General features: G+C 35.0%; 5 protein-coding genes and 1 pseudogene across 12 annotated transcripts in view; 4 read left to right on the top strand and 2 right to left on the bottom strand.

Moving 5' to 3' along the window:
- Window positions 1–29,495, top strand: part of LOC125658599 (BTB/POZ domain-containing protein 16-like) — a 65,083-nt gene extending 35,588 nt beyond the window's left edge. For 4 of the 8 annotated variants that reach the window (XM_048889889.2, XM_048889892.2, XM_048889890.2 and 1 more), the window contains 12 exons: window positions 6,291–6,405; window positions 9,335–9,404; window positions 9,641–9,703; window positions 12,167–12,234; window positions 12,643–12,762; window positions 14,572–14,663; window positions 20,311–20,393; window positions 22,263–22,349; window positions 22,798–22,875; window positions 24,728–24,826; window positions 26,054–26,242; window positions 27,455–29,495. In XM_048889889.2, coding sequence (XP_048745846.2) covers window positions 6,291–6,405; window positions 9,335–9,404; window positions 9,641–9,703; window positions 12,167–12,234; window positions 12,643–12,762; window positions 14,572–14,663; window positions 20,311–20,393; window positions 22,263–22,349; window positions 22,798–22,875; window positions 24,728–24,826; window positions 26,054–26,242; window positions 27,455–27,523 — 1,133 coding nt within the window. In that variant the 3' untranslated portion in view covers window positions 27,524–29,495. The remainder of the gene's footprint in view (window positions 1–6,290; window positions 6,406–9,334; window positions 9,405–9,640; window positions 9,704–12,166; window positions 12,235–12,642; window positions 12,763–14,571; window positions 14,664–20,310; window positions 20,394–22,262; window positions 22,350–22,797; window positions 22,876–24,727; window positions 24,827–26,053; window positions 26,243–27,454) is intronic. The other 4 variants (XM_056148840.1, XM_056148838.1, XM_048889894.2 and 1 more) reach the window with 2 other exon arrangements.
- Window positions 29,496–45,359: 15,864 nt separating this feature from the next.
- On the top strand, window positions 45,360–46,388 carry LOC125659070 (short-chain collagen C4-like; annotated as a pseudogene).
- Window positions 46,389–52,566: 6,178 nt separating this feature from the next.
- On the bottom strand, window positions 52,567–68,758 carry LOC125660279 (M-phase inducer phosphatase-like). Its single transcript, XM_056150663.1, has 10 exons — window positions 68,698–68,758; window positions 68,310–68,319; window positions 65,425–65,476; window positions 65,064–65,231; window positions 61,947–62,144; window positions 56,583–56,744; window positions 54,962–55,060; window positions 54,585–54,718; window positions 53,609–53,726; window positions 52,567–52,875 (listed from the first exon to the last, which is right to left on the bottom strand). The coding sequence occupies exons 1-10, from the start codon at window positions 68,756–68,758 to the stop codon at window positions 52,741–52,743; spliced, it is 1,137 nt and encodes a 378-aa protein (XP_056006638.1). The 3' UTR covers window positions 52,567–52,740.
- Window positions 68,759–79,856: 11,098 nt separating this feature from the next.
- LOC125660278 (M-phase inducer phosphatase 2-like) lies at window positions 79,857–92,760 on the top strand. The gene is made up of 7 exons (XM_048892102.2): window positions 79,857–79,991; window positions 85,342–85,503; window positions 85,640–85,789; window positions 87,175–87,273; window positions 87,479–87,615; window positions 92,198–92,315; window positions 92,626–92,760. The coding sequence occupies exons 1-7, from the start codon at window positions 79,857–79,859 to the stop codon at window positions 92,758–92,760; spliced, it is 936 nt and encodes a 311-aa protein (XP_048748059.2).
- A 36,253-nt stretch (window positions 92,761–129,013) lies between these two features.
- On the top strand, window positions 129,014–133,171 carry LOC125680237 (uncharacterized). Its single transcript, XM_056150662.1, has 4 exons — window positions 129,014–129,253; window positions 130,255–130,376; window positions 130,681–130,880; window positions 132,327–133,171. The coding sequence occupies exons 1-4, from the start codon at window positions 129,029–129,031 to the stop codon at window positions 133,169–133,171; spliced, it is 1,392 nt and encodes a 463-aa protein (XP_056006637.1). The 5' UTR covers window positions 129,014–129,028.
- On the bottom strand, window positions 133,068–135,498 carry LOC130050092 (uncharacterized). The gene is made up of 2 exons (XM_056148837.1): window positions 135,036–135,498; window positions 133,068–134,604 (listed from the first exon to the last, which is right to left on the bottom strand). Exons 1-2 carry the CDS (start codon window positions 135,467–135,469, stop codon window positions 133,440–133,442), a joined length of 1,599 nt encoding a protein of 532 aa, XP_056004812.1. The 5' UTR covers window positions 135,470–135,498; the 3' UTR covers window positions 133,068–133,439.
- Between the last annotated feature and the right edge of the window lie 8,681 nt (window positions 135,499–144,179).

Raw genomic sequence — 144,179 nt, 5'->3', positions numbered from 1 at the left:
GTTCAAAGCAGGGCATTGTACCATAAATGCAGGACTTTTCTATGTAAACACTATAAAAGCCTATCAATGCAATCGAAAGTTGTCTCAGATGACGTCATAAGCTACGAGCGGTAACTCGCGTTACAACACATTTATCGATCGCTCAGGTAAAAGTTTGATAGCGCCGTGTAATTCACGCCAAGTGATTTTTATCAAAATTGCCATGGAAATTTTTTCATAAGTGTACGACAGATATTTTTCTGTATAAAACTCAAGTTTTAGGAAAATCACCGTACTTGACCTTTAAAACTCCCTCATAATGAGTTCTATATTAAAACTTGCTTATAATGAGTTCTACATTAAAACTTGCTAATAATGAGTTCTACATTAAAACTTGCTAATATTAAGTTCTAGAGTAAAACTTAGAACACATCTGCTATACTCCCCAGTAAAATCTGCAATGCAGCTTTTTCTTTCTTTTGTTTGGAAATTCTTGACGATAATGTAAATGTAATGTACTGTAGGCTCGAGCATTATTCACTAAGATTTCATGTAAGATTTCATGTACGATTTCATGTTTGTCTTAATTATTAAGCAAATTATTGCTGTTTATTGTTTATTAGGTCACCTGAGTCACTTAGGTGATGTTTTACTGTCTTTTTTTTTTTTTTTATTGTTGTTGTCATGTGACATGCATCAGTCCAAAACTTTTCAACATTTTCAGCTACATTCTGCTGAACCAATTCTAGCGAAATTTGGTAAATAACATCTATGAGTAAAGGAGAACAAAAATTGTAAATTTCTTGGATCCTTCCTCCCTGAATCTGAGGGATGGGACCAAAACTATCAAAATGAATGCAGTCTTAAAAATCATTTCCTTTGTTCCAGGACTTGGCCTAATTATAATAAGGAAATTTCATTGCTCATTAATTACTCATTATGAGTCCTCAACCAAAATTGTGAAATTCATAACCCCTAAAATTAGGGTTCAGGCTCCAGGACGTAATAGTCATACATTGAAAATTCATCATATCTTGGAAAAATTTCTAATGAGTACTGCAAGCTTGTGAAATTCATGAGCCGCCAGTACAAACATTGTCAAGGGAGAAGAGAAACAAGAGACACACAGGCCTTATTAGTCACCTGAGTATTACTTGAATTAGTATCACTAACCCCAAAGGCTAGGAAATCTATAATAATTTTGGTAGAGGCTTGAGTAATCATTATAATCATGTAAACATTTTGCCTCTTTGATGTCCAGAAGTCAAGAAGTTTTTCTAAGATATAATGTATTTTCAATATATGACCATGCACCTTCGCCCCACCCTCTGGCATGAACCCTAAACCCCGGCAAACAAAGCCCAGGTCTGATTTTTAGAAGATGTCCAGTCATTGCACATTATGTTAACGCTTAGAGGTCTAAAATCTCCAATAAACACCATAATGCTACCCTAGTTTTTTGACGTCAAAGTTTTCTTTTTTGAAAATTCAACATTGATGGCGAATGGTAGAATACAAAAATATAAATCACTCTTCTCGCAATGCCAGGTAAATTGACAAGTCCATTGTCTATCAAATAAAGCCTCGGTAAATCAATACGATAGGTACTGTAACACTCCCAAAGCTGATAATGATTAATTTTAAATTGTCGTTATTTTAATCACTTAGAGCTTCATTTCAAGAGGATTTAATGCATGTATATTGCACTTGCAATAAGTCTTAAATTGCCTTCCAATTTTCCTGTAAACGTGTTAGCGTAAATCTTCAATTAAGCCTTGAAGGCCATCAAGATTATCAGATATTTGATTTTTGCTCCTAGCTATCGAGGATAAGTTAATTATTAAAGATATGTCAAATATTAATTTATTAATCACTGTATTGATATTTTTTCTTTTATTACATCGTGAGTATTGATTACTTTGAAGACATTAGTTTTAATGATGCAATGATGACTTCATAACAGTTATCGGCTGGAAGTCTAAAAGATATAGAACACACCTGGACAATTAGGTGTGGGTGACTTATAATTAATTAGTTGCTGTAATCAATATTACACAGTACAGGTAAAGATCATGAAACTGATTCATGGACCACAAACAATCCCAGTATCACGAAAACATGGGATGCAGCTCAGAATGATACGCTCACTATGATTATGATTATTCTTTAAGCCTAGACCAAACAGTTTGAATCTTTAGTCATGAATTCATAAAAATAAAAAAAATTAAAATAAACATGCATGTAAGATAGTAGATTACTAGAATTACCACTTCAAATGTAACAAAGAAACATTTCTGAAAACTGGTCGGAGAACAAATTAAAAGAACCAATTTAGATTACTGACACTTAATCTAATAATTAGAAAACGATTTAGATATTTCATTATTTGGCACAATATTGGGGAAAGTGGCGGATTTTATTTTTGGTGTCTGCAACAGTATAGCCGATCCTGGTAGGGTTGAAATTGGAGTGGTACGTGTGATGAAGGGGATTAATTGTTACTGCAGGATGGAGCAGCTTTCTCAAGTAATTAATAAAGAACCTGCATGTAATTAATGTTGTGGTGGGAGTCTGTGGGATTGGGGGACTATTTTTGATCCTCCTTGGAGGATTTGTCACAATATTCAGCTATTCTTGTATGAATGAGTTCTTCAATGAATGAAAACCTACATGTAGGTCAAAAAAAAAAAAAAAAACTATTTTAGGAAGTGCCTACATTTATTTTGGGACGCGTGTTTTACAATGATGGAATTCCCTATAATTGCTAATACCTGATAATGAGTTTGATCTGATTGTGGAGTAATGAAAGGAAAAGAAAGTACTGTGATTTTTATTTTTTGGATAAGTGAAATCTGGAGAGAGAGAGAGAGAGAGAGAGAGAAAAAAAAATCATTAAATGATTGGTGTTTTCAGTCTAACAGATTTTGGATTCTTTCAATTAAGTTCTACATTTCTTTCATTCAATATGGGATTAAACAGAATTCATTAACAAAACACCTTTTAGTGTGTGTGTAGACATGTATATATACATATGTGTGTGCAATCCATTTCACTGGTTATTCTGACCTCACATTTTCACTCTCAATTTCATTGGTTTTTTTACACTGTAGTGTTTATTCTGACACACTGTATTTCGACAAAAAGTTTGTCTCCCAGCTAGTGCATGTGGGAGTAGATAGGTGTCATTTGCTAACTCCTGAAGAAGTAAAGAAACTATAATAAAATATATACTCAATCAGCTTTGTGATATTTTTGTCATACTACTACTTGTGTAGAATATATATATAGCATCTTGTTGACCTACTATGACTTATCCATGGTTAAATGCAGTATGGGGCAATTAAGATACATCATCCAATAGACTGTCTCAGTAATTAGAAATAAATACTTCAAAATTAAGAACAGACACATGAAAAACGGAAATAAAGCTTAAGACCTTTAACATTTTATCTTCAGAAGCTGCATAAAATTTGAAAAGCTTCAGTCTGAAGATAGAACGAAAATCCTTAAACTCTACTTGTGTTTTGTGTGTGTGTGTTTATATATATATATATATATATATATAGATAGATAGATAGATAGATTTTATTTAATATTTTACCTATATATATATATATATATATATTTATTATATATACCCATCAATGTATCGTTTGTTGATACTGTGGATTTCACAGCATATGTGATCCGGTTTTCCGAATCACCACACTGGTTTTCTGATTCCGTATCAGTATCCTCTGAAACTGATGACGTCACAATTGCATCAACGCAATGTTATTTGTGGAAAATATTGACCGCGTCACAAACGAAACCGCATACACAAAACATAATTTTATGGTATGTCTGTATTCTTGATAATTTGGATTACATTTATTATCTTATAAATGTGGATTTAATAAAATGCACAAGGGGGTATATAATAAATTTATCATTACTATAGTAACTTGATCCGATGAGTCGGATCACGTCTCGTTGACAGGCGCGGATCATCAGATCAAACTCGACACTTCGCGTCTCGTGTGATCTGATGATCCGCGCCTGTCAATTCGACGTGATCCGACTCATCGGATCAAGTTACTATAGTAATAATATATATATATATATATATAGAAAGAGAGAGAGAGAGTCATTGATAACTGGGTATAAAAATTTTGTGAAGAATACCATGCTAAGAAATGAGGTGTAATATTTAGGTCCCCAGTATAGTGTTATAAATGACTGGGGAAGCTAGCTGCAGCCATTCTCCCACTCTGGCCTATATTATTGCACAACAGATAAGAAAACAATTCACAAACTGTAACACACAGTCTATTGTATGAACTGCTGGAAAGCTGTACAAGATCAGATTGTAGTAATCAATGGAGGTATCGTTTGATTCATGCATACACTTCCCTGTCTTCATGCAGGAGATATATCCTGCAGTTTTTATTTTGAGGATTAAAAGTTTATTTGAAACTTTCATAATATCATTAACCTACATGTATGTTTTTTTTCTTCTTCAATATTTTACATAGTATTTGAAAAGTTGGTTTCCAATACACTATTTAGTGTAATAAATTATTGTGTAATAAATTTAGAATTATATTAGAGTGATATGAACTTTTGTAATCGAGGCATATTAGCTGCTGAAGTCATAAGATAAGATAAGATAAGTTTATTCCAATTTTGGGCCCAGAGGGCATAACAGTAAGACAGTTTATAAAGAAGGAAATTCAAAAAAGAAAGAAAGTTTACAACATTAACTACAGGTTACATAGACTGCAAACTGCATGTGGATGCAGCATGTTGGGGAAACAAGTACAGTAAAACTCGAATATAGTGAACACGGATATAGCGAAATTACGGATATAGCGAAGTGAAATAGATTTCCCCGGCAAATTCTTTATATATTCTATATAAAAATCTGCGTCTATAACGAACACGGATATAGCGAATTTACGGATATAACGAAGTAAATTCGTATTCCCCTTGAATTAAAAATGAACGTAAAAATCACCTTTTATAGCGAATTTATTTATTTTCATTTTAAACTCTTTGTGATTTTTACAATCGTTTTCCATTGACATAAATGATTCACACTTATTATAAAATTTCTGTTTGTAATTTTTCAAAAAAGGTTGTTAATGCAAAACAATACTTACACATACGTTTAGGAAATATATTGTCGGTATTGTTTACTATTCTTGTTAATTAAATATGAAGTTTGATTGCATTTATTTTATGGTACACTCCTTTATTTGTGTACAACAACAAGTAAATGACAATTACAATAGACTGTACATGTATATGTATTGCCAAAATTGTGTTGACATTTCTCTCTCGACATGTTTTTGCATGACTTAATAATCCATCAAGATAAATTATCATATATAAATCGATGTGTATATTTCTTGTATAAAATTATTTCTTCTCGAAAATATATAGGCTTAAGTTCTCTTAGAGACAATACAAACGCAAGTATATCGATTGCTGCTTTCTTATAGAACTGATATACATATAGAACAAATCAGTTTTATAACGAATTCGTTATATTTGAATTATGAATTCGCTATAAACGTATAGCGAATTACGCTTATAGCGAATTTTTATAGAGGGTCCCGAGAAATTCGCTATATCAGAGTTTTACTGTACATACATATATGAATTGCTAATCATGTATATATACAAGTAAATGGACAGTATCAGTATTATACCAATATATGAATAATAAACTATAATGATTTTTGCAGTTTTAAAGCATCAGACACTTCTTTTTCTGAAAGTTTGCACTAAATATTCACTCAATTTGACAATTACTGGTTTGTCTTCATTAATCATCAACCAAGTAAATTTGTCCTTATTTGTTAGATAGATAAAATTTTTGTTGAGCTTGTATATACCATTAAAAATCATATTGACCGATTGTTACCAAAATGACGAAAGCAATTTTACATTACATAAAAATCACCACTGACATATTGAAATTGATACATTTTGCAGTCTTTTTTGTAATTTCGATGTTAGAATTTCTTTTGTGTATAGATAAACATGCAATGATAATAGAAGTAAATTATTGATTGCAGAGACATTTTACAAAGTTTTCCTAGAATTTGATTGTAGTCACTGTTTTCCTCTCCCATTTATATTTATTAATTTTTAAACACATTTTAGCATAAAGATTTTAATAATGCAAATATTTTGTGTTTATAAGCCATTTTAAAGTTATTAGTAGTTTAGGTTTTTAGAGGCAATTTTATACAATATGATTTAACTTAAGGACTTTGATTTTTAAATGCTTCTTACCTTAACAAAAAAAAATCTTTCCTTTTCAGCGATGGCTGTTGCCTTAGGTAACCTTTACCATGATGATCTTGAAGTTGAACTTGAAGAAGTTGCTAATGTATTGGCCTCGGCCTCTGTCCTCGGGTTTAAAGCTCTACAGGATGCGTAAGTGTTTTTTTTAACCATATCGCCCTCAGGTCCAGTGAATAGGGAGTTCAAGAAAGGTTATGTTATTTCGATATTGTATACATTGGCTGTCAAATTCTTTTTGGAAAATGAAAACTGAATTATGAATTTGTACCACCTGCATTGCAGGGCTCGAAATTTACATATGCCCGTCAGTCTGTGACTGGTTAAAAGTCTGGCGGACTTACTGACATTTGTTTTAGTCAGTCCGATGGGACTGGTCAATTTTCTAAAACGACATTTTGGAAAACATACTTATGGAATCTTAAACACACATTTGACATTCCTCTGTAGATATCAGATGAACCAGATTAGTAAATATAAATCTCACATAAGTGTTACAATATTGTTTGAGGCATATCAAGTTAAATTCCATTATTTTATTTTAATAACATGAACAAAATATGTTTATTTATTTCTGAAAAACTCTGGTGGACTGATAAATTTTTCTGTGGACTAGTTGAAATTATAACCTATCAGTCCAGCTGGACTGGTGACATAAAAAGTTGGTTTCAAGCCCTGCATTGAAGGGCTATTCCCCTCATTAAAACAACTCTGATTTCTTGGATATTGGACTAAAACAGTTTTAAATGTCATGATACATTCAATTTGTATATTATAGTTTTTAGCTCACCTGAACCGAAGGTTCAAGTGAGCTATTCTGATCACATTTTGTCCGGCGTCCGTCTGTCTGTCTGTCTGTCTTGTCTGTCCGTCTGTCTGTAAACTTTTCACATTTTCGACTTCTTCTCCAGAACCACTGGGCCAATTTCAACCTAACTTGGCCAAAAGCATCCTTGGGTGAAGGGCTTTCAAGTTTGTTCAAATGAAGGACCATGTCCCTTTCAAAGGGGAGATAATCACAAAAATGCAAAAATAGGGTGGGGTCATTTAAAAATCTTCTTCTCAAGAACCACTGGGCCAGAAGAGCTGAAATTTACCTGAAAGCTTCCTGACATATTGCAGATTCAAGTTTGTTCAAATCATGGCCCCCGGTGGTAGGATGGGGCCACAAGGGGGGATCAAAATTTTACATACAAATATATAGGGAAAAACTTTAAAAATCTTCTCAAGAACCACTAAGCCAGAAAAGCTGAGATTTACATGAAAGCTTCCTGACATAATGCAGATTCAAGTTTGTTCAAATCATGGGCCCCTGGGGTTGGATGGGGCCACAATAGGGGATCAAAGTTTTACATACAAATATATAGGAAAAATCTTTAAAAATCTTCTTCTCAAGAACCACTGAGTCAGAAAAGCTGATTTTTACATGAAAACTTCCTGACATAGTGCAGATTCAAGTTTGTTCAAATCATGGCCCCCGGGGATAGGATGGGGCCACAAGGGGGGATCAAAGTTTTGCACACAAATATATAGGGAAAAACTTTAAAAATCTTCTTCTCAAGAACCACTAAGCCAGAAAAGCTGAGATTTACATGAAAGCTTCCTGACATAATGCAGATTCAAGTTTGTTCAAATCATGGGCCCCTGGGGTTGGATGGGGCCACAATAGGGGATCAAAGTTTTACATACAAATATATAGGAAAAATCTTTAAAAATCTTCTTCTCAAGAACCACTAAGCCAGAAAAGCTGATTTTTACATGAAAACTTTCTGACATAGTGCAGATTCAAGTTTATTCAAATCATGGCCCCTGGGGATAAGATGGGGCCCCAAGGGGGGATCAAAGTTTTACACACAAATATATAGGAAAAATCTTCTTCTCAAGAACTACTGAACCAGAAAAGCTGATTTTTACATGAAAACTTTCTGACATAGTGCAGATTCAAGTTTGTTCAAATCATGGCCCCCGGGAGTAGGATGGGGCCACAAGGGGGGATCAAAGTTTTACATACAAATATATAGGGAAAATCTTCTCAAGAACCACTGAGCCAGAAAAGCTGATTTTTACATGAAAACTTTCTGACATACAAGTTTGTTCAAATCATGACCCCCAGGGATAAGATGGGGCCCCAAGGGGGGGATCAAAGTTTTACACACAAATATATAGGGAAAAACTTTAAAAATCTTCTTCTCAAGAACCACTAAGCCAGAAAAGCTGATTTTTACATGAAAACTTTCTGACATAGTGCAGATTCAAGTTTGTTCAAATCATGGCCCCCGGGGATAAGATGGGGTCCCAAGGGGGGGATCAAAGTTTTACACACAAATATATAGGGAAAAACTTTAAAAATCTTCTTCTCAAGAACCACTAAGCCAGAAAAGCTGAGATTTACATGAAAGCTTCCTGACATAATGCAGATTCAAGTTTGTTCAAATCATGGGCTCCGGGGGTTGGATGGGGCCACAATAGGGGATCAAAGTTTTACATACAAATATATAGGAAAAATCTTCTTCTCAAGAACCACTAAGCCAGAAAAGCTGATTTTTACATGAAAACTTTCTGACATAGTGCAGATTCAAGTTTCTTCAAATCATGGGCTCCGGGGGTAGGATGGGGCCACAAGGGGGATCAAAGTTTTACATACAAATATATAGTTAAAATCTTTTTCTCAATAACCACTGAGTCAGAAAAGCTGATATTTACAAGAAAACTTTCTGACATAGTGCAGATTCAAGTTTGTTCAAATCATGGTCCCCGGGGAGTAGGATGGGGCCACAAGTGGGGGGGGGGGGGGTCAAAGTTTTACATACAAATATAGAAAAAAGCTTTAAAAGAACCATTGGGCCAAAGAAGTTGACATTTACATGAAAGCTTTCTGACATAGTGTAGATTCAAGTTTGCAAAGGGTAGTTTGGGCCATAATAGGGACCAAGGTTTTACATGCAAATATATATGGAAAGTCTTCAGATATGGGCCAAGGTGACTCAGGTGAGTGATGTGGCCCATGGGCCTCTTGTTTGTTTGTACTTTTTGAATCATTCTCAGTCTCTGTGTCTATTTTCAGTTGTGGTGAAATGATGCTGAATAATATTAGCCACAGAACTGTGTGTAAATACCATCTAGCTGCCTCCAAGGTAAAAATAAAAAGTAGTTAATGGAGTTTTCTTGAGCTTCATTCAGTAGTTACATGTATCTTTCGGTATTTTGTTTTTCATTTAGGGACCTGTAATTCATTGGTGTTTTTTAATTTTTTTTTTTACTTTACTTGAATATGAAGGAAGATTGAAATCAGATCTAATTGTGGTCATTGCAGTGTTGCTACCTTTTTTATTTGTGTTAGTTCTAAGAAAGATAACTTTTGTATTTTTAGTATCATCAGGAGCAAGTGGTGTTAGCATGTGAAAAATGGCTGGAGCTGAATCTCATCCCACAGGTAACATATATCAGTTAGCTGGCAACATTTTCTCAGTTAATTATTAAATTGTTAATTAGTTGATAACATTGTTAATTAGCTGATAATACTGCTAGTTAGCTGATAATATTGTTAGTTAAAATGTAGCTGATAACATTGTTAGTTAGTTGTTAACATTATCAGTTAGCTGGTAACATTTTCAGTAAGCTGGTAACCTTGTCAGTAATTTGATGACATTTTTAGTAAGCTGGTAACCTTGTCGGTTTTCTGGGAACATTTTCAGTAAGCTGGTAATATTTTCAGTTTTCTGGTAACCTTGTCAGTTTTCTGGTAACATTTTCAGTAAGATGGTAACCTTGTCAGTTTTCTGGTAACATTTTCAGCTGGTACATGTAGTATTGTTAGTTTGCTGCTGACAATGTGATGTGGTTATGTGTAAAGTTGATTACCAGGTAGTAACATTCTCAGGTAACATTTCCATTCTCAGGTATCATATCCATTCTCAGGTAACATTTTCATTCTTAGGTAACATTTCCATTCTCAGGTAACATTTCCATTCTCAGGTAACATTGTCAATTGATGGGTAACAGTCTCAGTAAACTGGTGACAATGTGGTCAAAAGCAAGAAAAAGAGGGATATGGGAAATTTTCCAAGATTTTAACACCAAACCGTTTTTTAAGGTCATACTTAATGTTTCTCAATAATAGATCATTTTGGTGACATTTTCAGGCACGATTCACTTCATCTTTCTTGTTTTTACGTAAAAACTTGGGGTAGTTTACCAGGTCTGTGCTAGAGTTAGCATATTTTGATAGTTCTTGCATTGGCTGTGACAAGTAAAACGGTAAACTCATAGCTTATGAATAACAGGAGGTTGTATTATGGACAGTGCTAAATTATTGTAGCATGTAAAGAAGAGAAGAAAAATCTTTGGGTCAATTTGCAATCGATCTCTCGACCCTTTCATTACAATTTAGGTGACTTATAATCAGCCTATTATTTGAAATATAGTAATGATACTGCAATATAAAATTTAAACCTATATTTCATAAATTATACAAGAAATGTCAGAAATGACGCATAATGACCTTTAATTATTTTAATCAGCATTTCACAAATTCTATGGTCATAATGATCTTATTTGCAAATTCAATTGTTAGGTCAAATGCTCTCTGACATATTTCATACCAATTATTAGGCTGTTCTTTATGTACTGGTTTTGACTATGGACTACAGTGAAACTTCTCCAAACCGGCCCCTCAGAAAACCGGTTCTCCCTGAATATCGGCCGATTTTCAAAGTCCCGGTAGAAATCTTAACATTTCCTTACAAAGAAAGTCTTACAAAACCGGCCACCCCTGAAAACTGGACATCGGCCACTGTTTAAAGTACATTTGTTAACAAACGTGTAATTTACCCTTAACATACTGTCCACTTTTTGAAGACAATAAAATTTTGGCCAGAGGTTGATCAAGATCGTCCAGGTGTGCAAATTGACTGACCAACCCACCAGGTGAGAAATTATCAACCGAAGGTGTGAAAAACACTAGTGGCCTCTTTAATTTCTATTGTATACCTGTGCTGTCAAGGGTGTTAATTGACACTTAGCTAATCCAAGAGACCCTTCCAAATTCTGTACAAAATGTAAAAAACAGTTAGGAACATATGGAATGAATACAGTATCAAACGCCATATTGTTTCACCATACTACATGTATCGTATGGATATAAGCGGTATTTAATAAAGAACAAACCCATGACTGTTAATGATAATTATTAAAAGATAGATTAATTTTCTTGGTCTCCATAGGCTTAAAATTCCAAAGAAATATTAAAATTACAATTTCATATTTACTACTGTACTTTTTAAAAACGTCAAAACAAAATTGTTAATGACATAAGCGATAAATGTAAACAGAGCATTTATAGGTAAGAGGAATTCCAATAATAGGTCTCTGTGTTTTCTTTATGTATCCTGTTATAGATTTTCAGTTTAAAATTTGATGATTTCAGCGAGAATATTTCTTGTAATTCATAATTACCATTAGGTACAAGCGGACTAATTTAATCTCCACCGATAATTGACCATAAATCACCAGATCAAAGTGAACAGTACCTACTTTGTGAATATTGAGATAAAACGTCTATAATTGCTAAATTCTCGGTATACCGGCCATCCCTCTAAACCGGCCGTTTTTTTCGGTCCGAGAGCCGGCCGGTTTAGAGAAGTTTCACTGTACTCTGTTTACCTGATCAGGATATAGGGTTCACGGTGGGTGTGACCAGTTAACAGGGGATGCTTACTCCTCCTAGGCACCTGATCCCACCTCTGTTGTGTCCAGGGGTCCATGTTTTTCTCTACACTTAATTTTGTATTTTTTATAGGATGTAGGGTATTGATCACTAATTATCTTCACTTTTCATGTAATAGAGAGGGGTTGGGGTAGGAGAATGATAATGAGTTTGTACTTTTTTTGTTGTTAGATGTCTAGTCAGATTCAGCTTCGAGATGTCCCCGTGGAACTGATACAGAAAATTCTGAAATCAAACAGGTATTTGTTTTACATTGTATGTTAAGGTTTTAAATTTTTTATGACAAATTTGAACAGCATTCATAAAATTTTGTGTAGGTTTCTGTGGAAATGACCATAAGAAGGAGCAAGATCTAACAGCCCTGAAGCCAGTCATTTGTATTTTATTCAGTGAATAAACTTTGATGGCGATTGCAGACATCGGGTTTGATGTATCCAGAGTTGTTTAACATTGATGTGTATTAACCTTTCCTTGTTCAAACATTTCCAAATATGTATTTATGAATACTAAAAGTACTTAGTATATTCTCCATTTCATTCATTTATGTACATTTGTTACACGTAGTTTGTTCTTCAGAGAACAAAGCAATGTGAATTGTGGAATTTCACAATAAACATGTAACAATTTTGGAATGCTTTCCATTTCAGGTTATTTACTTTCAATGAGTACAGCATCTATAGGCTGCTTTCCTATTGGCTGTTTCTACAACTCAATCCCCATATACAGCTTATGCCCTCGCACAGTACAGTACTCTCCTATTATAACAGGTACGTAATTGATTCTTAGAAACTACATGTATTATGCACCGTGATGTTGAAAGACAATTTTCATATTAAGTAAATACATTTCTCATGTTTGCGTACCTTATCTTTACCAATTGAAATGACAGCCATATGCTTATAAATGTGAACAATGTGCGTAGGAATTTTGATAAATGTTACAGTACAAATATTTTAACAACTAGGAATATTCCGACAAAAATGAAAATAAAATGTAACTATGAAAAATGAATTTTGATTTTCAAAATACATGAGAATATGAACAGCAATGCTTCACACAGACATACTACATTTCATGAAGTGCTCGCGCAAACATGCTTCATAAAGCATGCTGGTATAAAGCATTGCAGTTCATGCTGTCATGCACTTTCAAAAATGAAAATTACGTGTATTTCTTGAATGTTGGAGTATGTCTGAGCTCAGTAGTGCATCATGTTAAAGTGGTTACTTTTTATGTATAAACACCTTAATATGACAAGGACTTGACATGCTCCCCCAAAATAGATTCTCTTTTATAATCAAAGATTTATTTCATTTTGAAAAAGAATGTGTGCTTATCTTTCTGATTAATGTTAATTATACAAATCTGCTCATGTCAAGTGTTGGATTTTTCCAGAAATATTTTAAAAATTTTTAATAGATTAAGATGTAAATTTTTATACCTTTGCCTTTTCCATGCACATACAGAGCAACTTCATAATCAAGATTCCTATAGCTATTACATATAGATCTGAAGTTACATCATTCAGATTAAGATAAAACTGAAACTTGGTTCTAAATTTGCTTGATGTTCCTTAAGCTTTACACTATTGTGTAATATCTGTTTGAGTGTGTTGTATTCTTTGGTGTCAGTCTGTTGTATTGTGTGGTGTCTGTTTGAGTGTGTTGTATTGTGTGGTGTCTGTGTCAGTGTGTTATATTGTGGTGTGTGTGTCAGTGTGTTATATTGTGTGGTGTCTGTGTCAGTGTGTTGTATTGTGTGGTGTGTGTGTGTCAGTGTGTTATATTGTGTGGTGTCTGTGTCAGTGTGTTGTACTGTGTGGTGTCTGTGTCAGTGTGTTATATTGTGTGGTGTGTGTGTCAGTGTGTTGTACTGTGTGGTGTCTGTGTCAGTGTGTTATATTGTGTGGTGTGTGTGTCAGTGTGTTATATTGTGTGGTGTGTGTCTCAGTGTGTTATATTGTGTGGTGTCTGTGTCAGTGTGTTATATTGTGTGGTGTCAGTGTGTTATATTGTGGTGTGTGTGTGTCAGTGTGTTGTATTGTGGTGTGTGTTTCAGTGTGTTATATTGTGGTGTGTGTGTGTCAGTGTGTTGTATTGTGTGGTGTATGTGTCAGTGTGTTGTATTGTGGTGTGTGTGTCAGTGTGTTGTATTGTGGTGTGTGTGTCAGTGTGTTGTATTGTGTGGTGTCTGTGTCAGTGTGTTGTATTGTGTGGTGTCTGTGTCAGTGTGTTATATTGTGTGGTGTGTGTGTCAGTGTGTTATATTGTGTGGTGTGTGTGTCAGTGTGTTATATTGTGTGGTGTGTGTGTCAGTGTGTTATATTGTGGTGTGTGTGTGTCAGTGTGTTATATTGTGTGGTGTGTGTGTCAGTGTGTTGTATTGTGTGGTGTGTTTGTCAGTGTGTTATATTGTGTGGTGTGTTTGTCAGTGTGTTGTATTGTGTGGTGTCTGTGTCAGTGTGTTATACTGTATGGTGTCTGTGTCAGTGTGTTATACTGTGTGGTGTGTGTGTCCGTGTGTTGTATTGTGTGGTGTCTGTTTCAGTGGGTTGTATTGTATGGTGTCTATTTCAGTCTCCCTAAGAACTGTGCCCTTGTGGAGAAGGATGAAGGCCAGATGTATACTGCTCTCTTCTCTGCAGTCCGTTTGACTGGAATTACTGACAGTAAGTAGAATTCATTTACAGGCATTACAGCTGGTAAACAGTTGTTTTACAGTATTACTTCTGTATTTAAGTAATTTACAGCCAGGACTGGTTGGAGCAGAACTAATTTATGAAATAAAATGTAGAATTAAAGATTTTTAATTGAAGTCATGAGCTTGTCAGAAATGAATATGAACATGGGGAACAAAACTGCTCACTGGGAAACAACCATTTGTTCAAAGGAAGGGATATTTATTGCAATGATAATGCTATGAATTGTTTAATAATAAAATGAAATTTAATAGAATGTAATTTTGAATTTTGTATGTTAGCATTGTTTTGGAATATGGACCATATCCTGAAAAATATTTAACCTATTATTTTGAAATTTGATCCACAGTATCATTAGGCCCAGTGCTTTCACATTAAACAAACTGAAGGGAACGGTCCTTAATCAAAGGGAGATAATTGAGAAAATGGGGGAAAAATAATGGTTACTTAAAAATCTTCTGCTTACGAACAGTTGTTTATCTGATTTTGACTAAACTGATGTAGAAGCATCACAGTATAATATAGATTTTAATCTGTTCTTGGAATTATCCTAGAGTAAATGATGTGGCTTTAAGGACACTTTAATGCTGATCAATATTTAAATTTAAATTTTTTTTTAAAATACTTGTCCTCCTGATTGTAATTTTGGGATTGAGTGACACTTGAAGCTCATACTTGGTACAATGAATTCTAATATCCAGGTGGTGTGTTGTGATCTTGAAACAAGTTCAAATTACCAAGGCCAAGGGCACACTGGAAAGAAAATTATTGTGTAGGTTATAAATTTGTTAGGAAGAGGTATTCAAGGCTCATACTTGGTGCATAGAATGTCTTTGACCAGTTGATATGCCGTGACCTTGTCCCAAAGTCATCAGGTCTAGGTCACTATTAAAAAAAAATCTTCTTTTTTCCTACCATAACTAAGTAATAAAGAGTAATTGATTAGCACAAACATTGTTTATGGCAAGATGGTATGTATAATGATCTTAAACAGAGGTCATTTGTTCAAGGTCCGTATATTACATGCACGCACATGCATTAATAAAGAAAAATCAAAACTTCTCTTGTTCTGAAAAAGGCTGATGCTTGGTATATATAATGCTTAGGTCACATGACCTTGAAAGGTCATAGAAAAGTAGGAAATTCTTCTCTATAGGGCATAATTTTGTCACAGAGAACCTTTAGACTCTTTCTTGGTACACAGAATGTCTATGGCCAGATGATGTGTAGTGACCTTGTAACAAGGTCATTAGGTTAACATATAGGTCACTATTAAAGAAAATTAGGAATTATTGTTCAAGGCAGTACTAAGTAATGGAGAGTCATTAAAGACGCATATTACTTAGAAGTCAGAGCGCTAAGGGCCAAATGATTTCTTCAGACTTTAGATCAATATCATTTGGCAAATATCCTGCTTAGTCACTATACGATTAGTGTTAGTGTTCAGGTGAGTAATTGTAGGCTCCTGGATGCCTTGTTGACAAGTGATGCCATCCTGAATACTCGTATTCCTATTTATTGTGTGGCAGACAATAATCCCAACAATAAGACATATATTTCTATATATTGTGTGGCAGGCAATAATCCCAACAATAAGACATATTTCTATATATTGTGTGGGGGGCAATAATCCCAACAATAAGACATATTTCTATATATTGTGTGGCGGGCAATAATCCCAACAATAAGACATATTTCTATATATTGTGTGGGGGGCAATAATCCCAACAATAAGACATATTCCTTTTATTGTATGGCGGGCAATAATCCCAACAATAAGACATATATTCCTTTTATTGTGTGACCACGGCATTTATAATGATCACAAAAACCAAGATATATATTCCTTTTTTTGTGTGTGTGACTGCGATATTATGATCACAAACAGCAAAACATATTTCTTTTTATTGTGTATCTCATATTATCAACGTGATTGCTCATATAGGGCTTGAAACTTACTTTCGATACACCCATTATAGGTGGGACATACATGTATGGCATAGTGATGTCTGTATGTCCGTCCGTCTGTCCGTTCAGGGTTTTCTGTTTTCATTTTTCTTTCACAATACATGTATATAAAGCTGAAACTTGCTGTGTAGTTTCATTGTGTGTCACATCTAAATCATATTGCAATTTTGTTCTCTTTGACCTCTTTTACATTAGTTTTGCCCCTTTATTTGAAATCTAATGTTATATGGAGGTATATGATTTGTCTGTCGAACTCCTCCCACAGTTTTCAAGTGAGGACCTTATTTTACAAAGTGTTTGTATGGGTATTGAATTTGTGCATGTGGCAAGGATTTTGATTTGAGAAAACTACAGGTTGTTGAACTTAGTTAGTTTTGAGGAATTATTACATTGTCACGTGGTTTATCCTCCTCACAGTTTTAAAGCTAGGGCCTTTGTAAATGACTTGAAGATGTGTATATTACAAGGTTTCTAATTTTTAACAATATTCTAGTTGTTGAACTTTGTCCAATTTGGGGACATATTTTAAAACACCCAACATAAGTGATGGGCGTATTATATGTATTTTTTCCGATAACCTTGTTCATTAACTTGGAAGATTTTGCAAGTACCGATAAATTCAATCACAGAATGAAAAATCCAGCTCCCAGTTTATTACCTCGCCTGAGACAAATGCTCAAGTGAGCTTTTCTGATCATTTGTCCATTGTCCGTCATTGTTGTTGTTGTTGTAAACTTTTCACATTTTCTCCTTCTTCTCCAGAACCACTGGACCAATTCAATCAAACTCGGCACAAAGCATCCTTGGGTGAAGGGAATTCAAGTTTGTTCAAACAAAGGGCCACATCCCTTTCTAAGGGGAGATAATAGCAAAATAGTGAAAATACATTGACAACTGTTAAAAAATTCTTTCCAGAACCACTGCGCCAATTTCAACCAAACTTGGAACAAAGCATTATCGGTGAAGGGGATTCATGATTTTTCAAATGAAGGGCCATGCCCCTTTCAATGGGGAGATAATCGCAAAAATGGGGTGGGGTCATTTAAAAATTGTTTTCTCAAGAACCACTGGGGCCAGAAGAGCTGAAATTTCATGAAAGCTTCCTGACATAGTGCACATTCAAGTTTATGCAAATCATGGCCTCTGGGGGTAGGGTGGGGCCACAATAGGGGATCAAACTTTTACATACAAATATATAGGAAAAATCTTTTAAAATCTTCTCAAGAACAACTGGGCCAGAAAAGTTCAAATTTACATGAAAGCTTCCTGACATACATTGTAGTGCAGATTCAAGTTTGTGAAAATCATGCCCCCCAGGGGAAGGGTGCATGGAGCCACAATAGGGGATCAAAGGTTTACATACAAATATATAGAGAAAATCTTTAAAAATCTTCTCCTCAAGAACCATTGGACTAGAGGAGTTTACATTTACATGAAAGCTTCCTGACATAGTGCAGATTCAAGTTTGTAAAAATCATGGACCCCAGTGATACATGTAGGTTTGGGCCACAATAGGGATCAAAGTTTTAAATGCGAATACATAGAGAAAATCTTTAAATATGGGCCAAGGTGACTCAGGTGAGCAATGCGACCCACGGGCCTCTTGTTAAAGTTTTGGAATGAACCAATGCTCAATAAATGATGATGTGAAGTATGTAGATATATATGAACCAAATTAAATTGATCAAAATATGGTTGGAATAACTTTATCTTGAGAAATGTCATGAAATCAGCTTTCAGAATTTTGCAAGTTTCTGAACACGAAATTTTTTTGAGCCATTTTAAATATATGCCATATTTCTCTTTATTGTAGCATATCATTTTAAAAGATTTTATAGTTATTGTATTCTAATTGTGCTATCTTCTTCTTTTTTGTGTTATAGATATTATGGTAAGAATTAATGCAGGTCTTTAAACTCTTCTTAGATTTTTTTTTCTTCCAGTTTTATTATTTTGCTCACATGATAGTAGATGTTCTTCTTCCCATGGTCCATTGAAATAAATTTCAAATGTCACCATAGTTACTTTTTCATGTACTCATAAGAAAGATCATTTATAAAATCACATTAGAATATATAGATATAGGTTGCTGGAAGGGAATAGTAAGAAATATAGTCATGATAAATTCTCTCTATTTTAGTAACTAAAGGTCTTTGAGCGGCCATATGGTGGCATTCTATTCACCAATTCTTTAAATTTAGTAAATTTTACAAGTTATCTTATTTACTGTAGGCTGGGGCATATGGTATTATACTCTATCCATCGGTCATTTCATCATAGTTTTCTAAACAATTTTTGCTACATGTGTATGCTGGTCAACAATGAGCTATAAATTGGTAGATCAAGTTCAACTTTTGTGCTGATTGACCTATCTTCACCAAAATTTATTGCCCTTAGACTTTGAAAATTTCTAATTAATATGTTTTCTGGACTTTTTTTTTAACATATGTTGTTGTTTTTTTAGATGGTAAGCATATTTTTAGTTTGTACATTTTTGCTAATGACTAAGTCTTGCAGATCACATTCAGATTCCCTTAAATTATAGATAATTAGTTTTCAATAATTCATTTTAATGTAAAAACTTTAAAATATGTAATTTAAATTAGTTCTCATCATAAGTCATTCAAGAAAACTAAAGCATTGATCAATATCTTAGTCTGTGTCATGTTATTTTTACATTCTGGGACTTTCAAATATTTCAAACATGAATATCATGCAGGGGACATTTGTGTCATACATTGTACATGCACTGACACATTTAGTTTTTCTTCAAAGTTAGAAGTTATAGCCAGTAGGAATTTGTAGTTCAATTTAGGATTGGGCAAAATATGAAAACTTTATTCAAAAAAATGTATGAATCATATTTCATACTACATATACAAAAACCATACCATCTTTTCTTTGCACCTTTGCCCATTCTGAAGCATTTTGCACAATCAAACACTTGTATATGATAGGGCTGAAACGATTACCGAAATATCGATACTGTTCAATATAAACACTCAATTCAATGTTCAATTCATTGCCTCGATTTTTTATTTGATACGTTTATTATAAACGGGTTCAGTAAAATGCATCATGCTTGACCTGCACTTTAATATTATCTAACATACCTGCATGAGGGACAAAATAGAGTCCAATAATGTTCAGATTGTTGTTTGCCTGGAGTCTGACAAAAACAATAATGAACAGGCAATATCTTACCATTTGGCAATTTAAAATTATGATTGTAAATGTTGGTAATTAATTTTTCGTGAATGTTGGTAATTAATTTTTCTTCAATGTTATTATTGGTTTCTTCTGTACATTGTATCGTATTGAAAGTATCAAATCGCTGCATAAGCATTGCAATATGTATCGTATCGTGAAGGGGGCGTATCGTTTCAGCTCTAGTATATGAATATATAAAACACTATTAAACTTGCAACCACATCTTCAGCATGCAAATTGCCAACTCTATCATTTTTCTTTATTTAATTTTCACAATGTTTTTTTAAATTATATGTTTCACGTTCACCATTTGTATCCACTGTTATGGATTATTCATAATAAGCATTGACTTCTTTTGTAGCCAATCAGAATTCGTGATGAGTCTGCAAAATTAGAGCTGAAATCACTTAACAAGCTTTCTTCTTTTTTTTAATTTCAGCGAATCACATCCAGGATATGCAGATAATGAATATTTTACCCCAGGCCCAATTGATTGAACTTCTCACCCAGCATTATCATGCAGTAAGTAGTATGCCAATCAAATCTTAATCATAATCTGAAAATTGTTGATTTAACTCATATTTCATTTTTGAATTCAATGAATTTTAAATATTAAAGATGCTGCTCAGACTCTTTGTATCGTTTCTCAAAACAGAGATTTATTTGTGCATTTCAAAGTGGAACAGCAAAACATACTCTATTAATAGTTCTAGAAATTATTAGTATACACACAATTACAATGACATTTAACATATACTATACATGGAACTGATTGTTCATTTTCAAGTACAGTATATGTTGAAAGAATATTATAGGCAGTATGTGTTGACACCTTACAGGCATATGCCTCTTGTGATAGTATAATGTTGACACACTTTACAAAATATTATGCCTCTTGTGGCAGTACTATACAATTATACCATCGTCTATGTTTTATACCGTAGACTGTGTTTTTCCTTCAAATCTTTCTACCAGAGTCTACTCTGCTCTGTTTTTTGCCATTATAGATAATAGCATTAACATACTTTGAATTGAAAAAGAACATTTATTACAAATGCCAATGTAAGTAAAACAATATACATGTAGCAGTATTGTCCTGTATAAAATATATGTTACACCGGTCACAAGGAAAATGAGAACAATCCAAAAAGGTACATACAATACAATAAGAGCATGTATTAGATATACCCTAATTAATATAGAGCAATCATGAATACAAAACTGCATATACACAATAAAAAAACACATGACTAAAAAATTGGCAAAAAAGATGGGACTAGCTTGAATCAAAACATGCCACCAACTTGTCACAAACCAGCGTGTTAGAGACAAGTGCCCCATCCAGAATTGTGGCAGTACTATACAAATATTATGCCTCTTGTGGCAGCTATTACTATACAAATATTATGCCTCTTGTGGCAATACTATACAAATATTATGCCTCTTGTGGCATTACTATACAAATATTACGCCTCTTGTGGCAGTACTATACAAATATTATGCCTCTTGTGGCATTACTATACATGTACAAATATTACGCCTCTTGTGGCAGTGTATTTTGACACACTCGAAAGGTATATAACTCTTGCAAATAATACATTGTGATATATAATTATGTATTAAAAGGAAGTGCACAATGTGTATTGCATGACTGTTTGTTATAATTTTGATAATTTCTCCACGAAGACAACACCTGTGGTCCCTTAGATAACTGATTTTCTTTAAACTTGATGTATTGAACTGCCTTAATGTAAACACATTATTATTATTCAAGAATAGCTAGTTTAAAACTTGTCTACAGTGAGAAAGTTTTGCAGCTCAGGATCAATTTGAAATTCCTATAAATCTAAGATTTCTCGTAACTTTTTTGGGGAGAGGTGGGGGAGGGGGTAGAAGGGCACAGAAAGTCTGCTATTATTCATTATTTAAAATGTTAATTTTTGAGAATGTTTTTCTATCAGAAAACAGAGAGTGCAGCTTCAGACATCTAACAACATATTCTATCATGGATACGTAGTGAAAGATAAATCTAATTACAATGATCATACTCAATGTTTCTTAGAGAAAAAACTCTGTAAAAAAGGCCATTTCATGTCAAAATACAAACCTGGTTGCAAAATGTCATATTTATGTTCATGTTATAATTCTGGATCCCAGTCATTTTGATCAAATTAATTGAAAATAACAGCTGAGTTGTATCAGGATTGTTGCACAAAATAAACTTAATTTTGAAAACAAAACTTTTAATTTTGAAACAAAAAGCAGTGTTGATTGTGATAAGCAAAATAAAGTTTTTCTCATGATGATGATATGGTACATGTATACTTTCTGTAACATGAATATAGTTTACAGTGTTTGAAATGAATAATTTTCTGAAATTCCTGTTTTGAGCTTCAAAATGGTGGCGATAGTTCAGCATCAAATATTGACCATTTTAAAAGTCTGGCCAAAAGACAAGGTTTTATCATGGACAGTCTAGTAAGTTTACAGCTATCAATCATCAGACAGGTAGTGTAGTAATGGTTTGGGTATTTTAGCATTTAGAATGTACTACATCTATAGTATTAGGTGCATAATTCCAACAAATAATATGCAACAGGTGCTTCTCAGTCAGTGTGCCAGTGTTTTTACATTTGAACAATGGCATACATACGTCAGCCATTTTGTACGTAAAATTCAAGAAATGAAAAATGCAGAATGATTTGGTGATTGGAGGGGGAGGGGGGGGGGGGGGTGTTGTGTTAAAACTTTGATCAAGCATTTTTCATTAACTTCAATCTCTGCATTCTTCAATCTTCCTGAGATAGAATATCTAGAACATGATATAGGATGGCTGACAATGGCTGGCTTTAGTTTTTTTGTTAACACAGGTACAATGGATATCTTAGTATGATGTTGCTGTGAGATTTGTGTGTGAATTTTGTAGCTTCAAGGTGGTGGAGACATGGGTTCACTCAGAAACTTCAATGCTTACTCGGTTCGACAGGGCTTCATTATAGATGATGTAAGCAAGTTACTTATTCAAATTTTAATGCACTTTTAAGTTACGGACCATTTGACACACTGTCATTAATCAGAGTAATCACTTGTGCCCTAGCTTCGTTAGAGATGCACAAACTTTCAGATCAAAGTCACCATGTATAACAGCCTCTAACATAGAGATGCTCTTAAGATGTCGTACAGTGCTCAGTGTCAAATGTGCCAGATAGATTGATTGATTGTATCTTGTTTAACGTCCCTCTCGAGAATATTTCACTCATATGTGGAGACATCACCATTGCTGGTGAAGGGCTGCAAAATTTAGGCCTATGCTCGGCAGTTAATGCCTTTTAGCAGTGAGGGATCTTTATTGTGCCATATCTGCTGCAGTTTTTGCAGTCTCATTCGAAGGACCGCCCCATTTAGTCACCTCTTATGACAAGCAAGGGGTACTGAGGACCTATTCTAACTCAGATCCCCACGGAATTAACAGATAGAAACACAGCATCACATTTTGTATCATATGTACCCCCATCATTGGTCATGTCCGTCTTCTCTACTTCTCACTTTGGTTTAACTATTTCCTGTTGCTGGTTTCCGAGTTAAAACTACAGGAAATGCTTCACTGACACACAGATTTACAACTTATCTTGCTGATGACATAACAGCTATGTTGAAATTTTCTGACCCTGACCTTCCATATGACCTTGACCTTGAAATTTTATCTTGCAATTGATTGCAAGAGGGGATGTAGTAACGAGACTGTGGGTGTACATGTAACACTGAGTTAGTAGACACTCTGAAGGCCAGATATTTTTGCTGGATTGATTTGATACAGCACAGGTAACTTTGTTATCAAAAGGGGAATAATCCAATTGATTTGGGGGTCCAAAGGTCAAGGTCACTATGGAACTTCAGGGAAAAAGCTTGTAGACATTCTACATGCAGTTTTTGCTAGATTGATTTCAAACTTCACTTGCATATGTAGCTTTCTTATCAAAAGAGGCAGAGTTATATTGAATTTGGGGTTAAAAGGATAAAGGTCAAGGTCATTATGGGACTTCATAGAACTTCACTATTTGTGACTAAAATTATCATAAAGTTGAAAAAGCTTGTGGATACTCATTGCAAGGGAATGTCACTGATTTTGTGTTCAACTTCATTGACTAACCTTTTAAAGATGCCATCATGGGAATTCATTCATGGGAATATTGTGGGTAGAACCAGTCAATTTCTGACCTACATGGACTGTTTATGAGACATAGACTCAAATGAAAGGTGAAGATAACAAACAGTGATCAATCTCATAACTCCTATAAGCAATACAAAATAGATAGTTGGGCAAACACGGACCCCTGGACACACTAGAGGTGGGATCAGTTTAGTTTAGTTCATCTCTGAATCATTTAAATTGTTGAAGATTTCATTTTGTGAAACTTCACATATAACAACTTGACCCAATTTTCTTCCACCTTAACATTTTATGTGACCTTCACTGCACAATTTATTTATAGAGTTTGTGTTTATTTCTGAACATTCACAGTGGGGCATTCATGCCCAATGGACATATTTCTAGTGTCTGTAACATAATGACACAAATAAAGAAATCAACACTCAGAAAAATAACCAAATGAAATCTAGTGTTGCCGTTGATGTCAAAAGGTGATGCTGTGTTTTTAAGATAGTATGTAGTTATAGAACTGCTAACGCCATGATGTAACAGAGAATAAAGATGATACTCAGAGTAAGAAAATGTGTTATCTGATTTGAATAATTAAATTTTTCCTTTCTCCTTTCTAAGTGCCTTTTTGTAAATAAAATGAATGAAACCATGAATAACATGTACGACACATAGAAAAAGTTGTTTGCTTTTGTAGGAGCCTCACTATCATTCTGAGGTTCTCTCTCTTCACGGATTCCATTTTGAGCTGAAGGCTGTCAGAAGCAGTGTTGGTCATGTGACTTTCTACATGCAGGTAATCTACATAATTCTAACATAATTGAATTTTACATAGTATATAACACAGTCTTGTTGCTTGATCACCATGCATCAAACCCAATTTATCCACACCATAGGAAGGCCATGAATGATGTGTCACAATACTGATTTTCAGGATGTTGCTCCCTGTTTATCTGTGTTAATTAATTGTTTTACATCAAATTGTTTTTGTGTTGATCAATATAAATGATAGAAATTAAGGTAGATCAATCTTTGTGTGATGTTATATATCTTTGATAAATAAAATTTGCACATTATAGAAATATATCTTTTAGAGGAATTTTATTTACTGGTTGAAATTTAAAAAAAAAGGTAAACATGCAACTAATAGTGAAAAAGTTTATATTTTCCATAAATAAACAATTATTCATAATTATAAAAATGTTGTCAATGGTAATAATGCCTATGCTTGTGTTTCCTCTAATGTAGGTCTATCATACAATGATTTCCATAATATCCACCATTAATTTTGTACAAAGTTATGAATTAGCAGTTTTGACTTTCAAATTTTGTCATTTTAACAAATTTTCATCTATTTTTATTCTGTTGTACAAAAGTATATGATTTTCTGATGATGACCTATGCTTCTGTTTTTGTACATCTTAAAAGACTATATTTAGTGGAAATTGATTACTACAGTTTTTTCACTTTCAACAATAAATATTGATAAATCACATAGGGTGGAGGTAACCTTAACATGTTTTTAAAAAGTAAAATATTTTGCTTCTCTAGTTATACTTTATAACATTATGTATTAGAACAAAATCACTATACTGCATTAAATTTTGAATAGGTGTATTTTTCAGTGTTAGTGTTAATTTTGAATAGGTGTATTTTTCGGTGTGAGTGTTCTTGTTGATCTTCGGATACGTACAGCTTAAAATTGACTCGGCGTTTATCATACAGAGCATACAGAGCGCTTTCCACAGTTTTTGATTTTTTATGACTCCTTCACAGCATATAAAGTGTAAACTGCATGTCCCCAACCAAATTATATTGAAATTAACACCATTCTGGTCAACAGGGGAATCAAGAGGTACGAGGGTCGGGAAAAAAATATTGGTTATATACACAGAATTATCATGTTAGTATTTCTGTACAAGAAATGGAAAAATACAAATGTTCTCTCTATATATACTTAACAGCAATGTCCTAATTATAAAATAAAATGACTGGAAAATAAAGTAAACTGTTTTTCTAACAGAGACTTCGACCTGGGGACCCAATTTTGAGCTTCCGCCAGTGTGAGAGACATACATTCTCAATGAGGCCTGATAGGGAGGTGCGGTACTGCATCACGGTACAGCAGTACAACAGGGGGGATAACTCACTCTTGACCACAGGCATTGTCAGTCAGAAATTTGGACTTGGAGACAAAACAAGCAGAAGTGAGGTGAGAATTGTATGGTGCTATTTTCCCCACCACCAGGTGTCACTTGACATTAGAAAAAAAACTGGTAAAGGCCGGTTAACACAGTTAAGCATTAAGCTTGACATTAGAAAAAAACTGGTAAAGGCCGGTTAACACAGTTAAGCATTAAGCTTGACATTAGAAAAAAACTGGTAAAGGCCGGTTAACACAGTTAAGCATTAAGCTAAATAACCTTGTTGTATACAATAAAATGTTATCATGTCACTGTAGAGAAATACATGGATTTTAAACCTTCCCAGAATCGTATATTTCATGTGTTCGAATAAAACGTATTTCTAGTCTGTACAGCAAGTTCTCTGGCCAATCAGAGACATGGGATTTGGGTGATCTCTTTATGCTTCCCTGACAACTTTATTTTATACCTCAAGTATCTCAGACAAACCCATTCTAAGAAAATTCCTGAATAGCAATGGATCTTCCATGGCTTTCCTCATCTTCTCTGGTGAAAATGCAATGTAGACGTGATAAGGAGAATCTTCTTCATGTGCTTCCATGTCAGCAGAAATTATATATAAACAAAAAATCTATACTTCTAAGGGACTTTTTTGGTAGCATAACAATAGAATGGTATCTAAACCTGTTTTACTGTACATATAGGTGAGGAATATATTACAAAAGTTGAAAGCAACAAGTTGTATGTAAGTTGACGTATTATTGTGTAAAGCGGCCTCAAGTTTTATGAAAACTTGTTTCTTAGGCTATAATCCTTTTGTGCATTAATTTACACAGGGAAATTCAATGAGAGACATCGGCCATTTTGTGAATTTTTAATCTTCTTTAAAGAGCCATTGGATTCTTTGACTTTATTTACTTTTGACAAGTAATGCTTTTTGAAGCAGGAAAATCAAGGCTTTGGAGATGGTGCACCCTTTACATGATATAACATTGTTACTTAGGCCGTTCTTGGCACACTGATTTTGACTTCGGATGACTCCGTTTATCTGATCAATTTAAGATACAGGGCTCACGGCGGATGTCACTGGTTGACAGGGGATACTTACTCCTCCAAGGCACCTGATCCCACCTCTGGTATATCCAGGTGTCCGTCTTTGCCCTGTGATAATGCAACTCTCTATTTTGTATTGCTTGCAGGAGTTATAACTGTTCGTTATCTTCACCTTCCATTATGATGAATATGCACCGTGTGCTAATTACCATGGTTTTTTCTTTCAGTGTTTAAAGATGGAGAAGCTGGACTGCCCTGTGTATGTGACCTTCGCCTTGATGTTTCCATCATCCTGAAGGTCATAATGGAAGTTAAAAAAGAACCAGAAAAACTGTCTAGAAACATATTTTATATAAATTTGCCTTAAAATTTGCTCAATTACCAATCCCTATTGCTAGCTTTCATTGCGTATATATAAATACTCTGACTAAGAAATGAATCATAACTTTGGTTACCTCACGCCTCCATTCATTGTTTTGTTGGGTTTGTTGGAGGTTCAAATCCCTTCTTTGTTTCACCATAAATGGAAAACTGATATGTTATTTACATGTAATATCTTAATGTGCCATTATAGATATGGTGTTTATGTTGCTGACGAGATAAAATTCTGTCATTTAAAGTGTTCAACACAGTGTATAGGCTTAATTGCTGGATTGAAATAATGCAGGACACGAGGACAGACTTGTATTGTTTAAAATAAATCCATGAAATTAGATTCTAAAGTAGAAGTTATATTGCCCTATTCTTTATATAATGTGAAAATGAAAACTGTAAATTCAAGATAAAGTGAAAGCATTTTATTTATAACCAGGAGCAATGATTTAAGTAGTGTACAGATATTCTTATTGAATTTTAGAATTTTTATCTTTCGTGACATCCTTGCATAATTAATTCATTGAAGTACTGAATCATACTTGGTATAGTCTTGCACAGTAGACCACTGCATGCTCAGAAATATGAAAAGGTTTAGAATTATGCAAATTTGAGATTTTTAACTTCAGTATTTTTCAGTTTATGACACTAGCCAGCCTAGATCTGTGATACTAAAACTTAAGATTTTCTGGTGCAGTGTAAATTTTTGTACAGTATATATTTCAATGACTGTGTTCAGTAGAGAAAATTGGCCTTCAGAAAAAAAATAACATATGGGAGGCGATGACAATTGTTTTGAGAAAATTGATGAATATATGACTTGGTGCCAAGATTTTTTTCCCCATGAAAACTGATCAGTGCAGTTTCTACAATTTGCCTTTTTTAAAAATAAAAATACCACAAACTATATTTTATGATAAAGAACTTGACTGTTGTTGATCTGTGTAATAAAATTTGTTAGATTTTAAGAGTTTATTATTGTAAACCCTGTGGGATTGTTTTGTATTGTTAATTGTTGATTGTTGTGAATGCACACTCCCTATGAGGAGGGTATTTTTCTGGTAGCACTTCCTGTTTTTAGTTCATCCTGATACTGCTCTACACAGGTAGGCGTCAATCTAATTGGAAAGCGGAAGCAGTTTGATATTTGCGTTCATTATGAATATTATTTGCTTTCAAAGAGCTATATTTATAAATTTCTAACCTAGCTGTTATTGTTTAGAATGTGTTTATAAGAAAATTACATGTATTTAGCCGCTGAAAGCATACAGTTTGGTCCTTTCAAAAATATTTGTATTTTCTCTATTACATATATATTCTCTACATAAAACATTTTGGATAATAATGTATTAATACTTTTCATCAATTCGTTTACTGCTTATGTGTATTCAGATTTTTATATTAAATGTACATATTTATTACCAAATGTTTATTTCAATCTGGAGGGTGAATTAACATGTATATTTTTAAAACCAAATTTTACTTTGAAATACAAATTTTTATAATAAATATATTTTTAGTGATATATATTCAAAATTATTTTTAAAACCATGTCAATTTATATTAAATAGAAGTACTAAGCAAATTAATGTGATTATATGCTACATGTAAAATAGAGGAAGTTTTGAATAGTTCATATTATACACGTAGATATATAAGAACACCTGTGGAAGCCTAATGACATCACATGTGCAGTACAGTGTATGATGATTATATGGTATGTCAGTGGGTTATTGTCATAGCATGCTACTATAAATCTTACATAATGGTTATTTAATCATGCCTACAAGTGTAATTTATTTTCCAAGATATCTGTGATATTTTCAAGCGGCCATTTTGTTGTGTATTTCCCTTAAAATATTTATTTGGTTGTTGTGAATAAATGACAGATTTTAAGTAACGGTGTATTTCTTGTAAATCATGTGATAAATTCACAAGATGAGGGTAGCAATCACTCACAGGCTAGCTGATCTGGGTGACATTGATGTTTGTGTGCAGTGTGTTTCAAACAAACTCAGATCACTACACTATGCAAAGATATACATTGTAGATAGGATGGCCTCACTAGGTGGTTTTCCTGTAGGAGTGGAATGTTTGGCTTTGACTCAGAATGTTGTATTTTGTGCCATTGTCCACATATTATCTCCTATCAAAATTAAGGGTCAAGACATGAATTTCGGCAGGATGTCTCTCTAGCTATTATACAATTATTGACATTTTAGGCACCTGCTCCCACCTCTAGTGTGTCCAGGGGTCCGTGTTTGCCCAACTATCTATTTTGTATTGCTTATAGGAGTTATGAGATTGATCACTGTTCGTTATTTTCACCTTGATAGGAGTTATGAGATTGATCACTGTTCGTTATCTTCACCTTTATTTGAGTTATGAGATTGATCACCGTTCGTTATCTTCACCTTTATAGGAGTTACATGTATGAGATTAATCACTGCTCATTATCTTCACCTTTATAGGAGTTATGAGATTGATCACTGTTCGTTATCTTATCTTCATCTTTATAGGAGTTATGAGATTGATCACCGTTCGTTATCTTCACCTTTCATTTTTTAGTCCAGGTTCGGGATTATCCTTCTCCGGTAACTAAAGCATTTTGTTGCCTTTAAAATGGCAATAATTCTTTTTAATTATATCAATGAATGATTCAAAACATTGGAACTAGCTGCTAGAGCGTGGCAGGCCATCTTTGTTTACAGCTAGAGTACAAGACCTTGTGTTATTGTAGACGCGAGTTTTCATTGGGAGACCAAAAAATAACTACCAATGGTATAACTTTGAATTTTGGCCCAACATTTAAAAATCATTTGCTTTATTCACCATGAAGGCTTGTGGATTGGTTGGATATTGTTTAATGTCCCGCTCAAGAATTTTTCACTCATATGGAGACGTCACCGTTGCCGAAGAAAGGCTCCGAATTTACGTCTATGCTCGGCAATTACGGCCTTTCAGCATTGAGGGATCTTTATCGTGCCACACCTGACACGGTGACTCGATTTTTACGGTCTTATCCAAAGGACAGTCCCATTTAGTCGCCTCTTACGACAAGCAAGCCGTACAGAGGACCAATTCTAACCCGGATCCCCGGGGGTGGGGTACAGAGGACCTATTCTAACCCGGATCCCCGGGGGTGGGGTACAGAGGACCTATTCTAACCTGGATCCCCGGGGGTGGGGTACAGAGGACCTATTCTAACCCGGGTCCCCGGGGGTGGGATACAGAGGACCTATTCTAACCCGGATCCCCGGGGGTGGGGTACAGAGGACCTATTCTAACCCGGATCCCCAGGGGTGGGGTACAGAGGACCAATTCTAACCCGGATCCCCGGGGGTGGGATACAGAGGACCAATTCTAACCCGGATCCCCATGGGATTGAAGGTTTGTGATGGTGAATAGCATACAATTGTTGAGGTTGGTGTAATGTTTATCTTAGAAATACAATATTCATCGACAATGGAGGGCAAGGCAAATATTGTACTTCGATGGTAGCTAAAGCATCGTGTTGACAAAGAAAATGTTAATAATTGTATCATTGAAACCGGCCTCTAGAGCCTACAAAAGGATACCTGGTTGACCGTTCTTAATACAGATAAAATGGAATACCTACATGAAGTTGAATTGATTCGAGACGCGAGTGTTTATTTGTTATACACTGTATCATTAGATAATAAAACAGCTACTGGAACTTGCCAAACGATGCCTGATCGGTGTTATGTAGACTGGATTGGATATTACTATCATTCATTTATTCCCAGTTCGTAATTAAAGTAACATTTTCTCCTTTTTTCACAATTATATGCAAGAGCTGGTAGAAAGAGATTTCAGTGAAGGACCATAATATAATCTTTCGCATCATTTTGGAAATTCCTAATTCAGTTTTGATCCGATGTTGTCCACTTCAAAGACATGTGCAGGTGATAATGTTCTATCTCCTAGTTCAGCTGAGCATTTAGCTCAAGTAAGCTATTGTGATCACCTGTTGTCCAGCATCTGTACGTAACGTTTACACATCTGTACCATGACAAAGACACACATCATTCACTTCCTGTACTATGACAGAGACACACATCAGTCACTTCCTATACTGTGACAGAGACACACATCAGTCACTTCCTGTACTGTGACAGAGACACACATCAGTCACTTCCTGTACTGTGACAGAGACACACATCAGTCACTTCCTGTACTGTGACAGAGACACACATCAGTCACTTCCTGTACTGTGACAGAGACACACATCAGTCACTTCCTGTACTGTGACAGGGACACACATCAGTCACTTCCTGTACTGTGACAGAGACACACATCAGTCACTTCCTGTACTGTGACAGGGACACACATCAGTCACTTCCTGTACTGTGACAGAGACACACATCAGTCACTTCCTGTACTGTGACAGAGACACACATCAGTCACTTCCTGTACTGTGACAGAGACACACATCAGTCACTTCCTGTACTGTGACAGAGACACACATCAATCACTTCCTGTATTGTGAGAGAGAGACACATCAGTCACTTCCTGTATTGTGACAGAGACACACATCAGTCACTTCCTGTACTGTGACAGAGACACACATCAGTCACTTCCTGTACTGTGACAGAGACACACATCAGTCACTTCCTGTACTGTGACAGAGACACACATCAGTCACTTCCTATACTGTGACAGAGACACACATCAGTCACTTCCTGTACTGTGACAGAGACACACATCAGTCACTTCCTGTACTGTGACAGAGACACACATCAGTCACTTCCTGTACTGTGACAGAGACACACATCAGTCACTTCCTATACTGTGACAGAGACACACATCAGTCACTTCCTATACTGTGACAGAGACACACATCAGTCACTTCCTGTACTGTGACAGAGACACACATCAGTCACTTCCTGTACTGTGACAGAGACACACATCAGTCACTTCCTGTACTGTGACAGAGACACACATCAGTCACTTCCTGTACTGTGACAGAGACACACATCAGTCACTTCCTGTACTGTGACAGAGACACACATCAGTCACTTCCTGTACTGTGACAGAGACACACATCAGTCACTTCCTGTACTGTGACAGAGACACACATCAGTCACTTCCTGTACTGTGACAGAGACACACATCAGTCACTTCCTGTATTGTGACAGAGACACACATCAGTCACTTCCTGTACTGTGACAGAGACACACATCAGTCACTTCCTATACTGTGACAGAGACACACATCAGTCACTTCCTGTACTGTGACAGAGACACACATCAGTCACTTCCTGTACTGTGACAGACACACATCAGTCACTTCCTGTACTGTGACAGGGACACACATCAGTCACTTCCTGTACTGTGACTGGGACACACATCAGTCACTTCCTGTACTGTGACAGGGACACACATCAGTCACTTCCTGTACTGTGACAGACACACATCAGTCACTTCCTGTACTGTGACAGAGACACACATCAGTCACTTCCTGTACTGTGACAGAGACACACATCAGTCACTTCCTGTACTGCTTGATCAGGTGAATACTTTTGATGGCATGAAAAGTGAAGATAACGAACAGTGATCAATTTCATCACTCCCACAAGCAATACAAAATAAAGAGTTGTGAATCAATTCAATTGATGAGAGCAATAATGAATTTGAATTTTGAAGTGCGCATCAATCCAAATATTGCGCACAATGCTACAACTGATCCGCGAATGAAATCAATCACACTGTATTATGCACACATCAATTTAATCGATAGAAGCAATAATTGATTTCATACATGCACAATTCAGTTATTGCGCGCAATAATTGCATTATTGATATCATCAAATAATTAATATTTGCATTTATGTTAATTTGGCGCTCACTTTCAAATCTAGCCAGACTACCAATATCATTGGCAGGGATTCTCTCATTTTAAACCAAGAGAACTGGAAAATCTGACATCTATAGTCGATGCTGTGGATCCTTCGATTGTTCATATCTCCCCAGAATACGAAAAAGATTGATGATCATCCCTTTTATCTCTATTTCGTGAAATAGAAAAGACAGAGTTTTAAATTGTATGTTCGGAATAACTATCCTTCCAACACAACCTCTTTGTATCAAAAGGAAACGTAATTATTTTGATAGCATGATACTGTACAGAACGCTTCAGCTTTCCACTGAAACCTAACATTGACATTCAAGAACTTTTCAGATCAACATTTTTTGGAAAATGAAATGATCTATTCACATAATTTTTTCCGACTGGATCTGGAATTAATTCTAACCAGATACTTTCAAATTTTCACTTTAAATGAAAAGGTGAATATTACAAACAGTGATCAATCTCAAGGAATACAAAATTAACAGTTGGACAAACATGTGCCCATCTGGTCTATTGAGCCTAAAGTGTGGAACATCATACATGTATATAGGAACGATTTGAATTATATTTCCTGATTATGTAAGAGTGACTGCTGAACACAGTCAACATATTGGTACACTGATTTTGATTACAGAGTACTCCGTTTACCGAATCTAGATATACAGGCGCACGGCAGATGCGACCGGTCGAAAGGGATGCTTATACTCTTCCTAGCCACCTGCTCCCACCTCTGGCATGTCCAGGGGTCCATGTTTGCCCAACTATCTATTTTGTATTGCTTATAGGAGTTATGAGATTGATCACTGTTCGTTATCTTCACCTTTCATTGATCACTGTGTGTTACCTTCACTTTTCATCAACAAGATTTTAAATCGTTATAAGAACAATATAATTGGGAAATTGTTCTCAAAACGTGTATTCCTTTCACGTTTCCCCACGCGTGTACGAGATTCCTGAAATGCCATGTACGGCAGTTTGGTGTGATAAAGGACTGGGTTTATAACAGATTGTTTTCACTTGATTGAAAGAATGACAAACTGCAAGAAAAACATCTACCATGTTCTCTATCGTGACGTCAGTAGCATTTCCAACAGATGCTGTATTCATATATACATGTATACGAACGAAGAGTGAGAAGGGTATATATCACCGATTCAGTAGGTTTTTTGCTTGTTTAGATAAAATCTTCAGAGGTTCATTTGTATCTAACATCCTGCATCATTCTTTTCATTAGGTATCAAAGTTACCGAGAGAGAAATTTGATGACGTAATAGGAAGTTATCGCGTCAGACTGCTGTTATCCGTACGAATATGAAACAGGTTTTATTTCAACTTCAGAGTACTTGTGCATAGAATCAGAGTGGTGTTTAACAAAGTAATTTTTTGTGTGACTGTTCACTAGATATGAATATTTCCGTTTTCCATTTTTGTGTTGAAAATTCATGTTTTGTTGATTTGAGAAAAGTTTTGCCATTTCATATTTACTAAAACTTCTGAAGATTTTTTTAGAACCCACATTTGATTAACAACGCATATGACATATGTATTGGCACAATACGGTTGAGGTTTCTGCTTCACAGATGTTAATACATGTATGTTCGTGAGGAGCAAAGATAGGGGCTTGTACTGGATCCAGCAATGTATCTTTGTTTGTAAGGGTTTTAATAATTCATCTTGGAAAAAGACTGTCAGAAATGCTGTCAATCTATCATACGAACTTGACAAACAAAATCGAATAACTTCTGACTTTGACTTCATCTACGTATACTTTAGTCAAATATCCCCTTATACAAAACCTGCAGACATTTGGAAGCTTCAAATCTTTTGTAATGAAATAACCTTATTCCAGTTTGTTCACAGACTGTGTACCACCACTCCTATACATACGAATACTCTATCTTCTAACTGTATACCACCACTCCTGTAAATACGAACACACTGCCTTCTAACTGTGTACCACCACTCCTGTAAATACGAATACTCTGCCTTCTAACTGTGTACCACTACTCCTGTAAATACGAACACACTGCCTTCTAACTGTGTACCACCACTCCTGTAAATACGAATACCCTGCCTTCTGACTGTGTACCACCACTCCTGTAAATACGAACACACTGCCTTCTAACTATGTACCACCACTCCTGTAAATACGAATACCCTGCCTTCTGACTGTGTACCACCACTCCTATAAATATGAATACTCTACCTTCTAACTGTGTACCACCACTCCTGTAAATACGAATACTCTGCCTTCTAACTGTGTACCACCACTCCTATAAATATGAATACTCTGCCTTCTGTGTACCACCACTCCTATAAATATGAATACTCTGCCTTCTAACTGTGTACCATCACTCCTGTAAATACGAATACTCTGCCTTCTAACTGTGTACCACCACTCCTATAAATATGAATACTCTGCCTTCTAACTGTGTATCACCACTCCTGTAAATATGAATACTCTGCCTTCTAACTGTGTACCACCACTCCTGTAAATATGAATACCCTGCCTTCTGACTGTGTACCACCACTCCTATAAATACGAATACTCTGCCTTCTAACTGTGTACCACCACTCCTATAAATACGAATAATCTGCCTTCTAACTGTATACCACCACTCCTATAAATATGAATACTCTGCCTTCTAACTGTGTACCACCACTCCTGTAAACACGAACACACTGCCTTCTAACTGTATACCACCACTCCTGTAAATACGAATACTCTGCCTTCTAACTGTGTACCACCACTCCTATAAATATGAATACTCTGCCTTCTAAATGTGTACCACCACTCCTATAAATATGAATACTCTGCCTTCTAACTGTATACCACTACTCCTATAAATACGAATACTCTGCCTTCTAACTGTTCAGTGTGTGGAATCCCTTTCATCGATGTTTTTTCTTTCCTCCTGTTCCTCCATGGGATCCATTCGTAATCAGTGGTGGAATGTAACTACGAACTTCTATCACGTACGTCAATGCGCAGAGCTATGTCAGCTCACAGAATACGAGTTGTACCTAGTTTGTTTTGCTTGGTGGTAACACGTCTAGTCCTCTACAGAAGACGGAATATGTCCTCCTTCTGTTCTTGGATTTCTGTGGCCCTTTTCACAACAAATCTTACGATTAACTTTAAAACACTAATTCTTTTTACAATTCTCCACTTGCATACTTTAGAATGAGCACAAGTAAGTATTAATAGGGCATAAAACTTGTATTCTTACTTCGGGTATACATGTAGTTGCACTCAGTTAAGTATAAGGCAGAGACACAAATATTATCTTAATCTTAATATTTTTGTGGAAATGACCACAGGCTTTTTGCACTGCTGCAGCTCACACAAACAGGTCAAAGGCTCAGGTGGGAGGAAGCCGCGTCCAGGAAGGTCAGCTGCTACAATTACGTATCCTCTCCTTTTCCTTTTCTTTTCTAATATATACATAGTTTATTTCTATTTTTCTACTGTTTTGTTCTAATCTACATGTAATTTGTTTATGATATTTTAATTGTCGTTATCTCCGAAGGGAGGAAATGAAGTATTTTGAATGTTTCTGTTTAGTTCCCAAACTGCCGCGGTGGTCTAAAGGTAGAGCGTTCGTCCCGCATGCGGAAGGTAGGAGTTCGAATCCCAGCCGAGACAGACTTGCATTGTAAGTCGTTAAAACAGGTAGTGACAGTTCCATCGCCAAACGCTAGGCATCAGGTGTGAATGTCACGGGTCCTCGGAGATGACCTTAAAAACGGATGTCCCGTGTTACAGTAGGTGTGGCACGCTAAAAAATCCCCATTGCTCAATGGCCGTAAGCGCCGAGCATAGGCCTAAATTTGAAGTCCTTCACCGGTATTGGTGACGTCTCCATGTGAGTGAAAAATTATCGAGAGGGACATTAAACAAGATACAATCAATCCATTTAGTTCCAGGGTTACAGTCCCTGAAACGTTCTACTTTACCATTTTTCCGTTCGCTCAGCGTGCGTTCACCGTGCTCTCTCCGTTCACAGTTTTACGTTCAGCGTGCGCTCACCGTTCGTTCACCGTTCACAAAGCGTTCAGCGTGCGCTCACCGTTCGTTCATCGTTCAGTCTTTTCATTGTCATTCGGAACACCAAAGTGAAGGACCAATCTTGATAGCAAGGCGAAAATGAAAATTGAACGTGTGCGTAAGAGTGGAAGGATACTTTCTTACTATATCAAAAATTTAATTTTGAAGTACAAAATTTCAGGATTATCCACTGTGAATGCCGAAAGGTTCATTTGAGCTCTTATTAAAAACAATTCTAAATGAGAGACGAATATAAGAGCTTGTCGTTATGAATTTAACCAAGTACAAAAAAATAAGGCAGTTTCGGGTAATGAAAACCTCTTCCCCTGTTTTCACGATTTAGCATTTACAAGTTCTGGCACAAATTATTATAATTATTTTGCATTGCTTGACAAGAGTTTTAAACTAGTCACCCCCCCCCCCCTTGAAAATAAAAACAAACAAACGATGCTACATAATGTGCATTGTACCGTATGTACGTGTCAGAATGTCAAACTGATATACATTTATGTAGCTATTTATGAAAGACAGTGTCAATCAACTGATATTTACTACTCTTGCCAAATTTGAAACTTTTGTAACATTTGTCCTTAATGCAAAGATGTAATTGTTTATCTGGTACGTTTCTGCATTAGCCTTTAAACATTCTACGGGTAGTTCGGTATAATAAACAGTTTTATCTACATCAAATGTATACAAATATTGCACGATCTAACTGCAATCTATGATCACACCGGTAATAATAAAAATAGAAAGTTTTGTACAGATTATTTCCTCGGGTCGATGTAGCTGCGACAAATGAATGACACAGAATGTATTAAAGTAGGAATATTTGATACTGTTAGGAGTGTTGAGGCGTTGACACAGGGTATACCGTCCGTATTGCTTATTTACTGCATCTCTCATGACTGCTTTCGGGGGTGTTTGTTAATTACAGGTATCCCAAACGATCGCGCTCGTAAAGTTTGAAGCCATACATGAACACCTGTAAATTCTGGATGTCACTACACACGTAGACTATAGTGTTTTCCTTTTCACATGCATTGTTTATATATTATACCCATGCATTAAATTTATCTGTACATGTAATGGTATACACAATATACATACGAAATTTGCTTTTGTTTGTGTACGACTGTTGCGTGTATTAATGTACAATTTGCGATAATTGCATGAAATATATACATGTATACTCGGTACTTGTACAAAAATATATTACATTGAATATATCCAGAACTGTAAAATATGCTGTATCACGATTCTGGTTTATTTAATTGTTTATTAATTGATGAAATATACATGCACATGTATCTTATTACTTGGTTATGAAATAAATAAAATCCCAGGGAGAAATCCGAAACATTCCGGGTAAATAGATCATTTTGCGTTCAGCGTGCGCTCAGCGTTCGTTCACCGTTCACTTTGCGCTCTGCGTTCACCCACCGTTCACCAAATTGCGTTCACCGTTCGCTCTGCATTCGTTCACCGTTCACTCACCATTCAAGTGGTAAAGAAGAACGTTTCAGGGAATGTAGGTGTTAATTGCTACATTTGTGTGTAGGATGGTGTAGTCGTTCGTTCATTAACATTATGAAAGTTTATAAACACATGTATTGACTCATTTTAGCTTCAAATCAAGGTGAAATGAACCACGTGACGATAGAATGGATCTCATAAAGGTGTGAAAAATAATTCCAGGGGTATTCCTTTATCTTTCTAACATTATGAAATTGATCACTGTTCGTTATCTTCACCTTTCATTAGTGAACACTTCACAAATGGAAGATCTTAATAACAAAATATCAAAAGAACTAACCCTAAAACACAATACAAGTTGGTAGAAGAAAAGATTCACGGCAGGTGTGACCAATCAACAGGAGATGTTTCCCCTCCTAGATCCCACGTCTGGTTTGTCCGCATTTCCCCCTGCTCTTTATATTGTATCCTTTATGGGGCTGATGAGATTGATTATCTTCACTTTTCATTATTTTCCACACTCTGTCATAGTAACATTTTCCCACAATTTATTACAAACACACAATAAAGGATTAGGTGAAATCGCTATTGGATTTGGCCCTTTTTCCATGGTCAAAAGCAATCAATATACAAAAATTAAAATTGTATTCATAGACGCCGCATACAATGGTTTCAGAGTAGGTTTCATTATTCCCTTGTTTTTGGTCATGAGGAATGCCGCCTGATTTTTAAACCCCATAATTGTTTTCTACTAATATACACTGTACCTGCCACAAACCTAGTCAATATTTAATTAATAATTTTCCATATTTGTTATGATTTTACTCTGGAAATCGGAAGTTAATACTGAAATATTTGTGTTATTATATTCATTTATTTTTTTCACAATTTTTACCATAAGAGTCGTCCACTTCTGCTTCATACCTAGATATTTTATTGAAAGTAGACATTGACGGCAAACTGACATGTCAGCTGTCATACAAATAGATAGTTGGGCAAACACGGGCCCTGGACACATCAGAGGTGGGATCAGAAGCCTAGGAGGAATAAGCATCCCCTGTCGAGCGGTTACACCCGACGTGAGCCCTATATCCTGATCAGGTAAACCGAGTTATCCGTAGTCAAAATCAGTGTGTCAAGAACGGCCTAACAATCGGTATGCCCCAATGATAGGTTGTATTGACGAACTAGATCGTTATAACGACCATAGAATTTACGAAATGCTGACTTCAATCGAGACTGTTGAAAACTTGTTTGTCAGTAGCTTGCCTCGATTTAAAAACTGGCCATACGCAGAACAAGCTCTTGCGTATCGAATCAGTTGAGAGATATAAAAATCATATGCAGGTGATAATGGAATATTGCTTCATAAATATGGGAAGTTGACGATCTCGCGTTGGAAAAATTTGTGTTTGATAACACTACAACTAAATGGTAATGAAATAAGTTCGTATTCTTTATTTTTTGTGCATGGATTTTCCACTGATATCTTGGTGAAACAACACATGGTTGGTACAGTTTGTACCAAAACACTGTGTCGTTTATAAACCATTGCACTTTGAAGTCATATATATATATATATATATATATATATATATATATATATATATATATAATGTATGTGAAAAGATAGATATAAAAACATTTCTGAGCTCCATGTTTATCAAAGAAGCAGCCTTCTAAAATGACAAGGTGAACAGTTATCAGTCTCACAAATCTTACAAAAAATACAATATTAAAAGTAGAACAAGCACAGACCCCTGGACACACCATAGGTGAGATGAGGTGTGTAGGAGGAGTAAGCATTCCCTGCCGACCGACCATTCCCGCCTTGAGACGTATATCTTTATTAGGTAAACGGATATTCCGTAGTCAAAATCAGTATATAGAGAACGGATCTACAGTTACATATGTAGGATGAACATGCTAGATAGTATGGAACCAACTACTGGTTGTATCTATATAATATATCCTTACAACACCTATAGCATTTGCGAAATTCTGGCGAAACTATTGAAACCCCTGTAACATAAACTTATTTGTCAGTAGCCTGTATCGATTAAAAATGTTATTACATGTATACGCAAATCATGTTCTTGCGTATCGAATTAGTTGTATGTTGATACTGTTGAATTGGGAAAAGTTTTGTGATTTTAAATAAAGTCACTTAAAGTTTGCTGGAAGTTTTGAGAATTTCCATTTGATGTGTACATGTATGTGTTGAGGCACAATACATCTGTTTTCCTCTTTCACGGCAGTTGATTTTTGTGAGGAGTAAAGATTTGGATTTCTTAATATTTCTTAAACATTTACTGGAGCCTGCAATTTATCTGTTTTAAGGGGTTTGCGAAGTTTTTGAATGCAGTATAGGTACACCGGTAACTAATCTCCAAAAGTCACATTGACTTGGATTATAAATGTGTTTAAAACTGAAACGTTAGTCTGATGTTTGGTTAGTTGTTTGTCTTATGTTTATGATGTCAATAAGAGTTGAGAGGTTGTTTGTGTTATGTGTATGATGTCAATAAGAGTTGAGAGGTTGTTTGTTTTATGATGTCAATAAGAGTTGAGAGGTTGTTTGTTTTATGATGTCAATAAGAGTTGAGAGGTTATTTGTTTTATGTGTATGATGTCAATAAGAGTTGAGAGGTTGTTTGTTTTATGATGTCAATAAGAGTTGAGAGGTTGTTTGTTTTATGATGTCAATAAGAGTTGAGAGGTTGTTTGTTTTATGATGTCAATAAGAGTTGAGAGGTTGTTTGTTTTACATCCTGTTGCGAATTTGTTACTTATATTGAAACATCACATTCACCAATTGCAGGCGAAGTACCACAAATTTAGACCCATGCTTGGCGCTTACGACCGTAGCAGTGAGGGTTCTTTAACGTACTAAATTAGTTAACAAGACAAGCATTGGAAAATGTACCATGGTGTTATCATGTACATGTAAAAGTTATGTACATGTAAAAGTTATGAAAACAGTGATCGCATGTCCTGTGGTTGGTATCTAGTTACATTTTAATGAAATTACTCTGTCACGTACCATATATATATGAAATGTGACATATTGTTCTTCAAAACTTTTCATTGATACTAGTGCATGTATAATAATCATCTGCTTGAATTTTTAATTCTGGAAAATAACTCAAGATGTAAGTGTATACATATTACTTTTTCATCATATACACAAAGTGGTCCATAGAAAACCAGACAGTTTATTGATCTGGAATATGAACATTGTTAATAGTTCAGAAATTTGTGAATCATGTTAGTCCCCGAGGATCTCTACAGCCCAGTAGCATAGTACTTCGTTACTAGCTTGAAAATACGGATGTATATTTAATTGCTGTTATAAAATTTAGAAATTCATTTCAAAATTAAGGATTATCTCCCTCATGCATAGCTCTTATCCTTGGACGAATTTGGCTCCACTTTTTTGGCACGCTGTTTTTGGCTATATTTAGCTCTAAAACTTCATAGTTATTTCGGATTTCAAACATTTCAGTTGAACATCACTGAAGAGACATTATTTGTCGAAATGCGCATCTGGTGCATCAAAATTGGTACCGTATAAGTTTTACATGCTATAGAGACACACATGCGTTTCACTATGATTTGCTTGGTTTGTTTGTTTTACTATTATTTCTATGCATTATTCTTTTTACAACAAACTTCTGAAAACAACATTGTACTACAAAATTAGCTACCCAGCAATAGTTTAGTGTGTGATGTGATATTTTTAGCCGAGTTGCAACGAAGTTGAACTCGGCTATTGGTTTGGTGATGCGGGCGGGCGTCAACAATTGGTTTCCGGATGATAACTCGAAAAGCTTACAATCTAATCAAATGAAACTTTGATATATTGTTGGGTACCAAATACGAAAGACCCCTATTGACTTTGGACAAAAATGATCAAAGGTCAAGGTCACAGTGACCGAAAATAAAATGAAAATTTCAGAAAAAATTGGTTTCCGGATGATAACTCAGAAAGTTTAAATCCGAATCAAATGAAACTTAGATATATTGTTGGGTACCAGGTAAGAAAGACCCCTATTGATTTTAGAGAAAAAAGGTAAAAGGTCAAGGTCACAGTGTCCGAATATAGAATGAAAATTTCAGAAATATTTGGTTTCCGTATAACTCAGAAAGTTTAAATCCGAATCAAATGATACTTAAAGATATTGTTATGTACCAGGTAAGGAAGACCCCTATTGATTTTGACCTATCAATGGGTCAAATGTTGTCTGAAGTGGGATCAGGTGCCTAAGAGGAGTATTTTATGTTACGAGGATTTCAACAGTCTCGTTTAAAGTCAGCATTTCGCAAATTCTATGGTTTCTATCGTTTTAACGATCTAGTTTGGCAATACAACCTATCATTAGGTCAAAATGCATTCTTACGTGTTTCATACCGATGTTAGACCGTTACTGATTTGGACTACGGACTACTCCCGCTTACCTGATCAAGAAATAGGGCTCACGGCAGGTGTGAGGAGATACTTACCCCTCCTAGACATTTGATCCCACCTCTGGTGTGTCCAGGGGTCCGTGCTTGCCCAACTCTCTATTTTGTATTCCTTACTGGAGTTATGAGATTGATCACTGTTCGTTATTTTCACTTTTCATGGTATTGTACTTCAAGGTCGTAAAATATCTTTACCATAGATAACTACAGTAATAAAAATAAAATGAACCGTTTGGGGGTACATGTACATGGGTGCTTTTAGGTTAGTCCTTAAAACTGAGATCATGAGTCGCTACAGGAGTTTACAAGTTAAAGAATCCTCAATGCTGTAGCCCTGAGCGGCCTGTTTAGGTCTACAATTGTGATACTTCACCTTTAGCTGGTGACCTTAATATGAACGGAAAATAACTCGAAGGAACGTAAAACAAAATAACACCCCTTGAAATTACATGTTTGCTGAGCTAGGCTCCCTTTCAAATTCAATGTGTGAATTTTCTAACTTGAACAAATACAAGTTAAGGTGTTTTATTTAACAGGAACGTTCTTAACTTTTTTTCTAACATCTTATATGCATTCCACTTTAGAATTTTGCTCCCATTTTCTATTTACAATCACCAAGATAGATAACTACACAGAGCTTTTAAAAATCGTTTAATGTTTTTCTTTTCGAAAAAAACACCAATACACATATATGCCCTCAATGCCCTCAATACTGTCTTTTCTTTTAAACAACCTGGGTTCACCAATGTATTAGAATTGTAAACATTCAAAGTATAAGTACATAGGTATATATAGAATTATATGATGCACTTATATGTTGTACAGTAAAATATAGGCTCCATTCATAGTGCTTTGGTGATTATGTGAAGATGATTATCCAGGCGCTTAGCTGCCTATAAGCAAATACACAAATGCGTACACATCATTTAAAAGAGAGAGGGGGGAGGGGAGAGAGATCTTTGCCATTGAATACGTGTATTTGTGTCTCAAAATTAACTGCATTATATAGTCCCGCTTTATAATTCAATCAGCATCATAATGTCCAAAGTCCGTTTTGAATTTCAAATCATTAACATGTCGAATATCACTTTAATGTATATCATATATGTACATGTACAACTGTAGTAGACGGATTACGATATCATTTGTTATCAGTAAAATTTACCATATACATATCAGTAGAAAACAACGAAAAACATAATTCGTAAAACGAACGTAAAGTTAGTCCAATCACACACGGTGAATTGGCATAATAAAACACTTTAGAAAATAGTTTTGGGAATTCTTTTTACAAAACATAGGTGAGCTTCCGGGGGCTTCGCCCCCTGAGACCTCACCCACCAGGGTGTTTTTCTTGGCCCCATGGGTGCCTCAAGATTGCCATACTTTGCGTATACACTTGATTTTCTTTCTGGCCACGCGCGTGTTATCATACTTATTTTTATACCCTTCATTGTTAGATTACCTCTGAAATGATGCCTATACTAGCCTTCCTGCTGATGGTCCATGTTTCTGAACAAGCTGTAACACAAACCGGATGCTGCAGATACCCCCGGTACATCATACATAACTTGCTGTCTGGAAAATTTCATTCCGTTCTTGAAGATCATCAGATCGGGGCTCTAAAACTGGAGTTTCAAACGTCTATGAATGTATTCAAGAAACAAATGAAATCTGATCTTGAGAGAATAGGTGTATCACTATTTCACACAATCTATAAAGAGTATTTGACATATCTCTTTACAATAAGGATTTCTAGTCGGCCAGAAAGAGCATAGTTCATGAATAAATAGACGTAAAAAAAAAATTTAAAAGAAAAGATGCCAGTCTGCTATTTGTTATGAGGCAAAACGTGATAAGATACAAAGTCATCTCATTGTTTGAATACCGGTAATACAACATCAAGTAAATGATAAAAATTTCTTCTACTGAAAATATGAAGAATTTTAGACTTAGTCATTATTTTATGTGGATACAACATTTTTTCTTACCTTAATAATTAAATTATCCATTCTTGATTCTATTATCTTCGTACCATACAGGAAGAATGAGGAAGAGCGTTGTTTATACAAGATGGGGAAAGAAATCGTGTCCCTCATATACTGAGCTGGTTCTCTCTGGTAAGTGTAGATGAACTGGATTTCCTACCATGAAGTGATATTTTATAATGCAGCAATACTCATAAGTAAAATTGTACTTTGACAGGCTTTACAGGTGGGTCACGCCATACCCACTCGGGAGCGGCAGCTGAACCCCTTTGTTTACCACGCGATCCGGAGTGGGGCTGGTACACAGATAGAACTGACGGCGCTAAAGCTTATGTTTATGGGGCAGAATACGAAACTCAGACTTCTACGCGTAACTTGCACAGTGTCCATAATCATGACGTACCGTGTGCTGTTTGTTTGGTTCATAACAGATCTGTTGTAAGGGTATTCCCAGGTATGTTTGAACCTTTTCATACATTTTTTTTTATATATTCCAAATATCATGATTTAATTCACCTTAATCCATTTACACAAATGGTATAAATAAATTATATTCAAATGTTTAAGAAAAATGAAATACAAAACAATTTCCAAAATACTTGAAGACCTGACTTTTGTTTCTCATTACCGTAGCCAGGAAAACGTGTTACAGAGGTTGGAAATTGGAATACGATGGATATCTAATGGCGGGGTATCACGGTCATTACGCTGCCACATCTTACACGTGTATCGATAGGAACCCTGACACTATAATGGGGGGTCATTTTAATCACGATGGTTATCTTTTCTATTCCGTGGAAGCAAGATGTGGCTCATTGAGATGTCCACCATACGTAAACTAAACGGGCGGGAACTTGTGTGCGCTGTCTGCTCCAAGGCGTAGAGCTCTCGGATGATACAATGGAAATACTTGCAAACAATAAAGAGTGGTTTAAGAATTAATATCTGTGTAATTTATCCATAAAATTCATTGATAACAAATGATAAGGATGATGGTTACATCTATTTCGTTGAAATGTCTTATATTTGTTTCATTGCATCACTCTGGCCGAGTGGTTAGAGCATCGCGCTCAAAATCACACGGCCTCTCACCTCTGTCGGCGCGGGTTCGAATCTCACTCACGCCGGTAAGTGAGAAAGTTTCCCAGTTTACTTTCGGAAAGTCGGTGGTCTATTCCCAGGTACATTGTATCTGGGTTCTCTCTTCCACAAATTAAAAAAACTGGGCGCCACCAGATAACTGAAAAATTGTTGAGTGTGGCGGAAAACATCAATCAATCAATCAATCATTCTTCTAGAACAACAATATGTTGGCAGATAGCAAACAAAATTTGGCGATCTGACCTACGTAAAATGTTTGTGTTACTTGCATTTTGTTTTGTTCTTTGGACACTCAAAGCGTTTAATATCGGTTTCACAAGATATATCTATACGCTGTAAAATTGAACAAAGAATATACTTTCAAACGATAACCAGTATTAGTTGAACATTAAACCTTAAATGTAACACGTGCATATTCATGCCATATCTGCCTCCCTCGACAAACAACTCAACTTGATGACAAAAGTGATGACTTCGGCTTCTCCGTCATCAACTTCCCATATTCCATTATTGCCTGTATAGTGTGATTATGTCTCGCAATTCATAGTGCAGGGAGTTTCAACAGTATCGTTTAAAGTCAGCATTTCACAAATTATATGGTCGTTATAACGATCTGGTTTGCCAATATAACCTATCATTGGGGAAGTGTTTCATACCGATTGTTAAGCCGTTCTTGGTACACCGATTTTGACTACGGATAACTCCGTTTACATGATCAAGATATAAGGCTCACGGCGGATGTGACCGGTAGACAGGGGATTCTTATTCCTCTTAGGCACCTGATCCCACCTCTAGTATATCAAGGGGTCCATGTTTGTCGAACATGAGATTGATCACTGTTCGCTATCTTCGCCTTTCAATTGATACGCAAGAGCTTGTTCTGCGTGTTATCAAGTTTTTAAAAATCGAGGTAAGCTACTGACAAAGATGTTGATGTCAGGGGTTTCAACATTCTCGTTTAAAATCAGCATTTCGCAAATTCTATGGTCGTTATAACGATCTAGTTTGCCACTACAACATATCATTGGGTCAAACTGTCTGACATGTTTCATACCGACTGTTAAGCCGTTCTTGATACTGATTTTGACTACGGATAACTCCGTTTACCTGATCAAGATAGAGGGCTCATGGCGGGTGTGACCGATCGACAGGGAATGATTACTCCTCCTTAACACCTGATCTCACCTCTGATGTGTCCGAGGGTCCACGTTTGCCCAACTCCCTATTTGTAATGCTTATAGGAGTAATGAGATTGATCACTATTTGTTATCTTCACCTTTCACCATACCAATTGTTAGGACGTTCATTGTTCTTTGCACAGTGATTTTAACTACGGATCTCTCCGTTTATCTGATGGTGTATATTAATCCATCTAATCACCTGGTCCCAACTCTGGTACATGTTTGTCCAAGGGTCCATGTTTGTACAACTCTTAAAGGAAGTGAACATGAAAATGTGACAAAGGGTTTAAATTTGCCGTTTTGATGTATATAATGAATTCTGAAAATCATTAAGATGTAGCTTTCTTTAGTAGGGAGATATTTCATAAAGATTAACTAATCTTTTCAATCCTTGGGAGCTGCCATATTGAAAAAATTATTACCTCCCTGCTGGGTTATCTCTTAGCATCCATTAGAGGGCAGCACTGATGCTGACGTCAGTATGACATATTGTGTATTTTTTTGGCACAGTGTAAGCATCAACGTTAAAATGTCATCAGCAGAAAGTGAATTAAATATGGGATATCAGTTTGAACCTGATGTTACAGAGAAAGAAATTGTTTCTATGAATAATTCTTCTTTACCAGCAAATGATTTTAATGAGAGAGGAATTATGTACATTCAAGGGGTGTCTTTGTTGTCATGAGTTTGAACATTTTGTGTCAGATTACATAGATAAAGTGTGGTTCTCAACACCAATATTTTGACATGGTGTGTCTAAGTCCTGTTATAATTGATACAGCTTACATTTATCCATGGATTTATGTATCCAGAGAAGAAGGGTCTCAGAGGACTTGGATAACAACTTGTTAAACAAGTAAGAAAAACACGAAAATGAAAAATACCTTCTGTATTAACATGTATTAAAATCAAAACATAACATGGCATTTGTGTGTAAATATTTCCAATTACACACACACGTGATAGAATACAGTACCAATTCTGTTGGAGGCATGCTAGTATCAAGATTTATGGTCTACAGACAGTTTATCAACTAGGTCAGACACAGTCAGCCTCTTGGGGGGGGGGGGGGGGGGGGGTCAGAGTAGTTTTACCCTCATTTGTTGTGACATATATTAAGGGAGCATTTCCTAAAAGCACTGCAGTTATAAAGGATTTCTTGAAACCTCAGACTTTGATACAAATTCTGAATAAGTAATTTTTATTAGTGTAAATAAATAATATAACTGTAAATTGCATCTCCGAAATTTATCTGTGGTCCATGTACATCAATTATTATAAAATATATAAATTATATGCCTATATTGCTTTACTATATTTTATGACACAGTCACCTTAATTATCTCCAAATATTTTAAAATCTAATAAAATTAATTGATTTGGAATCTTGAAATATAACAGTACTAGTGCTTCTGAGTAAGTTCAGAAGTTGGAGGAGCTGGAGATATTTTGTAGGAGTGTTTTCTTCTTTTATCTTAATGCATTGTAATTAGATTTGATTTCAATTCTTTTTGCTCCAAAACCTTATCCATCAATTCTAATATAAATTCATAAATTTCTGCTGTATAATAGTGACCCAGTCAACAACAGCAATGTGTCTCATCTACGTCATAGCACAGATACATACTGGGAAATAATGGATGACCTCCATAAACCTTTAACTTTTAATTGTTTAATTGATCAAACAAGCAAATTGTATTCAGGACACACTATTTAGTTTCAGGAGGTCGTAAGTTTATTATGCAACAAATATTTTTTTCATGTTCACTTCCTTTAATTTTATATTATGAGATTGATCACTGTTCACTATCTTCGCCTTTCATGTGTATGGAGAAAGATGGAGATAACAAATAGTGATCGTAACTCCTTTAAGGAATACAAACACTATAAATTAAGCTATATGAAAGGATTTTGGTAACACATATGGAAATCTAAATTGCGAAAATATAATTGTTTAGGTACAAGGGATGAGCAAATAATAAAGAACCAAGCCAACGTGTACATATATAATCACTTCTGTCCGCTTATTTTGTTATTTATACATGTATATCAATCGTCCGATAAATATGCATTCAGGAATACTGGTTCCATTAGAAGAAGGATTCGTAGTTTTTGAATTTCACAAAATGTAGTTCTGAAAATCATTAAAAGGGTTAGAATAAAATCATGACTTGGCTAAATTTTCCTGTAATTTATTTCAAATCATTGATTAAGTTAATCAACATCTTTATAGACAGTTCCAATTCCTTTAATCATTCCAATCTTGTCTGTATAATGTCCAGGGGGGAAACACCATCATACTATCAGTCCAGCCCTGCGTATCGCTTCTTGTAGACGAGATTATTTAATTTTTTCCATATGGGTGTAATGCTTATATCGTAAAAGTCAAGATGAGAATACGTGGATACGATTGGAATTTTCCTTATGATACTGAAAGTCGTAAGAACCAATTCCACACGATATCTCATTTGATAAACTTTAACTTTATGTTAACTAGTAATCATATCTACATCATATTCACACATTACTATACTCTGTTCCATTGAAAGGTTCGAAGCAGGCCCGTTCGAAGGTACGGAACAAATGCAGATTTGGAAGAAATAATATGCATAGCTTTTGATCCTTAGACGAATTTGACTCCAGTCATTGATATAGATATCGAAAGCAAAAACACAAAATGTAAATATTTAACGAAAACAAAGCATTTAAGTATCAAGAGATGTATACAGTTTTATCTAAACAAGGAAATAAGCCAGCGAATGATTAACATACGCCTCTCATTCTTCGATCCTATATAAAGGCATTAAGGGGGTACTCTACATCGTTATAATGGCGGGCTTCCTTTTAAAACATGGAGGAAAATATAAATATCAGCAATATTTGTCTATCCATTTCCACAATCATTGCCTAACTGAGTAGGTTAGCATGTCGACTGCTGAACTGCTGATCGTGGTTCGAGACCAGCAGGGGTTTTAATTTTTTTTCCCCAGATTGTTTTCTACTAAAACTGCAATTCTTGACTAAATGAAGTAAATTTGAAAGTTTTCAATTTCATATCCTCAATGTACATATCTTCCACTTTTCATCCATATCAAATTTCTCTGGTGTGGCATGCCTCCTTAAAGGTAGCGATTATCTGTGCCAAACTATTGCATTTGTAATCCATCATTTGTCAATATTATACTTGTACCAACAAATTTATATTCTTTTAATCGAATAGAAACAGTCTGTTATAGAATTATTCCCGCTTTACATCCAACTGCCATACTGTACCTGACATTTTGCCACACATCGTTTGGTTAGTAATTCTCGAAACAGGATCGGCAGGTTTGCCGGAAAGTGGGGGTGGAGATCGGGTTGCACTTCAGCACGTCCAACAAATCTTCCTGTGTGACTCATTCTACACTGTTTCAATTTGATTTGTCCTTTACTTGGAATACAGTATTATGAGTTCAAAGATTACAACTCTTCAGTGATGTCCTGAAGTTTCTACCGATACACTGATTGTCTTCAGTGGTGGTCACTGTTCCACATTCCCTTACTAGATTGCAAATTAATCAAAGTACTTCCCAACTACCGGATGTTCGTGGTAGTTTTTTGGTTATAGCGCTTGTTTTGCCATCAAATGACCCTAAAACGGAGACGGTGTCACAGAATGCATTGGTGTGCATTGGCAAGACAAAGAATCTTCACTGCTATAGCACTGAGCGCCATGCATTCGTTACAATTTGTGATATTTCGAATTCATCAGATGGTATAGTCTCTACATGAGTAAATAAAATAAAATGGGACGTAAATCAGCCAACAAACTGAATTCCGACTTTTGTGTGAGCGTTGTCCATAATCTATATCGTTGGTTGGTTGGTTTTTAGTTTCAATTGGTATAAATTCACGTATCTATGCATTTATCAAGTAAAATGATCGTGTATGATTTGCATCAAACTCAAGCAGAATCACTGTAGTCCTGTCTCCAAGCACTTCGACTAATTTCAATCTGGAAAAATTAATATCGTATAACATTATAAAAAAATTGACTATGTTATGCAAAAGGACTGAATATTCATGAACATTTAAGAATTAGCTTGATTCTATTTTGTGGTTTGCTTTAAAAGATATCTAGAATGTTATCTATTGTTTGGGAATTTAGGCATTATATTGACACAATATTCATTAATTATAAGTCACGGCACTGGGGACTAGACAGTTGACTGTTGTGTTTGTGTTCATGAAACTAGAACAAACATTAACATGACATATATATACATTTCCATTGTTTTCGCTTTTGATATTTCTGTACCTTGTAACGATACCTATATCCTTATGAATGCACCGCAGTTATAAACAATGCGCGTATGAATACAGATATACATGTATTACGTATATTTTTTAACGGCTGGAATTCCGACAGAAATTAAAGTAAAATGTAAATATAAGAAATGAAATTCATTTTGGAAATTCAAGAGGGTACGAACTAGAACGTTTCACGTCAGCATACTTTTCATGAAGTGAAGTACATGTATGCCGGCGTAAAGGGTCACAGTTCTTACCCTCTTACATTTTCAAAAATATGAAACTTATTTTTCAAATAACATATGATAAGTACTGGCATGTTGTAGAGGACGGGAACCAGGTTAGATCATTGTGTAAAATACTAGCCAGTTTTATTTAAAAGGATCATTAAAAATGTCAATTTCCATTATTTTGTCTTAGAGCGCTAGTCTCGCTTGTTGGTAAATATGATGTGATTAAAGCAGGTTGATCATAGGACTTGTCATTCAGGCTGGTATTAAAAATACGTACACTGTAACAATAAAACACACTACATATCTAGACAAAACTTTAATGTTTTGACACACATACCGTTAACAATCAGTAACAAACTTCCAGTAAGAATCACAGTCATACAATGAATCGGATAACAACAGAACGCTAGCGTCCCAATAAATAGACTGTCGATAAATCAACATAAAATATGTACAATTCAAATCATAACAAAAATATCAATAACAGTCTTAGAAAGAAAGACGATTAGCTATCTTCTTTTTTTCTCCGGCAGTAAAAGACTTAGATTTGGTACGGAAGTGACGTAAGTCCTCAACATGTGCTTTGTGAAGCATTGGTTTGTAATCTTTTGGTTCACATAAATTCTGTAAAAGCAAATCATTTTGTGCATCGTAATTTAGCATTGATTGTTGTATTTCAATGTGTTCTTATTAGAATTTAAAGCAATACAAGCTGTAACTGACGAGATTTTTTCTATTATCCAATCATGCATTTATTAACTCCTATCGGTGTGACTAAAACAATCCCCAAGATCTGAAGAAAAATTCAGCAAAATAAACAAGGGAATATTGTTTGAGAGCATACCTACAATGAGCGTTTCGTATAAACGGCCATTGAGTCGTATACACGGACATGGGAACGATGATTGCCGAATATAATCGGGTTGCTGAGACCGACGTCATATCCAAAGATGGAAACTGACATGAGTAACTACACATTTCGTTTATTTCAAAATATTACATCGTTTCATGAATGACGAAATTTTGATAGTGAATTTTCTATAAAATTGGCATGTTAGATTCTTTACAAATCTGACACGTGCTCAGTGCCTCTCTTTCGCTTTTTTTTTTTTTTCGAACTGATGACCGACGTCAATGCACATCGGATATTACGGGCAGAAATTACTGACAGGATGACAATGATTCATGAATCGACATTTTCTACTAATTTGATGGGTTTATTACTTCAGATTCACTCCGATTCTATTAAGTTACATGTATTCAATCACAAATATTCTAAATATTTGTTCTTAATTACCGTCAGTTACAGCATGTATTGCTTTGATATTTCAATATCTATTTAAATTCATAAACTGACCTTCTGATCTTCAAAAAAGGATTTATATCCACTGTGCATCAAGTACATTTCGGGAAAGTTCAGTTTGGGATACTGGTTTTGGTTCAGGAATCTATCTGCCTTCCTTACGTTCCGATACCTAGGAAATCACATTGAAATATACATGTGTAACAGCAAGTGTAGCTTTTAGGAACAACCATACACAGTAAACTGATATAAATGAATGGTATGTTTTTAAGTATTTATATTTTTATTAAATGACCACATAATCAAACTTTTCTAAAATAGTAAATCTTATATAAAATAAAGTTTTAAAAAAAAAAACCTACTAGAAACTACTGTACAATAATTTTTCTATATGGCCTTGAAGTAGACATGTTATTTGTACTAAAAATAGAAAGCATTGTTTCTTCTTAACCTCACGAAAACAGTAAAAAGCAGATGTTCGACGTGTTTAATTTTCACACAGCAAGAAACAAAAAACTACTAAATAGCTGAAAATCGCCCAAATTTTATCAAGAATTTTAAGGGTTGAGTTCAAAAAAGACCGTTTCTGTTATTTGTTGAATTATAGAAACGCTCTGGATAGTTGGTATGAATAAGATCAAATTGTCGGTTTCATTATATTGCAATTTTTCTTCTTTCTTCTCTTCGTTTTCTCTCTTTTTTAAGATTGAAAATCCTGTAAAATTGTTAAGTCGTACGTAAATTAGATCATCACAAAATTATCTCCTTTGCGTTGAACACAATTTCAACCAATGAAATCAATTAGAATTTTCACATCATACATTTTCTACTAATTACAAAGGAGAAGAAGTGTATTGTCCGAAGACTGTAAAATATTTCAGTTGGAAGACGGTAACAAATTATCATTACCTGCAGCTTGCTATCAGGTTAAAATCAATTTTGTAATCTCGAGGAACAATCGTCTCGTGATGGAGAACTTTATCTTAGATATTTCATGACATGTTTTGTTCCTTTCATTCTCACAACTTACATTCTTGGGCCCCTTTCGGATGAAAATTCGCAGTAAAAGATTAGAATGTCTCTCTTTCCTTCATCATCGCCATGGTTCTCTTTGAAATCAAGAATTGTTTCGACATCAGTCTCTTTGTACAAGTTAATGGCATCCTAAAGATTAGCAATGAATCAAAGTGATACATAAAGAAATATATACTATTCCTAGCATCCAAATACATGCATATACGTACATGTAATACACGATGCATATCTACGTGTCATGTTACATATCTACACGTTACATATCTACACATTACATGATTTACGTTCACATGATTTGTTACTTGATTTACCTTCACGTGACCTGATATACTTTCATGTGACCTGATTTACCTTTCATGTGACCTGATTTACCTTCACGTGACCTGCTTCATATTCGTACGGATAACGGCAGTCTATGACGTGATAACTCCCTATTACGTCATCAAATTCTCCTCTCAGTAACTTGGATACCTGATAAACAAATGATGTAAAAAATAAAGAAAAATGAACCTCTAACGATTTTACCTAACCAAGCTAAAAACTTAAAGGATTCAAAGATTATTTGTATTTCATTGCATTCTGAGTACAGTGAAAATCAATACTATTTTAGATCGGGTTTAGTCTTCTGTAACTTTTAACCCTTTAGTTGTAAACATTAATGAGTTGAGTTACGATGTTTTGCTGCAGGGCAAATACGACGGCCACGTGACCTTCTCGGCCAATCAGATTCTGTTTTACTAGTGATTCTTTATATCAGGTATAATTTTTTTTTGGTACATGCATGCACTTGATTTTGTCGTCGGAGTTTCTGATGATACAATCAAAACACATTTGGATTAGGATATTTTTCCTATTTTTATGTCGGCTTAGGCGGTAATAGAGCAAGGTCAGGACTACCCCCAATACAGTGGCGGATCCAGGAATTTCATAACGGGGGGGGGGGGGGGGGGAGGGGGCAATAGAAGGCTGGGGTTGCCTTGAAGCTTTGCACTGATGGGGGTGCAGGGGGCGAAGCCCCCGGAAGCTAACTACATTGTGCCAATAAGAGAATGGGTTCTTTTTCATTTAGATAATGAACATATAACGCCTACATACGTAGATTTTGCTTTTTTGTGGGCGTTTGTAATTTTTTTGGTAACGAATAAAACATATAATTGTAGGCTTTAATATAACACATAGTTATATTATAACTATATCTGGGGAATAAATAAAGGTGTTATCATTTCATGTAAACTAAACTGAAACTAATTGCTTGTTGTACAAAAAAGAATTTAACCAAAATAAAAATTCAAACGGGGGGGGGGGGGGGGGGGGGGAGCGCCCGGTGCGCCGGCGCTGGATCCGCCTTTGCTTGAATATTATTTTTGTGAATGCTTAGAAGGTAAAAGAGCTAGGCCAGACTACCTCTAATATTTTGCCAAATGTACATGTATATGCTTAAATAAAGGGTAAAAGAGCACAATCAAGACTACCCCTATTGTTTGGTGTATTTGTTTGTAAAGTAAGATGGTAAAAGATTTATTTATTGCGTGTGTCATTACTCATTGTTATCAATGTTCATAAAACACAAAACATTTCAACAAGTTTTAGTATTGCAATAATTTTAAATAAAATGGGGAGGAATGTAGTGAAAATCAATACTATCTTAGATCGGGTTTGGACTTCTGTAACGTTTGACCCTTTAGTTGTAAACATTAATTAGTTGCAGCCTTGACTTCCCCCTGAGCTGTCGTGTGTTTCATACCGCCGGACCTGGATGCCCAGGCCGTATATATATTCTAGCAGCTTCATATATAGATACCCTGCATCACTACAGTACCTCGCATATTTAAAATGATATTCTAAAGTAAAGAGGCGGTAACATTAGCGCTCAATATATTACCACGCGTCAAGATTCTTCCAGAATTCTACATTTATTTTTAAAAAATAAGTAGAAACCGTTTATTCCTTTTTCACATTGAACTGTCAGACTAAATGACATTTTAGCACGTACTGTATTATTGGTAATGCTCTTGAGGTCGGCATGTTTGCCAGGGATGGTGGGTAGAGAGAAGGCCGCACTTCCGTCGCCTACCAAATTTTCTTCTTGCGTCACTCGCTCCACAAACTGTTGTACATCGCTCTGGTCGGTGGCGGAGTTCAGCGTTTGACAATCCTATGTGTTAATGGAAAATCAGAATAATTAAATTCCAGTGAACGGTAGTTGATGTCGTCTCGGTTTAGACCTGTAATAATTAATGATCTTCTTGTTTGATTGGTAGTCTCGTACAGGCGTGAGAAATCGTGAGAGAAAAGTACATTTCTGTAAAAAACAATATATAAAAGAATATAACCCTTATAATGCTTCTTAACTTACAGACTTAGAAACTCAAGTCGTTTCTATATGATGTCCCAGACTTGAGGTTCAAATATATGGTAAAAAGTACACGCTGTGTACTTGAATTGATTACTTAAATATCATGGTTTTAAATCCCACAGGTAAAAAGAGGAAAGTGATTGTGATAGTTTCACTCCAGTTTCCAAGAAATGTGCTAGAATGTTGTTGAATATTGAAGGGACTGGGCAGCAGGTTTAACCTATGACAGCACTCTCCCTATTGAGCGAATATGTGTACATGTACGAACTAACGTTTTATCTGGTGTGTCCGGGGGTCCGTGTTTGCCCTTCTCTTAATTTTTTTTTTTAATCTTTTGGAGTTATGTAGGAATTATGAGATTGCTCACTGTTCATTATCTTCACTTGATCATATGTAGTTTGAAATCTACGTATATAAATAATTCAACAGCTAATTAATATTTGCATATAGTATACATGTAGTATAAATATAATATTGATGGTTCTCGTTATATATACATACTTAAAATACAATATGTATATAAACGGGTGTAGTACAATCTAATTAAAATCAGATCTTCTCTAGCCACTACACTGGAGAACGGTTAGAGAAGATCTGATTTTAATTAGATTGAGATTTAATATATTTGATAATTACCTAAATATTTTGATAAGTGCATTGAATTTATGCACAAATTTAAAAAAAACTTTCTTATTTGTTTGAAAAATCGATATCAATATTTCCAACCAAAAAAAGATCAGTAGATTTATGAACTCATGCAGAAGTCTGTAATTATATCACTGAAGCAGTGATTTCCATTTTCAAAAGGTGCATCAAAGTTGTTACATTTGGAAGAGTCTGATAAGTGATGGGGAAGTAGATTAAGAGTCCAAATTACTAGCATTAATTTTCAGTTGACGGTGTGAAGTATTGTAAGTTCTATCACCAACATTGAAATATTCCATTCTTCTACAGATATATTTGTTGTGTTTTTATCGGAGATTCGGGGGGCATACATTGTTTGGTCTGCCTGTTTGACTTTGACCTTGGGTTTGACTTCTGGAAAAATAACTTTGGCCATTATCTACATATGTACTTTCTTGCCATACAGGGTCATCAGTGTTTCACAAATTTTGTAGTATTGAAAAATAAGAACATTATTATTAAATATCAGTTTCCAACTTCACTAGGGAGTTAAAGTTTGTTCGTTTGTTTGGTTTTATTTTGTTTGTTTGTTTATTTTTTAATTCTTATCTATATTTTTTATGGTTTTTGTTTTGTTTTGTTTAACTGTAAATAATACGACGGTGCCGGAACTTGAGGCAACCCTATGCTAGCACTTTCGTCAATTCCACATCACTTTGAAATGACAAGTATTCCATTGTTAGAATGATAATGATACCGCGTTTTTCATTAGTCAATTTTGTGTTGATACTAACCTACATGTAAAAAATGAATGCATTGTGACGTCACCTATTTGTTTCTATTATTATACTTAACTTATTTTATGAATTTGGAGGCCTACCTCTAAAAATGTCCATCTTGTACCTGATGATGTTTTAGATGAGGAGTCTGATGTTATTGATGTACAAAATGTAGAGAAAACGATACGGGTGACTGACTTTCATTTCTCTGATTGTGACTCTGATTTGTCTCTTATATTTCGGAATATTCTGAATAAATCAATTATCCGAACTTCCATTTGACAGTAAAAATTATGTAATACGTTCACATTTTATCTTGAGTCACCAGAAGAACAGACTAATCTGGTACTGGACCAGAAGATGTAACTTTGGATCGTCACTGGTTCTGTGGAGGCTAAATTGTTAACACTGGATATCAAGTGTTTCGGTTGATACCTCGAAGATTTCTCTCGTCTTCAACTTTCAAGGGATTGATCAAACTAATCGAAAGAGTTGTTTCAATTCATCACAGTATCTGTGAAAATGTGCTTCCATGTCTACTAAGCATACAGGAAAGAACAAAAAGAAGTCCGAAAAGGGTCGGGAAAGGAGAAAGGACGCAGACGCGAGTTACGAGATCCATAACCAAGTAAATATCCTGAGCACTTCTCAGAACGAAGACAATGTTTGTGGTAATACTTTTAACGAAGAAGTTAGAGACTTAAAGGTTTGTTTCTCCACATCGATTCACTCAACGAACACAAACGCAACAATGAACCCAATGAATTATAATGTGTCATCTGTAGGTTTTCAACCGTCAAACCTAGCGATAGCCCAGCCAACGGGATTTATAACACAAACTGACTACGTGTCAAAGATAGACAATCTAGCTCAGAAACTGGACCAAATGTTCTAAAAATTAAACAAGTTGGACAAAATAGAGTCAAAAATAAATTCCTTTGAACAAAAGATGACAAGTGTGACATGCGACGTGACAGAACTCAAGAAAACAGTTAATGAATTAGAAAACAGCGTTAAATTCACAAGCAGTAAACTGAACGAATATGATAATACAAACACAGGAATCAAAGCAAAACTAGAATGCATACAAACTCTTGAAAAGTCAAATGCCAATTTAACTGCGGAAATGGACAAAGTGAATTGTGAAATGAAAGAATTACATGACCTACATGTAGATTTAGAAGCATGAGACACAACCTGATTTTCTATGGAATCAAAAAGACAAACGACGAGAACTATGAGGAGAAAGTAACCAGTTTCATCAAAGAAACACTTGAAATACACAAAGATATAGAATTTCAAAGAGTGCATCGTATGGGACGAAGGAATCCTGAGAAAACAAGACCTATCATTGAGAAATTCATCCAATTCAAGTGTAACAGGAAGGGGGAAAATGCAACAGACCAGACCGGGATTCGAACCCGGGCCCCCTGAATCTCTAGTCAGGTGCCCTACCAACTGAGCTATCTGGCCACCGGCGATCGAACCCGGCTGACCGCTTCACAAGGAAAGAGAACTCGTGCGGAAGGCAGCTTTCACAAAATTGAAAGGAGAAGAAAACCGAAAATTTGGCATTAGCGAACAATTCCCCCCAGAGATAAATGAAAAGCGGAAAATCCTATACCCATATTATAAATTGGCAAAGCGTCAGGAAAAGCGAGCACAACTAATATATGACAAGTTATATATAGATGGAGAACTCTTTACAACAGAACGCAGTGATGAGGAACACAATCAAAGAACACGGGATCAAAGGCTGTCATCAGCGGCCCCAGCATTCACACCAAGGCCCAGGGGCGGAGGACAACGAGGAGACACCAGAGGGCGAGGAGGAAACCGTCGCTAGGAATACCAGGGAGGGTGTCGAGAAAACGAAAGCAGCGACCCAAATGAACATTCAGACTTTAACTCTCTAGGAAGTACCTACACAGAAAGTACCTACACAGGAAATTCGAACAATCTAAATATCTACATTAATGTATGTGGCATTAATAGACGCTTACATTACCCTGACTTTACGGAACTAGTGAACCGTTACGACCTACTGTGCTTCACTGAAACGAAAACAGACGACCTGGACAGTGTTGAGCTGAAAGACTACGTATTTTCCACAGGCACTTGTTTCATACATGGGTCCCCATCCTTAATAATACCACAAGGTACCTAACTAGATTTCGGACTCCTTTCACTTCAAGTCTCATTTTACGATTAGTTCGCTATTCATCCTCACTTTTGTTATATAATAGACATTGTCCTTGCTGGTATATCGTTTTCAGTACCTTACACGAATTCCCAAGTCTATAAACTACTTATTTATTCATCGATTCCTACCGTTTAACATTTTCAGACGCTTCATCTACTACAACAACTTCCGGTTTGAGATGTACGTACAAATTTTTTTTTATGGATGCAAAATATACTGCGTGTGAAAAATAAATAGTAATTATTTTATGAAATAATATAATTTTTAGGAATAACAAAACAAAACAATGGTTTAACGATGGATGTTATAAAGCTAGAAAATTTTGTAGGAAAATTAGACGCAAATACAAATTACACGGAAGTAACGTATTCAAACTCGAATTTGATAAAGCCCAAAGACAATATAAATCAATTTTAAATAAATCACTCAGAAAGTATAGAGCTAAGTTGCAGCATGACATTAAGAAATTACGAAGCTCAAATCCAAAAGAATATTGGAAAATTGTGAACAATAAACGCAATCATGAGCTCCATGAGATAGATATCACAGATTTCTACAATTACTTTAAAACTGTAAATGCAAATGAACATGGTCCTGATGAGGAACTAGACATTCCCATTCCCTCTCACGAATTGTTTACAGATAACTCTCTTATTAATGATCCGATTACACCAGATGAAATATTAGAAGTTGTAAAAACCATAAAAAATAATAAATCACCTGGCCCGGATACTGTCATCAATGAATATATTAAGTCAACAATTAATATCATGGTACCATTGTACGTAAAACTATTTCAAACAGCTTTACAGGACATACATGTAAATGTCAACACTGGCATATCGAAATTAAGACATCCTGATATCTTTTGTTGTAATTTTGACATTAGAAATTAATAGAAAAACAATCATTGTATGGAAACAGATTAGTTAATACATGCATAATTTTCATAACATTCCATTGGAAATGGCTTTTTCCCCTTTATTTTTAACACATATTCTGCATTTTAATTATGAATCAGGATTAAAAAAGATTTTACGTCCTTCTTCTTTTTGATGTTTTCCGTCACCTCAACAATTTTTCAGTTATATGGTGGCGCCCAGTTTTTATTGGTGGAAGAGAGAACCCAGATACAATGTTCCTGGGAGGAGACCACCGACCTTCCGAAAGGAAACTGGGAAACTTTCTCACTTACCGGCGCGAGCGAGATTCGAACCCGCGCCGACCAGAGGTGAAAAATTGTGTGATTTTGAGCGCGATGCTCTAACCACTCGACCACGGAGGCCCTTTTTTACATCCTAGATGACCACCAATACCCCTTTTAAACGTTAAACGAAAGCACAGGCTAACAACGTCACAGTAAAACATCTTTTCCTGTCTGTGAATCGTACTTACCTCTAAAGACAGAGATTTCTGGATGTTCTCGCCACTTGGAGTCACGTGCTTCCGGCGCTTGGTGATTCGAGAACCCTTACTGTCCCTCCGATTGCGCTTCTGGAAACCAAATAAAGATCTTCTAGAGCAAGGAGTGTCTGTGTTCAGTTTATAGGTGTCAAACGATATATCTGCGTCTGTGTGGTCTTCTTGTATCGTCTGTCAGAATATAAGAATTAATGTACTTAATGTTAACGTGTGCAGGAATGTAGAGCTACAGGCGAGCAGAGATACATGTAGGTGGAAATAAAGTACATATGAATAGATAAAATAGTAATAGATAGAAATAATGATTACGTAAAACAAGAAAATAAATTAAATCAATAAAATATATCAGATTATTTCACGTTTAAAGTTTGTTTTTTTTCTCGCTCGCTGTTAACACAACATACAGATCATATAAAACAAGCATTCAAAAACAATATTCACGCATGCACAAATAATTCATATGAATATACAAAATATATACCACACTCTCGATAATACATAAGTTTAATAATAGACATTTAACGCAGATGATTTAATGAAGTCAATAAATACATAGATAAGTAGATAAGCAACCTAAGGTTGAGCTGTAGGGCATGTACACCGTAAAGGTTATAATTACACCCTCCCCCTTTTCACAGAGAAAACGGAAACCTGATACAGGTACATGTACCATCAGGAAATATTCCCCGTCGTCATTTATTACGTGATTTCGGATTTTTTTCGTTTTTTGTTTTTTTTTTTTTTTTTTTTTTTTTACTTTTACATCTGTATTTATTGAATATCTGTGAAGTATCTAGTGTATGTTATGAGTGGAAGGGGTTTTCATTTCCACAATGAGCCATTACAGTGTGACTCGCGGCTGAGAAGAAGATCTTGCACAGATAAATTGTGACATGTATGATTTCTTCATTAAATTATAATAATCATATTTACGAGCTGATTCTTTCAAATTTTCACTCGTGGTATACTAGAAGTACTTGCATTTATGTGATACAAACTTCATTTTGAAAATGAATGACAATATATTGTGCTAAAGATGGGAAACATTGTTGTTGCGCAAAGGTATCCCAATCAATGAACAATTATGGGTGTAAAGTGGCTCATTACACAAAAGGTTTATTTAGTGGCTAGTAATACAAGCTCTGAATTTTTTGATGATAGAAATGATGTTTTGTTTACAAATAAAAGATTCTATAGTCCAAATTTCACTGTGATTTGGTGCATGATAGAAATATTTGATAAAACATGCCTAAACGACTCAGACGTTCTAATTTTATGGGGGCGGGAATATTAGTAAATGTATGGATACATTTTGACCATTTCATTTCAATTTCTTTTGAAAATATATTTATCTGATATATCTTTTTTCTAATCGACATGTTTTTAGAAGATTCTATTCGAAGATTTAAAAAATATTAACAAATTATGTTATAAATTTTCATAAATATTTTTTAAAGAAATGAGAACGTCTATCTGAGTCGTTTAGGCGTTATTTATTATATATTCATATCATGCATCAAATCATAGCAAATTTAGACCATAGAATCTCTTATTTGCAAACAAACAGGTTTTCTATCATTAAAAAAAAACATACAAAAAAAATCTTATAAAATGAAAGAAAGCAGAAGTGAGCAAGCTCACATACCCCACGCTCCAACATTGCTTGATAATGTCTCACATAATGAATGATAATGACATGCATTACTGTAAGAACAGGGTAGAGGGGCTCGAAATTCTAAGTTCAAAGGGGGCATAACTCTCAGAAATAGTATTGAATCAGAATTTTCTGGGAATATGCACATCTACACAGTGTGTCCTTATTAACTACAAAGTTTCACGAAATTCTGTTGAGTGGTCTCGGAGGAGTTGCGCTGACAAGAACAGGACAGGTGGGCTCGAAATCTAAGTTGAAAGGGGACATAACTCATCACTAGTTTTGACATGTAATTGTTATGCATATTAGTCTTATTGATGAACTCCATAACATTACATATCATAACTCCCAGAAAAATTATTGAATCAGAATTTCCTGGGAATGTGCACATCAACAGGGGATGCTTACTCCTCCTAGGCACCTGATCCCACCTCTGGTGTGCCCAGGGGTCCGTGTTTGCCCAACTATCTATTTTGTATTGCTTATAGGAGTTATGAGATTGATCACTGTTCGTTATCTTCACCTTGCATAGTGTGTCCTTACAAAGTTTCACGAAATTCTGTTGAGCGGTCTCAGAAGAGTTGCGCTGACAAGAACAGGACAGACGGGCTCGAAATCTAAGCGGCATAATTCCCAGAAAAATTATTGAATCAGAATTTCCTGGGAATATGCACATCTACACAGATTGTCCTTAACTACAATGATTCACGAAATTCTGTTGAGTGGTCTCGGAGGAGTTGAGCTGACAAGAACAGGACAGGCGGGCTCGAAATTCTAAGTTGAAAAGGGGCATAACTCCCAGAAACATTATTGAATCACGATTTCCTGGGAATGTGCACATGAACACAGTGTGTCCTTATTAACTACAAAGATTCACGAAATTCGGTTGAGCGGTCTCAGAAGAGTTGCGCTGACAAAAACAGGACAGACGGGCTTGAAATCTAAGTTCAAAAGCAGCATAATTTCCAGAAAAAATTATTGAATCAGAATTTCCTGGGAATATGCACATCTACACAGTTTGTCCTTGACTACAGTGATTCACTAAATTCTGACAAGAACAGGACAGACAGGCTCGAAAATTCTAAGTTCAAAAGGGACATAACTCCTAGAAAAATCATTGAATCAGAATTTCCTGGGAATATGCACATCCACACAGTGTGTCCTTATTAACTACAATGCTTCACGAAATTGTTTTGTGCGGTCTCAGAGGAGTTGTGCTGACAATAAAGGGGCTGACGGACGGGTCAAAAACATACCCTCCCCAACTTCGTTGCGTGGGGTATAATAATTGAGAGCCTGTTTCACTCTTTTGAAAGTGAAATCATACTTCATAAGGTGTTTTAACGAGCCATTGAATAAAATGTTGCTGTAATGAGCTACCTTAATCAAAGACTTTTACATTTATGTTAAATTTCAAATAGATGTCGGTAACTTACATCAAATGTGTCCATGCCCAGCCCAGAATCCTCGTCCACAAGTAAGGGCTTCATGTCGTTCTGTTTAGGGGTCACAAGATGATTCATGTCTGTAGAATTGAGGCTTAGGTCATCAAGGTCAAAAGGAAGCTGCTCCAACCGAAAGGGGGGCATCTCTTTCACTATTTGCTGTGTCTGTGTGGATATATATTGAAAATATCGCCATTCAATTTTTCAAAAAATATACCAATAAATCTACATCATCCTGTAATATTTCCTTAGGTACAATTTCTGACGAATATTTCAAGTATGAGGAAACAAGAGCCTGTTATAATTTTAGAATATGAATTTGTCCTTATGCCCATAATTTTATTCCACAAACCTGCGCCATTGCTGTCGTCCTCTTTGAAACTGGGGTACTGGTTTTGTTAAACCTGTTAAGAAAAAAACCCACAATATCAGCATTGAATACTATGATTTTTTTTTAATGCATTTGTACTGCTTTCAAATCCAGTTCATTGTAAAGAAAAAAAAAAATATTTTAAATCTTTAAAATGGAAAAAAAAAGAAATTGATATTTTTCATTATCGATCTGAAATATTGATAGAAATTTTTGTCTCAATCAAGATATAGTTTACTACTAAATATACATACGCATTTACATTTTGAAATTAAATGATCCTTAACTCCTCGCGTTGATATTTGTCACAGGTAGAGGCACACAAAAAAAAAAGGTAGAGACGTTTTTCCTTTGTTTATATATTGTTTGTTATCATGACTTCTCATCTCTTCATCTTTGTTAGTAAATTGACACTCCCATGTGACGATTACAGTTTTTTTCAAAATCACTAACTGTTAAATTAACTGTCATTGAAAAAATATTTATATAACATTTGATTAAGATAAACTGATCAAGAATCTAAGTCTTTTGCCTAACGGTACAAGATTTTCGCACCAAAGGCAATATGTCAATGCTTCTTACAAGATATGAAAGGGGTAGCGGGAATGGTTGTTGATCACCCTAACCGTCGTGAAATATTAGAAATCGATTATTACAATGCCTTTCAAGTATGTCTTGAAGACATGTGTTTTGTACACGAATACATGGTTGTATCAGTTTTATTTAAAATTCACTACTGAACATGCATTTATACTATGAATAAGATACAGACTATTTTGAAATAAAATTTTAACTTTTAATTCTATGATGAAGTGTCGATTTGTCATTATCATCGTTTGAGTCAAATGAGTTATGAAATCTAATACATCTGCACTATTCGATTATATTTTTTTTTTTACATGTGTTTATTTTTTGTGTTGTTCAATTTTGTTTTCATGTTAAAGTCTTCTCGATTTCAGTCATTTTGGAAAGATATTAATTTTATAACCACACTGGTTTTGATTTTTAAAAATTGAGATCACTATATTTGCTCTACATAATGCTTACCCTTATATGATATTACAGATATATACACGAGCTATGATATACATTGAACGCAATAATATAATGGTATATCTAACTCTACGCATGTGGAAATCTTATAGAAGCTCTCAATCAATAAAAGTTTTGGTTTGGTCCTATTTACTGTATAATATACATGTACTATATGTAATTGAATTAATAATGTTTAGGAGGAGAAATAAAACCAACATATGTCTATGAAAACACTTAGTAATCTACAGGTATTTTTTTGTACGATCAAATCTAAAGCTTAACAATTCGTTTATTTTTTACTTCAAAATAAAATATCAATAATGAAACTTCACTCTTCAGGTAGGAAAACATGAGAGTTTATAATTTTCTGTATATATGGAACGCTTCCTTATTACAATATATATAGTAACTCTTTTTCTTTTTAATTTACGACAAATGCTAATAATTTAGATGTACAATGTAATATAAAATAAAAGTAACAAAAACTAACTATACACCTCAAATGCTGTATGATATATAACCGGTTGTTGTGTCCACGCACTTTTAACATCATAAATCATTGTTAAGTTTATCACGGGATCTGGGGGTTTTTTTTAACTCTCTAAAACGTGTTCAACAAGACTGTCTGCAGTTGAATGTAATCCTCGGGATTAGCATAAAAAGCTTGTTACAGAAACGCGCTAGATATAAAACCAGTTTAACAAGAATACGGGACAGATTTGCAGTTTTTCAAGTGGGAAATTTAATGTTTTCACAACTTTATAGCACGTTAATAAATCTTTACAACTTTGAATGTGTCCACATTCACTTCTTCTAATATCATTTCCCAACATGTTAGTCAATTCAGAATCTATTAACTTTTCCTTTAACTTGAATAAAATGAGGGGGGGGGAGATGAATTTAAAAAAGTTTTGAATACAAGATGTATTTCAGCTTACCTTACGAAATTCCTCGGAAATATCGCTTGATGATGATTTCACTTCTAGTTGATATTTTTCAAACTTTGATCACTTTGTTGATAGATTAGACTGAAATTTATATCCCTCGTCGACGATTTACGATTATATATACCTTTCGTTTTTAATTAACCATATTTTTTAAAAGAAAATCATTAGCAGAAATATCCAAAATTGCCACAATTTTCCATGACAGGACAGGAAAAACTCACGCCTTTATTTGCAAGCCCTCCTCACTTCTGAAATTATCCTGCTCGGGGTATCCCTCCGTCTCTACTTCGGAAACCAGGGTGTCATTTTCATACCGTTAATTGCCCTAACGAGGCCATCAATATTGCTTTATCTAATCATTTAGAAACTGTTCGAATTTTCCCATAAAATGTAACACATCACCTGATATAATTGAATAAAATGTTTTGAGGTGTGGCCTGACACATTTTGTGAGATGATTATGAAATTTGTATATATAGAAATTTGATATTGAATTAAAAGGTTGTCAGAAATCTTTGTACTGTGGAGTATTTTTTCTTTACGTAGTTTTTTTCTCATGGACGTCGAAATTGGAGTGGTCGTACAATGTCAGTACCATTTTAGAAGTACATGCGTCACTTCTGGGTAGTACACACGTACTATATACATGTACAAACTTGTAGAGTAGTTCGATTCTACAGTGATGTAGTGAAATCATATCGTAAAATTTTTAAAATCCCTACACGTATTTGAATTTTTTAGCGTAATTTAAAAATAATTATACAACCTTACTTCAAGTTGAAACATTCTATTTTTCATTTCGACTGGTTGAATTAAATACATTTAAAATTTTAATTAATTAAGCACAAAATCTGAAATAATTGTTTGATTTGATTTTACACTTACATGTAAGCACCTGTTTTAGTACTCAGGATGCAGATTCATACTAAATATTCTCACTCACTTGTTCTCCGAAAATGTATTTTATTCACAATGATAATAATAAATAAAATTTATTTATCTCTTCATAACGCAATATATGAATATGAAGGAATGAAAACAGGGTTTTGAACGACTTTTTTTTTAATTCTTTCTCAATGAAATTGGTACCCTGTAGTGTAATTGGTTATAATATTAAATACGGACACCAAGATAACACCCCTCTACGGTAGATCGTAATTTGGAGTACTCGGTCCCCTGCAAAATGAAATAAACTAGTGAGAGTAGTATAACAATCGGCTCTTTACAAGGTGATTAATGAATTAGCCCTCCACAATCTGTGACTACTGTTTACCTGTAATTAGAATTCTACCACAGCACGTGGAGCGGCGCCTTTGAAGCACCAGAAACGCCATCTTACCAAATCTTTTCCGGGTCGCTAAAATAACAATTTTACATCCACGGTGGCAGAAGTTTGAGGATCTCCGGAAACCGTTTACAACTCTCATAATTAATAACTCCTTATTTTGGCTTTGTGTAAAAGACCAATAAAAAAATCCATTGAAACTTTGGAGTTTTTAATTAATCTCCACGCGGGCTTCGGTGAGAAAGTGTTTAGGGTCTTCTTCGTCAAATATCATCTGTTCCAGAATTTTTTAAAACAGTACATTTCCTAAAGGTAAGTTTATTGTATAGATTTGTTTTATATTTTGGGTTTATTTTTGTTTGTTTTTATTGTTTTGTTTTTTTTTGGGGGGGGGGGGTTGGAGTTTATTTTTTTTTATTATCATTATTTGGGGGGGTGTCTTTTTTTTTTTTTTTGAGGGGGGGGGTATATTTGGTCTGTTCAGTGCTTACTTGTATTTTTTTTTTTGAGGGGGGGGGGGGGGGTATATTTGGTCTGTTCAGTGCTTACTTGTATTTTAAAAACAATACACATCAAAATCTCGTTTATCTTTAAGACAATTGTATGTATTCTAGAGGGAAACAACCCAGACTTGCTTATCACGATTTTATGTAAGCCATTTCCAGTGACAGTATTAATATTCTTTTTTATGAAACCTTTTTGTACGTATTTTCTGTAGTTTAATCACGATTTTGTGTAAGCCAGTGCTAGAATTCATATTCTTTTAATGAAACGAATATTATTTTTTTACACTGTTTTAGATATGTTAAATTTTTAATTGTAGCTTGTTGTTTTAATGTAAAGCGCTTAGAGTAATTTTTTTAATTATATAATGCACTATATAAATACTGTAAATAATAATAATATTAAGTTTTTGGAACTTTATTTTGTTTACAGAGTAGAAAATCGTGTAAAATATCTTCATTTATCATTATTTTAATTTTGTTGCCCCGTTTATAAAATATATACCAATTGACCAGTCCTCAAAAATTCAGTTATGTTAATGACTAATTATGATATCAGTTTTTATTTCTTGACGGGAACAGCTAGTCCCCGAGACAAGAAAGATAACTTCTGTGTTACACTTAGTAACCTTCGCTCTAAAGAGTCAATGGTTTGAATGTTACATTTTCTCGCACACCAGATTTTCGTTCTACGACTTAACCCCCCCCCCCCCCCCCCAACTCCCCGCGGAAAGTAAAATCATTAGACATAAACAAATATTATTCTAATTTTGATTAAACAGTATTTCATTATGAAAATTCATAATAGGACTGGACAGCAGGCACTGCCTAAGTCCTCTCTTTAGAAGGTACAAGGTCATAGTAATTAGTTCTACTATAAAATCGTATGGAATTAATTAATAGTTTACACTTTAATCAGAAGATACAAAATAGGAAAAACAAAACGGAAACATGAAAAGAAAGAAAATCGGATATTGGTTCTATGACAATAAAATGAAATTGGTTACACAAATCTCTTTGTAGACAGAATAAATTCATGCACAATTTTAAATATTGCAATATTTTGATTGAATGTAAGATTGTTATCTCCATTCAAAATAAGTTCAACGGATAACTGTAACGGCAATTGCGAATTACTAAAACAACAAAGATTATGGAACAGGAACTGCTATGCACACAATTCAAACTAATTTCACAGTATTTTATTATTTCTTATTCATTCGCGGAAATCTGTAGAAAGACCGTAGATCCACATTGCAAAAAAATGACCATTGGGATTTGTGAAAATTTTTCCGAACTGTTCGCTAAAACATAAAACATCTAGTTTATAACTAACAATTTTGTTGGGGGGGGGGGGTATCATTATGAAACATAAACATACAACAGATATTAGTTCAAAACAATTATGAATAATTGAATGAATAAGCAATGTTAAAATAATTCATCAAAATAGGGACTTGTGTCATCATACACAACATTTCGTAGGATTAAATGCGAATTCAAAACATCCGGCCCATCGAGAAATGATAATAGTTACGCTTCGCGTTTTCTGTACAAAGACTGTAAATATAAGCTGAATGTATAAATTTGGCATTAGTCTAGGGGAAAATAATACAATCTAAATATGACATCGATAATGTAAATAATGATAACTTGTCACCATGAAAAAATAACTAATTATCTATAAAAATTAGCGATAAATTATTCACAAGTGAACTTTATTGATTTAGTGAGAATGTATAGTTTAAAATTCAATTAATACAACTTTGGGCAGTGTAGCCCATCAGCATTTATCTGTAACAATATATCATTCATAGTTTCGATTTATAATTTTAAAAAATTCAAAATTATATTTCAATAGCATGTAACATCAATATGAAAGAATATACATTTGATATACATGTATATACTCAATGTATTATCTGTCACTTAAAAAAAAATTAAATTCGAACTATCATGCATACAATGTAAATTACATGACAGATTTCGAACAAAAATGCATACATGTGATGATTGCCCGGTATGAAACATTTTATAAAATGAACTTGTATCAAAATATCAGTTTTCAAATATAATATAATTTTATTCACAAATAGCGAATAGGGATTAGGATGCTGACACGGCCTATTTTAGCATTCTGCCAACATCATGGCTATTACATGTACATATACTCTTGTCGGTGAAATGTCCAGTCGGCGCACCGTCGGTGAATTTCACTTTTGTCGCTGAGCTGTCTTTCGGCGAGTTGTCCGGAACCGAAATATATACACAAGTCAGGATATAGAAAAAGTATGCAAAAGGATAGATTGAGAAAGGAAAAACATACATATATATTATGCATCAGGAATTTCTTATTTCAAGAGTCTCTTAAATTCTTATATTTATGTATAAAAAAAAAAAAATTTAAAAGGGGGGGGGGTAATGATCCTTTTCATTTTGGAGAACGTCGGTATAATACAATGTCTGTTACTTTACCAGATAAGGAACAATGCTAGTCTTGTTAATCTAGATCTGTATAATCAATGTTATTGTTTATCAGATACGCCTATGTGAGGGAATGGTACTGATTTTATTGAAGATGCATATCATTAATACTTTTCTATCTGTTCTAAATTTGCAGCTTTTAAGAAATACACTTTTTCTTGTTATACAAAATATTACTTGTAATGATTATCAACCTGAATTTGAATTTTTGTTATTTATGGACTTAATATCAATATTCAAATATTTGAAGCAGTACTTGCTTACATTGCAGCAACAAAATATTTTGCTTTAATTCCAACATGTAAGATTTTTGCCTATTTGTTTTCTAAACCAGTACTAAATATAATAAATGCAGTTATCAAATAATTGTGGTTAAAGGGGAAGGCGAAACCCCTGATCAAGGATTTCACACGTCCATTTTCTTCTAATCGATGCATCAATACTATTTAGAATGAAGAACAATGATTACAATGTATGATATAGGGGGAAACTGAAATCTTTAAGAGTTAATTAATTGCCTATATGTTCTGTGCATGTATATGTTTCAGAAATTCATTCACGAATTGCGACGCTGTCATACTACATGACGCGTTAACGCTGACATATAAATTATTTGGTACATGTATATCATCAGGATCTGAGAATTGTACAATTTCAGGCAAAACATATGGAAAGGAAATCATAGATATTATTGAAAATTTCGCAATGCAACACCCCTCCCCCAACATTACTGAACTATCTTGCTTATGTTTTCGCTATATCTTGTAACAAATATCGAATTTAATGGAAATTCTTAATCATTTTCTATGTGTCCCTGTTTCATTGAAAAGTCAATCATATTTTTTGGGGTGTGAATAAGTATTACTTAGGATGCTGGTTATAGAATATCGTAGTGATTTTCGTACGGTTGATTTAATTGGACATATTCGAAAATTCTAATTGTAATGAAATCCTATTCTTACACGTCTGACGGTTTGTATTAAGACAGCGAGCTTAGGTTTAGTATTGATAATGAGGATGGCTTCGTGTGAATGTAAATTGTTTGCTTGTCCGCCCATCTGCCCCCCGCTGACATCTCGTTAACTAAACTCAGGTCCTTGTCAACATAAGACCGAACTGCATTATTCTATCAAACTGTAGTGAAGGTCTCGAGTTTGGGCCTCAGCGTCGGGTGTGAGGTGTGAGAAACGAATCCATGATTTTAATGGACCACTTATGTCCGATGAAACCCAGTCAATATAAAAGGCTCTATCTAGTTTTATTTTTATTATTTCATTAACTGAAGATCCCAGAGTAAGTATATATATTACGTTATGAGTTATGAACAAATTGAATAAGATTCTTGAATTGCTAGATTATCAGAAATAAGAAAATTCTTAAAAATCGAAATTATTATAACTATTCGGTTTGATTAAAGGCAATCGCAACTTCGCGGGCCTCATTACGATGAAAGTGAAGATACGAACGGTAATTGATCTCGAACTCCAATAAAGAATACAGATCTAAGAGTAGGGTGAATACAGGTCCCTGGATATAGGGGTGGGGTCAGGTGCCTAGAAGGTGTAAGCATCCCCTGTCAACCGGTCACACCCGCCGTGAGTCCAAATAAAAATAAGACTGTAAAACGTTATTATCCTTTTTACCATAAATATATGCTATAGATAATGCTAACTCCCGTTGGTAAGTCTAAAACATGTTTAATGTTTCCTACATGTAACTAGTGCCTTACACAATGCAGTTGTGTTTAAATGTATATGACATTAAAGTTATCCCTCTTTGCTCTGTGCACTGTGCCGAATCGATTTATTAATAAGTGGGGGGGGGGGGGGGGGGTGTAATTGCATTCTTATTACTGTTGACTGTGATCTGATTGACTATTTTTAAAAATAGAAACATTTATCATTTTGAATTAGATATTCAAATATCTTAATTATTTGTAGCTGATGATAAAATTAATAATTATAAATTAATAACCAGAAAGAGATAAACAAGGAACGCAATCCTTGTCCTGATCTCAATTCAATTCTTGTTTATACCACAAGCTCTACTCATATGCAAAAATTTTGCTCTTGAATGAAAATTCTGCTGTTACCGAATCTCTTCGTATAAACGTTCTTGCATATTATATTTGAAGAAATGCTCCTGTCAGCAGATTTACATTTAGTCTGGGGTAGGTGCTAACGATCTGTTTATTCACACGACCAAAGACAGCTGTCTGTCTCGTGTGTACAAGGTCGAACAGTTTCTGCATACACAATTACATCGTGTCATCTGTATCTGTGTCAGTATCTATGGTAACTGCGAGTTTTTTTTTAGTGCATTGTCACAATTTCATTTAAATTTCAAGTGCTCTGAGTTCACCGTTATATAAAAAATAGTCGTGAAATGAAGAAGAAGAAAAAGAGGGTTAAGAAAAAAAAAAGAAGAAGGCTAAACAGCTAGATATTGTAGGGAGGGATGAAGAGGGGGTTTATTATTATAGTTCACATTTATGAGAGCGTTCGACTGTACTTCTAATGCTGAACACGTGGAAGAATTCTCTTTCTGCGTATGAAACCATTTTTGTGAAAGTATCCATTCTTAACTGTAAACAATGGAAATTGAAAATCGATGTAGACAAAAGTTAAATTGTGATTTTCTCATCAAAAGAACATGGTCATTAGCAAAAAAATCTTTTTAATCAATCAAGTTATTGGAATTCTAAGAGTTTAAATACCTCGGTATGAAACAGCATGCCCACAAAGCCATGCAAGGAGTACTACGAAAAATTAGACAACTTAATTTGCTGGTAGAGCACTAGTGTCAGCTTGATTTGTATGATAAGGCTGTGACATAGGCTTTTATATGGGTGTGAGATATCTTCATTAAGGTTTTCAAAATATATTTTTAGTTTGAAAAGTAGTAGTCCTACAAGAATGATATGACATGACATTGGAGCTAAATAAATGTATTTGTTAGTTCTGGAAAAAAGATTGTATTTTACATAGATACTTTTTTTTTTTTTTTTTTTTTTTTTTTTTTTTTTTTTTTTTACTAAACATAGGAAGAATCCTTGGATTTCATGTATGAAGAATACTCTTGATCAGTGAGGTTTCTTATATGCATGGAATAATCAGGTCTTGATTAACATTAACTGCTTAAAATGTACTATTGAACAATGTCTATAACATATACAAAAATGGAAAAGTGATAAAAGTAATTCGTCTAGAGGTCAAATATTTGATACCTTCAATACAAAGTTTGGACTTCCAAAATATTGTAACGTGTTATAGATTATAAGGAGAAGAACTCGTAAGTTGTACGGACTTGCTTCTGATCCTTTTGTGTGTATATATATATAATATATATATATATATATATATATATATATATATATATATATAGTAATCATAAATACGTTCAAAATATTTAACTATATTGCCTTTAAAAAAGGGATAGAACAATATTCGTTAACTTTAGAACTATTTATCGCCGTCTCTCAGTTGAGATTGGAAGATGGCACGACACTCCAAAAGATGAGAGGACTCGGCATATCTGTGATGAGGCTCCTCTAGCTGAGTGACCCACTTCACTATCTTGTCAACTTGTATTTCTCTAATGACTCTCCCCGTGTACTAAAGAGCTTTATGTCTATTGATTATTTGTTATATTGGTTACCTTGTTTATCACTTTGTGCTTTGAGTGGAGTAAACTGAACTCTCCTTTAGAGTTCGCAGCGTAGTATGGATATCTAAGAATGGCCTGGCTATTATACTGTCTCTCAGTTTCAACGTTTGTCTTGTAACATCCATATTAGTTTAATACTTACATATATAAGTACTTAAATTATACCAAAAACATCAAAAGAAATCCATGGATTGATTGTATTAAATATGTAGATTCATTTAACTATAGGTTTTTGAATATTTGGAAACATAAATTTTTGTGAGATATCAATGTTCAATTCAATAAATCGATGCTGGGAGAACCAGTTTATACAGAAATAATCTAGTGATACCTGTATGAATAACGCCTCAAACGGTACATTGTTTTTTTGTTTTGTTTTTTTGTTAATACAATGTGAAATCAAGATAAGTATCTTGCCACTAAAATGACATGTTGAAAACTTGAAAAAAAAATTCTGTATAGAATCTAGAACTTCAAGTTAAAATGAGGAGGTGGATCGGCACTCCATTCAATGACAGGTGATGTAGAAAAAGAAAACAACAAGTACTCATGGATTGCATTATCTTAGCAAGTCAAGCACTGCGAAACAAAATTAACCACCCAGTATATTGATTTTTTAAATTAATGTCCAATCCAATTTGTAGTGACTGAAAAAGTTGTAAATGTTTAACCCTGAGATATAAGAATTAAACTGGCACTCGTGACTCCCACGACCTTTTGATTTTACACATTTTTTTCATTATTAATCTTATTTTATTCTCCATATAGATATGGCCTTCGATTTGTACAATTTAAAATGTTGGTCAGCTTCTTGTTTTTTGTACGTTTTGCTGCACCAGTCATTGCATATATTGTTTACGTGAATAAACTGAGCTTGAACTCGAGTCTTCTCAATGTTCAAAAGAAATTGAGGAAAGTTCAAATTTTGCCGATAATCTTTAAATCTGTGAATTTAACTCTGTCCAGGGGTCCCAGGTACTATTATCAAATTGATTCCGATAAGGTGGCAAAACTCCAATTTCAGCTAAATGCGCCTGGAAGTGTTAAGCACTGTTGCGAAGCTTTCTTTTTTTAAAACTAGGTTGCAATTGGGACCACTTCATACGACCAAAAAAATTTCAATCGACCCCACCCCTCCCTTGAACAAATCAAACCTTTTTCTAACTGCATTGATGGCAACATAGAATTCATTACAATGCCGCTTTTGCGATATGTGTTTGTGTCGGGTTAAACCTTTAAAAAATTAAATATGGAGTGAGCTGTTTTATAGTTTTTAGTATGAGTCCGTGAAAATATTTAAGTTTATTATCGATTTAGGATAACACTCATATGGACAAGCACACCTTTCAGCAAAGACAAACCCTCTACCATTTCCTCTGTATGAACTTATTTCATTACAATAACAAAGGGTTATGCACATTTTTAAATGCAGTTAGATCACATCCCCAGACGATTACGAATTAGCAATGCATTGCTTTGCGAAGTGCCGAGTCGAAACAAGGTATATTTTCCGGGCTAATAATAACCGTTTTCGCTTGTTTTATACGTTTGACATGATTTAAAAATGATCATGTAGAAGTGGTCTGTCGCCTGCTTTACGATACAGTGTATCAACCTTAACTATGCGTATGTTTCGTCATGCTGCACAATCTCACCGCAGCTCTGTTTGTGCTGAGTAAGGATCAAGTAAATAGTGCAAAAGATGTTGAAAAAGTGCACTTGGAATATTTGAAGTCTGTACTGGGTGTCAGGAAAAATACAAATAATGCTGTGGTGTATGTAGAAACAGGCAGACAGCCCATGAATATTGTTCGCTGGTTTAGAATTTTTAAATTTTGGTTTAAATTATTACAAAGTGAAAATTGTATTTTGAAAACCTGTTACAAAAGAAGCTGACAAGGATGTAAATCACGTGATTAATTGGGCCATCCATATAAAAAAAAGAAACTATTTGATATAGGTTTGGGTCATATTTGGTGTAATCAAGAATATAATGGCGTATATTGTACATGTAATATTTATTTCCCACTAATTAAGCAAAAAAATTCTGATATTTTAGTGCAGAGTATTGTTGAACAAATCAACTCGTCACAAAGATGTAAAATTTATATGTACCAGGGCCGTAAATTACATGGAGGCGGAGGAGGCAGCTGCCTCCTCCAACTTTTGAGCCAAAAAAAATTAAAATTTAAAGTTCATTAGAATTTATGTTGTTTCCAATAACTAAGAACATGATACCTCCCTTAAAAAGCATTCCAAATTTTTCTTTTAGAATGAGTTAGTCAAGTAACATCTTAGAAGGCCCTAGAATCAAGGATTTTGCACGAAACGTGTTCAGTGTGCACAAAATGTGCTCAGCGTCTGGGGGCCTGGGCGGCCCCCCAGACCCCCGCCTAATTTCCTGTCTCCTCCAAATTGAAGGTTAATTTACGGTCCTGTGTACATTTATGACTATTTTTCATTGCAATTTTACTTGATGTAGGCTATACCACATGTTTATTAAAAACACATTAGTAGAATTAGAATGTCTTCGCATAATCCTGCCATTGAGAGTGGACGTTATTTTAATTTAGCAAGAAATAACCGCTATTGTAAACGTTGTAATTTAGATATTGAGGATGAATTTCATTTTATTTTAAAATGCCCTTACTTTATTGAATTGTGCAGGAAATATATCAAGAGGTATTATTGGAAAAACCCATCTATCTTTAAACTTATACAATTATTAAGTGTAAAAAATTTCAAAGAGTTGTGTAATTTGGGGAAATATCTTTACTGTGCCTTTAATTTACATAATGATTTACTTATATAGCATTCTCTGTCTATAAATCACATCAGTATTGTGTAACATACTATATATATAATGTCATGCCATACAATACAATTGCTGACTTGTTTATTATTTTTGTAAACATGTATGCCATAAGACGTATATCTTCAGCAATAAATAATAATTTAAAAAAAACAAATAAACACTAATGTAGAGATGAAAATGTCAGAAATTATATAGGGTCTACATGTGCTTTCCTATTCATATTTCTAAATAGCTGTCTAAGTAGGAGTCGGACGGAGGGTGATTTATTGAAGAAAAGGCTCTAGATAATTTTTTTTTTTTTAAATATGCTAGATATCAAAGATACAATGTGAAGAGTTATTGCTAAAATGTTACCATCTATACTGTAACAAGAACCGGTTTCCTTAATTACCATAACCTGTTATGTGTAGTCAGGGTGACAAAATTTAAATCAAATTATTGTATTTAAAATTTATATCTCATGTCAAACACGTTTTCTGAAATCTAAACGTGAACTCGTGCATTGTACAATGGTATGTCAAAGTGAAATTTATTGAAATCCATATTACGTACATAACGTAACTTAAAAAGTACTGATAGCTAGCTAAATGTTAATAGATAGTATGTATATGTATATATTTACGATTCCGATATTTTGGCTTTCATGTGTTTACCAGTTGTAATGGTAGCCGTTTTCTCACGAATGTGATGCAGGTATGAACAATGCGCGTATAAATCTTGATTGATATACATGTAGTACGTCTATTTCATCGGCTGGGATTTCCGACAGAAAAGAATAGCATGTAAATATAAGAAATAAACTTCATTTTTTAACATACCTTCATACTTTTCATCAAACGCGAACGCACTTCAAGAAGCACGCCGAAGTGAGGCATCGCAGTTCATGCCCTCATGTATTTTCAAAAATGAAATTTATTTCCTAAAGGAAAAAAAACCCCACGAAATCGATTGGTTTATAGATATCAAAATAATAAATGCATTTAATCTGCCTTTTTGTTTTGCCTAGAGATTTCGCATCCTAATAAAGAGAATAAATATTTTAGTTAAGAAATCTTAATTTGGTTTTCTTTGATGTTTCTTAATTTCGTTTAATGGACTGTAAATACAAAATTTGTTGAATTTTTTTTTTAATTTGTAGAATAGATTATCATGTAAATTTAGTCCATTCATCTGTAAAACATACGATAAACAATATGTGTAGATTTTGACCTCGCGGGCGTTAACAGTTTACTACAGGGCAATATTGCACATCAGGGGTGCAATATTATCAGCTCCAATACCGTCAAATAGCCAATTTGTTCGATAATTATTTTGTCGAGGCAAACTAGTCTACGGGACAAGGAATTAAAAGATTACCATTTCATTACCGCACGTAAACATGTCAAAATTTCCAGACAACCCAAGTTAGTTCCGCATGAAAGAATCAGTAAATTCTAATTTAAAAAAATTAAGTCAGCTATATAAAACGAAACTCCGTGATACAGATATTGCCTACCCTCTACAGTGAATGATATGTAAGATGGTTTGAAAATTTTGGATACTACATGTAAATTCCTAACTCAACCTGCAAACCCTTAGATGTTTTATGTCTAATTGATGACAGTCACTACTATTGACAATATCGGGTTTATTTATACGATTATTCTATCTCTTCAATTCATTTAGACAAAGAAATCAACATGTTTACGCCAGAAAGGTTAGACGCAGTATTGAACTCGGACTTTAGCCTCGGATGCCTACCGAAACGGACTCTGTTTCCTGACAACAACCAGGTGCCCTGTGAGGATGAGGACTCGGGCCTAGGAATGGAGGAGGTAGGGGATTTCTTCATTATACCATCCAAAAAATTCTTAAATAATAACTAGATTAATCAAAGTTAAATGGACATTAGTTGTCAAAGACATGTTTACCGATTACTGTCCACAATGAGAAAAACCCAGCTCCATATTAGCTACAAATCACCTTGGCATATCAAAATTTAAATATACACCCCGCAATGCTGTAATTTTGATACAAAGTTTCTTTTGTTTCTATAGCAAAAATGGCTTAAACATTATTGTATGGGAAAGAAAATTTAACTATGAGATTCATTTCTTTATTTTGAACATATCTACCATTTCAAATGTGGTGAGGAATTTTAGAACGTTTTAACTATATGACAAGGAGCCCATACCCCTTAGAATTGATTAGAATATAAAAGCAAAATCTATTAATAATAATGAAAAATCATAACGAATCCTATCATTCAAACTACAGTAACCTCTGGTTACAATGAAATCGGATACAACGAATTACAATGTAGTTCGCAGGTCTCCTGTATCACAATAAACTGAATCCACTGTACATCGCTGTTGTAAGAGCGTACATGTACATGATAGAATTTATCATAAATTATTTAAAGTTTTAAGTTTTAAACATTATATATACCAATTGTTTGTACAGAGATATGTGTTTCAATCGTTTATATAAATATGTATCTACATTTGCAATGTTTTTGCCTTCCGATATCTTTACCAATTGAAGTGATAGAAATTTCACTCATGAATGTGAGCAATGTTCGTAGAATCTTGGTAAATATAGTTCGACTATTTTAACGACTAGTAAAATCTAAATATAATAAGGGTTAGTTGTATTCGGCGCGTCCGCGCGTCACAATTTGAACGCTTATTTTTAATCGTATGTTTCGGGCTCGATATTTCACCAGAAGTCTCACGTGGTGGCGTTACAATAGGGGTATTTTAATATATACCTAAGCATTTGGGGCATGGATCATGCGACACGCCCCTAACCTTTTCTGATCTGGGATCTACACACTTTTTTGTTACTTTTGAATTATAAATATACATTACGGATTATCTAAAATGTATTTTTTCGTCTCAATTACATATTAGTAAATATCAAGTTTTCAGCGATTTGTAAAAAAAAAATTAAAAAATTGAAGCATTCACTGATAACATAACAGAGACGAAAATCTCTAATGTATACATGTATTTAAAAAACATAAGTAAAAAGAAAAAAATATATGTTCATCCCGGATCAGAAAAATTAAGGTGGTAATGGGGTCGGAGTTGCACGGCCCATGCCCCAAGGCCTGTGGTTTAACATGGGTTTATTATAAAGAACTGCACGTCAATTATAACTAAAGTCCATTCTCATATAGTGCAAATACTAGCCTTTGCATCTGAAATTTTATCACACCCTTCCGAATATATCAAGTACTAGTTAGAGTCCTGTATGCACGGTTTCGGTTTAATATGGCATTGGGAGAAATTGTGTTGAAGGAGCGAAGGGGGGGGGGGGGGCGCTCTGGCTTCAAATGGGCCCAGGCGAGAGTTAAGGTAAATGTTTGAAAAATATTATATTAACAATTTGAGCATGAATTATATATGTAACAATTGATAAAAATCTGACGGCTGAATAACATAAGACTTTAAGGTAGACCTATACTCGGCCTTAAATGGACTCAATCGTGAAAAAATTGCCTTTATAAGATAGATATATATTCCAGTAATAGATAAACATTGAAAAACATATATGTCAACATGCTAATTTCATTGTTATTGCTTCTCAAAAGTAAGTACCCCATCCACATATAATCAGCATTAATGAAAATGTATTCCTCCTTCTTATTTTTCTTAATAATTATTATTTTTCCAAAACAAATGGGCTGTAATAAGCAACATAGACTATATACCCATTATTTAATGATATGTAATCATTTATTTTAATGAATTTGAATAACTATTTTCATAATGTACACTTTGTGAGCCCACACATGTTAAAGGAAATACTGTTGAAAATGCCATTTGATGTCAATATTGGTCTTTCCCCCCATTTTTTACGGACTAAACCTTGAATAAATTGTTTCTAATTTACAGATTATTATCTCAGAAAAAGGATTTCCGTAAGAAAATCATATGTGACGTATCATTTTAAAAGCTATAAGCTCTATAACAAGTACACCCCCCCCCCCCAAAAAAAATCTTGAATTATACATTATCATATTTTAATACGACATATGAAATTTGAATATATTTACAATCTTGGATAATAATTTGAACTATGTTAAACTATAAGTATTATAGATACATGTGGTTTGCAATTAGTTTTTGCATTATATCTGAAAACAAATCATTCTAGAAGAAGGTATTCACAATGTGAATGTAAAACGAAAGTAACAAACTGAATTTTGATAGGTTTGCTATTATGATTAATGCATGTGTGTAATGTGTGTTATATCTTTTATCATGGAATCATTTGCATGTACATAAATTGGATATACGTACATGTACACCACTTACGCCGATCTATGTAGATGCAATCTCAATAAGGAACTACAGTTGTAATCGCGTTATACAGATGTCGCCCCAATAATTTTGAAAAAAGGAGAGGGGATGAGGGAAAAAAATGACACACGGTCGGTGAAATAAAACAAATTATTTGCAGCCGTTCTTTAAAGCTTGCGTCAATATCTGCAACATTGGATCAGCGAACACAACTACGATATCTGTGGTCACTGGAGCAGCGAAGTGTGAACTTTTATTTTTACACAAGCTTACTATGTCTCTTGCGACAAGCATGGGGTACTGAGAACCTACTTTAACCCGGATCCTCACAAAAGAAATAATGTTATTATGATGCTGGTGGAAATATGAATTGGCCCCCCTTTCCCATCCGTTTCTCCAACTTTCTGATGCCCGCGTAATTCCATATGTTGAACATGGATCATTGTAAAACGTTTACATACATGAATAGCCAATGTATCTCGCAGACGCCCTCATCCGCCAAAATGTTGTCTGTTTTCCAACCGATTTTTATCTAAAGCTTGAATCATCTTTAGCCTCCCCCCATTTTTAAATACAAAATTTGACCGCAGCTGATAAGAACGCCTTGGAAGGAATCAATATAGGACAATCATATCGCCATGTAAAAATCAAACTGATATCTTTAAAATACCACATTTCGGAAAACGGACGCGTGGTTCCGCATTTACCCGGTACATTTGATTGTGACGTAGGCCGTGTATAGGTCTATTTTAAGTCTTTATGATAAGACACTTGGTAGTGACTCTTATTCATTTATTTATTCAGCAAATAAATATTTGTCATAAAAGTGGAAACCACCGTGTGATGTATCCTCGCCACCTAAAATTGTTACTTCGCATATAGATATAAACAGTTTAAGACAAAATATATATCGAGAGCTAAAAGATACAAAGTGTCATTAGTTTGATGACTTTGAAAAAAGCTTAGTGCTTTAAACATTCCTTGAACTTTTCATTGGGGTCTATATTCGCGTAAACAATTTCCGGGGGGGGGGGGGGGGGGGGGGGGCAAGCGATAAAGCTAAAAACTAAATAAAATCAAGTTCATTGAGTGTTTATTACCACATCAACTTTCACCGGAAAACACTGACCACGATTGACGCGCAGACGCACCGAATACAGCTAGCCATAATTAGAATAAATTTTGAGTTTGAAAGTACACGAGTGTATGAACACAACAGCGTGCTTTTCATGCCATCATTCAAAAATGAAGTTCATTTCTGAAATGTATCAATCGCTTGTACAGATGTATGTTTTAATCGTTTGTACAGATGTATGTTTTAATCGTTTGTACAGATGTATGTTTTAATCGTTTGTACAGATGTATGTTTTAATCGTTTGTACAGATGTATGTTTTAATCGTTTGTACAGATACACAGGTATGTATGTGTAATATATTTTAAATAAGATCACGGCATTCTCTTCCTTTCTTTCAGTTTGGTGCGGCCGCGGAATCACGAATGAAAAGCAAATTTCCAATCATACAGTCATTGGTAAGCCAACAAATGAAAGAGGGCTGCAGCCCAATCATAACTATTTATAGAATAATACTACATTATTGTAAATAATGGCATTTATGTAATTTGTGATATGCGAACCCATTCTCTATCTACATTGTATATGTAATTTTGTAACAGTCTGTATTTAAGGTCATTTTGTGATTTTAACCAGTTCAAGTTTCTGATGTATTGTCCAATCATATGGTAAGGTCATATCACTGATGTTTAGATAGCGTCAGTTCTGAAATTAATTTGTTACAAGGAGGAATTTAGAAGTTTTACCCACCCTCCTTCCCCTTCCTTCACCTATCTAATTTTATGCAGCTAATTTTTTTTTTTGGCTGATGTTTTTTGTTTTGTATATATTATTCGATGATTTTTGGATATTTTATTTTGTCAAGTTTTTAATTTTACTTGTATAACAGGGGAGATCACTTTATCATATTCAGGGATTTTTATAGAAGCAACTTGTGCTGCATATGATGATGTCATACATGTAGGTTTTTGCAAAATCTTATCTAATTAAACTTTGCGCATGATAAAAATACAATGTATATCTTTCAGAGAAATTTTATCCACTGCATAAGATAAAAAAAATTTGGTAAACTATTGATACCGAAAAAGTTTCCATTTTCCACAGATAATCTTAAAAATGTTGTCAAGGGCAATAACTATGCTGGAATTTCCTCTACTGCATGTCAATTATACAATGATTTCCCTGATTTTCACAATTAATTTATAAATATTTATGAATTAACAGTTTTTATCTATTTTTATTATTCTGTTTAACGAAAATGTGTCATTTTCTGATGTTGACATATCCTTCTGTCTGACACCTTCGAAGAGGTGGCAACATACACATTTTCTTTGGTTATCAGTTAAACTATATTGAGTAGAATTAATACAGGTTTTCCACTTTCAACCATTAATATTGATAAGTCACATGAGGATGGAGCTAACTTCATTTGGGATTGAAGTTATTGTTTGTATTGGCCTTCGAGGTGTATAATATGTAGGAATAAATCAAGGGTATTAAAAATGTAATAAAAATTAATACAATTGTCAATTTGTGCTGTGTGTTTCGGATTGAATTTGTTCATTTAGCATTTTATATATATTTATTCATTCATTAAATATCGTATTTATTCTTCATCTAATTTGATCCTTTTGTGTAGTGATACAATAAAATATATTCAAATAACTCAGATATTGTCTGCTAAAACTCTAGAATTTAGGAACATTTTATCACTAACAAATTGAATGCTATGAATATAATAATCAGCTTGCTATCTTGTATATGAAATATTCATCACGTAGGTAAAAAAACAAATTTGCTTGCAGTTAGAGCGTCCATTTGCCAGCATTTCTCTGTCGCCTTCCATCAACATCCGACGACCTCTGAAAAGAAACGAGACATCGACCGAAACTGACGATGGAACCTTACAGAAACGTACAAAGTTTGCCACAAGCAGACGAACATTCAAGAAGTCTCTCTCATTTGTTGTAAGTGGGATCTTTCCTGCTTGTCGTGTTATCTATTAAATATAATCACATCAATAATATTTCATTCATTAACGATGCAATTATGTTCTTTCATTTAGCTTTATTCCTCAATTAACAATTTGCTTTGTGCTAACAGGACAAGACTTTGGGAGAACAAGACAAGATTAAATCTGTTGTTGGGCGAATGGTGGAAGACTCAAATATAATTGGAGACGGAAGCCAGACATGCAGCCTTCCCACAATTCTTGGAAAACACCCGGATCTAAAGAGCGTAACCAATGATACAGTAAATAGTTTACAGTCTCTTCCGGAACTGAAATAGAATGTCGACTCCGAGAAAATTTGATTCTGTATAACCTGTTCGACAAATTTATCAATTTGCGCGCGCATTACGCTCGTTATTTGTGATTCATAAACTCTTACATCATTTGCAAAGTAGGTTTCATATGACATTTTATTTACGTATCTTATTTCCTGTTTCTGAATGAATAAAATCTTTTTTTTTCAAATTTAAATTTGTTTTTACTTAGTTTTAGTTTTAAGGTGCTAATGATACCCTAATCATTGTATAATATGAAGGTCTTGTATTTTCGAATGAATTTTTGGCATCATTCAGACAAATTAGGAGACATGTACCTTATATGCCTGACTTTTCCTCTGTCATAAAACATGCGGGGCACGGAGTCACATCGCTATCTCGTGCTTGTCAAATTGAATGCTAAAGCGAGTTCTGACAACATGGGGTTGTAGGGGAATCTACTTGCAGAGGAATGAACACGTAGCAAAATATCTCTTTATTTGCTCATTTTAAAAAAATTGAAAGCACTGACTTTTTTGTCTCCCTTAGAATAAATTCATAGCAAGAAAACAATAGTTCAAAACTGGCGTAACAGAGTACAGAGAATTTGTATTCATGATGGTTTGAACTTGCTATCCCTTTTTGAGATAATTTTAGCTGTTCAACCTCTAATCCGTTTAAAAGAACAACAGTGAGATCATCAAGTTTTCTTGTTCTCGTCATTATGTACCTTAGGAAATTTCAAGGTCCTCCGGAGTGAAAAGATTATAATCTTTGGCTACTCATTTATGAACAATGCGCGCATGAATCTTGATAAATATAGTGCGTCTATTTTAACGACTGGGAATCCCTAGAGAAATTAAAGTAGAATATAAATATAAGAAATAGATTTCGTTTTTGAAAACACATGAGGATATGAACTGCGACAATGACGCTTCATGAAGTGTGCCATATTAAAAATAAAATTTATTTCTTAAATATACATGGTATGCATATGCAAAATATAAGATTTAAACACGTCCAATAAATCCTTCCCCTACACAACTCGGTCCTAATTATTGTGTCAAGGTTAGTTTAAGTTTTATATATTCAAGACAGTTAAAAAAAAATGTATGCACATGTGATGCATGGTATTGTTAATCTGATGTGCCTGACGTACATGTACTACAAAAATCCATAATGAAATATTTGTTCCTCGTGATAATCGTTTAAAATCATTTATGATTGAAATAGTGATATTAATTATTGTATTTCCGATAATAAGTGGAGCTAAATGAAGAGATATGAGTGGATAAAACAAGTTGTTTTTTTTTTTATTTACAGCCATTCATTTTAATATCGACAGTAATGATTTGCATTACAACTCATTTCAGGTTGTTGACGTTATTTCCGGAAGGTATCAACACACCATCGGAAGTTACCTCATTATCGACTGTAGATACCCGTATGAGTATGAAGGCGGTCACGTGCCGGTATTAATTCATTGATTTCTGAAATAATCTAGTATTAATGATATCTTTAAAGAATTAAAATGCATAACTACACAAATGAAGAAAATGAACGGATATACTTCTTAAAACACAAGTTCGTAATTCTGAATGCTTATTGGCAATGTGTTTCAGTTGCTTATTCCAAAGCACGATTATCTAGATATTTAAAAATCTTTAATGATTACAGGGCGCCATTAACGTTCATCGACCGGACGGAATTAAAGCCATTCTAGACCAACATCAGAGCATGCGCAATACAGCTGCAGAGAAGCGTCACATTCTCATCTTCTACTGCGAGTTCTCTTCAGAACGAGGTCCACGAATGTAAGTTAATCTAGAAGGAATTCCCAACAATCTACACGCATTCTTACAATACAACTATTTTCGCGCTATTAAAATATATAAAATAAACATTATTATAATATACGTGTGACTAATTTCACGCAACTAAAATGCTTACTACAAACATTATTACAATACAACTATTTTCACGTTATTAAAGCACTACAAATTAACATTAATGCACTAAAAATATCTTCACGTTATCATAATACTTATAACAAACATTGTTACAAAACAACAATTTTCACACTACAAAAACACTTAGAACAAACATTTTAACGATAAAACTATTTTCACGCTACTACAACACTTATTAATATCAATAGGAGTGAAAAAATTCTCGACGGAACGTAAAACAATCAATCCAAAACACTTTAAAACAAACATTATTACAATACAACTATTTTTAAGCTACTTAATGGGAAAGGCAAACCAAATGATTTTTACATGATAAATGATAGGATTAATCATATGATAAAAATTTGTCATATAATTCTGTTGATATGTGGCCTAGATACGCTTCAGTACTAATTTGAAAACGTCAAACATTGAAATTCCCGCGATCTATAGAGGCTGCCATGATGTGTAACTCTTTTGTATTCAAGACCACAAAAATCAATAATTTTGACGTCACACCGTCTGTTCCGGTTTTGATGAGATTATAAGATCATCAACAGGTGCTTGGGTTCAGGACCACCACCCCCCTACGAATAAACTACATGAGTTGATTTAATTATTTTTTTCTTGAAAATATTTCTAATGCATGTCAACAACGTCTTGCATACCCATAAAGTCTAACATAATTCAAAATAAGCCCCTTTTAAAAAAAATACCCTCACTGGTTATTATAACAGAACTTATAATAACCAGTGAGGATATATTTTTTTTAAAGGGCTTATTTTGAATTACATGTATCATGGACTTTATGGGTATACAAGACGTTGACATGCTTTAAAAATATTTTCAACAATAAAATTAATTAAATCAACTCATGTAGCTTATTCGGAGGGGGAAAAGTGGTCCTGAACTCAAGCACCTGTGAGATCATCAAAGTTGTGCATGTGGTAGATCTTACGAATAAATAGGTTGATACCTTCCTGGCAAGCAGTTAATTACACTAATGCGAAGGGGAGATGTGAAAAAAGGTTGGGTTTTTTTTTTCGAAATTCCCAACCAAGTCATTTGAAAAGAAAAGACTACGTAAACTGTGGATCCATCATTTGCGTAATGACAAATAAATTGAGGTTCAAGACATTTGCATGAAGAACGTTTGCTGTCTGCCTTGTTTGCGACTCGACTGAACATCTTCTTTTCTCAATTTCTTCTTGCGAAAGAACAGGCTCAAATCTTTACGGCTCCAAACTTAACTGTTCGTGACTTGTCATGTTTACAGTGCTGCTGATGAAATAAACCGGAATAGACGGCGTGACGTCATAAATTAAACTTTAATGGCCACTCTCTTAGTGGCGGGTAATTTAAAATACATGATAGATTAATATTGATTTAATTGTTTAAAAGCAAAGATTTTTGTTGTTAAAGACTGTTAATTACGATATCAGTAAGTAATACTTTATTCATAAAAGCAACTATGTGGTTAGGATTGCCCTTCCCTTTAAACCAAACAAACATTATTACAATGCAACAATTTTTGCTGCTAAAACATTTAATTAAAACAAACGTTATGATATGAAATTCTATAATAAGAATTTCAGATTAGAAATTCAACAGGTTTCGATCTTGGGTGTCAATTAAAATAAACGTCATTACAATGTACAATGTAAACATTTAACAGATTACGATCTGATATTTTACATGTAGGCGCTTTATGCTAAATCATTACACATTAAGAATTTAACAGGTTACGAACTGATATCTTAGGTGTCCCGATGCGATATACTAGATGTTATTTAAAATAAAATTGTTACAATTCAAGAATTTAACAGGTTACGATCTGATATCTTTGGTATCACAATGTGATATCTTAGTTGTCGTTACGATCTGATATCTTAGTTGTCTTTACGATTTGATATGTTAGGTGTCATTATGATTTGATATCTTAGTTGTTGTTACGATCTGATATCTTTGTTGTCGTTACGATTTGATATTTTTGTTGTCGTTATGATGTGATATTTTTGTTGTCGTTACGATGTGGTATCTCAGGTGTCGTTACGATCTCATATCTTAGTTGTCGTTACGATCTGACATCTTAGTTGTCGTTATGATCTGATATCTTAGGTGTCGTTATGATCTGATATCTTAGCTGTCTTTATGATCAGATGTCTTAGTTGTCGTTACGATCTGATATCTTCGTTGTCGTTATGATCTGATATCTTATTTGTTGTTATATTAGTTGTCGTTACGGTGTGATATCTTAGTTGTCGTTACGATCTGACATCGTAGGTGTCGTTATGATCTGATATCTTAGCTGTCTTTATGATCAGATGTCTTAGTTGTCGTTACGATCTGATATCTTCGTTGTCGTTACGATCTGATATCGTAGGTGTCGTTATGATCTGATATCTTAGTTGTCGTTACGATGTGATATCTTAGTTGTCTTTATGATCTGATGTCTTAGTTGTCTTTATGAGCTGATATCTTAGTTGTCGTTACGATCTGATATCTTCGTTGTCGTTACGATGTGATATCTCAGTTGTCGTTATGATGTGATATCTTAATTCTTTATGATCAGATGTCTTAGTTGTCGTTACGATCTGATATCTTCGTTGTCGTTACGATCTGATATCGTAGGTGTCGTTATGATTTGATATTTTAGTTGTCTTTACGATTTGATATGTTAGGTGTCATTATGATTTGATATCTTAGTTGTCGTTACGATCTCATATCTTAGTTGTCGTTACGATCTGACATCTTAGTTGTCGTTATGATGTGATATCTTATTTGTTGTTATATTAGTTGTCGTTACGGTGTGATATCTTAGTTGTCGTTACGATCTGACATCGTAGGTGTCGTTATGATCCGATATCTTAGCTGTCTTTATGATCAGATGTCTTAGTTGTCGTTACGATCTGATATCTTCGTTGTCGTTACGATCTGATATCGTAGGTGTCGTTATGATCTGATATCTTAGTTGTCGTTACGATGTGATATCTTAGTTGTCTTTATGATCTGATGTCTTAGTTGTTTTTATGAGCTGATATCTTAGTTGTCGTTACGATCTGATATCTTCGTTGTCGTTACGATGTGATATCTCAGTTGTCGTTATGATGTGATATCTTAATTGTCTTTATGATCTGTCTTAGTTGTCGTTACGATCTGATATCTTCGTTGTCGTTACGATGTGATATCTCAGTTGTCGTTATGATGTGATATCTTAATTGTCGTTACGATGTGATATCTTAGTTTTCTTTATGATCTGATATCTTAGTTGTCGTTATGATCTCATATCTTAGGTGTTTATGATTAGATATCTTTGTGTCTTTACGATCTGATATTTTAGGTGTCGTTACGATCTGATATCTTAGTTGTCGTTACGATCTGATATCTTAGTTGTCTTTATGATCTGATGTCTTAGTTGTCGTTATGATCTGATATCTTAGTTGTCGTTACGATGTGATATCTAAGTTGTTGTTATGTTGGTTGTGGTTACGATCTGATATATTAGTTGTGGTTACGATCTGATATCTTAGTTGTCTTTACGATCTGATGTCTTTGTTGTCGTTATGATCTGATATCTTAGTTGTCGTTACGATGTGATATTTTAGTTGTCGTTACGATGTGATATCTTAGTTGTCGTTATGATGTGATATGTTATGTGTCTTTACGATCTTATATCTTAGGTGTTGTTTATACGATGTGATATCTTAGGTCTCGTTACGATGTGATATCTTAGTTGTTTTTATGATCTGATATCTTAGTTGTCGTTACGATGTGATATCTCAGGTGTCGTTATAATCTGGTGCATTAGGTGTTGTTACGATGTGATATCTTAGGTGTTTATGATCTGACATCTTAGGTGTCTCTACGATCTGATATCTTAGTTGTTGGTACGGTGTAATATCTCAAGTGTCGTTATGATCTGATATCTTAGTTGTCGTTATGATCTGATATCTTAGTTGTCGTTACGATCTGATATCTTAGGTGTCGTTACGATCTAATATCTTAGATGTGGTTACGATCTGATATCTTAGTTGTTGTTATGATCTGATATCTTAGTTGTCGTTACGATGTGATATCTTAGTTGTCTTTATGATGTGATATGTTATGTGTCTTTACGATCTTGGGTGTTGTTTATACGATATGATATCTTAGGTCTCGTTACGATGTGATATCTTAGTTGTCTTTATGATCTGATGTCTTAGTTGTCGTTACGATGTGATATGTTAGTTGTCGTTATGATCTGATATCTTAGTTGTCGTTACGATGTGATATCTCAGGTGTCGTTATAATCTGGTATATTAGGTGTTGATACGATGTGATATCTTAGGTGTTTATGATCTGACATCTTAGTTGTCGTTATTATTTGATATATTAGGTGTTTATGATTAGATATTATAGTGTCTTTACGATCTGATATCTTAGGTGTTGTTACGATCTGATATTTAAGGTGTCGTAACGTGAGAAAAGCTGACCGGAACCTTAACAAGGAAAACTACCCATTTCTCAACTTCCCGGAAGTGTACATCATGCATAATGGATTCAAGGCTTTCTACGAAGCACACACGGTAAGACAAAACAGAGAGTTTGGTTGCAATTTGTCACTGCGTCCCAAACATAATGTTACATTTCTAAGTAGTATATAGTACTAGACATTTTTTATTGCATTGTGAAAATTACGGAACTGTTCGGAGTTTAAAATACTTGAGCTTCATTTCGATCTTATGTTGTAATTTTCTTTCTGTAGTAGCAAAATCCTCATGATCTGCCAATATCACAAGAAAGGTGGCAAATTTAGCATGGTCGTAATAATTTTGTATTTGAAAAGGCAATAATTTTGCCTGTAAATTATATGCAATACTGTCTATTTCACTTTAGGGCTTATGTGAGCCCCAGGGGTACACACCAATGCTTCACAAGGAATTCTCCGACGACCTGCGTCATTTCCGGTCGAAGTCCAAATCTTGGAGTGGAGGATACAAGAGACACAGTGTAGGACTACGTCTTCTCTGAGAGCCCATTCTGCGTATCGTACCGTGACGTTTTAATCACTTAGCTTTTCTGAGAAAGGATTCTGCGTATCGGACGGTGACAATTTTCTGAGAACCGATTCTGCGTATCGGACCATGACGTTTAGATATGATACTTCGATTACTTGACTGATAGGTTGTACTATTTTAATTCAACCGATGAACAGGAAGCGGAAATCCAGTGACGCGGTCACTGTAACACGGACGACGTAACTTCATCTTGTTTCAAAGTGCTCAATTGTTTTGTTGTTCATGATTTTTGTTGTAATCTTTGTTATTATTGTTTTCTTTTGTTGAATTTTATATTATATTTATTGTAGATAAATAAAGTTTAATTCACCGGATTCTTGCAATTGTTGATTTGATTTGAACATATTTTATTGTATAAATGTACAAAAGGATTGGTTACAAGTTCTAGCAACTTAGAAAACCTGCAATTGTTATTTCTTATTAATCATTATAGTGATGACAAAGGTCATGTAAACGCTTATCACAGCGATTATAATAACCTTAAATGTACACCCTTCAATGTAGAACTCATTCTGAAAATATTGTACGATAAAATAATTAATTTCACAAATGTACGCAAAAAATATGAAAAATCATGATAATTCATAGTTTCATCAATATAAAAACCCGTAGTGTGGAGATTGTTATTGGGGGTTTTAACTTCGCTAAGTAATTGTTACAAAACTAATGAAACACGTTTCTCTACAAACACGGGATGATTTCTCATCCTAGGCACCTGATGCCACCTTTAGTTTTCCCAGGGGTCAGAGTTCGCTCAGAGCTTGCTTTTCAATTCTTATGACGTTTTACGCCGGCTTTCACGCGTTACCTGTAGTGAATTCTTATGACGCTTCACGCGTTACCTGTAGGGAATTCTTATGACGCTTCACGCGTTACCTGTAGTGAATTCTTATGACGCTTCACGCGTTACCTGTAGTGAATTCTTATGACGCTTTACGCCGGCTTTCACGCGTTACCTGTAGTGAATTCTAATGACGCTTCACCTGTAGTGAATTCTTATGACGCTTCACGCGTTACCTGTAGTGAATTCTTATGACGCTTCACGCGTTACCTGTAGTGAATTCTTATGACGCTTTACGCCGGCTTTCACGCGTTACCTGTAGTGAATTCTAATGACGCTTCACCTGTAGTGAATTCTTATGACGCTTCACGCGTTACCTGTAGTGAATTCTTATGACGCTTCACGCGTTACCTGTAGTGAATTCTTTTGACGCTTCACGCGTTACCTGTAGTGAATTCTTTTGACGCTTTACGCGTTACCTGTAGTGAATTCTTTTGACGCTTCACGCGTTACCTGTAGTGAATTCTTATGACGCTTTACGCGTTACCTGTAGTGAATTCTTATGACGCTTCACGCCGGCTTTCACGCGTTACCTGTAGTGAATTCTTATGACGCTTCACGCCGGCTTTCACGCGTTACCTGTAGTGAATTCTTATGACGCTTTACGCCGGCTTTCACGCGTTACCTGTAGTGAATTCTTATGACGCTTTACGCCGGCTTTCACGCGTTACCTGTAGTGAATTCTTATGACGCTTCACTCGTTACCTGTAGTGAATTCTTATGACGCTTTACGCCGGCTTTCACGCGTTACCTGTAGTGAATTCTTATGACGCTTTACGCCGGCTTTCACGCGTTACCTGTAGTGAATTCTTATGACGCTTCACGCGTTACCTGTAGTGAATTCTTATGACGCTTTACGCCGGCTTTCACGCGTTACCTGTAGTGAATTCTTATGACGCTTTACGCCGGCTTTCACGCGTTACCTGTAGTGAATTCTTATGACGATTCACGCCGGCTTTCACGCGTTACCTGTAGTGAATTCTTATGACGCTTCACGCCGGCTTTCACGCGTTACCTGTAGTGAATTCTTATGACGCTTTACGCGTTACCTGTAGTGAATTCTTTTGACGCTTCACGCCGGCTTTCACGCGTTACCTGTACCGTTACCTGTAACACTTGTGTTGTAGAAATATTAAAAGCAAAATAAAATCAACAAAACTGGAAATGTAGATATTACGTGACGACTTCCGATCTGCTTCCATAAAATCACATGATAAGAAAGCAAGAGTAACAAATATATACTCTTAATAAATCAATCCATTCCACTCATACATGTAACACTTACCTTCATTCACTTTGTTTTAATTTGATTGGAAATCTATTTTGTAAAAAAAAACAACCTTATAGAGTAATATTTACATTTCAGACTCCGTTTGCCTACACACATAGATTTAAGTAAATGTCCTATGATGATACGCGGATGCCATGCATGCAACACATTCAAAGGAAATACAGTAACTAATTGCATGCGGAATAAACAACACGCAAGTTAACAGCACAACTGTATACGATAGATGAAAGAGAAGAGAATGCTTTCATCTATCGTATACAGTTGTGCTGTTAACTTGAGAAATTATATAGAATTACAGAAAATTCTCCACGAACATTCGTCATTAACCTTAGTGTTGTCGAACTCTATTCTTGAGGTAGACAAACAAACTCTCCAAGAATAAAACACCGTACATTATGTAGCATGTACAGTATCAATTTTTATTCAAAAATTTTTTATGCAAACGAAAATTAAAATTACTTTGTAACAGCTTGATTGTGTATTACACAAACGTGTATCAAATGGGCAAGAATTAGCATTCTGTCATTAGAGGATGCGTTACGCAAGCGTCACTTGTGTCCATGAAAAAGGCCGAGCGATGGACTCCATTCATAGACTGGTTCCCTTCCAACATTTCCGTTTGCGTTCTTCATTGAGGACATATACCGGTTGATTTGCTATTTGTTTCTTCATTGAGGTCATATACCGGTTGATTTGCTCATTGAGGTCAAATACCGGTTGATTTGCTGTTTGAAATTGATCATACAGAAACATTACCAGCTTGGGATGAAGTGGCCTAAATTTTGACCTTTGATGACGTTTAGATATGTTTATGACCGAAGTAGTGAGGGTTCTATATGGTTCCTCCGTTTTAACGTCATACATGTATCCAAAGCTAACTAAAACCTGGAGGTTTTCAGTCATAATATGCTGATGACATACGCGGATCGAAGACCCCCCCCCCCTCCCAAATTGATCGAACTGACAAGATACTTAAAAAAAAAAGTAAAAACAAAATATTTTAAGGAAATCATTTTAAGCTCAAAGTAATAAATCGTGGGGCAGGGGGATCCATCAGTACAATTCCACGGTTCAAACTTACACTCTCATTAGTTTATCAATTACAATAAAAAACGTAGGGGGCGTGACCAAATCAAACTTTGCATGTAACATACACAACGGTCTATGCATGTAAAAGTAGTAAAAATAACGAGAAAACTCCCGTTATTTTTACTAATCCTACATGCTCAGGTCGTTGTTTTACTAATCCTACATGCTCAAGCCGTTGTTTTTACTAATCCTACATGCTCAGGCCGTTGTTTTTACTAATCCTACATGCTCAGGCCGTTGTTTTTAATAATCCTACATGCACAGGCCGTTATTTGTACTAATCCTACATGCTCAGGCCGTTATTTTTACTAATCCTACATGCTCAGGCCGTTATTTTTACTAATCCTACATGCTCAGGCCGTTATTTTTACTAATCCTACATGCTCAGGCCGTTGTTTTTACTAATCCTACATGCTAAGGCCGTTATTTTTACTAATCCTACATGCTCAGGCCGTTGTTTTTACTAATCCTACATGCTCAGGCCGTTGTTTTTGTTACATGCAAAGTTTGATTCACCCGCATCCCTTACATTTTTAATTTTTTTCCCAGAAGCATGCTTGAGTCTCATGGTTTTACAACCCTCCCCTTCTCCATTGTGCTTCTTATGGGTTTTCATCGATGTGGGATTAGTTCTCTAATGTTTCTTGTTTACGATGCACCCAAGGACATTGTTCATGAAATCAATATACAATACAAGCACATTGACACATCTGCAAGTACATCGAGGTGAAGCGTGGTGCTTAGCCTTGCTAATCAGAGAGAGAGAGAGAGAGAGAGAGAGAGAGAGAGAGAGAGAGAGAGAGAGAGATTCTGCATCTTTAAAGGAAATAACGTTAATAAATCAAGTGTAGTCGGCCTGGAAGTTAGAAGAAAATTGAGATCCAATTAACATTTTGATAATAACAAAGCTCCTAATCCTTTTAGAGAATGCCGGCTTCAGATCCGGCCAGTCATGGCAAGCACTGGGAAAATGAATTTTGTCCAACTCTAACAGAGATGTCATTAATATCACCCTGTTCACTTCACCACAGGCTCCCCTGTAAAAAATAATTATAGACATTGTCTTCAAAAGGGGTTGCGAAGAGGAAGTTCATTTCTCGCTGTGATGGTAATTAAAGACAAAACAAATGGCATCTAAGGTTGGATATTTTGTTCCTTTTGTACCTAATCCATATTGCTGTCAAAGTAAGAAGATCCTTATATATCAAATGTTACGTCTAGCCATGTGTTTTATTGTAATCAGAATTACATCAATTGTCACCCGGTGAAATTAAAGTGTCAACTTTCTGTTGAGAGGAAAATGCTGGAAGATATCTTTAAAATGTTGCCACTTAAACACAAATAATAGACAAACTTTGATCAGAGAAAAACTTTTCACTTAGGTCTGTGTCCTGTTACGTATAAAGTACAAGGGTGGTGTACACAGATTTTGTCAGTGACCATATGCTTCTTTGCTTTTTCGCTTTCAACATTCATATACGCTTTGTTTTCCAGCAGTGGTAACAAAAATGTGGTATTGATTTATACATTATGTGTGTTGCATTTAACATATTCATATCTACTCCTTTTGTTTTGTACCACAGGTGACTAACATGACCTTACTGTTCTGGAGAAAAAGTTTCTCCTTCCTGTGTACATGCAATCTGTCAAAATGTGATCCACCTTTTAACCCCGACTTGATAATTAGAACAAAATCTTCAATCCACACAACTTGGAAACGTTTGCATTCTGATATAATTTAATGTTGTCTTGCTATTGTTGAAAAAAAATTGTGAATTCCCATATGAAAAATCGATCGCATATTGTGACCAACCCTACCCCTGTGCCCCCTGAAAAATTGAATTTCAACCACCTGACGATGTTTGCATATTAATGTGATTAATCACGAATCATGACCCTGCTGTTGTTGACTTGAAGAAATTTAAAGATATTTATATGTAAACTTGTAAAAACAAATCTGGATGTACATATGTACATATCAATAGGACTAATGATGGCCCTGCTGTGCTTGAGATATTTTTCCCCCTATATATCCCCAAGCAAAACACTTTGATTCTCTATACAGTGTCGACCCACCCAATTTCCGCGGGAACCACAATTTGACGAAGCATGAATCTGCTCTACCTGGGAATGCTTGCACATTAATATGATTAATTATGACCCTGTTCTTGATATAGAAAAAAAAGTTTTTCCCAATATATCCGCATATGAAACCTTTTAAGCCCTTATTATGGACCCACTCTACTTCCGTATTGCATCCTGGGGATGCTTGTAAATGAATATGATTAATCATGATACTGCTTTCTTGAGAAGAAGATTTTCCCTATATATGTGCATGCAAAATTTGATTGACTATTACCCAAGGCATTGGACATTCAAAAATGGCAGGCAAAACAAGGGGTGGAAAGTCCTGTACCCACAAGCGCCTGTGTTATGAAACCAAAATTACGGTTTTTATTGTGATTCGACCACTTCTCTGAGGCAGAACAAAATGTACAGGTTTTTTTTGTCTTCACTTTTCTTCCTTTGATTTAGTTCTTTGGTTTAAAACATATACATTTAATATCTTCAACTTTATAGCTTGTGGATACATTAATTCAATTTCAGTTCGGTACATATTATTTGTATGATGCTTTACAAATATCGTAGAAAGGTTAACCATTAAGGAAGTTAGCTCCTGAGCTTTTGAGAACAACTGCACAGGATGTTACAACTAATATCAGTATTTACTGGTTCAATACTGATCCCATTGGTGCAAACAGATCACACATCTATTGCTGAACCCTATCCAGTTGAATTTTTTTTTGTATCAATTCAAATTTGGAAAGGGTTTTGCAGGGACTATATTTTGTGGCGGAAGGATTTATTCATCAAAAAGTTCTAAATCTGCATGATAATACAGTTTCTGTTTCTTCCAATGTATCGTCTATTTTTATACTCCTATTCGTGTATTTCAGTTTTATAATTCATGATACAGGTAGCTGAAACTTGGAAATAGTTCAAATGTTGTAATTTATTAACTTGGTTGATATATTTTTCCAAACAGAACACCGATTGTTAGAAAAGTTTTAACTAATTTACTCGAAATTTTGTATAAAAATTCAATATTTTCTTCAATAATTAAAAAATTTGATCTCCAATCCCCACTTTTTAAAGTTACATTTTAAAGTGTAAGACCAGACCTTGAAAATTATGTAAAATTTTAGAAATTGACATGTCCTTTTAAACTTTCAAGTTTGATATCATGAAGTTTTCATATATCAAGTGCAAGAAGGTCATTATTTTCCCCCCCATTACTAGTGTTAATTTTTATTTTAATCTGTAGTGTTATAAGATATGATTATGTATCTATTTTATGTAATGATTAATTTGTGTTGCTTACATTGTGTTGACACCAACAGAAAAATCAAGTTTAATTGAATAAATTTTAAGTGCAAAAAGGTCACGTGTAGAACACTGTAGCTCAATAACAAGCGTTGCAACCCCAGTGTTTCTTTTTAAATTCCTAATCATCCTTCAATGTAGAAATCAAAAATACACTTCCAAAAAATTGACATTACTCCAAATGTCAGGTGCGAACCTCTTTAACCTCGTAATCAGGTCATGTACATTTGAAATGACTGTGTTCTGTATTAACGTGTAGCTATCGTATAGTACATGGACCAAATTCTCTCAATATTGATAACTATGTTCAACCACGTGTTTCTTTTAAAAGTTTGAAAATACACGGTGTTGGAATTTAATATGACGTCCCAAATCGGCATACTTCATGTAGCGCATTATCGCGCATGAATAGTGTGCCGATAAGGAGTTGTGTAGTTCATGCCCCCATGAATTCCCATAATTGAGAAATCGGCATCTCATATTAACATGCTATTTTTGTCGGAATTCCCAGCCGTTTAAAAAGGAGTAATGTATTTTTTTTCTCAAGATTTAAATGCACACTGGTTGTACATGTACATCTGTAAATCGCTATCACGACGATTTGTAAAGATATCAAAGTAAAAACACTGGAAATATAAATATATTAATATTGATATTCTGTCTTTGATGTACATGACTTACAGAAGGTAAATACGGATTTAAAAATATTTATTTTTATCTTAAGAATATGCATGTGCATGTAACAAACAGCAAAAAAAAAAAAAATACAATTTGTAATGAAATATATTCTAAAGATGAGCTATTTTTTTGTCTTTCTTTTTAGCAATGAAAGCTACTTAATGGCAATAAGATATAAAAAATATGAAGGTTGACTGCAGGCAAAAATTTGGCTTCAATATAAAAGACGTGGAGGTTCCTAAATGGTTTCTTTTACATGCTCACTCAGTAGTATTTGTTGCATTTAACGAAAACCTCTTGTGCTTGTAAAGTAGTCTTGATGGTTATAAGGGAGTTGCGGCCGAATTTGACACTTGCATGAATAAGTTTCCTTGTTTTTCTTTTATTATACTTTGCTGCCAAATGCCATTGGTTACGGTAGCTCAGACTCAGTGGTAAAGCGTTTGTTTCGTAACTGGGAGAACGCCAGTTCGAGCCCCGCTCGTGCCAAGACCTTGTCAAACCTAAAACGTTAGAATAGGTAGTAATTGCTCAGGTAGCAGGGGACAGTTTCGCAGTATAGGCCCGGTCAACTTTTTCAAAAAATGGAATTACCCCGTATTTGAAGTGATATTACATGTGTAAAAATGTATACAATAATTTTAGGATGCATGTCAAATGTAGCTGAGTGCTTAGTAAAAATGTTGATATACAACATGTAGGTGTCACCATGATTCCTAGCATATAGACAATCTCTCACCAGAGGGCGTTTTACGCTGTGCTACAACACCTCTGTCAACGTCTGAATGTCAAGATTCTTGGCAAAACTTATTTCTAAAGTATGATTTTACAAGTTTTAGTGTTAAGCTTAAAATCTTACAGTAAGTTCACATAAACAACGAATTCCATGATTATTCTAGTATTATTGGATGAATGAATATTTAATATAAAACCATAGACATATAACATAAAACCTTTTAATTAATTCGCTCAGGTGTCTCATATTTACCAGCTTCTGCGTTTATAAAATTCAGACAAGTGTTTGATTTGCTTAGATATGATCATTACAGTTTGATATGCTAAGTTAGTTTTAGTACGTTTTGATATGATTTTTAGACGTTGACAGAGGTATTAGTGGAGCGTAGCGGGAACGATAACTCTGGGTAGAGATTGGCATATAGATGGGTGCAAATACGAAACTAAGACACGTGGTCAGTTGCTGAAGAAATTCCGGTGAAAACATGCAGGGTCTATCAAAAGGTCTGTAGCTGTGAGGGAAGGTGGATGGCCCCATATGAGAGGTAGATTTTTGAGAAAGGCAGATAGGGTTCTTGATTGTGCACAGTGTCTAAATCCCCATGTTTGGTACTGTGATGGTGTGGGGGTGGTGCGGATTAGCCCAAATGAGGGAAAATCAAAGCAAAAAAGGAGAACCTGCTCAGAGCATGTTTTGTGCACCAGCACCAGTATTTATAGATTACATGTAATTTAGGGTCATAATTTATTAACTACACTAATATGAAATACAAGTATTGACATAAAAGGGAAATATGATTTTTCATTAGTCTGTCATAATCTGACTTTGGTGTACACCCCCTATCCACATGTTTCAAAACCAAAGAAACTGTCCCCTGCCACCTCATTCGTCAAACGCTCAGCATTTAGAGGCGAAAATTATGGGTTTTTCGGATATGACCTTAAAAACAGAGGTCAAATGTCGCGGCTGGCCTAGTCTCAACAGGAATGAAAAATTCTCCATGGGACATAAAACAAACAATTAGCCAACCAACTAAAAGCTTTCGGAAACTGGACATGCAAACCTGTAGGAGTTTCGAGTAAAAATGTTACACAAAATGAATATCAAAACTCGGCAGATAACTATAACAGTTCGTGTCAAAGGAATGATATCTAATAGTTTGATACTTTAGATAAACCAGCTTAATAATTCAATAACAACAAATGCTACGTTAAAGTGATATATCATCTAGATTTTAAAAAAATCACACAAATATATTAAGAAAGAGGGGTCTGTCATCATTTCCTTATACGTTCCTCAAAAAGCCCATATTGTTACCCTGGGCTGGGATTCAAAAGCAGTCTTAGAATGTACTTCAGTATAAGAAAATTCTTAAACCAATAAAAAAACTTAAGTAATTCTAAGTAACACTTAGAATCTTTATGAATCCCGACCCCGAACTGCTGATGATACATTGATGTGATTATATAAAATACATTCTTTTTCTGGTCAAGAAGAGTTGAATACTGAATTATGATTGATCACATCCATGTTAACTTTTGTCGAATTTCTCAGAGAGAGAGAGAGAGAGAGAGAGAGAGAGAGAGAGAGAGAGAGAGAGAGCGCAGTCCACCGGGCTGCAATTGATATACTGTATATGGAAATATACGGAAACATTTCTGTAGTGGTATTAAGGTATTAATTTAAAGCTTTAAATGCAATAAACAAAATGCAATTCTTATCCGAGTATATGCGTGTCTCTCGCTTTAGCAAAAAGTGTTAATAAATGGCTTAAGATTGACTCATAATTTATTCCATTAAACTTGATTTGTCTGTTGGTGTCAATACAACATAAGTAACTCAAATTAATCATTATATAAAGTAGATATACATGTATTATCATTTCTTCTAACAATACCAAAAAAAGTTTAATACAAGTAATGGAAATGAATGATGACGTTTTTGCACTTGATGTGTGAAAAAATCATGATATCAAATTTGAGAGTTTGAAAGGACATATCAGTAATAGGAGTAATGTCAATTTCTTAAATTTCACATAATTTTCAATATTTAGAATGGAACTAAAACAAGAAGCCCATGGGCCACATTGTTTACCTGAGTCACTTTGGCCATGCCATTGTCAGCTGTTGTGATTTTTAAAATATTTGTTTTATCAATCTTATTCCCATGAAAAAATTTGACCCCATATTGTGGCCCAAAAGGATTACAAAATAATTGAAAATGTATTCACATAGCACAGAGATGCCTCAACACCAATATGACTAACATGACCTTGCTGTTCTGGATAAGGTCATTGATCATGGTATGATATGAAGACCTTGCCATATGAAATCTATATCTTGTGCATCAAAATTGGTACCGTATAAGTTTTACATACAAAATATGAAAGCTCTATCTTTAAAAATAGTTCATGAGATATTGAAAAGGCCAGGGATTGTTTTAAAAAGTAGGCCAAAATCCAAAGTCAAAAGATCAAACACCATTGCGTACAAGATCTTGCCATAAAGAATCTATATACAAAATATGAAAGCTAGACCTAAAATAGTTCCGAATATATTTCACAGGTTGTTTTCTCAAAAGTAAAGCGCCGAGCTCAACGTCACAGGGTCAAAGATCATGATATCAAATGAAAGGTCTTGTCATAAGAAATAAAGTATGAAATATGAAAGATCTATCTTAAATAGTTCAGGGAATATTAAATAGGTAAATTTGTTATTAAACGTAGGTCAAACATCCAGGTCTATGTCACAAAATCACACACCACTGGAGCACATGACAGGTCTTTTGGTAAAAAAAAAATGTATACAAAATATTAAAGCCCTAGTTTAAATAGTTTAAGAAATATGAAAGCCCTAGTTTAAATAGTTTAAGAGATTAAAAAAGAAGAAGAAGATTTCCCCCACATATCAGTGTATAACCGTTTGATTCCCCATTGTGGCCACACCCCACCACGGGGACCATGAATTGCATAAACTTGGATCTACTCTACTAATATGTTGGGAAGCTTTCATATAAATTTGAACTTTTCTGGCCCAGCGGTTCTTGAGAAGATTTTTTTAAAGATTTTCCCTCTATATTTGCAAGTAAAACTTTGATCCCATTTGTGGCCCCACCGTACGCACGGGGGCCACGATTTAAACAAACTTGAATCTGCACTATGTCAGAAAGCATTAATGTAAGTTTCAACTTTTCTGGCCCAGTGGTTCTTGAGAAGATTTTAAAAGATTTTCCCTATATAATTGCACGTAAAACTACCCCGGGGGCCATGATTTGAACATTTTTGAATTTTCGTGATATCAGGAAGCTGTCATGTAAGTTTCAAATTTTCTGGCGCAGTGGTTCTTGAGAAGATTTAAAAAAAAAAAGATTTTCCCTATATAATTGCACGTAAAACTTTGATAACCTATTGTGAATCCAACTCCCTCCCCCCCCCCCCCCCCCCCCCCCCCCCCCCAGGGCCATGATTTGAACAAACTTTGATCTGTACTATGTCAGGAAGCTTTCAGGTAAATTTGAACTTTTAAGGCCCAGTGGTTTTTGAGAAGATTTTTGAATGACCCCACCCTATATTTGCATTTTCGTGATTATCTAACCTTTGAAGGGGACATAGCCCTTCATTTGAACAAACTTGAATCCCTTTTATCCATGGATAATGTGTACCAAGTTTAACTGAAATTGGCCTGGTGGTTCTGGAGATGAATATGAAAATGTGGAAAGTTTACAGACAGACAGACGACAGACAACCGGTGATCAGAATAGCTCACTGAAGCTTTCAGTTCAGGTGAGCCACAAAGTGGGGGTTAGAGATCAAATATTTAAATTATTGGCGAAAATATTGATTTTCTATACAAAATTTCAATTAATTCAACTTAAACTGTTTTTAAGAATCGGTACTCTGTTTGAAAAACATATCAACCAAATTGAATAAATGATTACATTTGAACTAGTTCCAAGTCTCATCTACTTGCATCATAAAATATAAAACTGAAATACAGGTATAGGAGTATAAAAATAGAAGATATATTGGATGAAATAGAAACTGTAATATCATGCGGATTTATAACTTCTTGTTTAATCAATCCTTCCGCCACAAAATACAGTCCCTGCCAAACCCTTTCAAAATATGAATTGACACAAGCATTTTCAAGTGGTTAACGTTCGATAATAGATGTATAATATTTTTGCACCAATGGGATCAGTATTGAACCACAAAATATGTAGCATCCTGCGCATTTGTGCTCAACAGCTCAGAAACTAACTTCCCTGATAGGATATTTTTGAAAGAGATTATATTTTCATACAAATCTCTTTATGAACAGTTCCATAAACTTTCTCTTTATGAAAATATGAAATAAATAACACATTTAAAGAAAATTTTATTTTTGTTTCTTACCAAGGGCGACTACTTCTTGCAAAAAGTCTCAAGTGAAAAAAGGCCGACTTGTAATCATTTACCAGTCATGTGAAGTTGATGTATTTCACTTTATCATTATCTAACAATAAAATTTTATTTTTATTTAAATTATTCAAAATTGTTCAATCTTCTATCGTTATACACTATACCCGACATTTTATTTAACAATAATCATTTCCATCCATATATCAATTCGATATATCCTAGTGAACTCAAAATAAGACACCACAGAGTCCTTCACATATGCTTGGTACTACGATATTGTATTGAAAATAGATATCAACGGTAAACTAACAACTCAGCATTATGACAAACGGTATGATTTCAGCTTCTCCGTCGTCAGCTTCCCATATTTCTGTACAATTACCTCCTGGATATGGTGTTTATATCTCTGAAATGATTTTTGATGGCGCTTGACCATTAGTGATCACTATGTGTGATGATTTGGTATTCGAACTTCCTCTGACATGTTGTGAACTATCTTAAGAGTGGGTCAGATGCAACCAGTGTCCGATTGGTTGCTGATATGTTTTTTAACGTCCTGCATCTTTCCTTCATATGGAGACGACAACCATTGCCAGGGATGGGCTGCAAAATTTAGGCCTATGATTTACGCTTACTGCCTTTGAGAAGAGAGGATTCTTTATCTTGCCACACCTGCTGTGACACGGGGTTTTTGTTGTTGCGGTCTCACTCGAAGGACCACCCCATCTAGTCGTTTCTTACGACAAGGAAGGGTTACTGAGGACCTATTCTAACCAGGATCCCACGGGATTGAATTCGATGAAGTTTTCAGTCCCTCGTGACCTAGTTCTAATGAGAAACTTTTGTATTTCAAGCAGATAGATAGATAATGATACAGTTTTTAATTCAATATGCAAGCATGCTCAATTCGTATAGATTCAAGTTTGTTCATACCATTACACAATGATTAGGAGGGGCTATTGAATGGGAAAATGTGTAACTGTACATAAAAATGCAATATTGTCAGTGAGTGACATGGTTCATGAGCCGTTGTTTTTCTGCAAATGCGACTTATACATGTACCTTTATCAAAGATCGTGACAAAAATTAATTAATTTAAAATCGACCCCAAATGGCAATACGTAGTAATTCAAACACGTGCTTCCTCACACAAAAAGTTCAATACCATTAACCTCGACATATCAAGGTACACTTTACTGAAGCTCATTTACGGTCAGCTAACAAGTGAGGAAGCCATTCAGAGATTGAGTGAATTACAAAGGTCACCCAACATGATTAAAACGTTAATGCGTTATAGATTAACCTGGACAAAATGCTAACTACCCAAACCAAAATACCATGAACTGTAATAAAATGCAATTCATAACATTTTATATCCTATGAGATTTTGCGTTCCCTTGGAGAACAGTAAGAAATATGTTGCAAAAGCACCGCCGTGTTATCTGTAGCAAGATTATCACCGCCGTGTTATTTGTAGCAAGATTATCACCGCAGTGTTATCTGTAGCAAAGCACCGCAGTGTTATATGTAGCAAGATTATCACCGCAGTGTTATCTGTAGCAAGATTATCACCGCAGTGTTATCTGTAGCAAGATTATCACCACAGTGTTATCTGTAGCAAAGCACCGCAGTGTTATCTGTAGCAAGATTATCACCGCAGTGTTATCTGTAGCAAGATTATCACCGCAGTGCTATCTGTAGCAAGATTATCACCGCAGTGCTATCTGTAGCAAGATTATCTTTCAAAAAAATAAAATGGTATCAGCGTAACTAGAACTTGTCTATCTTTGCGCTGTAATTTACATTTCTTTTAAACAGAAGTTCGATCTGCTGGGAAGCCTTAGAGAAGGTGAATAAAAGACGAAAAATGAAGAGAGTTTGCGCTACAAAGCATTACTTGACAAGCAATCAAGGGCTTATAAGAAATTCCTTCGAATAACTTCGAAATGCAAATGTGGATCAAAAACTATTATCTAATCTCCTAGTAGTCGTAGTAACAAGATAACGCTTCCATTACGCCTCCTTGATATGCATAAACTAATGCATTGTAAAAGCAAACCAAACAGTTGATCACTTGAAATCGTCTTGTAATTGTTAGACACATTGAACAGACAAAAGACGTAGCCTTACATTTCGCTTTTGATAAAGAAGTTTAATTCTAATCGAAGTTAATCTGGAGCAGCAGCTGTATGTACATGTATATAAAATGAATATACACATGAATCGTGATGGACAACGACCTTGAAAGGCAATGACACACGCTATAATTACTATGGCAACTCGCTGGGAGTTATAATTGAAGAGTTACCATGTTCAAAGATAATTAGAGTATCACAAAACAAATGCAACACAGATTGCAATCATATAAATCAATTAGATATTCTAATCTAACTTATATGCAATAAGCACTAATTAATTACATATTTTATGTCATTTATTACGACGGGATAGTATTTTCTTCAGTTGTAGAGTGAATTTTAATCACCAACACATCGTGACCTGCTGCATTCTGTTTCGTTAATCAGATCTTGCTTGTCATTTCATCATATTTGTGCTTTGTGAACAGCTGCTCTCACTGCTTTATATTCTAAAAGGACGTGTAGCATGCTTCCGAAGTATACAAAATGTTGTGCAATTTGTCCTTCTCTTGCATATAGTAATTAATTCTAATGGTTTTAGTTCGTCGAGATATCGCGATAATTAGTCATAAGACGGATGTAAATTTACGCCCTAATTGTAAGTTAGGTAGTCACGTGGCACACTGACGTCACATGCGACATTCTTCAATCAGCTCGATGTGAAAGTTGTGGGTAGATATCTTTTAAAACACAACTTTTTTTGCCAGCAGTATTCAACATGGGCATCATCTATTTCAAATTTCCCAAGTCATAACATTTAAACTATACATACATGCCAACTTTCCCGATTTAGGCGGGATCTTCCCGATTTTACCCTCCGGTCCCGCTTTCCCTATCGGGAAAGCAAAATTACCCAAAAATCCCGATTTGAAATTTTTTCCGACCAAAATTTCCGATTTCACGATTGAAAACGAGTTTGAAAGCGGAATAATCGTGAAATCTCGTGACCAGAATTGGAAATCCCGCGTCATTTCTGAACTGGCCAATCAGAAATCGGGACAATAGTCAGCCATTGCTGTTTACCTGTGTCGCATGGTGTCGGGTTGGTCTGCCTGTGTCGGGGTGTTTATTGGACAGTACGAAGCATTTTTTGATAGTAATTAATCGGGAAGACGGATTTCAAATTGACCTATCCTTTACACAAACGTGAATGACAACGATGCTAGTGTCACCACCAAACAATCGGACATTCCGCCTCTCGCTGACAGCATCCAAAATTTGCAATAAGGTACGTCAAGTATATATTTTTTCCAACTATAATAATATAGGCTATCCAAATCTATCCGTCTATAGCGATGTATTATATAGTCTATATAGTATATAGTGTAGTATTCATTAAATATACTTTGTGATGCGTAATTCTCACATTTCTGTACTGAATTTTTTATTTAGCAAGTAGCCTTAATTTACAAGTAAAACGGAATATTTTGATGTGGGTTTTTTTCCCTGGTAATTATTTCAGATGTCATGGGTGCAAAGGTTTTGTTCGCAAACTTCATAGCAGGGCAGATCACTCCTTTTTTGGTTGCAATGCAGATTATTCCACCAGTCTCTGCAAGCCCATGTTTACAGACAAGCAAGATCGCCTTTGCAGTCGTACCTAAATGCATGTGCTTTAATTTAAATTTTGATATATAGACCGGCCAATGTTTATTGTATGGTGTAAAAGGATGCAACCTTTAATAATATTTGATATTATGTATGTGACTTGTTGGAGAAGATTTTTTGCTGAATAGATGATTTTAATAAAATATTAATGTATATCTTTCAAAGTTTTTTTTTTATATAGTTAATGGTCAAACACATTTGATGTTTGTTAATATATGATACATTAACAATGATTTGATTGATATTTTATTTGAAAGGACAAATATTTATTTTCATGCTAAAATGTCGTGAATTTTGAGCTTTGAAAAAAGGTCGTCGCGCGCAAAATCCCCCATGGGGATTTTTAAAAGTTGGCATGTATGACTGTATATGTTCTAGCCATGTGTCAACGATGTAACTACATGTACCCAAGAATGTAGTAAAGAAATCGAATATGTATGAAATGGGCAATAGCGAAGCGAGTAAATGTAAATTTGGATGTCTGAACACTATTTGGTAAGATTATTCTTTTAAACATCTGTAATTGACGTTGGTTTTATAATAAACTATGCGATTCGATTAATCAAAATTCATTTTTGGACTACAAAAAATATGATACATGTTACATCGTTGACAACTAGGCCTACTGTGACAGGTGCATTTGGACGAAATAAATAAAAATGAAAAAGAAATCAAGAAATGACAATTTTGAATATCTTATTTTAACGCAAGCAATATTATTTGCTTTCTTGTTTTTGTTCACGCTGTTAGCAAGTGGAAGCGCGGGGTTGTAACGCTCTTCATGTTCCTTATCTGCGCTCTTCATGTAATGAATTCATTTCTTTGAAATTTTGAAAACATTATCTTTCAATTTTAAAGTTTGGAATAAGAATTAATATCTTATTATTCATAAATAAAAGTTCAATTATATTAAATCCTTAAAATTTTTGTACGGTAAATCTTAGAGCTGGTAATAACTGGGAGTACAAATATATGTTGCTACAAGGTCAATTTTTATTCCCAAAGTGTGAGTGTGTATTTTGTGACATCACGAAGACCAGAAGAGGTACATACACTGTACATGTAGCTGTGTTTATACAATAAGAGGTACATACACTGTACATGTAGCTGTGTTTATACAATAAGAGGTACATACACTGTACATGTAGCTGTGTTTATACAATAAGAGGTACATACACTGTACATGTAGCTGTGTTTATACAATAAGAGGTACATACACTGTACATGTAGCTGTGTTTATACATAACCATTTCTTGTTTAACCGTGTCTTTGTCTAACTACTTTTTGGAAAAGTGCATAGACAATGCCTACTAGTTTTTGTAAATGGCAAAGTCCTTGCGCCGAAAAAAAAATCCTCAAATCTTTCTTCTCAAACCTAGTACACCCATAAGCGGCAAAATATACAAGCCATTTACATGATAATAGACCTGCTTGTCGAATAAACGTTATTCGTTTATCAAATGTATAAAACATATATGACGTCACACACGATAGCGAGTAAAATATGGAAATTTGCATATGTTCGTTGCTTTCAAACTCGAAATCTACGCAAAATATTTAATTTAAAACACCTTGAAGGTCATTTTTGACATGCAAAGAATTTATATTTCTACAAGAACAATTTTAAAAGTGAAGTAACATGCGACATGTCGATGTGTTTGTCTGCAGTATTTGTCTGAAATACGAATCCGTCATAATCACCTCGTGCCTCATGTACAACTGGAAGTGTTTCTGCGTATTACTCAAATCTGTTAAGGAAGTTAGCGCCTCAGTTTTTGAGCACAACTGCGCAGGACTCTATAACTTTGTATGTACTGGTTCAATATTGATCCAAACATATTGAATTACTTAATCCTATCCAGCTGAAAAACGACACACACACCCCATTTAGCTGTGACATACGATGATATATAGTAAAACATCAAAGTTTGAATTATGTAATTTACAATGCCTCAAGATGTTCATTAATACCTTAACTTGGAAGTTTGACATTTTATTTTACTGAAAAGTCCGTTAATATTAAGAGCTAAGCTGGGTTTTTTTTTGAAATCGGATTGTCTGTTTTATTTGTTAAATCTCTATTGATATGCATCGAATGACAGGTTTTTAAAGCCTTTGTTTATATCGAACACAAGGTTGTCCAGATTACTCTTTTCTATGATAAGTTTTTTTTGTAGTAAAGAAAATTATATCCAAAAGGCAAGACAGAACAATATTTTGCTGGTGATGAGATTCATAATAAATAAACCAAAAAAAAAAGTTTGTTAAACATATACATGTATCCCCCCTCCCCCGAGCAAAATTGAAAAGGGTTATACACATGCATCATTTAATTGATAGTAGTGCAAAACCAATTTAAGATATTGAGCAGACAATATCTTCCTATACCCAGAGTGGATTGACCATGTGACCTAAAATCAATTGGAGTCATCTACTCCTAATACTGTACCAGTATACCAAGTTTGGTGTCAGTCAAGCAAACGATTCTTTAAAAATATAAGAGCAAATGTATTACTAAGTCCAGTTTAACCTTTGACCATATGAACCCAAATATTTTAAGGGTCGTATATTCCTTATGATGTACAAGTGCACCAAGTTTGATGTCTCTCACTCAAAGGTTCGTAACATATTGAGCGGACAGTATATTCCTATGTCCAGTTTGAACCTTGACCTTTGGTCATGTGACCTCAAAATCTATTGGGGTCATCTTCTACTATGATGTAGCAGTGTACCAAGTTTGATGTCTGTCAAGCAAAGGGTTCTCAAGATATTTAGCGGACAGTATATTCCTATGTCCAGTTTGATTGACCCTTGGCCACGTGATCTCAACATCAATAGGGGTCATCTTCTTCTAACGATGTACCAGTGTATCAAGTTTGATGTCTATCAAGCAAAGGGTTCTCTATACATTGAGCGGTCAGCATATTCTTATATCCAGTTTGACCCTTGGCCTTTGACCATGTGACCTTAAAATCAATAGGGGTCATCTACTCACAATGTATCAGTGTACCAAGATTAATATCTCTCAAGGAAAGGTTTTGCAAGACATTGAGCAGACAGTATATTCCTATGTCAAGTTTGAACCTTGAGCTTTGACCATGTGACCTCAACATATATAAGGGTCATCTAATTGTGTACCAAGTTTGATGTCTGCCAAGCAAAGGGTTGACTTCTCAGAATATTGAGCGGACCGTATATTCGTATGTCCAGTTTGATCCTTGACCTTTGACCTCAAAACCAATAGGGATAATCTAGATGTACAAGTGTACCAAGTTTGATTGTCAAGCAAATGGTTCTCAAGATATTGAGCGGACAGTATATTCTTAAGTCCAGTTTGACCCTTGACTATGTGACCTCAAAATCAATAGGGGTCATCTACTCCTTATGATGTAGCAGTGTATCTAGTTTAATGTCTGTCAAGCAACGGGTTCTCAATGACAGGCAACAAAATTAAAGGGAAATTGCGAGTGAAAATCACTAGTGGTAGCAATTTTTTGCGAGTGAAAAACCCCACCAAACAACGATGTTTTTTGGGGTTTATTGGCTGTACTTTGAAGTTTACAATGATTTCGTCTGTGCGTGTCTCGTTGATATTTACCAAAAAGTACAATTTTTCTTTGAAAAGAGGGATGGTGAAAAGGGATCATAATCTACAGATAAAGTGGGGAAGTACTTTGTGTCAATTTAAATTTTGAGTTTTAATTATGTTAACACGAATTATATTTCAAGGCGGAAGGACTGTTTCATCAAGAAGCTATAAATCTTTATGATTTTACAGTTACTATTTTATCCAATATACCATCAATTTTTATACCCCTATACTTGTATTTAAATTTTGTAATTAATGATACATGTAATTGAGAACTAATTCAAATGTTCATTAATTTGATTGATATAGATCTCCTAATAGAACATCGATTTTGTTTTTAAAAAGGCTAAAGAAATTTACCCGAAATCTTGCCAACGTATTCAAATTCAGTATTTTTGCCAATTCATTTTAAAAAATCTATTCGTCCCACTTTTTAAAGTTCCATTTTAAATTTTAAGAAAGAACATGGTTGTAATTTATGTGCAGTTTTAGAACTCCTAATATATTCTTTTAAACTCTCAAATTCTATGTCATATTTTTTGGAATATCAAGTTCAAAAAGGTAATTATTTATTTCCAGTCTACTAGTTTCAATCTTCTTTACATCTGTATTGTTAAAAGACATAGTTAGGGGCCCGCATGAAATGCGGGAAGCCCTATAGTACTCACATTGTCCGTCCGTCCGTGCGTCTGTCCGTCAACACTTTCTTTGTGACACCAAACTCAAACAGTTTTTATCGTACAGTTTTCAAATTTTGTAAAGAAATAATTTACAATAAGAGAAAGACACCAATATATTTCGGGGTCATGTCACTTTGTCTGTATGTCGTCATCTTTGTTATTATATAAGAACACTTTCTTTGTGACACAATAACTCAAACAGTTTTCATTGTACAGTTTTCAAATTTTGTACAGAAATACTTTACAATAAGAAGAAGGCACCTATAGATTTTGGAGTCATGTTACTTTGTCTGTCTATTTGTATGTCACCATCTTTCTTATTATGACTGTATTTATTTTCCACTGTCTAAGGGAATTAATTCAATTTGGATTATGGTATGCAGTGTATTGATATAGATTGGTTGATTAAATATTGTTTAACGTCCCTCTCGAGAATCTTTCACTCATATGGAGACGTCACCACTGCCGATGTAGGGCTGCAAAATATAGGCCTATGCTCGTCACTTACGGCCATTGAGCAGGGAGGGATCTTTATCGTGCCACACCTGCTGTGACACGGGACCTCGGTTTCAACGGTCTCATTCGAAGGACCGCCCCATTTAGTCGCGTCTTACGACAAGCAAGGGGTACTGAGGACCTATTCTAAACCGGATCCCTACGGGATTATTTATGTAGAAAATTTACAAAGAATAAATATACAGCATTGTGTATGTGTATATTTGTTTTTAATGTGATATAAAAATTCCTTGATGTTACATGTATATTGAATTCCCGTCATTCCCAGTCAACAACTCTCGATCGGGATCGGAATAAGAAATAAAATTTCTTATATCCGGTTACAAAGTGAAACTACTTCAAGAAATTGAATTATGTATTAATTGCACGTTACACCTTAGAGAACTGTTCCTTTTAATAAAGAAAGTCACAAAATAGATACAAAATGAGTGTACCCTATTCATTACTGTTACCGAACTTTCGTCGGTGAAAATCTCGAAATGTCGTGGTCCACATTTTCTACGTGAGTATTTTGATATTTGCTTATGGATATTTTTTTGCGCATACATGGTATGTCTGGGCTAGGAATAATGGAAACTTTCTTACCTATGTATGTAAAGACATTTCTATAGATTTCTATTTTAAAAAAATGTAGAACACTTTTATCAAATCACAATGTGTTTGAAAACGCTAAGTTAAAACCCCGATATCAGAATTTCCTTTCAAGACATCAATATATCAAATTCATAATCCTTTTCGAATAGTATGTACCATGTTTTGTTCCAGTTATCCATTTTGAATCCCCTATTACAATGGGATTTAGTTACACTCTGTTGTGTTTGAGTGGATGAGTGTGTGTCAAACAGAAGTAATTTAAATTTGCATCAGTCTCTCATAAATATGATTCATGATTCCTTTTTCACAAATTTGCATTCCAATGTATCTTTGAATATTATTAATTCTAAAATATATACCAGCCCCAAAAATAGCTGTGTCAAATACAGATGTCACTTTTCTCCAATAACCCTCAGCGGGGTCCTTGTTGACTGTATCAGTTTTCTCTAATAACCCTCAGCGGGGCCCTTTCTGACCATATCATTTTTCTAGTTATGTATCTATTTGATGCAATGATTGATTTGTGTTGCTTATGTGGTGTTGACACCAACAGACATATCAAGTGTAAACGAATAAGTATTGAGTAAACTTTAAGCGCAAAAAGGTCAAGTTGAAAACACTGTAGCTTAATAACAAGTACTATGACCCCAGTTTTTCTTTTTAACTTCCTAATTCTCCTTCAATGTAGAAATCAAAAATAGACTTCCCCCAAAAACTTGACAATATTAACAATACTACACAACTAAAGTACGAACCTCCTTATTATTCGTATATATTTATATATGTACATGCAAATGAGTTCTATATCAAAGAGTATGTTGAAAAGTGGATTGACTAGAAAGTTGCAGGTTCAAAACAATTGGTTAGATAGAACTTACAAACATGAAAATATATATTGAAATATAAAAAATATAGTCTGCTGGAATCATTTACATTGCTGAATCCACTCAGTGCTTTATATCTAGGCACTGCAAAGTTTGTTTATAATAAAAAGTCTGGATGCAATAGTAGACATGTATTTGTAGGAAATACTGGGTGTAGACTTGAGTCCTTAGACATCTAACCCGGGTACCCACCCCCTTCTTTTATTCATGTGCGATTAAAATATTATTTCGATATACTTCATAAGTCATTCACCATTGTTTGACTAAAATTTGAATATATCATAGATGACTTTATTTACCATATTGACAAATATTAAACTCAATGATAGACATGCAGTGTCTGCCTTCATATCCGCAGATCGGAATATGTTAAACTTGTTTTTATTAATGTACGAGTCTCATCTACTGCATTCAGGTGCAGATCTGCTAGGTCGATGCCTGATTCTTATTTCTTAATTTATTGGTGACGATATAAATATATATCAATTTACTGTCCTAGCGTTTGTATTACACATGTTTTTAACGTTTAATAGCGGTTGTCATATGCATGCACTTGTAACCAAGTGCTTTATTTGCATGTCTCATATCCTGTTATACAATTTAGTCATATTTTTGGACAATCATTACTTTAACTTTAAATAAGATTTAGTATTTCTTTTACATTAAAAACACAATACTAGTTCTATCATTACAGATAGCCTTACACCAAAACGTAAAGCTAGTGAATCCTCAGATATTAAAACGTAAAGGTAGTGAATCCTCAGATATCAAAACGTAAAGGTAGTGAATCCTCAGATATCAAAACGTAAAGGTAGTGAATCCTCAGATATCAAAACGTAAAGCTAGTGAATCCTCAGATATCAAAACGTAAAGCTAGTGAATCCTCAGATATCAAAACGTAAAGCTAGTGAATCCTCAGATATCAAAACGTAGAGCTAGTGAATCTTCAGATATCAAAACGTAAAGCTAGTGAATCCTCAGATATCAAAACGTAGAGCTAGTGAATCCTCAGATATCAAAACGTAAAGCTAGTGAATCCTCAGATATCATAACGTAAAGCTATTGATATATCAAAACGTAAAGCTAGTGAGATATCAAAACGTAAAGCTAGTGAGATATCAAAACGTAAAGCTAGTGAATCCTCAGATATCAAAACGTAAAGCTAGTGAATCCTCAGATATCAACCGGCTTAGTGGATCTGTCGTCACTAGTGTTTCATGTGTCAAAAATTTTGGGATGTTTTTCGACAGCACACTCAGCATGGAGTGTCAAATAAGTGCATGGACTAAATCAGGTTATTTCCAACTTCGTAATATCGGTAGAATTAGATCTCTTATAACGGAGGATGCGTGCAGGACACTTGTTAGATCACTGGTTACATCCCGTCTTGATCATGGAAATGCACTTCTTTATAATGTTAACATCCTTGGAGAAGGTACAGAAAGAGTCCAAAACACCGCTGCGAGGCTAGTGACACGTTCACGGAAACATGAGCATATTACACCAATTCTCATATCGCTTCACTGGTTACCTGTGACATATCGAACGAAATATAAAATCCTGTTGTATATTTGCAAGGCTCTACATGAATTAGCTACATCATACATCCAGGAACTGGTTCAAGTCTACCATCCACAGTGAACATTTCGTTCTGCGGATTCGTTATACGTTATAAAGCCACGCGCTCGTACTAAACCTTATGACGAAAGACGGTTTGATGTTTCTTCATCAACACTGTGGAACTGCCTCCCCTGGATCTTATTGTCGAGGGTTCATTAGCCGTTTAAAAAAAAAAGACATATCATTTTAAACTTCCATTTAATCTGTAATTGGGTATTTATGTATACATTTATTTGTTAACCCCCCCCCCCCCCAAAAAAAAACCCACAACAAAACAAAAATACCACCTTAATTTTAGTATTAATTTATTTTGTGCTTTTTATATGTATTTATTGTTCTTTGTTTTAGTTTGACGTTTTTATTGTGTTACATGTAAAGCGCTTTGGGGGTAATTGTCTTAATTAGATAAAACGCTATATAAATGTATAATAATGAATATTAATAAACATAACGACTACGAAAAAACCCCATCATTTACAACATCGGAGGCCTTATTGTGTTTTCCCAACTTCCGGAAGCCTCTCTTCTTCAATTTACATAATGCAGAGGTTCAAACATGAACAGAAAAGGCAAGGTATTAGAGAAATAAAAGCAAGAGAAGTGATTGGGGGAAATCACCATGGTACATATAATGCAAAAAGAGAGAAATCGATGAAAACAGAAAGCGTAGTGGATTGTTTCAAAGGTTGCTGAAAGACACTGAGAGTATAGATAGAGGAAAACAGGGAGGAAGCGGAAGTTGAGGGGAAGAGTGCTGAAAGAAGCAGAGAGAAAAGAGAGAACAGAAACAAGAGTAAGATCGAGACAGACAGATCGATCAGGATGATGGGATATGTTTTTTTTTTATTCTAGAACTAAAATTTGCATCAAGGAAGAGATCAACGTTATTGTGTGCTGATATTTTGTCGCAGAACAGCCTCACTGCTAAAATTTTGCAAAATTTATCATGAATAAAATACCAAGTCCCGACGATATTAAACAGGTCAAAATGGCTGATCCTATTATTTTTCTGATATGAAAACTGTGATTAGATTGTAAACAAAGTGAAAAGAACGTACGATGCTAGAGCCATAATTAATGTTTTTATGTGCTGCTGGTGGTGGCAAAGGTGACCAAAAATCGAAATGAAAAGCAGATCTGCTTACAAATCTAGGATTCAATATCAAATGAATGAAATAGGATACATAGTACTCTCTCTCGCTCCATCTCTTTGACCTTAAGTTAATGTGCTAGTTTTATATTATTCATAATAAATACCCACCCCATCCGTAAAACAAGAGGCCCACAGGCCTTATCGGTCACCTGAATACTAGTGAAAAAGTATCACTACTTCCATGGGCTATGAAATCTATAAAAACTTTCCTGTTCTGAATATCTAAGCTAAATGATAATGTTCAGCAACAGTATAAAACAAGATGTGTTCTTAAAACTTCACTGCCCTCAAAAGTGCATACACTGATGAAAGACTTTAAATAATAGCTGTATTAACATTAAAACATCAAAAGATATGACTAATTTGGACTCATCCTAAAGTCATAACCCTGGGTTGTGAAATTCACCATTTTTTGTACATCCTTTTCTGCTATTCCTAAGTAAGTATTTAGATTTCATACAGTATCAGCAAATTTACACATAAATACTATATACTAAGTTTGGCCCCACCCTGGAGTCAAAACCCTTACTCTGGGGAAAATCAAATTTACAATTTTGGTAAAAGACTAGCTGCTCTATCGATTTAGTTTCAATTTAGTATCAAAAGCACTAAAGAAAATGTTATTTAAGTGTTTTACACATACACACTATATAACAAGTTTGGCCCCGCCCTGGGGTCAGAACCCCTATTCCGGGGATCATGAAATTAAAAAATTTCATAGAGGCCTTCCTGCTCTACATCACTATGCATTTAGTTTTTCTTACATGTGTGTGGTTCTTGAGAAGAAGATTTTTGAAAATTGGTCATTTTGGGGCAGTTTTTGCCCTGTCCCTAAGGCCCCAGGAATCCTGAAATTTACAATCCCCTTGTTCCAAATATGTTTCATACCAAATTTGAAAAGAATTAGAATGATAGTTATCAAGAAGTTAAAAATGTCTATTGTTCACACATTTAATAACTGATCATTTTGGCCCCACCCCGATACCAAAAACCCCACCCTTGGAATAATCAAATTTACAATTTTGGTAAAGGACTACCTGTTCTTTCTAAATATCTATTTACTTTCAATTTAGTATCAATAGCATTAAAGAAGATGTAATTTAAGTGTTTTACACATACACACTATATAACAAGTTTGGCCCCGCCCTGGGGTCAGAACCCCTACCCCGGGGATCATGAAATTTACTATTTTGGTAGAGGCCTTCCTGCTCTACATCACTATGCATTTAGTTTTTCTTACATGTGTGTGGTTCTTGAGAAGAAGATTTTTAAAAATTGGTCAATTTTGGGCAGTTTTTGCCCCACTCCTAGGGCCCCAGGGGTGCTGGAGTCCTGACATTTACAATTTATGTCCCCCTTGTCCCAATCATGCTTCATACCAAATTTGAAAAGAATTGGACTGGTAGTTATTAAGAAGAAGTTAAAAATGTTCAATTGTTAACGCACGACGGACGAAAACCAATTGCAATAGGTCATCTGAGTTTACTCAGGTGACCTAAAAAAAAACCAAAACAAGTGACTTGAAATTTAACTAAATTGAACCCCTTAATGTGTTTTATACATTTTGTCATGATATTGTCTAGGAAAATGGACTTTTCAAATAATTTAATGCTCAACGGAGAAAGTTAAGCCTCGACACACACACCCTCTCTCTCATTACAAAAAGAGGTGGTGCACTTGTCGGATATAAAAATATTTTCAGATTTTATATTTCACCTTCATTACCAACTGCAAATAAGAATGACATCAAAAGGGATTCATGGTCGCCGTGTAAAATATGTTTAAAACGGTACGCTATATGCCTGTTAAACGCTTACATGTACGATGTATCTGCATGTAGGGTGTTTTTCTTAGCCACGAGTTGTATGTTCTATTTGTCGAAATGCCCATCTGGTGCATCAAAATTGGTACTGTAAAGTTTTACATTATGACCCCTGAACCTATGCTGGTGGACTGTTAGTCTCCGACGGTCTCTACAGCCCAGTAGCTACATGTAAGTACTTCGTTACTAGCTTGAAAATACGTATGTATATTTAATTGCTGTGATAGAAATTAATTTTAAAATTAAGGATTATCTCCCTGATGTATAGCTCTGATCCTTCGACGAATTTGGCTCCAGTCTTTGGCACTCTGTTTTTCCTTTTAACTTTTACAAGTTTATTGTTTTTTCGGATTTCCAAATTTCGGCTTGAGCATCACTGAAGACACACTATTTGTTAAAATGCGCATCTGGTGCATCAAAATTGGTACCGTATAAGTTTTACATTGTAGAACTTTACTGAAGGTAGTACGGGCCATCATCAAGATGCGACATACTTTCGTTTACATCGTATGAATAAATGGGGCCTCCGTGGCCGAGTGGTTAGAGCATCGCGCTCAAAATCACACGGCCTCTCTCACCTCTGTCGGCGCAGGTTCGAAGCCCGCTCGCGCCGGTACGTGAGAAAGTTTCCCAGTTTACTTTCGGAAGGTCGGTGGTCTCTTCCCAAGTACATTGTATCTGGGTTTTCTCTTCCACCAATAAAAACTGGGCGCCACCAGATAACTGAAAAATTGTTGAGTGTGGCGGAAAACATCAATCAATCGTATGAATAAAAGATCCTAGGTTTAAAACTGTGAAAGGGGGTAAATACACAAACCAAGAGTTCTGATTGTAAAATATTTCCTCAAAGTTTATTAAGTCCAACAACCTGTATTTCTAACATCAAAGAAGATCAATTGTAAGATGAAGAGTTAAATGGAGAAATCATGTACTAATTTTTTAAATATTTCCTCAAGACTAAGTTCAATAACCTGCAATTTTCTCAAGAATTGAAAGATATCAAAATCCTTGTCACGTGTACATCTTCATATTACCTATACAAACACCTTATAAAATAAGAAGATCCTAACTTGAAAACTGTGAGAGAATTTAGACGGACAAATCATGTACCCTCCATATAACATTCAAATAAAGAGGCAACATTCCTGCAAGATCCAGATTGAAGCATAATCACTCAAAGAAGTTACAGTGCAACTCTCAGCTTGATAAGTGTCAAGAAATGAAAATAGAAACAGAAAACCTCTAACGAACCCTACCAAGATCGCTGTACCTTAATACGTCCTGTCTAAAGACAAGGGTATACGTCTTCCTTAGGTTTAAAATAAACTACCCAAACTAGTAATGGGCAATCGAAAAAAAAATCGATTATCGGATTAATCGGATGCACCTTTTCGATTGATTAATCGAAAAATAATCGAATTTTATTCAATTCAAATTTATGGCAAAAATATATTAAATTTACTTTATTTTTTACCCTAAATATCAAGTTAATTAGAATAAAATCACAAGATTGATCGATTGTATCTTGTTTAACGTCTCTCTCTCGAGAATTTTTCACTATGCAGACGTTCATAATCATTTGAAATTAATAATCCCATACTTTCGATTTTGTTTTCCCCGAATAGCGATAGCTCTCTCGACTGTTGTTGTTGTTCCTAAGGGCTAGAATAGAGCCTCATTACCCCTTGCTTGTTGTAAGAGGCAAAATCCGAAGCCCCGGGCCGTGTCACAGCAGGTGTGGCACGGTAAAGATCTTTCCCTGTTAAAAGACTGTAAGCGCCGAGCAAGGCCTAAATTTTCCAGCCCTTCACCGGCAATGGTGACGTCTCCGTATGAGTGAAAGATTCTCAAGAGGGACATTAAAACAATATTCAATTTTATCGGATGATTCAGCTTCGTCAGTCATTTTTAATTTTAGTGAAGTTGCGGCAGGAATATTCGTATTATAAAAAAAATAATGGGTCCCAAACATGGCCATTGAGCAGGGAGCGATCTTTATCGTGATACAATGTGCACCTGCTGTGACACGGGACCTTAGTTTTTGCGGTCTCATCCGAAGGACCACCCCATTTAGTCGCCTCTTACAACAAGCAAGAGGTAGTGATGACCTATTCTAACCGGGATCCCCACGGGATTTGAAACCAATGTATTTTGTGTACAATTAAACATCTGAAAAGAGTTGATATTGATTGACTGGTTGATGTTTGTTTCACTTCCCGTCGTGATTCATACTGAGACGTCACCAGCTGTAGGTGAAGTACCACCCTTAGCGCTCAGGGCTGTAGCAGGGAGGGTTCTTTATCATGTCAACGCCTGCCGCGACACGGGGACTCCGTTTTTATATTAAGAGCATATCCGAAAGATCCGTGATTCTCATTTCTCAATGCCGAGCGTTTGGTGAAAGGGCAATCATTACCTACGTTAACGCCTTAGGATTGTCATGGGACGAGCGGGGCTCGAACTCATAATTTGCCTCCATTTCTACTACAGACTATTGCATGGGCGGATCCAGGAATTGCGGTTAGGGGGGGGGGGGGGGCGCCATCTTATGAGGCAGGGAGTCTGGGGCTCATGGATTTTACAAATTTTATAGGGTAAGAAATATGTCTCCTATTTAAGTCGTTTGTACTATTTTCTATCATTTTTAATAAGGTGAAATTAGTCAAATGACGCAAATTTTAAGGGTTTTTGGAAAAAATTAAGTTCTACCAATAACGAAATTCAAGAAATGAAAAGATTTTGTCATTTATTTCTCCGGGAGTGGAAGAAATTATTGCTTCTTTTATCGTTTAGTACATTTGTCTAAACAAGATACCACAATTTACCTTAAATTTGAAAATTTTAGGGGGGGGGGGCGCCGGCTGCGGCCCCCCCCCCCCTTAAATCCGCCACTGTATTGTATGGAGTTTCATTTCTAAAACCACTGCAACGCTTTCTTTACCTTAAAGTTTTGAAAATTCAACTGTTAATTTTTCAGATTAGCAAATGGAAGTATAATGTATCAAATATATGACTGTTGTTTGAGAGAGTAGGTATCTAGTTGTGCTCGACTAGCGGTTGCTCTAAGATATGATATATACATGTAATAGGCTAACTCTTATTTTAAGTTGTCATGGTAAGAACACGAAAACTCCACTAGCCTTACTGAGATTGACCGATCATTTGAAAATATTATATAATATATGATGGAAGGAAAGGAGGAAAAATCTTTCATCTAAATTTACCTGTCTAGACAGATTATACCTTTTCGGATTTACTCATTTCCGGGACGAAATACTGATTACTAATAGGTAATTTTCAAAGATGAAATGAATTGCTTAAAGTCTCTACATAAATATTGAAGCTGTGACTTGTACTAACTTTTCTTTCCCCCTCGTCTGTTGGAAAAAACTATACTGCAGTGATATTTTTTTCACGCTGAATCCACAGCTGCATGTTGGGGGAATAATCTCTCGACAAATAAATGGCGTCTCTTATAACTGCGCTATGCAGTGACTTGTTGCCTTTTTTGCTGACTTATAATTACGCTATACAGTGACTTGTTGCCTTCTCTGCTGACTTGTGATCACGCTATACAGTGACTTGTTGCCTTCTGTTGACTTATACTTACGCTATACAGTGACTTGTTGCCTTCTCCGCTGACTTATAATTACGCTATACAGTGACTTGTTGCCTTCTCTGCTGACTTGTGATCACGCTATACAGTGACTTGTTGCCTTCTCTGCTGACTTATAATTACGCTATACAGTGACTTGTTGCCTTCTTTGCTGACTTATAATTACGCTATACAGTGACTTGTTGCCTTCTCTGCTGACTTATAATTACGCTATACAGTGACTTGTTGCCTTCTCTGCTGACTTATAATTACGCTATACAGTGACGTGACTTGTTGCCTTCTCTGCTGACTTATAATTACGCTATACAGTGACTTGTTGCCGTCTCCGCTGACTTATAATTACGCTATACAGTGACTTGTTGCCTTCTCTGCTGACTTGTGATCACGCTATACAGTGACTTGTTGCCTTCTCTGCTGACTTGTGATCACGCTATACAGTGACTTGTTGCCTTCTGTTGACTTATACTTACGCTATACAGTGACTTGTTGCCTTCTCTGCTGACTTATAATTACGCTATACAGTGACTTGTTGCCTTCTTTGCTGACTTATAATTACGCTATACAGTGACTTGTTGCCTTCTCTGCTGACTTGTGATCACGCTATACAGTGACTTGTTGCCTTCTCTGCTGACTTGTGATCACGCTATACAGTGACTTGTTGCCTTCTGTTGACTTATACTTACGCTATACAGTGACTTGTTGCCTTCTCCGCTGACTTATAATTACGCTATACAGTGACTTGTTGCCTTCTCTGCTGACTTGTGATCACGCTATACAGTGACTTGTTGCCTTCTCTGCTGACTTATAATTACGCTATACAGTGACTTGTTGCCTTCTTTGCTGACTTATAATTACGCTATACAGTGACTTGTTGCCTTCTCTGCTGACTTATAATTACGCTATACAGTGACGTGACTTGTTGCCTTCTCTGCTGACTTATAATTACGCTATACAGTGACGTGACTTGTTGCCTTCTCTGCTGACTTATAATTACGCTATACAGTGACTTGTTGCCGTCTCCGCTGACTTATAATTACGCTATACAGTGACTTGTTGCCGTCTCCGCTGACTTATAATTACGCTATACAGTGACTTGTTGCCTTCTTTGCTGACTTATAATTATGCTATACAGTGACTGGTTGCCTTCTCTGCTGACTTATACTTACGCTATAGTGACTTGTTGCCTTCTCTGCTGACTTATGATTACGCTATACAGTGACTTGTTGCCTTCTCTGCTGACTTATAATTACGCTATACAGTGACGTGACTTGTTGCCTTTTCTGACTTATAATTACGCTATACAGTGACTTGTTGCCTTCTCTGCTGACTTATAATTACGCTATACAGTGACTTGTTGCCTTTTCTGCTGACTTATGATTACGTTATACAGTGACTTGTTGCCTTCTCTGCTGACTTATAATTACGCTATACAGTGACTTGTTGCCTTTTCTGCTGACTTATGATTACGTTATACAGTGACTTGTTGCCTTCTCTGCTGACTTATAATTACGCTATACAGTGACTTGTTGCCTTCTCTGCTGACTTATAATTACGCTATACAGTAACTTGTTGCCTTCTCCGCCGACAATAACTTGGTCAGTACCTTATTTCCACGGAATCCTAAATTAAATGACAGCATGGACAACGAAAGGATGTAAATACACAAGTGCTGTGTTGATTGGATTTATGACATCCCCCATTAATGTACATGTATTATGTTCGACAGATGTCAAGGTCAAGATCCATCAAGGTTGATTTAAAGCAAAGGGCGGTGGATAGAACTTTATGCTTGCATAATAACCAAAGCTGTTTCGTCATACTGAAATTAAATGCAATGCTAGAGATTGTTTTTTTTAATGAAAAACAAATGTCTCCCCAGCTCCCCAAATTGGTAGTGCTACAAATGAAATCTCCTCCCTTTAATGTACTGCATAGTATGGAGGAGAAAGCATGAGCAGGAACATTAACAATATGAACTCCGATAAGCCAACTAGGAGAAGTGTTCACAAACTATTTTACACCCTCTACCCTTTAGATCCACTAAAACTTTAAGGACAACATGCTTACTCCTCCTATGCACCTGATCCAACCTCTGGTGTGTCCAGGGGTCCGTGTTTGCCCAACTATCTATTTGTATTGCTTATAGGAGGTATGAGATTGATCACTGTTCGTTATCTTCACCTTGCATGGATCCTCCTGTCCCTGCAAAATGCACATCTGCAAGTGGCATGGAAGTATCATACAAAAACTCTATCGGATAAGTTATATTGGAGGAGAAGCGTTCACAAGCTATTTCAACATCCTCCATCCCTCTTAGATCCACTATAACTTTTAGGATAATAAGTGGATCCTCCTGTCTCGACAATATGAACATCTATAAATGGCAATGAAGCATCGTACAAAGTTTCAAATCTATCCAATAAGCCGTATAGAAGGAGAAGTGTTCACGAGCTATTTTACATTCTCCACCCCTCTTAGATCCACTATTAACATTTAGGAAAATAATTGGATCCTCCTGTCCTGACAATATGCATATCTACAAGTGACAATGACACATTGTACAAAGTTTCAAGTCTATCTGATAAACCATATTGAAGGAGAAGCATTAACAAGATTTTGTGACAGATACAAGGACGCACGGGAAGTACAAAAAACAATGTCCCCCTCTGAAAGAGAGGTGAAGAAAACGAACAGTGATCAATCTCATAACTCTTACAAGCAATACAAAATAGATAGTTGGGCAAACACGAACCCCTGAACACACCTAGGAGGAGTAAGCATCCCCTGTCGACACATGCTATTTTGCTTTGATTTCTTAGAAATATGCGGAGACTAGCACATTTACAGATGTTTGACCATGTTAACGTTTTGGAACTGAGTTGCGAATAAAACTTGTTCAAATCAATGTGTAGTAGATCAGGCACTCAGAGCCGGTACTTCACGTTGTGTTATTGTATTTACTTGAGTGGCGAATTTTGTGTGAATTAACTATACTAAAATTATGAACTTTGAAATAAATAAGAAATGAAAATAAGACTAACAATACTTTTAATTACATGTACGAATTTATTACCAGTACAACAATGATATATAGGAAATAAATTTAATGCCTACATTATAGGACCTAACTGTAAAGATCAATTCCACCCGAACCCAATAGTTCAAAGTAATCAGTAACACTGGTAAATAAAGGGACAATTAATAGAAGGGATAACCGCAGACAGACAGAATTTCCATATAGGAAACAGTAAAGGGAGAAATGTAGTTATCTTGATTAGCTGTCTCGCTTCGTCGAAATGTCCGCTGCACAGCTTTACATAGTACATATGTAACTGGGACGATATGAACTGTCTATTGGACGAACTATAAAGTGTTGTCAAATAGTATGAGTTAATAGAATCGGATTCGGAATACATTATTTTGTAAATAAAATGAAAGTGAAACCGGATCTACCACAAATGTAAACCCTACTTTGACTTATTTGAGAAAAAATATTGATGTTTTCTATAAGGTTGAGGATATTTTTAATGATCTAGATAGTAAAGTATATATTCATGTACTTCCAGAGAATAACAATTAACAACTCTTAAAATATTACTTCGTGAACTGATGGTTGGCAAGTCCGTGGGTTTTAGATACATATTCAAATTGCACTATAGGTTTATTGGAGTCAAGTCAACTCGTACCCTGACCGACTCGTACCCAGGTCAACTCGTACCCAATAGGTCAACTCGTACCAAAAAAATAAAAGTCCCAAGAATCTGGTTACGAGTTGACTCCTCCTCTTCAATTGATGACAACTCGTACCTAAGCGATATGTCACTTATATGCGCATATATATATTGCAGATTCTTGGGTACGAGCATCTTCGCAAGCCAAGTGTCCGATTCGCTTACTCTCATCTACCCCTTGGCAGATTTAGTCAAGTTTCTAAGCTTTCAAAATATCGCGCTTTGACTTTCCAGGGCATCCAATCAGATCGCGCCATACATACACTTTCGGTTTGAGTAATGGCGACCTCCATGTCTAGCCCGTGTTGTCGCCTTTGCCATGGAATTTTGCCCAAAAAACAAAGACGAACGATCTTTGGAGAAAGCTTTGGCGTGTATGATCAACTGCTAGAAATAATAGATCAGATTCCTCATCCAAATGACGAAAAAGGGAATTACATCTTTAAAAAAAAATTATATGTATGGTTGGGGCGGTATGGTTATGTATTCAAAAGTCTCAGAATTTCATCGGATACAAATCAAATTTCTTGTGAAAATATATATGCTGATTCTAGTTATAGTAGCTTAAGTAATGAGGATTATTAATGATTCGCTAACAGGTTGTATACAGAGGTCCAAAAGAAAAGCTGAAATCCAAAGTTATCCCTGCTGGAGATTCACAGAACATCATTAGATGTATTTCAAGGGGTGAATCCCACCAGAAAACATCCAAAGTAATCTACAATTCCACTTTACAAGACAATATCCATAACTGTGTGATCAAAGATCTCAGAAAGGAACTGAACAAGCTTTCATCTACCAAGACTATGTCATGTCTTAGAAAGACATCAAGTGACAAGTTAGCCACGATTAACTTCGAGTCATGGGATTTGGAGCTACAGTTACATTCCCAATTATTGTATAAGATAATATCTGGTTTCTTCAATCCCCATAATCATGTTGCAGTGGCAGTGATCGCTGCTGTTATCCAAAAGAATCGAGTTATGCACATGTCTGCCTTTCATCATGCAGTAACTCAAGTTTTGGATAATGGTGGAGCAACGGATGAGGTAATTATGCAAAATTTAATACATCATTGTCACACGTGACGTACACAAACCTGTGTGTGCTTGTGAATAATTTAGAGGTACAATGGTGAAGATTATTAAGCCATTTAACTGAAACTAAAGAAAATTGTAATTGTTCACTTCATTGCATTTAGAAAACTATTACATATATATCAATATAATGCATTCATGGTGTTGTTTGGTCTTGAATAAAACATTGCTCTATTATGTGAAGAACATAAATTAATTTTGTTTTGTAGTGCATAAATCTTCTCAACAAGTTGGGTCTTTGTTTGTCACCATCTGCTGCGGCAAAGAAGAAGTCTGATTTGATAGCAAGGCAAACTGACCACATACAACGACTGATGATTTCAGAAAAGAAAGCCCTCGAAGAAAATACAGGTGAGGATTGTGTGCCGTCTGAAATCATTGGAGATAATTTCGACATTATGAAAAGTCCATCTCATATGAGCAAAGAGAAGCAGCGACAAAGTTGGCATTGGTTTTTAATGGTTGGTTTGCAGAGAAGGGTTTTAAACCCTAACTTAAGTACAGATGCCCCTGTTACATCCATATCAGAAGCTGAGAACAGCATATTCATTCCAAGTATTGAAGATTGCAGGTCCCTAGAAAATAATTTTGTTCACCATATTATGAAGGTGTTGGTGAAATATTTTCCCTGCTTTCAAAAATATGGTGCATATATTCCCAAGTGTATTGAACATTCTCACATGCAAGAATTATCCAAGAAATCTGACTTTGTGAAAATAGATCTACTTGACAAAAGTGAAAATAAAAATGAAGATATGATCAGTATCTTGGATCATATTCATGAGAATTATGTCCCACATACAGCTGAGGAACACTCACATGTCATCCGAAAGAAAGTATTTGGGGGGGATGTTCTTACAAATGAAAGAGCATATTCTGCACAGTTAGCTATGTTAAATGGAGCTACAGATTTTGAGCAGATAGCAGGTGTCATACATAGGCCAGAAGGACTGCATAGAATGATGAATCTATGTCTGGTAACAAATTAACTCCCTGTTGACGTTCAATTTGAAGTTACAGTTCAAGGTTTCAAATATGTCAGGTAGACATTTTTTTTTTACAAGTTTTGTTTTACCATTGTATAGTGTCTTCTGGAGCTTTTAGTCCTTAAAAATTCATTGGTTTTTTTTTAAAAACTAAATAGGGGATTTTTCTCAGCATTTGGGTGGGGGTGGTATTTTAGTATATTGCTTGGTTCTGAATGATTCAATTATGACCATGTGACCTTTATCTTAACCAGAACAGTCAGTAAGGTCATATTGGTTTTGAGGCACATCTGTATTATGTGAATTCATTTCCAGTTATTTCGTGATCCTTTGGGACTAGGTTGGGGCCAAAAATCAGAGGTTAAACATTTTTATGGGAAGAAATATTGATTAAAATTCTTTTAAAATTACAACTGCTTGCCAACGACAGGGCCAAGGTCACTCAAGTGAGTGATGTGGCCCCTTATCCATTAATACAGTATAGCTACAGAGGACAAATGGTTTTATTGTTTGCTGTGGGACATGCTTACTTCTCAGCGCATAAACTAATATTTCAGTTTGAATTCACTTATATACTTTTATTGCATGATGTAGATGTTACAATCTAATTAGAATTAGCTGATTTGAATTTTAAATCTGCTACTGCTTTGGTAGCAGATTCTAAGCAGCTATTTAGATTTTAATTAGATTGTAGGTGTTCAATTTTATTGTTTTTATTGCATGTTGTATTGCATTTGATTTTAGTTTTAATATAGTTAGGTTGTTTACTAGAATAACATGCATTGAATAAAATGCTGCATGTTCTCTTCTCAGATGTACTGTTGAATGACCAACAACATTAATTTTTAAATTATGCCATTTAAATGATATTGATAATTATGTATTTTTGGATATTTAGATTATCAATTGTAAAATTAAGAATTATACATGTATTCGAATGAAGACAATGAAATGTTTTTTTATGAATAACCAACATTTTCAATTGTTTAATGCAGATTCTCTACCAGCAGTTTTACAAGGCTTCATCTACCAATGACCGGGGAACTCTTTCCCAGTTGAGAAACATTGTTCATCGAGTTGATGTTAAAGGAGCAGAAAGAGTTATCGAAAGTTACAGGTATAAAAACATCTACGTTGAGGCATTCATCCCTTTCTGCATTTTCGCAAACCAATCAGACACTTGGCTTGTGAAGATGCCCTTTCTGGTCAAATATTTCAAGTATTTATAGTATTTAATAATATATAATAGTATAAATTTATAGTATTTATACTACAACAGTATTTAAAAATTTTGTAAGAGTGCTGGTTTTTGAGGGGTTTCCGATTTGATATATTATGGCTTAACCTATGCTGTGTATTTCCTTGATTGCTGTTTCAAACTATTTACAAAATGATAACTATGTACCCTGTGTATGTTTTAGAGCACACTCTGCTTTCATTGATGATTGCTTAGATGCTTTCATTGTTGGTGCCTGTATGCATCACTTGAAAATGGAGAGTATTGAATGTGAACCACAGTCCAAACAGATTCTCTTTGAGGCCATCTCATCAGAGGATAAGATGCAGTTCATTGCTAACATCGCATCAGAAATACAGAAAAAGTACATCAATCTGGAAAACGGTATGCTGCTCATTTTAATCTACAAACAAGGTCCACAGGCCTTGTTTATCATCCGAATATTTGTTAAAAGTATCACAGGACTATAAAATCTGGAAAAAATTCTAGTTCTGGATACTCTTATTCAAGAACAGTATAAAACAAGATATATTCTTTAAACTTAAATGCCCCTGAAAGTGCCTAAACTTATGAAAGACTACATTTACATAATATAAAATAGGTAACATTAACACAATATGACTGATTTCGAACCATCTACCTCTACCCCAGGGATTATGAAATTTACGACTTTGGTAGAGGCCTCCCTGCTCTACATGAATATGCATTTAGTTTTTGTTAGCTCACCTGACCTGATAACTCAAGTGAGCTTTTCTGATCACCCGTTGTCCTATAAGCTTTTTACATTCTCGACTTCTTCTCCAGAACCACTGGGCCAATTTCAACCAAACTTGGCAAAACGCATCCTTGGATCAAGAGCGTTCAAGTTTGTTGAAATGAAGGGTCATGCCCCCTCCAAAGGAAAGATAATCACAAAAATAGGGTGGGTTCATTTGAAAAATCTTCTCAAGAACCATTGGGCCAGAAGAGGTTAAACTTACATGAAAGCTTCCCGACATAGTGCAAATTCAAGTTTGTTAAAATCATGGCCCCTGGGGGTAGGTTGGGACCACGATAGGGGATAGATGTTTTACATGCAAATATATAGGGAAAATATTTAAAAAGAACCACTAGGCCAGAAAAGTTTATATGAAAATGTCTTGAGATAGTGCAGAATCGTGTTTGTTAAAATCCCCACCCCCCCCCCCCTCTCCTGAAATTTACAATTTATGTCTACCTTGTACCAAAAATGCTTCATACCACATTTGAAAAAAATTGGATTAGTAGTTATCAAGAAGTTGAAAATGTTAAGATTATTAACGCACAATGACAGATGCAGACCAATTGCAATATGTGACTCGGCCACTCAGGTGACCTAAAAATGTTCTGGGTGACAAAGGTGATTTAAATTTGCATCTATTTCATTTTAGTTACTCTGAAAAGAGATCACTCTATTTCAGCTACATTACTATATTCAAATCTTCTGGTATCAAATTGAGAAGTGTGAAGGTGATTTATATCAGAATTTAAAGAAAAATTCCTTAAACTCATTGACAAGTTAATAAAGTGATTATGAACCCGAAGAGCCATTGTTAACTGCACAGGTCTTATAGGAATCAAATCATTTTGTTTAACAAATTTTGATGTCAATTTAAATTCTAATTGCATACTTAGTTTTCTACAAAACTAAAAGTTATTTGAGCATAGAAACAGTTTAAATAGTAAATACTGAACAGTCTCATGTTGTCAAACACAAGTCCATGTAACTATGGGCTTCTTTAATTTCTTTATTTTTCTAGAAACTTTGTTCATATGTAACCATGGTAACTAAGATTTTAAGCTGTTTTATAGATTTGCACACCTTGGAACATGCTTCTGAGAAACTTGATATGCAAGAGCAACAAATCAAAGATATGTTTGATGCCACAGAGGGATTATACCACTGTGTTGATTGTCGACGCCCATACAAGAAGCAGGGACACCTTAAAAATCATCTTAAAAAAGAACATGATTGGGAATTTCATCATCAAGATCAAGAAGCTGGTGAAGATCATGATCGAGTGGCCCTTTACAGAGCATCATTTATGAAATGTGCTCTTCTACTTAGAGACACAAGTGACGCTTATAAATTGGGTGATGGAAATAGAATTATGGACAATTCCAAATTTCAAATGCTTCTCTCAGGGATTGCACATCATACAAAATACCAACTATGGCTATTCAGATTTCTAGCAAACTATCACTGCTTGCTAAGTCCAAGGGAAGCATTTGAGTACAAATGGAACTGCACAACAAATATGAAAGGTGGATGTGGGGATAACATTCCGAATGATAATTTGGTAGAGATTCTAGTCCATCGACTTAAATCAAAGTTGCAATCGCAGGGAGCAAATGTGACATTTTCAAGTGCGCGGAAGGCAGCTTTGACTCTTCAAATACAAGATGAGATCAAGGAAAATTTAATTGAGAAGTCTGGCATGAAGAAATCGGGGACCACTCGTTCAAGCACTTCAATGGACAAAGACATTGTACTTATGGTGACTGAACTCTCTGCTGCCAGTGTGTTTGATTACATTCCTGGTAGAAAATATGACAATTTCAAAAACTTTAATGATCTGTTTTCCAGAATTAATATCCCAGAATTACACAAATGGTTAAGTAAACAAAAGGAGAGACTGTCTTATGAAGCCATTTAAATACTGTACATTGTATATGCAGTATAGATTGATGTAAGTCAAAGCAACCATAATGAAATGGAAAAAAAAGAGCAGTTGTTCTCATTTTATTGCATTAACATATTAACAAAATGTTTTCTGACAGTGCTAAATAACAATTTGTGTACCAATCTAATTAATATTAGATCCTATGATCCGCTCATCTACTATGGCTACACATGGGTAGATGAGCGGATCATAGGATCTAATTTTAATTAGATTGATTCGTGTACATACATGTACTTACATGTCATTCATTATAGTTACCTTCATCTTCGTCTTCAGTATCTAAAACACTGTACATAACATCATCTCCGAATATTTCATTGATAACATTTGAGATTTGGTTAGCAACATCATGTGACCATACAGCACAGTTTTTCAAAATATCTTCAGATGTAAAAATTTGTTCAACATGCTGTACAACATAGTGTATAACATCATTAGACAAACCGTGAATTAATTCTGATTTCATCAGTGTTGAAAAATTTGACAGTTTAAATTGTAATGCATCTAGTTTCTGCTTTAATAGTACCCTGTCAGCTGAATTGACATCTCGGCTCATATGATTCGTATTTTCTTCTTGCAATTCAAACAATAGTGCTGGATGGGTGTCCGTACAGTTAAGTTCACATTTGCAACTTTTTTCACAGACATCACAACACATATGCATTGGAATCACCTTCTCACGTTTACATCCATAAGACGAACACAAAATTTCTCGTCTACACTTTGAATCTTTAGCCAATTGAACAAGTTCCTCTTCAACTCGTTTTAATTGTCCCTTGTGGAATTTGTAAATAATAAGTTCATGCGCAAATTCTCCATCCCTGCCTGCCCTACCCATCTGTTGAACAAAAGTGTCCATTTCTCTTGGGAGGCCATAATGAATAATATTATGTACTTTGTAGAAATTTACACCCATGCCTGCCGAATTGGTACATATCAAAATTCTAATTTTTCCATCTTTTGTCATATCTGACCTAATGTATTCTTTTCTGCCTTCTACTGTTTTGCTATGAAACATTTCATAATGTTCACTTTTTCCTATCCTTTTTCTAAATATTGCATAAATTTTAGACACATCACTTATTGATTCTGAAAATATTATATGTCTTGGAAGTGTTTCCTTTTTCTTTTCAAATTCATTCAACAACCAACCCATTACATCTTCAATTTCACTGTTGTTAGGGACACACATTGAGGATATTTTAATGTTTTTCCTATCGGGAGACTCTGATATGATCACAGTTTCAGATGTCCTGAAGCAAAGACTTCTCGTGATTTTGCGACGCTGTGCAGGACCTGATGTTGCGGTTAAGGCAGCTATAGGGACGTCTGGGCAAATTGCTCTCAACTCTCCTATTTGACTGAAATGTTCCCTAAAGGCCTTATGGTGATCATTTCCTTCACCCCTAAATTAAAAAAAAATACAGTTAAGTATATTTAAAATGTGTCCTTGCTATGTCTCACTTAACTCTCTCAGATTATCAAGCCCCAAGACCATAAACTTGAATCAAAATTTTCATTATATTTCAAGATTTATCTTGCACAAATGTTTGTAAAACTGCAGGTTTATAGGGGGATCAAATGCAAACATATACTGAAAATATTATTGTTTATGAAAATTATTTCAAAAGGTAGCTGGATTTGAAATTTAGACTTAAGAATATATTCTCCTTTTATGGTCTTGACTTGAGGCCTGGTATATATATGCAGGTAGATTGGAATAGTAAACAATGACTCATTTAAGGGTGAAATTTTGTAAATATAGTTACACCTGTGTTTTAACAAAACATTTACTATCATGTTGGTGGGGAGGGGTGTCATAAACAAGCTTGATTACCATTGAACAACTGTGTGGGCCTCGTCCACGACGATGACTTTAATTTTCTCTCTTAATTTGGATACCATATCCCTCCACTTCTCGCCAACCAGTGCCTCCGGACTGACAAAAATAAACTGAAATCCCCCTTCCTGTAACACATCATCGTCGTCTGGGTCCTTTCCAATATATGTACAAGTGAAACCTAGCTTGCAGAGTCTTTCCGTTTGTTCTTTCATTATGGAAACAAGGGCTGCCACAACTATGACACAAGCGTCATGACAAATGACGGGAATGCTTTCGTAAATCATAGATTTCCCGCTACCCGTCTTCAATCCTACGAATACATCCTTTCCATTACAAACCGCTTTGATCCCATTTACTTGATTTCCCCTCAAACACTCTATGCTAAACCTGTCTTCAATCTCTTTTCTCTTTTCATCCGTCAACTCCATTTTGTAAACATACACATGTACCAGAATTTATAACGCGTTATCTGATTGGTTAGTATTTGGTTCCCTCAAGAACGATAACTCGCTCGATCCATTAGATGGCAGTTCAGTCGCGACTAAATCTGCCAAAGGGTAGATGAGAGTAAGCGAATCGGACACTTGGCTTGCGAAGATGGGGTACGAGATGACTTTTGCCTTTTGGGTACGAGTTGACCTATGGGGTACGAGTTGACCTCGGTACGAGTCGGTCAGGGTACGAGTTGACTAGAAATCGGTTTATTGAATCTATACATCGACCGAGTTGGAAGCAAAATGCGCGAGCTTGATTATGGTCTATATGTGATAATGTATTATTTTGAAGTGTTTTCAAACTTAAAATAATCTAAAATTAAGTATTGATATACCAATTAAATACTTGTATATAAATAATACAAACTAAATACTCATATAAAATACATGTACATATTACTAACCAGCACTGCACGTTTCTATTACTGAAGTATAACCAGAGTTATCTTTCTTTAGAATAAGAGTTGTCTTTAGTGTTTTATGCATTCAAGACAAGTTTAGGCAGAGGACTAGTTTAGAGGTCAGTAGTCTTTGATTGGTCACTGTAAGTATTCCTGGAATTTTATTGTTAGGTCTTGAAGGTCAAAGTTCTGGAGAGCTTTATTCTGTAAATTTAAATCACTTTGAAGTTAGCAGTCAGAGAGATTGTCAGTGCTACATATTTTGCCATTATTTAAGAATTGAAGGAAATTGGACAATCTATTGAAGACCTTGAAAGTAAGTTCTTTCTTTAATAATTTCCATTAACAATTCTAGAGTATGAATGGAAGTATGAAAATGATGAGTTATAGTTATACATGTGTGTATGAGAAAAAAGAGTAGTGATCAAATATAAATGTATCAATAGTTTTTAAAGTAAATTACACTGATATAGAATTAATGCTATGTATCGGTAGATATGATAATATCAGCCTTGATGTAAGACATTATTATATATGTTTACATAAGTGTGAATGTGTGTATTACTATATACAGGTCTGATGTGTTGTAAATACACCATGGACATGGTTCCAATTCTTTCTTTTGCCTGAATCCACAATTCGGTAACTATTGTAATTATTGCTTATGATATTGTATATTAGCATTGTATATATATTCATAATTGAGATTTATTATATTCAGTCTATTTTGCTTGAGTAAAATAGAAGTTATTCTATTACATAGTACATATTAATTCAGTGTAATGCAATTATTTTATTACCTATGATAAATGTAAGATATCTAGATTTTATCATAACAATGTGATAATTTATTTATGTTGATACTGTAATTGATATGTTGTTATATGTTTTGTAGGGTATATATATATATATATATATATATATATATATATATATATATATATATTATATTATATTCATCTTCAAGATCACAAATATAGAACCTAACGAAAAAATCAACTGTGTTGTGTCTGCATTAAATACCACACGGTTACATATAAGTACATGTATATTGTTCAAATTGCATATTGACCATAGCACAGAACAGAGTGAGCTTTCATTCTTTTACACAAAGGAGAAATATTTTCTTTGAAATAAGATATTTGTAACTCAAAGACGCTGACGGTTATCAACGGTATGAGAATGGCGCATGGTGAGGTAGCGGGTTGAAAATCAATAATATTGGCATGTTAATGAAAATACAATGAAGATACGACATATACACTACCTTAAGTTTATTAAGAACTGAATATGGAGTTCGACTATATTAGTGCAATAAATTTAAAAATGCATCGTTGTTGTGCATTGATCTGAAACATAATGGTTTTGTTTCGGATTTAAATACACACGGTCATTTGACGTAACCTTTTTGTACTCGTATTCCTGGGATGCAGGCGTATTCAGTGCCTCGTTCTTGTATCATATCACCTTTAGAATATCTACTTTGAGAATAGAAAATTCAAATAAAATGGTCCTTTTGAATTTACTGCATGGACATGCCTACTGAATTAATAGCACGACTAATAAGTAATGTAACTTTATATTTACATCCAATTTTATCCGAATTTTGATGTTTCCATTTGAGTGAAAAATTCTCGAGCGGGACTTTAAACAATAATATACAATCCATCAATCAATATCTGAATTTTATCACTTTTGTGCGATTATTTCCATTTCAAAATATAACAGATATATACTTTTGTTTGTTTCATGTTATTTGTCTTGTTTATTCATATGTTTGATTGATTGATTGGTTTTATCTTACGTTTCATCGATAATTTTTCACTCATATTGAGAAGTCACCTTCCGTAGGTGATTGATTGATGTTTTCCGCCGCACTCAACAATTTTTCAGTTATCTGGTGGCGCCCAGTTTTTATTGGTGGAAGGGAGAACCCAGATACAATGTACCTGAAAAGAGAACACTGACCTTCCGAAAGTAAACTGGGAAACTTTCTCACTTCCCGGCGTTGGTGAAGTACCACAAATTTAGACCTATGCTTAGTGCTCAGGGCCATAGCATTGAGGGTTCTTTATCGTGCCAACGCCTGCCACAATACGGGACCTCCGTTTTTAAGCTTATATCCGAAAAACCCGCGATTCTCACAGAGTCGTCCACTTCTGCTTCATACTTGGATATTTTATTGCAAGTAGACATTAACGGCAAACTGACAACAGTATGACAAACGGGATGATTTGAGCTTCTTCATCGTCAACTTCCCATATTTATGTACCAATATTCCATCGTCACCTGCATATGGTGTTTATATCTCTCAACTGATTTGATACACAAAAGCCTGTTCTGCGTATAGTCAGTTTTTAAATCGAGGCAAGCTACTGACAAACAAGTTGATTCTACAGGGGTTTCAACAGTCTCGATTGAAGTTAGCATTTCGCAAATTTTATGGTTGTTATTGATTGATTGTGTCTTGCTTAACGTCTCGCTCAAGAATTTTTCACTCATATGGAGGCTTATGGTCGTTATAACGAGTTCGTCAATAAAACCTATCATTGGGTCAAATGCTGTCTGACGTGTTTCATATTGATTGTTAGGCCGTTCTTGGCACACGAGTTTGACTACGAATAACTCTGTTTACCTGATCAGGATATAGTGTGACCGGTCGACAGGGGATGCTTACTCCTCCTAGGCACCTGATCCCACCTCTGGTGTGTCCAGGGGTCCGTGTTGGCCCAACTATTTATTTTGAATTGCTTATTCAAGAGTTATAAGATTGATCACTGTTCGTTATCTTCACCTTTCATTGATAGTAAGTCAGAAATTTGATGACTCATGGATTAGAACGCTAAAAATACTATATTTTATAAACGATTCAATATATAGGATTAGGCAACAGGAATGCGTCAAACCAATAAGATGTAAATATAGGTCGCGATTGCTCCTTCGCCAAATGCTCAGTATTTAGATGTGGGAATCACGGGTATTTTTGGACATGAACTTTAAAACGGATATCCCGTGTCGCGTTAGGGATTGGCTCGTTAAAAAACCCAAACTGCCACTGTCCTAAGCGCTAAGCATAACTTCATCTATAGCTGGAGATGTCTCAATTTGAGTTCAAAATTCTAGAATTTTAATGTAGCAAAGAAAAAAGAAATCATATTACAGTGCAAGAAGGTCAGAACAATTACAAAAAGAGATGTATTGTAGGATAAAATATTTTCTGATCAATTTTATACGGCAGTTTTGCTTTATATCATAGTGCATTTATGACTGAGCTTAACTATTACTTTAAATTAGGTAAACGAATTTAAAGTACAAAAAGGTAAAATTCAAAGCCATATGGTCCAATAACAAGCATCTGTCTCCGATTTTGTAAATCGTCATATATTTAGTTAATGATAAGATAAGCCTACTTGGCAAACTTTGATTCAGGATTGGACATTTCTAAGACAGTTCTCGTTGATAATCAGATAGCCTGATGTTAGGTATCACAATATTGGTACATAACTGGAAGTCTTATACATGTAGTAATCATCCTAACAGATTGTATAAACATTTAACACATGTCATCCCGTGGGGATCCGGGTTAGAATAGGTCCTCAGTACCCCTTGTTTGTCGTAAGGGGCGACTAAATGGGGCGGTCCTTCGGATGAGACCGCAAAAACCGAGGCCCGTGTCACAGCAGGTGTGGCACGATAAAGATCCCTCCCTGCTCAAAGGCCGTAAGCGCCGAGCATAGGCCTAAATTTTGCAGCTCTTCACCGGCAGTGGTGACGTCTCCATATGAGTGAAATATTCCCGAGAGTTAAACAATATACAATCAATCAATCAATAACACATGTCAAATGCCGGTAATTCTGTTAAATACTTATATTCAGTATTGAAAGAGGTTGATGCATTAGATTTGATATTTTACCCTCAAATATCAATGTTAAAAAAGTTGGCTTTTAGGAAAATATATACACTTGATAATAACCCCCACCACATCAAATAAACAAGAGTCCCGTGGGCCTAGAATCGCTCTTCTGGTACATTGTAGAACAGGCAAAAATTCTCACTAACCAATATTCATCAATTAACAAAGTTTGATGATATTAAGTCAAATAGTACCTGAAAATTTAAATATAACTGTCCAAAAGTAGGTCACGGTGACCTACTTTTCGTCAACACACTGAAGACTCAAGATGCATCAACTAACAAGTCAAATAGTATTCAAATATAGCCGTCAAATTCCAAAAGAAGGCCACAGTGACCTACTTTTTGGTCGACACACTCCAAAGACTAAAGATGCATCAACTGACAAAGTTTGATAATAAAAGTCAAATAGTATCTGAAATATTCAGATATAAACGTCAAATTCCAAAAGTAGGTCACAGTGACCTACTTTTGGTCGATACACTCTGAAGACTCGAGAACTGACAAAGTTTGATGATTGTAAGTCAAATAGTATCTGAAATATTCAAATATATCCGTCAAAATCCAAAAATAGGTCACGGTGACCTACTTTTTTGTCAACACACTCTGAAGACTCAACATGCATCAACTGACAAAGTTGGATAATTGTAAGTCAAATAGTATCTGAAATATTAAAATATAGTCGTCAAATTCCAAAAGTAGGTCACGGTGACCTACTTTTTGGTCGCCAAACTATGAAGACTCAAGATACATCAACTGACAAAGTTTGATGATCCTAGATTTCATAGTGTCCAAAATATGCATCTAAAATTGAAAATGTGAAATTTGAATGTCTGCGAAATTAAAAAAAAATAGTTTGTTTTATAAATATGTTTCGAGGCCTCTAGACGCATCAACTTACAAGGTTTGATGATTCTAAACCTCTCGGTATCTGAAATAACAACCTAAATGTATTCATAAATGATTAGCCATAAAATTCACAAAGTAGGTCATGGTGACATACTTTTCATATGACGCAGTTCAACGTTCCATGATCCATCAACTGAAAACTTTAGATGATCATAGGCTCAAAAGTGTCCAAGATATGCATCAAAATTCATTTAAAGCTGTATGACCCGATGGTCATGTATTATTTTTGGACATAATTACTTTAAAGCAGATTAATTACTTTATAAAGTTATTAACTTTCCCTTAACTACATGCTTGAAAACATCTGCATGTAAAAGAAAACAGTGAGAATATTGTTTAGAAAGTAAATATAGTGGGTACATATATAAATCATCCCATAATAGACGTCTATAAATAGACCCACGCACGTCAGGGGAATCCCAACATGATGTATTAACTCATACGCAAAGTCAGTTTTAAGGCTGAAAGAGCGTAAATCAACGAATTACTAAGAGGTATTTGATATTTTTATTTCTATTAAACTTATGGCACGATACTGTTGTAACAAAATACACAGATAAGACCACCGATGATCTGAAAGTTTGAACTGGTCACGTGACTGTCACTTGAAATGGCAGAGTGACGCGGTTATTTGTAAACATCGATTTAAAATCAAATAATTTGGGTTAAAACAGATGAAATAATGTATATGTCATACAGCCTCATAACTACATACGTGCGATAATTTAATAGTGTTTTTACGAGATGGAAAAAAATATTGTAATTCGGACCATACAGCTTTAATAATAATTACCTGCGAAATTCAAAAAGTACGTGACCATGACCTATTTTTGAGACAACATGATATTAGGTCCTAAGATGCATCAACTGACAAAATTTAATGATCCTAGTCCTTATACTAAGCAAAATATCAAAGTTTTAACAAAACAAAATTTAAGGTCAGCTTTGAAGTGACCTTGTGACCACACCCTTAGCCCCAGGATGATGCCTTGAAGATTTTTTTTTATCTTCAACCTATCCTCATCCTTATGCATAAGTTTGGTGATAATTTGCCCAGTGGTTCTTGAGAAGATTTGTTTTAGCAACCACTACTTTTGTTTGCATTTTCCTAATTATCTCCCCTTGTTAAAGGGTCACAACCCTAGTTTTAGTACAAATGAGAGCCCTTGGGCCAAGGATACCCTGTGACAAATTTGACAAAAATTGGCCAAGAGGTTCTTGAGATATAGCAATTTTTCCAAAAAATTGACGCACACCTCACGCCAGACATATGGCCATATGATTAGCTCTTTGAGCCTTCGGGTCAGAAGAGCTAAAAATCAATGTTCAGAAACTGGTGAACAGTAAAACACGCATGCTAGCAAAATAACGGGACGAGGTACAAAATATTAAGTATTTTATGTGGTTTGATTGGTCCGTATAAAATCACCACGGCGAAACTTTGCCAATTTATATTGATTTACTTTGCAAACATTGTGATGGTCGTATTGTGCGAACCATTTCTACGTTAAGGTAGTACTCTACATCGTCATAATGGCTGACTTCCTTTAAAAACATGGATGAAAAAAAATCGATATTAGCAATATTTGATAAAAACATGGATGAAAAAAAATCGATATTAGCAATATTTGACTTTTCCATTTAAATACCTAGCCGAGTAGCTCAATAGGTTAGAATACTGACTGCTGAACTGTAGGTCGCAGGTTCGAGTCCAGCAGGGGTTTTAAACTTTTTCCAGATTACCTTCTACTAAAACTGTATTTTTTGACAAAATAAAGTAAATTTGTAATTTTTCAACTTCAAAATATTGTTGTACACATCCTCCACTTTTCATCTACATCAAATTTCTCTGGTGTAGCATACTCCTTAAGAAAACGTGTTTTGAAGTCCATTTTAAATTCAATTTCTGATGCAATCCGTTCCATTCATACCCGTGACCGGATTATTTCCCATATATCTTATACAGCAAAGTACTAAGTTACAATGAACTTCTCTGTTTATACATGTAGGCGGAATTAATAGATTTTACGAGAAAACATGGTATCATGTCCGGTTAGTCTAGGTTTGAGAATAACGTGAATATAGTCTGACGATTATTTTACGATTAGGCCCTTCTCATATTTATTTAGTTCAAAAGACCGTAACACATCAATTGTTCGTTCAATGTATCTGTATCAACATAGTTCATATGTATTCGAGAAAAAATTAGACGTAGATGTTATATCCTTCCAGCACGATCGTTCTTGTTGATTCACCTGCAATCCGATTTATTTCGCACCAACTTCCGCGCCACTGGCAACTACGGGTCGCGATAGAAACAAGAGGCCCAGGGGCCTTATAGGTCACCTGAGTATCATGTAACAACCTTCCAATGTTTGAATTAGGTTTGTGTTTAAATATAAGAATTTTACTTTTGGATGGAAGAAACATTGAATAGCTATGTGGTCAGCCCCGCCTTTGCACCAGAACCCCTGACCCAGGGTCCATAAATTTCAGTTTTGAAAGAAGCATCCTTGATCATCATCATCATACTATTAGTTTGTCTACTTAATACCCAGCAGGAGAGGAGAAGATTTTCAAAGAAATAAAATGCATTTTCACTATATGATCAATAGGGCCCCACCCTAATACCAGAACCCCTGACCCAGGGGCCATAAATTTCACAATTTTGAAAGAGGCATCCTTGCTCATCATAATCATGCTATTGGTTTGTCTACTTAATACCCAAGGACAGAGAAGAAGATTTTCAAAGAAATAATGCATATTCACTATATGACTTATAGAGCCCCACCCTAGCACCAGAACCCCTGATCCAGGGGCCATGAATTTCACAATTTTTAACAAGAGGTACTGTGAGCAATGCTCACTAAGAATACCCCCCGCTTACCCCAATCTCCCAAAGGGTGTTGGTAATAGGTATAAACTACCTCTTTTTTGAGTGTTGCTACTTCGATGTCCAGTGCGCATGACCTTTGACCTTTTGACCCCAAAGTCGATAGGGAACATCTTCATCCCATGGGTAGTCCATATGTATGATATGGTGACTGTAGGTGGAAAGGATAACGCTTTAGAGCCCGGAAACCATATTGCTACTTCAATGTCCAGTGCGCTTGACCTTTGACCTTTTGACCCCAAAATCGATAGGGATCATCTTCATCCCATGGGTAGTCCATATATATGATATGGTGACTGTAGGTGGAAAGGATAACGCTTTAGAGCCCGGAAACCATATTGCTACTTCAATGTCCAGTGCGCTTGACCTTTGACCTTTTGACCCCAAAATCGATAGGGAACATCTTCATCCCATGGGTAGTCCATATGTTTGTTATGGTGACTGTAGGTGGAAAGGATAACGCTTTAGAGCCCGGAAACCATATTGCTACTTCAATGTCCAGTGCACTTGACCTTTTGACCCTAAAAT

The sequence above is a fragment of the Ostrea edulis genome, chromosome 9 (genome assembly GCF_947568905.1).
Source record: "Ostrea edulis chromosome 9, xbOstEdul1.1, whole genome shotgun sequence".
Lineage (NCBI taxonomy): Eukaryota > Metazoa > Mollusca > Bivalvia > Ostreida > Ostreidae > Ostrea > Ostrea edulis.
This window is presented reverse-complemented; position numbering and strand designations above follow the sequence as displayed.

Coding starts and splice junctions, on each gene's coding strand:
- LOC125660278 (XM_048892102.2), top strand. CDS start 79,857: ATGTTTACGCCAGAAAGGTTAGACGCAGTATTGAACTCGGACTTTAGC. Junction 87,274..87,478: donor ATGAAGGCGGTCACGTGCCG/GTATTAATTCAT, acceptor TAATGATTACAG/GGCGCCATTAACGTTCATCG. Junction 87,616..92,197: donor TCAGAACGAGGTCCACGAAT/GTAAGTTAATCT, acceptor CTGATATTTAAG/GTGTCGTAACGTGAGAAAAG.
- LOC125680237 (XM_056150662.1), top strand. CDS start 129,029: ATGATCAGTATCTTGGATCATATTCATGAGAATTATGTCCCACATACA. Junction 130,377..130,680: donor AGAGTTATCGAAAGTTACAG/GTATAAAAACAT, acceptor TGTATGTTTTAG/AGCACACTCTGCTTTCATTG. Junction 130,881..132,326: donor GTACATCAATCTGGAAAACG/GTATGCTGCTCA, acceptor GCTGTTTTATAG/ATTTGCACACCTTGGAACAT.
- LOC125660279 (XM_056150663.1), bottom strand. CDS start 68,758: ATGGCGTTTCTGGTGCTTCAAAGGCGCCGCTCCACGTGCTGTGGTAGA. Junction 65,232..65,424: donor GGACGACAGCAATGGCGCAG/GTTTGTGGAATA, acceptor ACACAGACACAG/CAAATAGTGAAAGAGATGCC. Junction 52,876..53,608: donor CCTTTTTTGAAGATCAGAAG/GTCAGTTTATGA, acceptor TTGCTTTTACAG/AATTTATGTGAACCAAAAGA.
- LOC130050092 (XM_056148837.1), bottom strand. CDS start 135,469: ATGGAGTTGACGGATGAAAAGAGAAAAGAGATTGAAGACAGGTTTAGC. Junction 134,605..135,035: donor GCCCACACAGTTGTTCAATG/GTAATCAAGCTT, acceptor TTTTTAATTTAG/GGGTGAAGGAAATGATCACC.